The 144,179-nt window shown below is 44.5% G+C and overlaps 4 protein-coding genes and 2 pseudogenes across 11 annotated transcripts; 2 read left to right on the top strand and 4 right to left on the bottom strand.

Annotated features, from left to right (window-relative positions):
* Window positions 1-14,009: 14,009 nt before the first annotated feature.
* Window positions 14,010-15,315, bottom strand: LOC123396457 (annotated as a pseudogene).
* A 9,461-nt stretch (window positions 15,316-24,776) lies between these two features.
* Window positions 24,777-26,116, top strand: LOC123396451 (annotated as a pseudogene).
* Window positions 26,117-51,941: 25,825 nt separating this feature from the next.
* Window positions 51,942-55,864, bottom strand: LOC123399930 (GDP-mannose 3,5-epimerase 2). Its single transcript, XM_045094320.1, has 7 exons — window positions 55,756-55,864; window positions 54,668-55,063; window positions 53,806-53,899; window positions 53,477-53,606; window positions 53,252-53,384; window positions 52,433-52,640; window positions 51,942-52,332 (listed from the first exon to the last, which is right to left on the bottom strand). The coding sequence occupies exons 2-7, from the start codon at window positions 55,060-55,062 to the stop codon at window positions 52,177-52,179; spliced, it is 1,116 nt and encodes a 371-aa protein (XP_044950255.1). The 5' UTR covers window position 55,063; window positions 55,756-55,864; the 3' UTR covers window positions 51,942-52,176.
* Window positions 55,865-62,582: 6,718 nt separating this feature from the next.
* Window positions 62,583-84,703, bottom strand: LOC123397000. Its single transcript, XM_045091723.1, has 9 exons — window positions 84,683-84,703; window positions 84,232-84,607; window positions 72,403-72,982; window positions 72,055-72,312; window positions 71,247-71,395; window positions 69,539-69,659; window positions 66,941-67,186; window positions 62,864-62,894; window positions 62,583-62,753 (listed from the first exon to the last, which is right to left on the bottom strand). Exons 1-9 carry the CDS (start codon window positions 84,701-84,703, stop codon window positions 62,583-62,585), a joined length of 1,953 nt encoding a protein of 650 aa, XP_044947658.1.
* Window positions 84,704-90,161: 5,458 nt separating this feature from the next.
* LOC123399929 (36.4 kDa proline-rich protein-like) lies at window positions 90,162-90,840 on the bottom strand. Its single transcript, XM_045094319.1, has 2 exons — window positions 90,464-90,840; window positions 90,162-90,425 (listed from the first exon to the last, which is right to left on the bottom strand). Exons 1-2 carry the CDS (start codon window positions 90,627-90,629, stop codon window positions 90,190-90,192), a joined length of 402 nt encoding a protein of 133 aa, XP_044950254.1. The 5' UTR covers window positions 90,630-90,840; the 3' UTR covers window positions 90,162-90,189.
* A 1,939-nt stretch (window positions 90,841-92,779) lies between these two features.
* On the top strand, window positions 92,780-113,414 carry LOC123399927 (chondroitinase-AC-like). 8 transcript variants are annotated; one of them, XR_006610454.1, is made up of 9 exons: window positions 92,792-92,866; window positions 92,951-93,026; window positions 93,119-93,419; window positions 93,688-93,833; window positions 93,912-94,344; window positions 94,740-95,198; window positions 95,464-95,924; window positions 96,015-96,039; window positions 113,396-113,414. XR_006610454.1 is itself a non-coding variant. In XM_045094314.1 (7 exons), exons 6-7 carry the CDS (start codon window positions 94,818-94,820, stop codon window positions 95,746-95,748), a joined length of 666 nt encoding a protein of 221 aa, XP_044950249.1. In that variant the 5' UTR covers window positions 92,780-92,862; window positions 92,951-93,026; window positions 93,119-93,419; window positions 93,688-93,833; window positions 93,912-94,344; window positions 94,740-94,817; the 3' UTR covers window positions 95,749-98,234. The 8 variants fall into 8 exon arrangements, 6 of the variants coding, with proteins under 6 accessions (XP_044950249.1, XP_044950253.1, XP_044950248.1 ...); XR_006610453.1 differs by lacking the exon at window positions 113,396-113,414 and having other exon boundaries at window positions 96,015-98,234; XM_045094314.1 differs by lacking the exon at window positions 113,396-113,414 and having other exon boundaries at window positions 92,780-92,862; window positions 95,464-98,234.
* The last annotated feature ends 30,765 nt before the right edge of the window (window positions 113,415-144,179 follow it).

Here is a 144,179-nt window from a genome sequence, read left to right as displayed (position 1 = left end):
ACCTCATGATTAATCCTAAATCAATTCTAATCAAGAGGTGTTTGGATGTAGATTGACAATAGACGCATTTGATGGAGAGAGAAAAATGATTTTTTCACTGGACCTCATCAGAACTGCCTTCAATTAGCATCTCTTGGCTAGTGGGATAGAGAGAGAAAACTGATTTTTCAGTGGCATCATAAGAACTAGCTCCAATTAACACCTCTAGGGTGGAATAGTATTTTAGGATGGATTAGATGCAACTAGTTCTAATCTAACCCTCATGTTTGGATATTTTAGGGATATTTAAGCCCTAACTAGCTTAAACTAACTCTAGCCTATGGATCCAAACAAAACCTTTGAATCGTGGACATGTTCTGTTGTGTGCACATATCGCAAAGTTAACGACACAACGATGGCAGTCCTGTGGCAGTGGCGCGCAGCGAACCATGGCTCCGACGTTGTTCAGGCCACATGACGGTTGCCCACAGGAAACGGCACCACAACATGTTCTTTCCTCCCCTTCTTATCCTGAACAAGAATTTAGAGCCATAGATGTCGTCGTCAAGCGGCTATGTGGTTCCCCTGGCCGGAGATTGCAGCTCTCCTGTAAATTCAGATCACCTCTCGTCTCCTGAACCCACAGAGGTAGGACGGGCGACACAAGTTGTTGGCTGCATCTCCGAGAGGGAGGCATGTTGGCGAACATGTTGGTATCCTCCAATCTCTCACATGAATAATTAAGTACAAAGACTGGTTGCTAACTAGCTAGCTCATTGAAATGCACCCAGGTAGGAGATGAAATCACTCCACTATATAGAAGTTTTGCTCCCACAACAACGAATGACACAAATATAAGCATGGTGTAACAACTCAACTACTCAAGATACATACGAGCATGATAAAGTCTAAACTGCGTGAGCACATCACACAAAAACCGTTTTCCACAAAAGCCATTATATATGATTCTATTGAGAAATTAATCCCCTTTTTATGCAGGGTGAAACTAGTCATCCTCTTCTTTAATGAATGATGGACTTAACTAGAAAGCGGCGCCGCATATTAGTCTTTTCATACGACAATTCCCTTTCATCCATTTTTACTTGCATGGGACATTACATCATTTAAGTATTCCCTTTGATTTTGCATTTTTTTAAAATATCTCCCAAACCTTTGTCTAAATTAATGATTCGTTTTCATCACTAACTTTATCGCGACGAGATCTTTAAAACTAGATCCTATGTCGACATGTTTCGATAACTTTTGTTTTCGTCGGTACTTGTCAAATTATTATCACTTACTTGTCACATTATTTGTCACATAGTTCTCACATTAAATCAACTTGGTTATCAGGTTTATGAATGTCGATATACCCCATTAAAAAACTTGATTCATTATACTTGTGTTGGTTCATGCATTTACTTGCTTATTGTTAGTGCTTTAGTAATCATTCTTTAGCTCCACATAACACTGCAATACTTAAAAAGTTTAAAATTATTATCCCGGTGACTATTTATAATTTTTGGGACAATGGTACATCCATAAGATGATAACTATGATGACATAAATGTGGCAACTAAGAACGACGAAACATGTCAACATGGGATCTTATTTTAAAGGTCTCGTCGGGACGAACCTAACGATGAAGGAGAATCTCCAATCAAATTAATAATCTATGAGATAAATAATTTTGAAAAATTTAAAAAACATTTATTACGATGATGTAATCATGCGATAGAAGATTCTTGCATACGCATGAAGCTGTGTAAGCCGCCACATGGAAGAGCTATGTTGCGGCGCTTTTTCTTAGATTTTTCCCATGAATGATATGCGCACTTGCGTACTTGAGAAACTAGTCATCCCAACTTTCACCATGCGTGTCACTTAAACTAGTCATCCCAATTTCCTAACATGTGTGTCACCCCCCTCTTTTATTTCCCCTTTGCTTTCGTTTCCTTCAATTGCAGGATAAAATTGTTTGCAAGATCAAAAGTGTGGCGAGGACTTGACACTCGGCTGGTACATCCTTAAAGATTTTTATCCCAGGAGAGTAGGCTTATCTTCATGCAAATGCCACCTTGTTTAAATTCTTGAAACACCTTTTTATTCTTATTGGCCTAAACATTTGAAATATCTAACATAAATATCGTACGTTGTGTTGCGGTATAGACTGAAAGAATACCCTTTCGTATTTGTTCTTGCAAGTTCTATAAATATACATACAAGATATGCACATACAAGAGGTAAAATACTTTAGCTCTCTGCGTATATCCTCAAGCAGTTAAGCTCTACTAGTGGATATGGTAACACCGTATGTACACAAACCAGCATGTACACAATTCATCAGGCATGCTACTTGTGCAGGAACAGGTCGGCCTCATAGACGAGGGACTCGATCCGGCGTGGGGGTTCTGGCGGGTGTCATGAGGCAGTACCAGCACACCATCCTAAACACGCCGGTGCCGCCACCACAACGCGCTCGTTGGTGCTCTTGAAGCCCGACACACCCCCCTGCATGGCCAGCATGCTCTCATGGGGCGCTCCCCTGCCATGAAGACGAGGTTGATCGTCATTGCACCTAGCGGGCTCACAGGCCCCGCACCGATCAAGAAGCCCTAGCACCGCTGCCGATGAGCGAGGAGTTTCTCGGTCCGGACCGTTGCGCAGCTGGTCGCGAGCACGTACGCCGCCCGTTCTGATTATTACTATTATATTATTATTATTACAAATTGGATTTGGTTTATACATTTGTCTGATAAATTATGGGCCATAATTCTTTTCAATTTGGGAGTCCCAAATGATTCAAGGGAACTGAAAGAGGGGGATTTGAACCCTTACATAGGCGCCCAGCGGGAATAACACCGCGGTGAGGGCCGTGGCGTTTGGGCGTGTACAGGTGGATTTGGTCTTGCAATGGAAGGTAACCTGAAGTACTGGATGAAAGCAAACAAAAAGTAGGAAGGGGTGATATGCATGCTGTCAAATTGTGATGATTAACTTCTGAGAACTAATAATGATGTCTTTTATGCAGAACAAATTGTTTGATGTCTTCATGCAATATGGACTTTGTCATGCGTATCGAGTTCCTTTATGCTCATACCTATATGTACGCATCACTCATTGTTGCGGGACAAAAGCTTCTATATATACCTTCAACACTGATTTCATTTGCTAGTTGAGTGTGTGTCAACAACCTTTTGTGCTTAGTTATTCTCCGCCATGTTATCATTCATTAGTACTGGTATGCTACCAGTGTTTGATATGTGAGAGATTGGAGGATACCAAGGCAAGCTTGTTTCTCTTCGAGAAGCAAGCAACACGTTGGATTGTTGTGTCTACCTCTGCAACGCAATAGTGCTACTCGAAGTGCCAACTTTTTCAGCGAAGGGAACCGCATATGTATGTAATAAATTCACATCATGCACCACAGCGGGCGGTCATGTAGCACGAACTATTGATCCTAGTTTAGATTCATGGGTTAGAATTAAAGTTTGTTAGATTGGACCGACCTAACCATAAAACATCCAAACAGGAGGGTTAGAGTTGGTTAGATGCATCTAACCCACCCAAAAAAACTAATCCATCCAAGAGATGCTTATTTGAGTTAGAGTTACGTGGGGTCCAGAAAAAATTACTTTTTTCTTTACCTCCATCACATCCTAGATAAAGGAGCCAAATGATTAGGAAAATGCATTTACTGACAATCTAACTCTTTCATCCGAACATCTTTTTGATTAGAGTTAATTTAGGATTAATCTAGAGTTAGAATCTAACTTTAACCTTTAATCAAATTAGAGTATTCAAACAGGCCATTGACATTAGTCATTCATGTTGAAACAATTAATAACCGAGCCGACGTTGGGCCAATGTTTGCCGCGTAACTACAACAGCCAGTGTCTAATTAATGTTAGAGAAAGGAAAGGTTTGGGTGTGCTCGTTTGTATAGTTCCACTGTACCTGCCCCTTTTATGGTGTAATTTTATAATCACAACCTTCAAATAGATTGTTTGACTTTGCATAGACAAGCAATACCCTATGTCCTCGCGCATATATACATGTGCCCTGCCGTTTTTCTCTGTTATCTTATAAATTGTAGTTGGTGGTGGTAGGGGCGAGTTCACCCTCCCCACTCCATCCAAATCACCACATCCATCCAGGTTCTATTTGATCCTTTCCGATCCAACAGGCCACGGCCTCACTTAAATTCTACTCCCTCCGTTCCAAAATTCTTGTTTTAGGTTTGTTTAGAAATGAGTGTATCTAAATACTACAATTCTTATTCACGGGAAAGCCAACCGAAAGATTCGATTCGGACTTCGTAGAGCCGGTGCTGCTGCTGTCTGCGTAGGGCCGTCCCCCACTCCCGTCCCGGGACGCTAAGGGGTTTTGTTTTAGGAACAGACGGCGGTGTTTTGCTGACGCCTCGAATCGACGCTTTTGTTGCGACATGCTAAGTTTTCTCCCCTATTGCTAGTAGGTTGATGGGTCGCACGCCCGGCACACATGTTTTGGCCTTGCTTGTGTGTCCAGAACTCAAAATAGGTGACCTAACGGCCGCCGCCCGACTAAACATATCAATAGTCACCAAATTCATATGGGCTACTGAGGAGTTGGCAATGATCTTCTTAAGATCGATCTGTCTTAAAGTGGTCAAGGAAGTATATATTATAGCAATCGCGCTTAGAGTATAAATGAAAGGAGTGAAACAAAGTGTCGCTTCGGGAAACATGGGTATTGAAAATCTTAAAAACCCGTAGGTTCCCAATTTTAAAAGAATTCCAGCCAAGATGACGGATCCAGCCGTAGGTGCCTCTACATGGGCTTCGGGTAACCAAATATGAACTGGTACCATAGGCACTTTGACGGCAAAAGAGGCGAAAAAAGCAATCCATAGAAGGATTTGGCGCCGCTCACTAGATTCAGTGGTTAATAACATTTGTAAATCGGTGGTTCCTGTTTGGAGAAGAATCAACAGAATAGCTAATAGCATAAAAACGGATCCAAGTAAAGTATATAGAAAAAACTGATATGTTGCCTTGATCTTTCTTTGTCTCGAACCCCATACCCCTACAATGATGGTAGAGTCAGGGGTGGCCCCAAAGCGGAATTGACCGGTGGTAGTTGGTCGTGTTGGAAATATGCCCTAGAGGCAATAATAAATTAGTTATTATTATATTTCTTAGTTCATGATAATCGTTTATTATCCATGCTATAATTGTATTGATTGGAAACACAATACTTGTGTGGATACATAGACAAAACACTGTCCCTAGTAAGCCTCTAGTTGACTAGCTTGTTGATCAAAGATGGTCAAGGTTTCCTGGCCATATGCAAGTGTTGTCATTTGATAACGGGATCACATCATTAGGAGAATCATGTGATGGACTAGACCCAAACTAATAGACGTAGCATGTTGATCGTGTCATTTTGTTGCTACTGTTTTCTGCGTGTCAAGTATTTGTTCCTTTGACCATGAGATCATATAACTCACTGACACCGGAGGAATGCTTTGTGTGTATCAAACGTCGCAACGTAACTGGGTGACTATAAAGATGCTCTACAGGTATCTCCGAAGGTGTTAGTTGAGTTAGTATGGATCAAGACTGGGATTTGTCAGTCCGTGTGACGGAGAGGTATCTCGGGGCCCACTCGGTAATACAACATCACACACAAGCCTTGCAAGCAATGTGACTTAGTGTAAGTTGCGGGATCTTGTATTACGGAACGAGTAAAGAGACTTGCCGGTAAACGAGATTGAAATAGGTATGCGGATACTGACGATCGAATCTCGGGCAAGTAACATACCGAAGGACAAAGGGAATGACATACGGGATTATATGAATCCTTGGCACTGAGGTTCAAACGATAAGATCTTCGTAGAATATGTAGGATCCAATATGGGCATCCAGGTCCCGCTGTTGGATATTGACCGAGGAGTCTCTCAGGTCATGTCTACATAGTTCTCGAACCCGCAGGGTCTGCACACTTAAGGTTCGACGTTGTTTTATGCGTATTTGAGTTATATGGTTGGTTACCGAATGTTGTTCGGAGTCCCGGATGAGATCACGGACGTCACGAGGGTTTCCGGAATGGTCCGGAAACGAAGATTGATATATAGGATGACCTCATTTGATTACCGAAAGGTTTTCGGAGTTACCGGGAATGTACCGGGAATGACGAATGGGTTCCGGGAGTTCACGGGGGGGTGGGGGGCAACCCACCCCGGGGAAGCCCATAGGCCTTGAGGGTGGCGCACCAGCCCTTAGTGGTCTGGTGGGACAGCCCAAAAGGGCCCTATGCGCATTGGAAGAAAAATCAAAGAGAAAGAAAAAAAAAGGAAGGAGGTGGGAAGGGAAGGAAGGACTCCCACCCACCAAACCAAGTCCAACTCGGTTTGGGGGGGGAGACCTTCCCCCCTTGTCTCGGCCGACCCCCTTGGGGCTCCTTGAGCCCCAAGGCAAGGTCCCCTCTCTCCCACCTATATATACGGAGGTTTTAGGGCTGATTTGAGACGACTTTTCCACGGCAGCCCGACCACATACCTCCACGGTTTTTCCTCTAGATCGCGTTTCTGCGGAGCTCGGGCGAAGCCCTGCTGAGACGAGATCATCACCAACCTCCGGAGCGCCGTCACGCTGCCGGAGAACTCTTCTACCTCTCCGTCTCTCTTGGTGGATCAAGAAGGCCGAGATCATCGTCGAGTTGTACGTGTGCTGAACGCGGAGGTGCCGTCCGTTCGGTACTAGATCGTGGGACTGATCGCGGGATTGTTCGCGGGGCGGATCGAGGGACGTGAGGACGTTCCACTACATCAACCGCGTTCACTAACGCTTCTGCTGTACGGTCTACAAGGGTACGTAGATCACTCATCCCCTCTCGTAGATGGACATCACCATGATAGGTCTTCGTGCGCATAGGAAAAATTTTGTTTCCCATGCGACGTTCCCCAACAGTGGCATCATGAGCTAGGTTCATGCGTAGATGTCTTCTCGAGTAGAACACAAAAGTTTTTTGTGGGCGGTGATGTGCGTTTTGTTGCCCTCCTTAGTCTTTTCTTGATTCTGCGGTATTGTTGGATTGAAGCGGCTTGGACCGACATTACTCGTACGCTTACGAGAGACTGGTTTCATCGCTACGAGTAACCCCGTTGCTCAAAGATGAATGGCAAGTGTCAGTTTCTCCAACTTTAGTTGAATCGGATTTGACCGAGGAGGTCCTTGGATGAGGTTAAATAGCAACTCATATATCTCCGTTGTGGTGTTTGCGTAAGTAAGATGCGATCCTACTAGATACCCGTGGTCACCACGTAAAACATGCAACAACAAAATTAGAGGACGTCTAACTTGTTTTTGCAGGGTATGCTTGTGACGTGATATGTCCAACGATGTCATGTGATATATTGGATGTATGAGATGATCATGTTGTAATAGATAATATCGACTTGCACGTCGATGGTAGGGCAACCGGCAGGAGCCATAGGGTTGTCTTTATACTAATATTTGTGCTTGCACATGCGTTTACTATTTTGCTAGGATGTAGCTTTAGTAGTAATAGCATGAGTAGCACGACAACCTCGATGGCAACACGTTGATGGAGATCATGGTGTGGCGCCGGTGACAAGAAGATCGTGCCGGTGCTTTGATGATGGAGATCAAGGAGCACGTGATGATGGCCATATCATGTCACTTATGAATTGCATGTGATGTTAATCCTTTTATGCACCTTATTTTGCTTAGAACGACGGTAGCATTATGAGGTGATCTCTCACTAAAATTTCAAGACGAAATTGTGTTCTCCCCGACTGTGCACCGTTGCTACAGTTCGTCATTTCGAGACACCACATGATGATCGGGTGTGATAGACTCAACGTTCACATACAACGGGTGCAAAACAGTTGCACACGCAGAACACTCGGGTTAAGCTTGACGAGCCTAGCATGTGCAGACATGGCCTCGGAACACATGAGACCGAAAGGTCGAGCATGAATCGTATAGTGGATATGATTAGCATAGAGATGCTTACCACTGAAACTATTCTCGACTCACGTGATGATCGGACTTGAGATAGTGGATTTGGATCATGTACCACTCAAATGACTAGAGAGATGTACTTTTTGAGTGGGAGTTCTTAAGTAATATGATTAATTGAACTAATTGTGATGAACACAGTCTAATGGTCTTTGCGAATTACGATGTAGCTTGCGCTATAGCTCTACTGTTTTTATATGTTCCTAGAGAAAATTTAGTTGAAAGTTGATAGTAGCAAACTTTGAAGAGGATTGTCCTCGTTGCTGCGCAGAAGGCTTATGTCCTTAATGCACCACTCGGTGTGCTGCACCTCGAGCGTCGTCTGTGGATGTTGTGAACATCCGACATACACGTTTCTGATGACTACACGATAGTTCAGTGCAAAATACTTAATGGCTTAGAAGCAAGGCACCGAAGACGTTTTGAAACGTCACGGAACATAAGTAATGTTCTAAAGAGATGAAATTGTGATTTCATGCTCGTGCCCTTGTTGAGAGGTACGAGACCTCCGACAAGATTCTTTGTCCACAAAGTAAAGGAGAAAAGCTCAATCGTTGAGCGTGAGCTCAGATTGTCTGAGTACGACAATCACTTGAATCAAGTGGGAGTTAATCTTCCAGATGAGATAGTGATGGTTCTCCAAAGTCACTGCCACCAAGCTGTGAGAGCTTCGTGATGAACAATAACATATCAAGGATAGATACAATGATCCTTGAGCGATTCGCGATGTTTGACACTGCGAAAGTAGAAATCAACAAGGAGCATCAATAAGTCGATGGTTTGTGAAACCACTAAGTTTCAAGAAAGGCAAGGGCTAGAAGGGATACTTCGTGAAACGGCAAAACAGTTGCTGCACTAATGAAGAGACCCAAGATTAAACTCAAACCCGAGACTAAGTGCTTCTGTAATGAGGGGAACAGTCACTGAGGCGGAGCAACTCTAGATACTTGGTAGATAAGAAGGCTGGCAAAAGTCGAAAGAAGTATATTTGATATACATGATGTTGATTGTACTTTACTAGTACTCGTAGTAGCATGAGGGTATTGGATACCGGTTCGGTTGCTAAGTGATTAGTAACACGAAATGAAAGCTACGGCATAAACGGAGATTAGCTAAAGGCGAGGTGACGATACGTGTTGGAAGTGTTTCCAAGGTTGATATGATCAAACGTCGCACGCTCCCTCTACCATCGGGATTGGTGTTAAACCTAAATAATTGTTATTTGGTGCTTGCGTTAAGCATGAACATGATTGGATCGTGTTTATTGCAATACGATTATGCATTTAAAGAGAATAATGGTTACTCTATTTTCTTGAATAATCACCTTCAATGGTTTATTGAATCTCGATCGTAGTGTTACACATGTCCATGATATTGGTGCCAAAAGATACGAGGTAATGATGATAGTACCACTTACTTGTGGCACTGCCGCTTGAGTCATGTTGGTATAAATTGCATGAAGAGGCTCCATGCTGATGGATCTTTATACTCACTTGATTTTGAATCACTAGTGACATGCAAATCATACCACATGAGCAAGGCCTTGTTTTCATTGAGATGAAACAAGATAGTAGCTTGTTGGAAGTGATACATTTTGATGTATGCAATCCAATGGGTGCTGAGGCACGCAGTGGATATCATTATGTTCTTACTTCAATGACGATTTGAGTAGATACAAGAGTATTTACTTAATGAATCACAAGTCTGAAATATTGAAAAGTTCAATTCTGTTTCAGAGTGAAGTTCGTCGTAACAAGAGGATAGACTGTCTACGATATGATCATAGAAATGAATATCTGAGTTACGAGTTTTGGTACGCAGTTAAGACAATGTGGAAATTGTTTCGCAGTTCATGCCACCTGGAACATCATAGTGTGATGATGTGTCTGAACGTCATAGCCATGCACTATTTGGTATGGTGCATACTATGATGTCTATTATCGAATTACCACTATCGTTTATGGGTTATGCATTAGAGACAACCACACTCACTTTAAATAGGGCACCGCGTATTTCCGTTGAGATGACACAGTATAGACTGAGGTTTAGAGAAATCTAAACTGTCGTTTCTTGAAATTTTGGGGCTTCGATACTTATGTGAAAAAGGTTCAGTTTGATAAGCTCGAACCCAAAGCGGATAAATGCATCTTCATAGGATATCCAAAACAGTTGGGTACATCTCCTATCTCAGATCCGAAAGCAAAGTGTTTGTTTCTAGAAACGGATCCTTTCTCGAGGAAAGGTTTCTCTCGAAAGAATTGAGTGGGAGGGTGGTAGAACTTGATGAGGTTATTGAACCATCACTTCGACCAGTGTGTAGCAGGGCGCGGGAAGTTGTTCTTGTGGCGCCTACACCAATTGAAGTGAAAGCTGATGATGGTGATCATCGAGCATCGGATCAAAGTTACTGCAAACCTCGTAGGTTTACAAGGTCACGTACTACTGCAGAGTGGTACGGTAACCCTGTCTTGGAGGTCATGTTGTTGAGCAACAGTGAACCTACGAGTTATGGAGAAAGCAATGGTGGGCCCAGATTCCGACAAATGGCTGGAAGCCATGAAATCCGAGAGAGGATCCATGTATGAAAAACAAAGTGTAGACTTTGGAAGAATTACTTGATGGTCATAGGACTATTGAGTAAAATGGATCTTTAAAAGAAGACAAACGATGATGGTGATAAGTCGCTATTAAGAAAAGCTCAACTTGTCGCAAAGATGTTTTCGACAGGATCAAACAGTTGACTATGATGAGACTTTCTCACTCGTAGCGATGCTAAAGGTCTGTTAGAATTATGTTAATTATTGATGCATTATTTATGAAATATTGCACGTAGGATGTCAAAACATTGTTTTCTCGACGGTTTCCTTGAGCAAACATTGTATGTGATACAACCAGAAGGTTTTGTCGATCCTAAAGATACTAGCAAGTATGCAAGCTCGAGTGATCCTTCAATGGACTGGTGCAAGCATCTCGGAGTTGGAATATACACTTTGATGAGATGATCAAAGATTTTGGGTTTGTACAAGGTTTATGAGAAACTTGTATTTCCAAAGAAGTGAGTGGGAGCACTATAGAATTTCTGATAAGTATATGTGGTAGACATATTGTTGATCAGAAGTAATGTAGAATTTCTGTAAAAGCATATAAGGTTGTTTGAAAGGAGTTTTCAAAGGAATACCTGGATTGCGCTACTTGAACGTTGAGCATCAAAGATCTATGGAGATAGATCAAAAGCGCTTAATGAAAGTTTCAATAAGATGCATGCCTTGACAAGTTTTTTGAAGGAGTTCAAAATAGATCAGCAAAGAAGGAGTTCTTGGTTGCGCTGTAAGGTGTAAATTTGAGTAAGACTCAAAACCCGACCACGGCAGAATAAAGAGAATAGACGAAGGTCGTCTTCTATGCCTTAGCCATAGAATCTAAAGTATGCCATGCTGAGTACCGCACCTGATGTGTGCCTTGACTCAAAGTCTGTTGAGAGGTACAGAAAGTGATCCATGATTGAATCACTAATCAGCGGTCAAAGTTATCCTTAGTAACTAAATAGACTAAGGAATTTTTCTCGATTATGGAGGTGGTTAAAGAGTTCATCGTAAAGGGTTACGTCGATGCAAGCTTTGACACTAATCCGAATAACTACGAGTAGTGAAACGGATTCGTATAGTAGAGTAGATATTTGGAGCATTTCCGAATAGCACGTAGTAGCAGCATCTATAAGATGACATAAAAGATTTGTAAAGAACGCACGGATCTGAAAGTTTCAGAACCGTTGACTAAAACCTCTCTCACGAGCAAGACATGATCAGACCCCAGAACTATATGGGTGTTGGATTCGTTGAAATCACATGGTGATGTGAACTAGATTATCGAATCTAGTGCAAGTGGGGGACTGTTGGAAATATGCCCTAGAGGCAATAATAAATTAGTTATTATTATATTTCTTAGTTCATGATAATCGTTTATTATCCATGCTATAATTGTATTGATTGGAAACACAATACTTGTGTGGATACATAGACAAAACACTGTCCCTAGTAAGCCTCTAGTTGACTAGCTCGTTGATCAAAGATGGTCAAGGTTCCTGGCCATAGGCAAGTGTTGTCATTTGATAATGGGATCGCATCATTAGGAGAATCATGTGATGGACTAGACCCAACCTAATAGATGTAGCATGTTCATCGTGTCATTTTGTTGCTACTGTTTTCTGCGTGTCAAGTATTTGTTCCTTTGACCATGAGATCATATAACTCACTGACACCGGAGGAATGCTTTGTGTGTATCAAACGTCGCAACGTAACTGGGTGACTATAAAGATGCACTACAGGTATCTCCGAAGGTGTTAGTTGAGTTAGTATGGATCAAGACTGGGATTTGTCACTCCATGTGACGGAGAGGTATCTCGGGGCCCACTCGGTAATATAACATCACACACAAGCCTTGCAAGCAATGTGACTTAGTGTAAGTTGCGGATCTTGTATTACGGAACGAGTAAAGAGACTTGCCGGTAAACGAGATTGAAATAGGTATGCGGATACTGACGATCGAATCTCGGGCAAGTAACATGCCGAAGGACAAAGGGAATGACATACGGGATTATATGAATCCTTGGCACTGAGGTTCAAACGATAAGATCTTCGTAGAATATGTAGGATCCAATATGGGCATCCAGGTCCCGCTGTTGGATATTGACCGAGGAGTCTCTCGGGTCATGTCTACATAGTTCTCGAACCCGCAGGGTCTGCACACTTAAGGTTCGACGTTGTTTTATGCGTAATTGAGTTATATGGTTGGTTACCGAATGTTGTTCGGAGTCCCGGATGAGATCACGAACGTCACGAGGGTTTCCAGAATGGTCCAGAAACGAAGATTGATATATAGGATGACCTCATTTGATTACCAGAAGGTTTTCGGAGTTACCGGGAATGTACCGGGAATGACGAATGGGTTCCGGGAGTTCACCGGGGGGGCAACCCACCCCGGGGAAGCCCATAGGCCTTGAGGGTGGCGCACCAGCCCTTAGTGGGCTGGTGGGACAGCCCAAAAGGGCCCTATGCGCATTGGAAGAAAAATCAAAGAGAAAGAAAAAAAAAGGAAGGAGGTGGGAAGGGAAGGAAGGACTCCCACCCACCAAACCAAGTCCAACTCGGTTTGGGGGGGGAGACCTTCCCCCCTTGTCTCGGCCGACCCCCTTGGGGCTCCTTGAGCCCCAAGGCAAGGTCCCCTCTCTCCCACCTATATATACGGAGGTTTGAGGGCTGATTTGAGATGACTTTTCCACGGCAGCCCGACCACATACCTCCACGGTTTTTCCTCTAGATCGCGTTTCTGCGGAGCTCGGGCGAAGCCCTGCTGAGACGAGATCATCACCAACCTCCGGAGCGCCGTCACGCTGCCGGAGAACTCTTCTACCTCTCCGTCTCTCTTGGTGGATCAAGAAGGCCGAGATCATCGTCGAGCTGTACGTGTGCTGAACGCGGAGGTGCCGTCCCTTCGGTACTAGATCGTGGGACTGATCGCGGGATTGTTCGCGGGGCGGATCGAGGGACATGAGGACGTTCCACTACATCAACCGCGTTCACTAACGCTTCTGCTGTACGGTCTACAAGGGTACGTAGATCACTCATCCCCTCTCGTAGATGGACATCACCATGATAGGTCTTCGTGTGCGTAGGAAAATTTTTGTTTCCCATGCGACGTTCCCCAACAGGTCGAAGCTCCAGTGGGTAGCCACTCCCTTCTCAGGGAACCGTACGTGAGACTTCCGCATCATACGGCTCCGTCCCGAGCTTCCGTCGTCGACCCTTGTCATTAGACCACTATGCTTGTATTTTCCTCCTTGACTCTCGAATCTTTTGCTTCTCGGGTGGTGGCGAACAATGCTGCTTGCATAGCGGGAGATGCCCGCCCGTCGTTTAGGCCTGCTTCCTGCCCGAAAGAAGGCTAGCCGAACTAGTGGTAGGGGACCCGACCGTAAAAAACCCTACCCTATTCTCGAACCCTCTGCCGAGCTCTACCCTGCCCGCATTTATTTGGAAGGGGGCCAAAGAAATGTCTCCACCTGCTGCCAACAGTCTTTCTTCGGAATTCTACTGAACGGGTCGACCCTCCCCTCCGTTTGTTTTAGCAACTTATCCTAAGGTCTCTTCGCCAAGAATTCTCCGGCAACGACAAAGGAACTAACCTGCCTGCAGTGGCGGGGCGGCTTTTTTTTGAAATAAGACCTGGACGATTATCCCTACCCTCGGTAGCTTACGAGTTTACGTCCATCCCTGGTCGGGTACAGTTTCCTTTATTTTTATCCCTTGTAGCCGTTACCCGAATTCGTGCAAGTGTGTCCACACCCCCCCTGACTTGACGAGGAATCCATTCTCGCGAACAAACACACCCCCTACACACACCTAGGAGCACCCCTTCCTGCATATCCATACAAGACCTGAGTAGGCGGGTCGAGGTCCTACGAGGTACCCACTACTCGGAGTACCCTCCCACCAAAAAAAGATGTGTGGTTCGGTGGTTCGACCAGAAATGCTATGCTTACACACAAGACTACCCCTCTTCCCGAAAGCTTCGCGGGGACCTTTACTACTTTACGACGACGGGGGACCGCCCGTAGGGGGTTTACTGCACAAGGCCCTTGCAGAGGAAAAGCTTGATCCCAGCGAATAGAAGATGCTCAGCTCCGCACAACATAGGGATTGGCACGCTTTCGGAAAGAACATAGAATAGTAGAGGATCCAGCATGCAGGACACGGCGATCATTAGAAATTCACGAATTAGAAATGCTGTAATATACTCTTTCCCAAAACTTCTCATACTAGACCAACCCACTGAAATGCAAATAGGGATCAGAAATGTGGTCAATATCACGAAGAATAATGAAAGACCGTCTATACCCATATACAAATGGATGTTTTCATAAGGAAGCCATCGAGGGCTTTCCACAAATTGAGATTTGGCCGTAGAAGGATCGAATTATATCCGAGGAACAGGGGGATACAAAAAAGTAGTAAGAGAAACGCACAGACTAATCAATCGTATCGGTCTTATTGAAGAATATGGAATGAAAAGAGGAGTAATGCTTCCTAGCACGGGACCGAGAATAGGACCACTTAGATCAAAATAGCATTCACAGAAATGTTCTAACATAGAGTAGAATTGAACATTGAAAAGATTAGTTGACAACAGTCAATCAAAAGATGGGGCGCCAAATTACTAAACAATAGGGGTCTTTCTGTGCAAGTCAGCTGAACACCGTAATTGATGAGTGAGTAGGTGGGTTAGGTGCACCCCTTGCCCAGTGGGAAGTCATGAGGCTAGCCCCCCTGAATGAAGAAGTAGTGGGGCCCCCTGCCCGCCCACGTATGCGCCTTTATTTAGATTCTAACTAAATATTATACTGAACTTTATCCGGGAATCTTTCTAAAGAATCCATCTGGCAAAACGAAATTTGTCGATTTCAATTTAAGGTGCACCTTGCCTTTTTCAGGTAGCTTTGTTACGCCTATTCAGCTAGGTGGGGCATTGGTCATAGCCGAAGTCGAAGGGAAAAAATAAGGTAATGAGATGATGGTGTCATCAAGAAGTTTTCGACGAACGTAGTAGCGGCCAAAAATGAAACTCTTGCATGAAAGACCGAATTTGACGCAAGATGAATGGCGTTGGGGTTTTTCAAATGAAACCCGCGATCAGAAAGTAACCAACGGAGCCATACAATCTATCTAGTAGTGTGCCATGGCACGGTACTCCGCTTCGGCAGTGGAAGGAGCAACTGTCTATTGCTTTTATCTCATCCAAGATAGTGTCTCGTCTCCCCATAAAATAGATAAGCCTGTAGTTGAGCACCTATCTGAAGGCCCAATCGGCATCAGTAGTTGCACGCAACTCTAAAGAAGACGATGACGGAAAAAAGGACGGCTCGAGGAAAGGTACCTCGAATATATCTAAGAATCCGATGAACTGCTGCAAAGTGAATTGACCGGGGGGCAGCCATGAAAGGCTGACTTTCTTAGGAAAATCCATCTGGGCAAGAGATCGTCAGATAAACCAAATTGCCGACCTACTGTCTGTACTGCGTCGGATCAGATAATGGTGAGCCATCAGCCGGACGGAGTTTAACGTAAAGCTCCAAGGGAGTGTCAACAGTCTTCTCATCATTGAGTTGAGCTCGAGTGATCAAGTCATGACGTTATTTGATCTGAGATACCAAATATCCACGAGGAGAATGTGCGACCTCCAAGCCAAGAAAAGGCTTAGGGCACGTCAGCGCCTTCATAGCAAATAATTGATGAAGGCGACACTTGATCAGCGATATGGTAACGGAGTAATCACCAGTCAGTTTGATATCATCAACATACAACAACAAAATAGCACGTCCTCGAGGATAAACTGATACGAACATGGCCGAATCATGATCACTCCGAGCAAACCCTGCCTGGATAACATAACCACTGTGCTGAACTTCAAAAACCGACGCTATCGGGGCTTGTTGAGACCATAGATCGCTTTGCGTAAAGGACAGACAAGAGAAGAAGTCAGAAGGGCAGGTTCTCTTTCATCCGTCTTTTCTAGGTGCACATCTCCATCTACTAAAAGTAGGGGTGGTTTCCATAGATAGATTGGGTCATTCGTAACCTGAGCAATAACCGATGCTACTACAGCAATAACGGAAATAACCGATGCTACAGCATAAACTACAGCTATACGTGGCGGCCCCACACGCAGCTTTGTTTAACAAGCATCACCCTTCCTTTCTTTTCAAATGCTTCCCCAGTCAATCAGCAGCTTATTCGATTCCTATTCTTATTAAACATCTGATATAGATGGTGGGAACAATGAAGCAGATTCTTCATCTGTAGGTTGCAATCCGTATGATTTCTTTTCTCGATCTCCTGCTTGTGTTTCACCTCGCACCTAAGCATCACGTTCCTAGGGATAGAGACATCTGTGCTCTAAGGCAATCATAGTACTACTAGCATGGTTACATCGTTCTGCGGGCAAGCTTCAACTTCAAAGTCACCTGATTTGGCACCAGCCAAAGGAGTAGGAACAGCAGCTGGGGAAGCACCATTACCATCCATGGGATGCTTTGTGAACAGCCCCCTCTGTTCAATACCGATACCTGTCAGATTCCATAGTTGATGAATCTCTTTCTTTTTCCACTCTTTCCCCGTCACGCAAGACGCTTTTCGGGCACAAACCTAGTAGTTATTTGTCCTGCTGATCTTGGGTGAACTGATGACACTGATGCTCCAAGACCAAGAGTTTTCACAGCCAAAGCTATTGAAGCTGCTCCCTCCCATGAATCACAACTTTCTGGACGCACTGCTTGAACACCATGGAGCAAGATAGAGAAAAAACTCCTATCCCAGTTGATCGAGCTGAACCCACCCACCGTCGGGCAGGTGCATTAGCCTCTTCTTTCTAGTTTCCCACAGGGCTACCCGCGCTAGCCTCTGACATCTACTCCAAAACCTGAACTTCATAGATCCGAAGCCTAAACCTTCACTACTTCCATCACTTCACAGAGCAGATCTTGTTTTCAAACTTGCTTTCGGGTTAAGTGCAGAAAATCAATTCAATATTCATGTCATTGAGGATCTATTAGATGAGCTACATGGTGCACAACTGTTTTCCAAACTTGATTTGAGATCAGGTTATCATCAGATAAGAATGAGAAGAGAAGACATTCATAAAACATCTTTTAGGACATATTTTTGTCATTATGAATATTTAGTGATGCCATTTGGACTCACTAATGCACCTGCTACCTTCCAATCTTTAATGAATCATGTTTTTGCTCCGGAAATACCTTTTGGTATTCTTTGATGATATTCTGATATATAGCAAGACCAAACAAGCTCATCGCACTATCAAGTCAGTCAGGAACTAGTCTGCCAAGCTTAAGAAGAAGTGAAAAGTAAGCAAGTTGTCATCTAGTGAGGGCTAAAAGACACGGAGAACATCCCCCCTCTATTTGCCAATAGCTTCCGCCTTCCTCTCTTTCATTTCATGTCGGTTCAACCAAGCCAATAGATTCCATAGGCGGGTCAGTTATAGCTGTAGTAGCCTTTGATTAGGTCCTTTCAATAGACTTTCCGTAGCTATAATTCGATAGACTTTCCGTAGCTCAGTATTGCTGATCGTTGACGCTCGCAACTATACTTACGGCTGTACTTGTGAAAAGAGATAGAGCCGTCTCGCTATGACTCAAAGATGGTCAAAAAGCTAATAGATGGGCCACAAAAGGTAGAGGAGAGGGGGTAAGAAGAGTAGACTTGCCACTTGATACAAGATAGGGTATACAGCTAAAAGGGTGAGATAGAGGAATGAAATGAGCCAGTGAAACGGTCCACCACCACAACCAAGACCCAATTCAATACCAAATATCCAATTTTCCCAACCAATACTTTTGCCCTATGCTGGAAATTCCATGAAACCAGAAGTGCCAATATATACTTACCTTAACCAACCGCTTCCAACTCAACAGCATGACCCGTACCAATACCTGCAAGAACAAAGGCCGCAAAATCAATATCAATATGGGCAGCAGATACATCAACCTCCTAGAGTTTCTTTTCCAATATTTGAAGGGGCCAGGTCTTGGATACAAAAGTGTGAACATTACTTTTTGGTGTACCAAGTTACGGATTGGTACAAGGTAGAACTTTCGGCTATGCACCTTAGGGGGAGAGCTGAAAGTTGGTACAACAGTTTCTTAGTGAATATGGGACAAGTATCTTGGCAAGAGTGAATTCAAAAGATTGTAGAGAGGTTTGAGGTAAGAAATGTGGTTGGTGTAGTTGATGAGTTTAATCACTTGAGGCAAAGAGGAAGCCTAGAAGAGTACAAGTCACACACAATTGGCAGAATTGAGGGCTGCCATGTTGAGGTGCAATCCCTATTACGATGACAACCTTTTTCGACAAAGTTTTCTTGGGGGTAAGGGTATTGTAAATAGAGATAGAAGTTTCGTCCGGCTCTGAGAAACAATTCGGCAACCCCGCTCTTCCCTTTGCCTCTTCCACATCTATTTTTGAAACTTGATTCGGTTGAGTTTGAAGCAAGGATCTAATCAGATAACGCTTTGTTCTCCAATGAATGGAGGTGGAATAATTTCTTGAGATAGAGAAAGCTACATCTCGACTTTATTTAAATGAAAGAAAAAGGTTAGTCCTGCTCCTAGACTTCCAATTCCAAGTAGTAGTAACGGAAAGGAACAGGTTTAGGAGAACTTTTTTTATGTCTTTCTTATAGCGATCGCTGAAAGTCAGTCAATGCCCTGGCTTCAATGAATGAAGACCGATGGGCTACGAAGTGGAGATGATGTCGTCGTGTCATTGCTCGTGATGTCTTCACCAGGATTTGACTTACCAATGTGAAAGGTACCGTGCCAGTGGTTCTATCACTTAGATAGAGAGTGATCTTTCCTTCTTGTCGAAGAAAAATATGACGTTGGGAAGGGAAAGGGAGTAGAAACGTTTTCGTAGCCTTGGGGCGAAGGGCTGAGAGTTCCGTGATCCAGTTCTTTGAGCATACATAGGTTGAGGATGGAACTCCTATAGCAATCGATGTGGAAAAAGGCAACAGCCGAGAATACAAAGCAGAAAAAGCGAGTGAGATCTTGACTTTCTATTATCATACAACATAGAAGTATTTAATCAAATCAGAAAGAGCCCTGGGATTGACCAAAACGGCATAATTGAAAGCTCTCGTCTTAGTCGCTCGCCTAAGAAAAGGTACCGGGTTGCTCCGTGATGACGAATAAGCAACCCAACCCAATCCTTGCTTTCATAGAAAAAGGTTAATTTACTCGAATATTCGTTCAATGACTCAATATTTAGTAATCAAATCATGCGTTTGTTAGATCATTTAGTGATAAATAAAACGAGAATAAAGAGAGAGTCATCACCTCAATATCGACAACAATGACCTGGCAAGTGAAGTAAAGTAAAAGCAAAGTAGAGCCCGGTTGATGTCAAACGTTTTCAAATCTTACCCACCATATCCATTCATGCACGTTACTAGATGAAAAGTAAAAAAGAAAGCAATGATGGTTTTTATCAGAGCCACTTTACAACCAGTTTAGCAACTTCTTCATGCCCCTACGAACGAAATATTTGGAGTTTGACAATTGGTTGATGCCGGTTGATACTCGAATGAATATATCGCCGGTAGATACTTGATTTTCTAATGAGGTAGACCCTTTTGCATGTTAAGGTTTCCACTTCAAACCATCCAGATTTACACTTCAATTTCTAATGAGGTAGACCCTTTTGCATGTTAACTACTTATATATGAGTGAGAAATGCTTCATGCGAGCACCCTTGGCGGCCTGCTTTTGAGACAGGGAGGACATGCTCGTATCTATGCTTTTCATCATTGGTTTGGAAACGTTGGCTAGATATATATCTATAAAGTACTCTATAAAAAGGAAGAGGTCACTATCGCTTTTCCCCTGAAGACAATGTTTCTTCAAAAGAATTCCCTGCCTCATCAGGGTCTTGCTTCGATAAAGGTTTCGCTTCTCTTGGCCCCAAGTACCACAAGCCAGCCTTTTTACCTCGAATATATTATGAATGACTTCCTTTGCCGGATTGGTGAATGGAAAAGATCATCAGTCAACAAGGGCAGACGTTAGGTACTCTTTTCCTGTAGTAAAGGTCATTTGCACAGCCATTTTCTCACTCCCTGCTGCATCATTTCTATATATGTGACATGTAAGCTCATCTCGCCGATACTACTATAAGATTTTTACTGACCCTATCCAATCAAGGCACTCATTCCTGCTGCCATTGCTATCTATTTGACTTCCCAAGACAATGTAAAAAGCCCCACAGGTGGGTGATCCGGATTCATTGCTGCACTGCCCTAACCAAAGAAGAATTCCCTGCCCCCATATTCGGCTATCAGAAAAGAGAAGGAACTACCTGCGGGTACTATTACGACAGGGAAAGACTGGCTCATTTTTAGAAAAGTGAATGCAGCTCCCCTGGCTAGGGGTCTTTATTCTTAGGTCAATGCACCGAAACATCCACCTTCCATCTGCCCCAGCAGAAAGATAAGTTCCATCCTGCCAATTTGGTCTGCAAGTAGAGAGTTGTATGAGGCTTCAGCCCTAGAAGCATGAGAAAAGAAAAACTAGGAGCCTTCAGAGAAGAATGCCCACTTCCCCCACTACTGAAATATGAACCCTTTCGAACTCGACCTTTACTTAAGTGAGTATAGTATCTTGCAAGTTCACCCTAATTAAGATAACAACATCCGCCATCCTCTAGGCAACCCACAGCTGGCACCATCCCCTATAGGACAGGGCTTATTAACTCTGTTAATTGCTCCTCATTCATCCATTATAAGCTGAAAGCGGTATGGCTATGTATCCCTTTGCTTAGATCCTTTGATACTACAGTTGGTGATGGAGAGGCTATAGGAATTCTTCAATATAGCATTATTCGTTCCTCTGGCCCCTTGTCCCGTAGGTTTGGTTTACCTTGAGTGCATAGAAATGAAAGAATCCACATTCCATCATTCCTTCAGCGAGCATCTTTGTTCACAAGGACAAGTGTTTCCTTCAATCGGTGTGCGCCAGTGGACCAGGCTCCTTAAATTCAGGCGCAATTAGAACCAGTTGCTGGAATAGGTGTTTTGGCCGGGTCACCAATGCAAGGAAGGAGGCAAAGAAGGTTGTGGTTACATGGACTCTAGGGAAGCGGATCCTGACAAAACAACTTGCTCAGAATACGCTTTACCGCCAACTGATAAGTAGTTTCTAGCTGCAAGCAAATAAGGCACGCAATCTATAAAATAAAATATCATACAAAATTACTCCACTATTGCCTTTTGTAAAGACTCGGTATCTGCCGCCTCTGCTTTGGCAGCTTGTTCAGCTTCATACTCGGTGTAAGTCCTCTCATTTGATGGTATTGTGTACCTAACGCTAGTTTACTAGCGGCTGGTTTTTGTTTAGAGACGGATCTATTGTGTTTCTTGATCCGTTGAAATAGGCCCGCGTGCGGGTGGCATGAGGAAGAAGTCAGAGCCTATCAGGCCCAAGTGAAGATTTGCAGCGAGAGTAGTCAAAGATCGGATAGATTCGAACCGCAATTGCTAAGGCTATGCCAGCTCAAATCCTATAACGAGCAATCATCAACTGCTTCCCTAAATGCCGCCATCCGCCATTCCGCACGCTCTGTAACACTGAAATGTTCACTTGCATGGAGGGTTTGTTTCGTTGAAGTCACCCATGCATAGCCATGGCAACTCAATCGACATGTTCTATATATGCAATCGCAGAGGCGAAGTATTATTGTCAGCCTGGAGTCGACACCCAGGGTTGTGCCGATCCGCTTGTCCCTCTAGCTCGTATTATAAAAAGTTGTATTTCTATGTAGCACAAGTGACTTACCATCCTACCAAGGATCCCTAGGATTTCCACACTCAATAAATCGAATCAATTTATTCTAGTGGTTGGTGAGGCGGGTAGCGCCGATCGGTATTCTATATCAGCGGACCCAACCCTCCCTTGCATCTAAGGCACATTTCATCTCTGGGCCCACCCCCAACAGATACCGGTACCGGCCATGACGGCTTCGCCCTTCTCAAGTGCAAGAATGAACAATATCTTACATAAAGAACAAGAGCACGAGTTGCGTCAAATGACCAAAAACAGTCTATCGAAAAGAGAAACTTGCCACTCAGCAGGCAGGGGCACTCACTATCCAAAATCGGTAGACAGCAAGCAAGAGATGGAGCTTCTGCTTGGCCTGGTTATCCCGAATCCTTTCCGCCCCTTCGGTTTGAGGTTATGCTTTGGCCTACCTAAAACTTGTGCTTCTATAGTGTGATTCATTACGGTGCTCTCTCCCAATAACAGATAGCTCTAATAGGGCAATAGTGGAGGAAAGTCTTCATGAAAAAGATGGACTTGTTACTTTTGAATGATAAACTTATTCGGGCAGCTGGGAAAGAAGAAGGATGACTTTAGTCAAATTAATGAAGCGATCCCACGGATACAGAAGTTGTGTTTGAAGTATGAGCTGCTGCTGCTGCTGAAAACAACATTTTTGCATGGTTCTTAGCTCATAGTGTGTGTGGGTGATTTCCATGAAATAGATACCATTGACACATTGATTATACCGAGTATGCCCCTCGGCATGATCTTTCGTTTAGCCCACTGTAGAAGATGATCACACTTTGGAAGAGAGACAGTCACTGTTCGACCTCAAGAATTCCTGGATAATACGAGGGCTGAAAGCCTTCATCGACAAGAGGACATGGTTGCATGACTGTGGCTCAAAACTAACATTAATATTGGCTTACTCGTACTCTGGAGAAGGATATGTGCCCTTTTTGATAGCCGAGAGGTAAGTAGGCCATTGAAGCCTTAATTAAGCATGTATTCTTCTATCTACGATATTCTATCCATGAAAGGGAGAAGCTCAAGTTGAAGTGTGTACCAATAGTAGAAGCAAGAAGCGTAGGTCTTTTTCGGCAACCGAGGACACATGCGCCAGGAAGAAAAGCATGATCGTATACGGAAACTGGAGCTAGATCGTACAGATCGTAAAATTCACCATGAAAGATGCCTTATGACCTAAACCTCACACAAGCTAATGAAAATGACTATCTATTTTGACAGGCGGGACTGAACTAGTACGAAAATTGACCCTTAGGTTTGTCTTGGTCAACGGGACCGCATAACGATTATGCTTTGAAAACGTCCCTGGGTCCGTCAGGATCATGAGAAGTTGTACTCAGTAGGGCTCTTTTGGAGAAGTTGAGTAGCACCCTTGTATTCTAGTTTGTGAGTAATCTGAAAAGGAAAGGCTGCTGGAGGGAAGGATAGAATGGTTCAGTGGAATTTAGAAGGTATGCCTTTTTCGTCTTATTTACTGGCTCGGACACACGAATTCTCGAGGAAGAAAAGCAAATGTCATTTCTCAATTGTCACCGCCTGGCAGAAAAGCTTTTCTTTCTTCCTACTACATACGATATTCAAGTGCCCGTTTTCCTTGTTCACATGAGGTGAACGTCCATGCACAGGATACTTGGAATACCACCCTTAGCCTCGTCCGTCCGTTGGAATCGATGGCTTAAAACGAGTTCTTCTAGCTTAGCTCAGCAGAAGCAAAGGACGAGCCGAAACTCTACCCACGAGGCTTGCTATCAACCATCATGCCGAGGATCTAAATCCATCCTATCGGATGAGGAGAGCAAGAGGGATTGCATGACGAAGTAGATCTGCACGTGGAAAGAAAGGGGTCAAGCGGATACACGATTCCAAATTACTCCTTTCCGGCCAAGAAGAGAGGATCTACAGGGTACAACGTAAAGTGTTTTGATCGCATTGGAAAAGACTATCCATACCGACCTAGAGTCGTCAGCCATCGCACAAGCAGGCAAGCCAAGTTCCGATACAATTAGAGAAAAGCCAGCCTTTGGTATAGAAGCCATCCATCAGTCTATCATTGTCAAGTGACTCATCGCCCGTGGGACTTAGAAATGATTGATTCGAAACTGACCTGGACTCTTTCTTTTTTGGCATGGAATTCTTAAAATGCATACTAAAAGTGAAATAGTTGATGTGATGGATGTGCCCGGTATCGATCAATGAAACATCGGCTCGACGCAGGATTTCAATAGAACGAAAAACCTCGTAAGTAGTAGTAATTGAAAGCCCTGGAACTGCAACCGGAACTACCCGATCCGCTGAAATACGATACGAAGGAAGAAAGCTCAATACAGGTTCGAGGCTTCAAACAGAGCCAGCGAATCCACGCATGGACAGATCAAGGTAGCAACACTACTTTAGGAGATTAAACAAATGTTCAGTGCTCTAGTGAGGATTGAAGTTCTAAATAAAGAAATTGGCTTTTGATAGGCTGGAATCGGATCATTGTGCAATGTTATGTTTTTCAATCCAAAACTGATTCATTTCGTTGGTAGAACCCACGCCAACTCTTTTCTCTAAATAATAGAGAGATCTTTTGATAGAAGTTTGACTTCTATCAATGCAATGAAAGAACTATCCCTTCCTATTTGTTTGTCCTAATGAGACAAAAAAGAGCCTCCTTCTTTACCACTTTAGGGGATGGGGGTGAAGGAGGGTTTACATACAACCGGGGCAAAGTGGTTTATGATTGAATCTCAGAGGCATTCTTATCATTTGGTAGATCCAAGTCCATGGCCTATTTCGGGTTCACTCGGAGCTTTTGCAACCACCGTAGGAGGTGTGATGTACATGCACTCATTTCAAGGGGGTGCAACACTTCTCAGTTTGGGCCTAATATTTCTCCTTTATACCATGTTCGTATGGTGGCGGGATGTTCTACGTGAATCCACGTTGGAAGGGCATCATACAAAAACTGTACAATTAGGACCTCGATATGGTTCTATTCTCTTCATAGTCTCGGAGGTTATGCTCCTTTTTGCTTTTTTTTTGGGCTTCTTCTCATTCTTCTTTGGCACCTACGGTAGAGATCGGAGGTATTTGGCCCCCAAAAGGGATTGGGGTTTTAGATCCTTGGGAAATCCCTCTTCTTAATACCCCTATTCTCCCTTCATCCGGAGCTGTCGTAACTTGGGCTCATCATGCTATACTCGCGGGGAAGGAAAAACGAGCACTTTACGCTTTAGTAGCAACCGTTTCACTGGCTCTAGTATCCACTGGCTTTCAAGGAATGGAATATTACCAAGCACCCTCCACTATTTCGGATAGTATTTATGGTTCTACCTTTTTCTTAGCAACTGGCTTTCATGGTTTTCATGTGATTATAGGTACTCTTTTCTTGATCGTATGTGGTATTCGCCAATATCTTGGTCATCTGACCAAGAAGCATCACGTTGGCTTTGAAGCAGCTGCATGGTACTGGCATTTTGTAGATGTGGTTCGGTTATTCCCATTTGTCTCTATCTATTGGTGGGGAGGTATATGAAAGAAGGGAACGAATAAGTGGATTGAGGAATAAAAGCTCGAAGACAAAGAGAACTTCTCCGGGTGACAGGACCACCCCGGCGGCGTGGCTTCTCTGCCGAGCAGGAAGCCACAAAAAGCATTGTGCTCTTGTAACTGATCTTTTAGTAGGCGAAGTTGCCGAATTCTGAAATCACTACAGGCACAGTGCAGGAAATTGTGAGTCCTAAAAAACAGATGCCCCATGATCATTGACTTACATCATGATACCTTTTTCTTCCTCATTCTTATTTTGGTTTTCGTATCACGGATGTTGGTTCGCGCTTTATGGAATTTCAACGAGCAAACTAATCCAATCCCGCAAAGGGCGGATCTCGACGTTATCGTCATGGCCAAAGCGCCTAACGAGGGTGACTTTCCCCTAGACCAACCTCCCATTGGCGGCTTGCCTGACCTCCCGAGGAAATAGTCAGGTCTGCCCCTCATGAAGCAATTCTGTCGGAGCTAAGCTCCCGCGTCGAGACAATTTTCGAGGAAGTAGGAACCCAGGTTCCTTTAGAGGAAGGGCAGTCTTTGCCCGATTTCACACAAACTCAGGTCTTATGGGATGGAGAAGGCAAGGGTGAAGATACTCTTCAGGATATCTTTCGAGCCTACCTGGAAGAGGGAGAGGAAAGCGAATTCGTTAGAACCGCCGCAAATCTGACGAGAAAATATCGTCACGCGGAGCTAGGAGAGCCTGAGACGCCAGATCCAGAGGATCCCATGGTCGAGCCTGAGGCTCATTCCATGTAATCCCTTGAAGGCACAGAAGCAAATGATGGGGTTAAGGAGGCAGGCCCGTCTTCTTCGCGGAAGCATAAAAGGTGGGATGATGATTCGGGGTCCGAAGATGATGATTCGGGGGGATCTAGGGTTTCTCCGGATCCTGTTGAGATCATTTACGAAGGGGACGCACAAACCTGTCCCGCAAATGTAGATAAGATGCGGAGTAGGTATCCATCTTTGCAAATCGAGATACCGAGGCCTCCTATACCTGTAGGGTAGAGGGGGGATAGAAGAGAGGGTATGTGCGCTTCTATCAAATAGTGAAGACCCGGGAACGACAGCCGCTCGACGTAAGGAGAGAAACGAAATATCAATAGAGGCACGAAAACTGCTGGGTATGAAATTTGGGTAGGGTTGGCAGGGAAAGTCCAACTGACACTTTCTTTGATGCCCTTTTTTCTCCAACTGGCTCATAGATTGCATTTGCCCTTAACCTCCTTTGAATCCATCGTTTAGACCCTCTCAATTGGTATTGGCATTGGCTCGAGAGCAAGGACCTTATTTGATCGCTTAGAACTTGATGGAAGGAAACTCACTCGCTCGAGATATTCTTAAGCTAGCTCAGGAAGAGTACTAATTTTATATGCCTTAAAGAGGGGATTCAAAGAACATTTAAGTTTGAAGTGAAAACAAAACAATAACTAAAAAAATTGACTGAGGAACTATCTAATACAACTATTACTTTCGACGACAAGAAGGATGCTCTATATCTTTTTCCAATCCTGACAAAGGGAAAGCCAGTAGAGTATGCCTTGGTTTAAGAGAGGAGCTCAGGTCCATCTTGTGCTCACAATACATCTTATTTAGCAGGACATCTTGGGCTCTTTAGAGAAAGGCAGAGTCTCTACTTATTAACCATGGATGCCTGTTATATTTACTTATAGAGTGAAGAACAAGCCCACTTTCCATATAACTTTCGTCCGGATGATCGATTGCCTCATTCTTCTTCGAAAATAAGTGCATCTGGCCATTGTGTTTTTCCAACTTTCGTAATAGATCTGGGCATGCATGGTTTTCAATAGATAACCCTAGGCCTTCTTCGTTTCCCCACGGGCATTCACTTCTCTTCAAGCTCGGGATTAGCGAAACATGGATCCGATGCCCATCTCTTTTTCCACTTTGCAAGGCTGAGAGACTTTACCAATTGATAGAAAAAAGCATGAGCAGGATCAGCAGAGGCAAAATTGAATAAAATGGCTTATTTGCACCTTTCTTTGGTAGGCAACGAATCTGACGGAATGTGGGAATCTTTTACAGATGTGAATTCTTGCTTTAACGCTTAGATAACATACTCAGAATCAGGTATCTTCAGGACCGGGGCTCGCCCTCAACAGATATTGTCTTTGCTTTCGCTGATGTCGCGTCAATTGCCCGAGGGAGCATAACACTGCAGGCCGCAATGAACATGCCCGCCGCATCTCGGATAATTGCTCCAGTTGCGCCAATTCCAGTATCCGAGACAGAAAGCAACATCCACGTGAACTTTGACTGTTCATAATATGGGAAATTCCAAGGTGAAGGATGCCTGCTCAGGTCATGATATCACTGATCCAAACTACCAAATCTGAATCCTGACTAGTTAGCGAATCGTGTGCTCTTTGCGAATGTCTTTATTAGTCTATTTCATTTAAGCCCAAAGGATCTTCGAATACCGACTGGTCGTCCCAATCCAATCTCCCATCTGCTTATTCCAATTTTTCCTATTCCTAGCGAATCAAATGAGATTTCTGTTCTTCCATCAAGAGGAGATAGTTATAGTTATCGATAAAGCTAAAAAAACTGTTGACATCGATAAAGCTAAAAAAAACCTGTTGACATAGAATGCAATCGAAATAGAGACAACTAGGCGAAAAAAAGACCGAAAACAATAAGAAACTTCTACTCCCTAGGTGGTTATTTGTCGCATAAGACAGCGGTGGAAGCTGAAGGAAAGAGTGGGCTTTGAATCTAGGTATGCTTTCTAAGGATTGCGCTGCGCCTAGCCTACCTTTACGAACATACCTTTGTCTTTCAAACAAAGCCCTGTGTGTGGAACTACTTATATTTGTTTTCTAATTGCTTTTATCGGGCCATCGAGAAGTCAGTCAGCGGTTGGCTTGAGTCCTCAAGTTGGTCTTTAAGACTTAGTACACCTTAGTAGAAGGTAGATTTCTCTCACCCTATGTGCAATCAAGCTCAGAGACTTGAGCCGCAGAATCCCTTATTTCTTTTCTTTCTCATCGATCGAACTAAAATGACTTGATTCGAAGCCACTTCTGACTTGGATTGATGAAACGAGAAGATTATTGGATTGGATTGTTGGTCTTTCACTAATGGAGCATCTCAGCCCTAGCCTTGAAGTTGAACATCCGGGGATATCTAAATATTGAACCAGTGATTCAAAAGAATGGCAAGTCAGCGGTTATGTGTTGACTTCAGAAACAGGAATCTTGCCACTCCAAAGGACGAGTATCCAATGCCGATAGCTGACCTACTGGTAGATTCGGCAGCTTGTATTGAGCCTCTTGGATGCCCACTCAGGATATAACCAGGTGCCAATCGCCGAAGAAGATATTAACAAGAATTTAGATGCCCTGGTCCAGTTGGTGCCTATGATTTGTCGATCAATTCCTCGGGTCAAGGGGCGCACCTATGATGTATAATCTTCACTACTAGTCAATCCAGGAAAATATTCCTTCTGGCCTTTTATAGATGGATACCTTTTTCTTAGAAAAAATCCCCTTTCAGGTTTAATGATCAAGCAGCGGGGTACCGATTATCCTCTTTTTGCTGGAGGAAGCGAGGAAACAGAGCTAACGGAATTTTATTGTAAAGAAAATGACTCATAAGGAGGTCAGTCATAAAATCCTTAAGCACTAGATCATGACTATATACCCGGATCTCATTCCTTGAAAGATCCCAGGTCGCTTCGCTTAATCAAAGATAAGAAATATCATAGCTGCTTACGAATGCCATCCAATGAGGTAGAACCACCTTCTAATCCTTATGGAGTTTAAGAACAATGTCCACTTGGATTTTCTATACTAGTTAGCCGCAGAAAAAGACGAAAGCGAGCCAAAACATGTAAATCAAAAAACAAAAGAAGGGAACATCCACTGCTAAAATACACTTGCATCGTCGTTAAACAGGAACTCAAAAACGGCACTATAGCATTGGAATTATGGAATTTGAATGGATTGAGTACATCAAGATGAAGAAATTAACGTAATAAGCGATATTCTCAAAAGATTCGGTCATGCCAGAAACCTCAGTGTGCATGGCACTAAAAAAGGGTACAAAGAACCTGAGATGCAAGTAATGGTTGAATAGCCGGGGAAACACTAAATAAAGACAAGTGTCATCCGGACTTACTTGATTTATTGAATCGAGAGATGGAAATGCCATTGAGAGATTAGAAGGGATAGAGAAAACGTCAGATAGAGGTCGTGCTTCTGTTCAGTCCAAAAGAACAATCTGAGTGAGGATAAGGTGGTTTATGTTAGGGTCCGAGAAAGCAACTTGACATGCCAATCCTAACAAGAATTCCACTCTTTCTGGTCATGTCAGAAACCACCTCTTGGAAAGCAGATCGAAAGCCAATCGTTTCAGAAGATGATGACCCTCTTGTGCTCCTACGTTCCTGCTAGTTGGTGGATGAAGAATAGGAGAGAGCTTGCTTGAGTAGAAGATAACCCGCGAGAAGGATGTTTTGTAGCGCTTTCTCATACAAAAGGAAAAGGCGTCACGACCGATCGATACAGAAAAGAACCGCAGCGCTGTCGCCCACCCCGCTTTGGGCATGGGGAGGCGAGAACCACCGCTTTTAGGAAAGAAGCCTACAATTTGATTCTCGTCTCGTTTCACTTGCATTTTCTTTCGTTCAGTCTCGTTCTGAGAGTGGAATCGAAGCACTCACTCCGTTTGGATTTCGAGTCCAAAGGGCCCAGCCAGCGAAAGAGGATTTACAGTCCCACGCAGCCTGCCAGAACCTTTTTCTTGCTTGATTTTTATACGATTTTTTGAGCAACTAGCGCGAAAGCCTTTGCACGTTAGCGCATCCGTTTTCTTGCTTGATTTTTATACGATTTTCTGAAGTGATCTGTCCAACTAAGTAGAAAAGGACACTAGAGTGTGGCTACACGTGGTATAGGGCTGCTCGTCCCGCCTGGTGTGGAGAAATGACATCCAATCTTTCGGTACCTAGAATATATTCTAGGTGGATAAACTTATTTTTGATCAGCATCAATGGGAGATCTGATGTTTTAGAATGACCTTCCCCCGATCAGAGAAGGGGCTTGGTCTGGAACGGATTGAGACGGAAAGCGGTAATCAATCGCCACGTGGTGGAACACTTGTTGGAGAAGGGTAAGCGCCTCCATGTCGTAGGGGTGGGTAGGCCAATAGAAGACTAGGGAACTTAGTCTAGCCACTCAGTTCTGCCCCGAGCCAAGTCTATTTAGTGTCAGCGAACACATACCACTATCTCTATATAGGTTTTTCTTTTTCGTAGAGGTTGTTGCTTAGGTCCTTGGACCCCTCCTTCATGAAGCTTGAGGAAGCACTCACTTTTCTATCCATGGCATTCTTGGTTGTGCACTTAGTCTTGAACCTGTGTTGGTTTGGGACGTCAATCTCATTCGTCAGCGGTGTGTGTCGTGTACTATGATTGCTTTCTTCTTGCTGTCAAATCCCAGTCTATCTTTCACTGAGCTTCCTTCGCTTGGAATTCAAAGTCCAAAAAAAAGAAAGAAAGCGTACTGTGAGGTATGAATGATCAAATGTCTACGGGTGTCATTGAATATCATGGGGTACGAACTTCTAAGGTCATGGCGTAGGGTATTGGATAGGTTGGTCCGCTGGTCGAAGTCATTGCAGGGTGTGCTACGGACAGCTATTGTTCCAGGGCATTTCCTTTCTCTCGTCATCACGCCAACATACACAAGGCTTGCCTTCACAGGGCCCCACCTTGACTTGCCATCATGGCTACACTCTTTTCATCAAAGCAACTCTTCTTAAGAAGACCCCTTGGTCCCCACAACGAAGTTCCTCCATAGAGAACCCAACTGCACAGCACCATCGCAAAGGTTTCTTCGTAACTCGATTAGTCTCACTCAAGAGAACTCATCTACACGGAAGGTCATTTAAGTGCCAGTTGTACCCGCACAGAAGTTATGCGCCCTCAACTACACCAGGATGCCCCCTGCAATAGCATCACAACTTTTCTCACCATGGACAGCTCGCCAGTCTTCTTGCATCAGCCACACCTAACTACAAATGACCTTGGCCTCTCCATGCTCGTCATTTACATTTAAACTGCACACCCCCTTGTTGAGGTCTTACTCCAAAGGTACGGCCTCTAGCACATGACCATTCCTCACTCAAGTCATCGACACCCTCGTCGATGTACGTGTTGAAAGAAGAAATTTCACTATCTCTCAAACGAAATGAGGTTTTTGAACTCCTATATAACAGAGTTTCATTGATGCCAAAGGGGGTTTTCCTCAAACGATTGGAACCAGAATAAAATAAAATAAAGAATGAAAGAGTCAATCTATCTTAGTCAAGGCGCTCGCTCTGCCACAAAGGGAGGCACTGGCAACATCTAAATAGAAAAGAGATGTTTCCAATTAAACCATAGATGTCCACTTCATACTTATAGTATTCTATTTCGGCTTGCTTGGGTTCATTCAAGGCATCTTCATATCTATTAAAGAAATCAATCAGCTCCTAATTAGGTCCCCCAAGGCGAGCGAAGTGACGTTTTTATTTCTCTTCCTCCGGTCAGAAAAAAAAAGATTTATAGGACTGGATGCATAACAAGAAAAGACAGAATAGTAGTGGTGCCTGCGCGCAAACAATCTTAGAACTGAGCTCTTGTAAAGGTGGGCGTTCCTACGCTCAAAGCCCATATCTCAGATGCATGCCCATTGGAATAGCCCATCACCGGGATGAAATTATCCACTTAGCGCAGTTCCCCTTTCCTCTCTTCTTATATCAACTTCACATCCTAAACACCAAAAGGAAGGGAGAAGCAAACTCGACCTGGTGGTTTTTTATCATTTCATTGACCTTCGAACCGCTCTTGCCCTCCCCTTTCACTTTCTTTCCTAAATGTGTGACTGATACCCATCCCTATGTTGTACACTCTTCCACTAACTAGAGAGAACCATGCCTAAAGTAGAAAGAACCAATTACAAGTGTTCATAGTGGTCTAATAAAATAAACCCTGACCGTGAAGGTTCCTAGTGTTGATACCAGTTGTTGGAGATAATGGAAGGAAGCAACAAAACAGAGAGGATCAAGTGTAATCTTAACTACATCTCAGCTCTTATACAAAAGCTTATGTTACAATACATGGTACCAGTCCAATTTATAGAAAATAGCAAACCAACACAAAGTCATTATTGACTCAAGTAACAACTATTTCGATTTTGTTCACAGCTCATTCCTAGCTAAGACATAACGGCGGATAGGCAAACAACTTGATTCAGGTCAATACAATACTCTTCTTCGAACTTGCAAGCTTGGGACACAAGCGTAAACTAAAAAAGAAGTAAGACCAGGTACACTGCTAAACATAAGTATAAAGAGGTGGAAGGCTGATTGTGCTTGTGCTCACCTACAGGTCTGTCCCAGCATACAATATCGAAAAAGACTGTCTCTTATTTTTGATTTGTCTGAATCAGCGTATATTAACTAATACTACTTTATCCAGTCAATAATGAATTGAAAGGCTGTCTTTAATTAAAAAGTGCATAACCAAGCAAGGAACGGAAGGCATGCTAACTACACTACTAGAGTCAATAAAAAAACTAAACTACAAACCAAACTACTTGAGTAAGAATCTATTCTTTTTGCTTATTCGTAAGCGCATGAAGAAACTTATTTCACTCTAGCAATGAGCATAAATAGTTGACAACATAGTTGAAAAAATTCTTTCTTTCCTCTTCCTACTACATACACGGCTATAATCGTTATATATTCGATTCTTTTTTTTAGAAAAATCTTTCTGCATCTCTTTTCTTTCCATTGTGAGTAAAAGGGAACAGCAGTGGCTCAAGTATGTTCATTGGTATCATACTGTGGCAGTAGATACTGGTGTCTTTCTCTCAGCTTTCAGAAGCACCTTTCGTCTCTTGTAGCTGTAAGGAAGGCAAGGAGAAGATCCGCATATTGTCCTTATGGGTCCTCTTTATGATGAGGTTTCTAGTAAGGGTGGGTAAAGTAGTCCCAATGCTTTTTCCCTCGGTAAGGAAAACTTATGGCATCTAAGGTACGCAATTTCTTGTGTTCGCGCTTAGCTCCTTGAACAACTTTGTATCATTCGATACCACTAAGCAGCGGTTAATCGGACATTCCAGAGAGTGAGAGGTCCTTCGGGAAAGAAGAAGCCTAGCCTAACATTGAAATCAAAGTGTCGTAGACCTCGGTAAGCCGGTGGGCTAAGACAGGCTACGTAAGGCTAAGTAGAGCTTTCCCCCTTCCTAAGTGAAAGTTGAAACACTATCTATGGTCTGGATATAACATCCCCTTTATCAATTCCTTTCTCGTCAAGATAAATAGGTAAAGCCAGCTTTGAAGGTCAATTCAAAAGGGAAGTAAGAAGTTGCAGGAAGGTTTGAAGAGATGACTGACGTAAAAAGCCTTTGAGCCTCTTTTTGAAAGCTTCTTCCATCAAGTTACTGAAAGTCCCCGGGCTAGACTCGTTTTTCTTCTTCTCCATACTCAAAACGCGAAATCAAAAGATAGTTAGCCTTTTTAGCCGAGCCTTTAGTAGCAAACTCTGTCTATATTTTAAGCATGCAGTCTATCTTTCCTTTCTGGAGTTGTCCCGGAGAAGAAAGCTTCCCTCGAAGTGATGAAGTTCACCCTGCTCTCGAATCTCAATTCGTAGTTGGCCTGAAGCTTAGCCTCAATCAGAATGTGTTAAAGGTACGTAGTCACTATAGCGAAACTATTGGCCTGGAATGAAGAGTTTGAGGTTGGCGGCGCGGCTCTTGATCCACTATACTATTCTCGTAGTAGAAAGATGAGTTATATATCTTGACTGCTAGTTCGATGTAATGATCTGTCTATCTCTACCGCGCCTCCTCTCGAGAGGAAAGAAACTACATCTTTTGTTCTCAACGACCTTCATAACCTGAAAGTGGGCTGAACAGTTCTTTGAGATTGGTACTTCTTCGAAAGTGGTAAATCCTGGCACTTCTTACTCATATTTCCTCTCACGTGTCAACAAGCAAGTAGGGCGCTTGACCTTAACGTGGTAGGACTCTGTTGCATTTAGAGAGAGGGTGGGAAGAAAGCTTGCTATTGAGGCTATTGCTTGTGTTGAAGAAGACCCTTTTGATTCAAAGAGGCGGCGATGAAAAACCATTCTTTGACTTTGGAGTTCCAAATAGAAAAACAGTTCTCATTTCTTCTTGTAGTCGATTGGTCGTCCGTTCATCTGCTTTAGTTTATTTGCCCTATTTTGCCTCTCTTTTTCTGCGGCGAATGGATTGGGTTGGTTCCCTGGTCAAAACAGAAAGTACTAACCAATTTGTGTGGTTTCATTAAAATAGCTAAGTGCTAGCTATGGTTTATAGATGGGAAAGGAAAGAGCAGTAGTTTCGGGTCAAGATCAGGTCACAAGCTTGAGAAAATGCCCTCTGACCCCCGTCTGTTCCCCTCCCAGCAAAATGAAAGCATACTAAAAAGTATCAATACTTCAGATAGAGTTCATATTATCTGAAAATCAATAGAAAGAAGAAACTGAATCAAGCCATGCTCCTCTCCTGCCACTGAGCTTTCTACCCCTTTGATTTCTACCAATGAACCTTCCCTAAAGACATGTATGTATTTCTCTTTCCAATTCACCTTCGTGTTCCCCAGCGGAGTATTCAACCAATCCATTCCTAGCACCATGTCATAGGCAACCAGTGGCAATTTTGCAGTTTAGCTTCAAATTCCACTCCTTGCACCTTCCGGGTACCCCCTCCGATACACAGCTTTACTAATTATGTTCTGACCATTAGCAACCACAACCACTATGGGAAATGTTTGTACCTGCTTGGGATTCATTTCTTAACCTAAAGTTTCCTTTGCCTCACAAACCAGCAATTCCCAGATCAGAAATCCTATTTCCAGCTCACTCTCCCTTTCGCAGGAAGTTCTTGGTAAAATCCCTTTAAAAAACTATCAATCAATAGTATGAAATATTTCATGAACTTACTAAAACGAAAAGGTTCAGGAAGGAAAAAGGTATTACGCTATTTATGAATTTTTACCAATCCTACTTGAATTGCTATTTCACCATAAAAAGCTATTTCAATAGGAGTTCCAATTGTCATGTCAAATGAGACTTTCTCCTCACCAAATTGAAGCGTGAGCTTAGCATCTTTCACATCGATGACAGCCCCTGCAGTAGCTAGAAAAGGTCTCCCCAAAATAAAATAATAGGAAAGCTCTTATCCTCTCCAAGACAACAAAATCAACTGGAAATGCGAAGTTACCAACTATCGCAGGGATATCACCCAAAATGTCTGCCGGATCCTGATCAGCAAGGTGGAGAGTGATGCTAGTCGGCCGTACATCACCCAATGGTAGTGGCTCGTAGACAGTGAAGGGAATCACAGTAGACCCAAGACCACATAAAGCATGGAAAGTTTGACTTCCTATCAAGCATGGAATACTGAAACTGGCAGGCTCATCTAAGTTGAGAGGTAGCTTATTTGAACGAGTGCACTACATTCCTTAGTAAGAGTAACCAGTTCTGGCTCGTTAATGTTTCGCTTCTTTGCGAGCTGGTCTTTAAAGAACTGTGTCTACATCGGCACCTGTAAGACACCATCAAGGATGGGGGTGGTAATCTGCATATCTGTCATCATATCCAGAAACTTTGCAATCTGCTTGTCTTCTGTTGACTTCACAAACCGTTCTGGAAATGGCAGCTTCGGGTTGACAGGTGGAGCAGATTGATGATGGATCATTAGGAGCAATAGTTGCTGGTGTAGAAGAACTAGGCTGTGCAGTAGAAGTAGTGGACTGTTGAGGTCCCTGCGGAGAAGGTATTGGGCCGGCTAGGGTAGAAGGCAGGTGGTACATACAACGCTGGCATTGGGGAAGAGGATCGGTTGTAGTCTTACCACTCCGACTAGTAAAGGCTCCACGTGGGTGAACTTCAGGTTGAGGTGGAAGTCTCCCTTGTAGATGGTTGTGAGGCTACCATACGAGTGGTCAATGTTTGCATAGAAGAATCCTTACACCCAATATTGTCACTCCTTTTAGAATACCTGTCTACACCTACATCAGCAAGATGTAGTTTTATTAAGTCGGCTTCCATTCCTTATTCGGAAGGTGTTGGATACTTGATATACGCTATGATATGTACTCGGCCCACCATTGCGCATGCTGTTTTAGGAAGCATATTTTGATCCTTATTCAGGGAAAGCTCATATCCATCAAAAACTAATCGAAGTCCAGCTTTATCCTGAGCATCCGTTGTTTGCCCCGATTGAAGATCCGACACGACACCCTCTCTTCCATCTCCGGCTTCCTAACCAGATCCGTTTACCCCTGCTTGAAAAAGTGTTTCCATTCGTAGTTTGGGGTTTCCTAGTCCCAGATTTATTCGTAACCGGCTCCCTATCCAGGTCTTCCTCCTCAACATCTATCTTTGTTTGACGGTGATCGTTGCCAATGCAATAGTAATATATGTTTGCTTTCTTCCTGTTCACATATCTGTATCAGCCTTGTCTTCTTTCTTAGGCACATTTACTTCAATTCAACTACTTCATTGATTCATCAATTTGAGGAAATTCAAAAATACCTTGCTCGCCTTCGCAACTGCCTTCTTTTATGTGCCTTCCTAGTTTGCCAACCCTATGTTTGATTGCGAGTTCCGACGGGGTGAGTACCTGGACGGACAAGGGGTTCCTTTTCGATTTCCATTTTAGAGCTTCTCTCTAGTTCAAATATATAGAACTTCCTTCTTAGAAATGGAATACCTTCACCTTAGAAGGGTGTTCTTCCTACTAGTTCAACCAGATCTGCCTTTTTCAGCTAAGCCGATTCCAATGATCGGACGGACAATACTTGCTTAAACCTAGCACCCTGTTGCCTTGCTTTTCCTCCAACCGTACCTGCCTCGCCGCTCGTGATACCCAGGAAGGGCATCCCTCACTTCCCAGATCGTCTCGCACTTATTTTGTCACTGGCACACACGCTCTCGTGGCTCTATCACTGAGAAATCCCTTTTCGCCGGGCGGTGCGGTAAGTAAGACTAGTCGATGGACAACTGCTGACTGAATAGGGAGAAGATGAATTTTCCTAGGCTCTTTCTACTTTGCTCATTGGGTATAGCCGTCAGTGATCCACAGATAAGGCGCTTTTGGATTCCTAAATGGATAGGATAGTTCTTTCTGGGCTTTAGAGGTCTCCCCTTTAACCTAGTACTCTTAGGAAGGCCGGGTTAACCTTCTACTAGAACTGTTCTATCTACGAAATTGGAAAGTAGGGTCAACTTGCCATAATATATAGCCCAACTTGATCCGTCTTAGAGTAGCTGCCTATGGAACCGCCCCCGAGTCAACAATGCACCCGATCGCGAGCCTTATATGAGTTTCATAGTCAGCCTGCTCTTTCAAGAACATGCCTTCTAAACTCGTTGTTCCGCTTGCAGATTGGAGTTTTCTACTGACTATCCGGGTTCTTGATACCGCCGGCCGAGAATAAGTACCTATCCCTTATGGGAATCGAACCCGTGTCTTCGACATGAAAAGACGATGTCCTAACCTCTGGACGAAAGGGACCAAAAAGCTATTTTTCATATACTTAAGAGAATAGAAGTGGTTCCTTTTCTTTCTATACGAAATTCAGACGATTTCGTTTGTGTTCATGTTGGCGATTTCAGATGTGAATGAGGCCGGTCGTCTCCCCTTCCTACGGGTTCCCCAGTGACACATCAAACACGCCCCTTCCTTTTCTCCGATCATAAATAACCTCATCTCTTTCTTTCTAATTCATCCCCTTCTTTCTAATTCAAAAAAGAAAGGGGGGGGCGGTAAGGCAAGCTCGCAACTTACAAAGGGCACTCGCTGCTCGCAGGCCTGCTCTTTCTATTATGATTTCTATGTCTATGAAAGCTCCTTTGACTCCAGCCCCATAAGCTATTCTTTCACCTGCACCAGCTCTTGGTCTTTGTGCAGGACAAAGATATCGCACTAGTGGAATAAGGAAGTGCAAGTTGGCGATCGAAGCAAAGGAAAGATCAAGCCGAAGAGGATACCTGGGGCCATCTAAGACGGCTGTAGTAAATAGCTTACACGACTGATCAGGCTCATCAACCTATGGAACCTCACGCTATGTTGCTCTGATTCTTTTATCATGAAAGCATGTCGGGCGAAGGAATAAAACGTGTACAACACTAGCAAGAAGAGACTTGCCAAAGAATTCGATGCCTCACAGGATCATGCAAAAGCGGAGTCCAGAAAAGCACGAGTCGGGTCGGCGGTTTCAGATTCAGATAGTTCAGTTCAATCATCAACTGACACCTTTCGGTGCCATTCCTTTTGAAACTGGCGTTTCTTTTGTAAAATAATTCGATGCCCCTGCGAAAAACCGAGTCTAACTTTTGTAAAATAATTCGATGCCCCTGCGAAAAACGAAAGAGGTAAGGGTCGGGTCAGAGGCGGAACAGACATTCAAAGCAACCGAACCATAGATCCAGCTTTGCAGAACAAGCATAACGAAAGTAAGCATTTGGCCAGACATTCAAATAAACTCTATATCTAGAAATCCATCATCCCTGTCTGAACGGTTTAAGCATCATATCTTTTTCTTTTCACTTCCGCTGCATCGTCCGGACATCAGAAATAGCTGCATTAGCAGCATCTCGCTACAACTCCCTTGGCAACCCTAGCACCAACAGGAACAACTCAGTTCAAGCTAGCAACAACTAACAATTTCTACTTCCTCGAACAAGAGCTTGCTTTTAGTTCACGTTAGCTACATTCGTTTTAATAGAAAGATGGGAAAGGCTAGGTTAGCAGAAGACTATGCTTGTGCCACAAACTTATTGCTTCGGAGAAGCATTTCTTCAATGAATCTTACTCAGTACAGTATTCATAAGGGACCTGTATCTAAATATTCTGTTCTAGCATTCCTATTTTGGTTGGAAGTTTCTCAAATGAAAGAGCACAACCCTTTCCATCACTTCTCTACATACTGGCATTCGGAGCTAGGAGCAGAGAAGAGAAGTCAATCGAAAGAATCGTAAAAGCCTGGAGCTCAAACATTGCGTTCTACACTTTACTTTTGTTTTGTATCTCTGAAACACGAGTGAAAAGAAATCAGCTCATCCACCGCTAACTAAACAGGGAAAAACTAGCTCTTCTTTGGTTTCCCTGGGTCCAAGTTGGGGCAAAAACTGCTCTTTTCCCGAAAAAAGTCTATCGTACTAGGTGGCGCGACACGCGACATAGGTAGTAAAGTAGTGATTTTGGGCCCAATTCATACTTCTTTTTTGATTGGAATTCTTATCCTAGCTCGGTCTACTCGCGAGATGTTAGCCTTCAGCCTGATTACATAAAGCATAGCACTTCTGATCGATTTGAATATTCCATTCCCTATTTCCTTGAGCGCTTTCACCATTAACCCATGGGTGCCAAGACCATCCCCCCGGATCTTTCTTCTTCTACTTCATATAATAGAACACAAGGATCGAACCTACTTTGCTTTAAGTCTGTTTACTTTTTAACGCCGTCTATGGAGAGACAAGATGAGAGAGGAGAGAGGAAGCTGAACGACAAGAGCTGACGAAGTCCAATCAAGCTGAGGCCTGGAAAGAGTTAAGAAAAACACCTTCTAGAACCTAAAACAAACCTAAAAACAAGAATTCTCTTGATATCTCTTACGGAATGAAATTTTCCATGGCAAACCGGTACCCCCCCCCCTTGATATCTCTTGTTCCTTTCTTGCAAGCTACTATAATTCCTACAAGGACATATCTCTGAGCGTGGAGGATATGGTGAAAGGCAAATCTCCAGTGATGGAGCTACTCCCTCCAAAACCACCATCCATGAGTACAGTGGCCAAGAAGTGGCCGGCCCCGGAGGCTAGCATGGTGGGCTTATCTACTGATGGCTCCTTCAAACTCGATGATGGCACCGCTGGTTCGGGAATGATCCTTAGGGACAACAAAGGGGATGTCATCTTTGCATCCTACCGGAAATTGTTCCAATGCAACGATGCACTTGAGGCGGAGCTACAAGCAATAAAAGAAGGGCTACAACTGGCTTTCATTCATGCTTCATTACCGGTGGTGCTGCAATCCGATTCTGTTATGGCTCTAAAGATGATAGCTACTAGTAATTATGATAGATCACCTTATGGTGTCCTAGTGTTAGAAATTAAGAGTTTACTTTTGAATAGGGAGGTTTCTTTCCTTAAGATTAGTCGTGAACAAAATAGAGTTGCACATTGCTTAGCGAACTTTGGTCGTAGTGGTGATAGCACTGCATGTTGGTTGGGTAGACCACCTCCATGTATCACTATGCTGGTTGCTGAGGATTGTAAGTCTGTTACAGTTTAATAAAATCTCCCTGTTCTTCGCAAAAAAATACTAAAATGTGACTAGATATATTCATATCTAGACAAATCTAAGACAATAATTTTGAGACGGAGGGAGTACATGGAAAAGTATTTTATAAGTACAGGATGGTACATATTTTTTTCATGCCCCCAAACACTTAGTCAATCAAGCGCCTTTCCTCGAGTGCAGTGGCAGAGCCAGGGCCCGGCCAGCCTGGGCACTTGCCCGAGGATTTTTTCACTGTTTTGATCCTTAAGGAGCAAGTTCATCACGTAACGAACTCGGTTCGAAAGTATTTCACGTTTTGACCCTTTTGGAAACGCCACATTCTGTGGCGTTGCAGCCCTGTTGCCAAACGCCGGTCTACTGGACGTTGCAGGCCTCCTGTGCAACGCCGGTCTACTGGACGTTGCAGCCCTTCTCAGAAACGCCAAGGGGGTTGGCGTTGCAGGCCTCATAAGTAACTGCCTCGCGGCCCCTTCGTCCACCTCCACTTCTTTCTTCCTCCTCTTCCACGAAAAAGCTCTCCCTCCTCCTCCAGATCCCCCCTGTGATCTCCCTCCTCCCCCAACCGTTTTGTTGGTTCTTTGGGGCAAATCAAAGAGGCCGGTAAGCTCCTCCAATCCCTCCAATTAGTTTTTGCAATGATTTTGTATTTGTGTAGATTTCTTTTGCACTAGGTGTACGTATGTTTAGAAGTAAAATTTATTTTGTGATTGTTAATAGGTGTAGTTTATGGTGTGTCTAGGTGTAGTTTTTGGTGGCTATATGTATAACCTAGGTTTTGTTCATATTATCCGCATTAGGTTTATGCCTAGGTTTAGTTCATATTATTCGAAGAGGCTGGTAATAATTTTCTTCATATTATGTAGGATGTTTCGGCCCGATCAATATCCGGGTCTTGATGACTACTATGAGCAGAAGCATCGTGCGGTGCTAGTTGGAAGAGGAGAGGTAATTATGATTTTGTTGATGATTATTTTTATATACTCCATGATTTGTATATTTTGACAAGTTGAGTCAATTAACAAATTATGCCTTTGTTTGTTTAGGTTCCTCCACTACTTCGTTTGAGGGGGCACAACCCCAATGAAACTCTTGTATATGACCCTCGTTACGAGCCATATTTTAGAAGAATGGATCTTCTTCAATTTGTGCTCAACTTTAAAGGCACACCACAATGGTTGAACGCCACTGCCCTAACAGCACTTACGGATCGATGGAGGCCGGAGACGCACTCTTTTCACCTTCCTCTTGGTGAGATGAGCATAACCTTGGAGGATATTGCTATGATCTCCGGGCTTCCTATCGAGGGCAGGGCTCTTACAGGGAAGGTTAGGGCCGCCGAGTGGCGAAAATGGGTTGCAGCATTGGTTGGTGTTGAACCCGAGCCATGGACTGATGAAACTAGGAAGGATCCTAGGCCATCCGGTGTGTTGTTCTCTTGGATACAGAGACATTTTCACAGATGCCCAAGGGATGCTAGTCCGCTTGTTGTGGAGAGGTTCGCGAGAGCTTATCTTCGGAATCTTTTGACCCAAGTGGTGTTTCCAGATGGCACTGGGGACACAGCCTCATGGATGTTCTTGGATCCGCTTCGTGACTGGGATGTGAAGTGGAGTTGGGGTTCGGCGGCACTAGCCTTCTTGTACCGTCAGGTATGGCTTAATATCATGCATTTTCATTTTATTCAATGGGATATGATGCATTTTCATTTTATTAAATCTGTAGTTGGATGGAGCATGCATGAGAAGTAAGCCGACGTCCTGTCTTGGAGGTTTCGTCTGGGCCCTACAGGTTTGGATGTGGGAGCGCCTCCCTGTTGGCCGGAACTTCAGCCTTGCTCTGGAAGAACCCTGGAAGTACCCGTTTGACAGGGACGAGGAGCGATACCCCACTATCGCACACACATGGGCTAATGTCCAATGGACGAGTATCGCGGCTATGGGGCGGTATAAGGCATACATAAGCGAGCTTGACATGCTAACTTACGAACAGGTAAATGCTTTATCAAATTTGCTAAAAACAATTCATGGATGGTTGAGTGACTTGTTGTTATGTAGGTTAATTGGAGGCCGTACACGGTACTTAGGCAGTATCCTCTGAGCAACATGTGCCTTCGTGACCAGCATCTTTAGCGTGTGCGGTGCCCGATGATATGCTTTTATGCGGTGGAGTGGCATCTTCCTCATCGTGTTTCTAAGCAGTTCGGGGTACAACAACGCACCCCGCCGGATTACGTCGAGACAAGTGTGAAGCTACATAAGTAAGTCTTTTGTATCACGTGTTTCTCCTGTTGATCAATGTCTAACATGAAAAAATGTAATTGATGTAGTATTTAATGCTTTGTAGGACAAACCGGCAAAGCAATAAGACTGTCATCAATTGAGAGGAGCACCACATTACTTGGGTGGACATGTGGAATGCTCAGAGACAACATCGAGTTGAAAATGATGAAACACCCGACACTGACGAGGCGGCATACTTAAGGCATTTGGAGTGGATGCGTACAGAGTACAGAGTTATCCATAAGGCTGCCTGGACTCGTTCCGATTGCTTGGACTTACTGCCGAGTGAGGTTGCTGATGCTGCATTCAACAATTCAATTAGGGAGACAGTTGGAGCGCATCTTGACTATGGTCCTCTGCATGACCGAGTGGTACGTCCCTCCTTTAAAATATAAACAAGTTCCATTTATTCGTGGATGGTATGTCACATGTGTTTTATCCAGGGCACGGAGCTATGGAGATGTATCAACGAGAGTAACGTGGTCCTTGCCCGCGCCCCATGTCCACAAACGGACGGACTTGTTAGAACTACTTTGCAGGTTGGATACCTTGTTAACCTTTGTTTTGTCGTACCTTTGTTAGCATATAAACATGTCATTATCTTTTCGTTGCGCAGAAGGTCGCCAATCGGTGCCGCACACTAGCGGCTTTACTTTCTTGCCACGGTGTTTTGTCCACCGATGTGAGGGCACGTGCGCAGTACACGATGGATGTGCAGTCTTCCGCTCGTCCGCCTGCTAGCCGGCCACGGGCCTCTTCCGCTCGTCCGTCTTCGAGTCGAGCACATGTTTCTTCTAGCCGAGCACATGAAGAGGAGATTGAAGAAGAAGATGAGTCCGACAACGAGGCCGCGGATCCGGACTTCATTGAGTTTGGAGCTTCGCAGATGGACGATGCTCCTCAGCCAAGTCAACCCACTCAGCCGACGAAAGAAACACGTCGAGCTAGCTCAAGGAACATCAGACGTCCTGGCTGGCAGAACACTCCAGAGGGCTACGTTACTAAGGGCAAGATGGCTGCAAAGAGAGGGAGGAAGTGAAGTGTTATGACCTATGTTATGATGTTGTCCTATGAAATATGTTTTCTGTTGAACTATGTTTTCTGTTGAACTATGTTGTTTGTTGAACTATGTCGTATTCGCAGATGGAACTATGAACTATGTTGTTTGTTGAACTATGGTGTTATGTTTTGATGAATGGTGGTATGCTGTGAATTATGGTCTTAAAGTATAATCTATGAAATATGTATGTTGATCAAAACAGTGAAAAAATCTATGAAATATGTATGTTGATCAAAACAGTGACAAAATCCTGTTTTGGGGTACTGGACTAAGGAAACGCCAGGCTCCCTGGCGTTTCTGTTTGGGTCTGCAACGCCAGCACCTCTGGCGTTTCAGCTCTGGGTGCAACGCTGGCCAGGACCCCAGCACTGCGGTACTGGACTATGAGGCCTGCAACGCCAGCCCCCTTGGAGAAGGGCTGCAACGTCTAGTAGACTGGCGTTGCACAGGAGGCCTGCAACGTCGAGTAGACTGCCGTTTGATAACAGGGTTGCAACGTCACGGAATGTGGCGTTTTCAAAAGGGTCAAAATGTGAAATACTTTTGAACCGAGTTCGTTACGTGATGAATTTGCGTCTTAAGGATCAAAACAGTGAAAAAATCCCTTGCCCGGGCTCACCGCATACATGACAGTGTACGGTGTCGTGAGATAACTGCGCAAATCGACCTCCCATATCATTGTTTTCCGGGCAAAACTATGTTGGCCCAATACTGTTGGGCTTCATGTACTAATAGTCTACGTCATGCGTGAGAGCAGGCTTGGTAATTAGCTCACCTGCTCGTTACTTGTGATCCATAGTTGATCCCTCGACCTCGTTGGTTGTTCGTTCCTTTCTCACCTTTAGCACGCCAAGCCTCTATTTCTGCAGAAAAAAAAAAATGGGAGCAAGGAAAAAGAACGGCGGCGAATAGAGGCTAGGCGTGCGGATGACGGCAGGCAAAGTGGATCCATCTTGAGGAAGGAAGGATTCCCTTGCGTCCTCGATTACTCGTCCTCTCCTTCGTGATTATGTAGGTAAAATTCTTAACTGATATGTTTATCCTATGAATTACAGACTTAGGGCGTAAATTTGGAGGTTAAATCGTGAAGAATTATCCATTATGAATGATCACGAGTTAAAAGCCTATTTTTTTAATTTAAGGATTTGTTCTAGACAGCTGAATATTAGCTTTAAAATTTGAATCATTAAATTGCAGAGATGATCAGTTTTTTGGTTAACAGACCAAGAAGTGAAAATGTAAATGGTGTGCAACAGAAAACAAAAATAGAGACAAAACCACCGTCTAAGCTTGTCAATGAGTTTAATCCAAGTGAGATTTAGCAAGCTCTCTATTTTGAATATATTTAGAAATCACAACACTTAGTTTTTGTGAATTACAAATCCATTATTTATTCTGTAGTCGCTCCTAGGACGTTTGGTGGTAATTTACGAATGGGGCACGTATGTCAGGCAAACTACAGATACTTTAATGGGGGAGCCATGACTGTCACACACACCTTTGACATCTAGAAAATTTATAAGGAGAATCGTAAACACACGTATAAGGGAAGGTGTTTGAGGGGACTGTTGGAGATGATTTTACATTTTCACTCGATTATTAATGTAGATTTGTGGTTGAAAAGTTTACGGCTATCTTATATGTTGGATATATGAACACCCTATTTCAGTTTTCAGATTAGACATTTAAGCTCAAATTTGCCCAGGCTTCAAAAAAAACCTAGCTCTGCCACTGCTTGAGTGGCTCCTCCCCATTAAGCATACTCGACCGCTCCTCGTCACAAATCTCCGTGCTTCAAGTGGCCCTCCTTCCAATCTCGATGGTCCTAACTTTCAACTTTCAAAATCCGGCCATGGCCCAATGTGCTTGCATAGTTGGTTGTTGTAACCCAATTGTAAGAGCACCTACACCCGGACCTTGCAAATTTGACCCCTCAAACGCCCGCGGATGCGCCCGGTCACTGATCGGGCATGTCTTCTATTTGTCCGTCCGTGCAACCACATTTCTTATTTTCTTGCTCATATGTCCAATCACTTAAAAGTGATTAGTGGAGAGGAAGAGAGAGAAAAAAAAATGAATAAGAAAAGATGGTATGGGTCGCGTCCTATTTGGCAAACTAACCGGGCGCGCCCGGGCGCGTCCGCGAGCCCTCATATCCTCTCCATATTTAAGATGGATATGAGGGTTCGCGGACAGCCCAGGCATATAGGGACGATATGAGGGGTCCGGTTGGGTCACTTGTTTCTTTTTCTCTCCTGTCCGGTCACTGGCAGGACGCGTCCGCGGACATATGAGGGGTCATTTGAAGGGTTCGTTTGTAGATGCTCTAATGTTGCATATTTGCTTGAGTTTGTTTTTCACGGTGTTGGAAGTACATTCCTTATTTGTATAATAATCCAGTCCAGGTAATCATTCTTTTGGTTCCATATAGCAACATGCGAATTTGCTGCCCTACTCTGGCCCGAGCGACCTACCCCTTCGTCTCACCTCCAAGCTAACATGTGGTTGGGGTTTCTACCGCCCGGAGGCGGCGGTGGAGATATGGGTCATCTCATGTGGCCTTAGGTCCATGGGAGCACGGTGGATCTCGGCCCTTTCCTATGGAAGGGTTTTGTATTTATTTGTTTCTTTGATTTTTGCTAGGGTTTTTGTGTCATGTTATGTAAGATGGGACAGATGTGACTCTCAAAAGATGCAATAAGGTTCTCCCCGCCCAGACCCTACCCTGGTGGTGCGTCTAGCATCGTCGGAGGGCATGCGGAGGTGTGTGGATATCGCATGAATCGCTCGGTGGTCGTCTTTGGTGGATCCGCTCGGATTCTATCTTTCTTCGTCAGCGTCAATGTGTCTTAAGGTTGGATCGTTCCGATCTACGCTTCTCTTCATCGATGGCAGTTGCGGTTCTAGTGTCAGGTCCTATGGGGCTTTACCACAGTGACTTCTCGATTGTCTACTATAATAAGTTTTGCCCGGCTCCGACGAAGGAGGAGTAATGAAGGCGGCACTCCTTTGGCTTCCTTTAGTGTTTGTAGTCGTCGCTAGGTGGTCTACAGGTCTAGATGTAATTTATTATTTCTGATGTTCGTTGTACTATCATGATTGATGATGAATAGATCCGAAGTTTTCCCATAAAAAATAGCGACACACGGACGATATGTTAGTATTTACTCTGCATACTTGGTTTTTCTTAAGTCAAACTTTCTAAAGTTTTTTTTCACCAAAAAACTTTTTAAAAGTTTGACCAATTTTATAAAAATATATATTAATATTTACAATCAAATTAATATCATTAGGTTTATCATGAAATACATATCCATATTGTATTTGTTACCTTGATGGTCATCCATGGCACAATTTGTCCATGGTCGAGAGGGAACCAGTCACAGTAGAAGGAATACCCGTTGAATGCCAAGAAATTGACAAGAAAACAGTTAACCAAATCATGATTTTCAGGAGGAGTTTAAGACATATGGCTGGCAGGTTATTCAGTAAAACATGCAATTCAGCAATGTAACTTAATACCAATAAAATACATGTAGTATATATAAAGTTGGACATTATGTCTAACAACTAGAAAACTAGAAGAAAAAAAAGATCAGCAACAACCACATCCACATGACCGAGTTTGATCTTCCACATGATACATGTTGATTTACATACATGGTATTCGACTTTGCTAACGCCTATTTGTGCCAGGAATTCATACAACTAGCAGGACAAGAAGTTTGACAACCTTCTTGACGTGTTGGCGACAAGTTTGTGTTGTGTTTTGTGTTCAGGGTACCAGTGACTTTGTTTCCTGAAAGAACTCATTCTATTTTTGATAAATCTTTGTTCTTTACTGAGAGAAATAGTTATTGCTAGGTTAATTCACCCTTATACTTGGGGGTTACCTAACCTCTCTCACGAGAGAGTAAGCAAGCATCTCGAGCGCATTTTCCGTGAAATCAAGTTTACGTAGTTGCGCGGAGACATCAAAGGAGAAATTGTCGACAAAGAGGAGGGGAGGAGAAGGAACACTCAGGACTTCGTCTGATGTTGTGGAGTTGCCTTTTTGCCAATGATGGGGAGGACGGTTCCTCCGGCACGGGGGTGATCAACATCTCCTCCGATGAGGAGTAGATATTATTTATATGTAGTGATATTTTAGCTAGTTTGATGTCAATGTAGTAGTAGTAATATACTATGTAACGAAATTATCTATTATGTTAAAGTTGATATTGACATAATAACCTTGATTAATTATGAAGCAAAGTAGTATAAATATGCATTTCAAATAAATTTGTGTGAAAAATTGTGTTTGTATTTTTAGGAATTAAATTTTAGAGGATCTGCTGGGTGAAAAAATGTTTAATCCCTTCAAAATTATAAGGATATGTGATAAGGGAGAGATTTCGAAATTTTAGGATGGGGTCTGCTAGAGATGCTCGATGAAAAGCATAGAGAAAACACGCTTCATTTTATTACTCAAAAACAAATTTACAGGAATGATACAAGGATCATACTGGTTTAAGAACTATACATGGTTTCCCTCGGAAAATATGTGTTTAGTTAATAAATGATTCACGGTGGAAACCAATGTTGGTATCGACGGGTTGACCAGCATAGCGAAGGCGCATATGGTGGGATATGAAGGCCAAGTCGCGAAAAAACATAGCTACATGTCCCCATAACAAGGTTGCGGTTTACCGGCGTGACCCAGTGAAGGAGCAAAATGGAAAAGCGGGGTACTTTGCACCTAGGCACCTTCGACGCGGACGAGGAGGTTCGCTGCTTTGATCCGGTTAATGAGAAAAAATAATTAAATTGAATATTTATTAATTACACGTTTTGTTTGTATGGAGTTGTAACTATTCTATACTATTTTTACACATAGCAAAGTTATTCACATTTCCTACTTTTTATGGCTAAATTTATCAACGCATGATCATTAATTGTATATCAATCTATTACAAAGCAAGATTAATCATGTAACGGTATTGTTGAATATTAGGAGAAGGAATTTTTCATTGCACAATTTAGTGTCTATCAATATGGTTGCACTCGATGAAAATCAAATTTTGCAAGGACACGCACATTAGTTATTTCATTTCAAAACAGCTCCCTTGGATATAAAATATAACCTATAAAAAGAATAACCATATGCCTCCACGGATTAATTAATGACCCTTAGAGGAAGTATAGTTTATGTATATTAGTGGTATATGTTATCTAGGTTCTAAAATATACTGACAAAGAAATCAAAATTGTATAGCCCAACCAATATCTTAATATTGGGTTCTAGATTAGGCAATTATATATGATTATATATTTTTTATCATATATGTAAATAAGTAGGCAATTGTAAAGATGTCTCTAGTGATTTGTTATCATGATTCGAAATGTTTATTTACTAGTTTTATTATTGTCACATTACTACCATATTTTTCATTTACCATACAAGCAACTGTGATTGTAGTCAAACCCGACTTTCTTAAGTGTGATTGCACTGATATGATTTCATGATTTGAAAACTTGTATGTGAGTTCCTAGAGTGTGCAGAGACACGTTTTACGAAAAGGAAGACAATCCCAACCTCACATCAAGCGATGCACACAGGCATTTTTGTTAAATTATTCAATAGAACTGAGAAAAACAAATACATAGATCAACATAAAGCTACCTTTTTGAAGATCTATGTCGATACACCTGCTAGGTTGATGATGTGTCCTGCCCATGCACAAACACACATCATCTAATCCAGTGGTTTCACCAAGCCGCCTCACCGCGGGTCGAGATCACCGACCGGTTTGACAAACCCTCGGCATGCACTGCATGCACACATTCCAGAATCCATCATCCCAACTTTTGGAGAGATCAACACATTGACCTTGCCATGTCCAATTGGCATCGACGCCAGACAATACCACCACCCTACACACGTCTATCAACACATGTCCATCATTGAAACCCCGTTACATCACGCCAACGAGATCCGCCATCGTCAACGCAGTAAATGCCACACCGCACAACCTCCTGATCCATATGGGAAACATGAATGCTTTTTCAAAACCAGAACATTTTTCAAATTCAAAAAAAATAAATTAGATATGCGTATATTTTTGTAAAATGGGAACATTTTTTGGAAATCCGGAACAGAACATTAAAACATGAGCAGTTTTTTAAATTTGTGTACATAATTTAAAACTCCCAAACAAAAATTCAAACTCGAATATTTTATTGAATTTGTGAAGAATTATTAAAATGGAAACATTATTTGAAGCTCCCAACAAAATTTGAAAACGCGAACTTTTTCCAAAAATGGTGATTAAATATTTAAATGGGAAGATTTTTTTAAATTCTTAAACATAATTTGAAAACGTGAAAATTTTGATGTTCCACAACATTTTTTATATTTGTTAACAAAATTTCGAAATATGAACATTTTTTAAACTCCCATACAAGTTTTAATTTATGAACAAAATTTAAACATGTCAAAAAAAATTAAATTTCCAAATAAATTTTTAAATATGGGAACTTTATTGAAAACAAATAACTTTTTTGGTTTCTGAACAAAATTTAAAAACGTGAACATTTTTTGAAACGAAGCCATCAAACATTAAATTTTATAAACAAAACACAAAAATAATAAAATTTTATGTAAAAATGAAGAGAATTTGTAAATGAAGAATACTTTTTGAACATTCCTAATATTTTTTTGAAATTATGAATAACTTTTGAAATACGACAATTATTTAAAATTTAGGAGATTTTTATAAAAGTAAGAACATTTCTCAAAGATCAAGAACATTTTTTGAATATAGACTTAGTTTTAAAATAGATAAAATAACTTTGAAAAAACTGAAAAAAGAAGAAGCAAAAAACTAATGAAGGAAAAGAAAAAGGAAAAAAGAAACAGAAACAGAAAAAGAAAAACAAAAAAGGAAGAAAAAGGATAATTTTATGCGTGAGGTTCGCATAAATTTTTGAATCATTTGGACATCTAAGCATCTTTCTACAAAAAGGACAAATTCAAGGTCTCTAAAAAATTCACTGCTCATGCACGGTTTTAACCCGACTTATCCTTTTAGCTGAGAGATGCTTAGATGTCCAAATGATTCAAAAATTTGAGTAGAATTCACACATCAAATTATCTACCACTGGAAAAGAAATTGGAATTTTATGAATTCTGAGCCTGGTCACCAAAACACTGCACTCGAGCAAAATATACATCTTCCCTCCTAAAAAGGTATTTTTGGTTATTTCAAAATATACCCTAAAAATTATCATTCGAAAAGAAGGTCCAAACAATGACTCGTGAATATCTCACAAAGTAACAAAATATTATTTCATTGTTGTCATTAAGACGAACTGACCGGATTTTACATGTACAAATAAAATGTTTAACATTAATAACATCCTCTTGCGCCAAGCAGTTATTCCCGTTTACAACAGCACAAAAAGCTACAAATCTCACGCAGTATATGAAAGTTCAGACTGAATCAAGAAATGGCGTGACAACTGACAAACAACTGATCTCCTTGCCTAGGCGAGAGTGTTCACTCCTTGCCATCTGCGGCGCGGAGGGAGCCAAGCTGGACCGGTGCCTGCGTGGTGCAGACCTTGGATGATCCGTATGCCGACACGTCTGCGCCTTCGGATTTTTCCTTCTCCAGCTGCTCCTTGATCCAAAAATACGTGATCCTCAGCCCATCCTGCAGGCAGAATTTGGATTCAGTTTGACGAGTGATGAGCATCTGTATATGTGTGACTGAACAGAACAAAAAGGATCTTCTGAAAATTTCAGGAGGGTACCTTCAGCCTCATGGTTGGAGCCCAGCCAAGCTTCTCCTTGATGAGTGTGTTGTCAGAGTTACGGCCACGGACGCCCTCGGGGCCAGGGATGTGGTGGATGGGCAGCTGCTTGTTCTCGAAGCCCAGGACTATCTCAGCCATCTCGTTCATGCTCACCATTTCATCACTCCCGATGTTTACAGGCTCGCGGAAATCAGACTTTGTGAGCCTGAAGGTTGAAAAAACAATTTTTTAGCAGCCATAAAAATCAAATTGCTCTTGAACAAAAGAGAGAACTTTATAATTTATTTATTTATGGTAGGATGAGAATGAAGATTCACTGGTTTAACATGATACTCATTAGGAACACATGTGTAGTATTTTGATAAGAATAGCCTATACATCACAGAATTTGCAATAGAACTTGTGACACTCCCAAAAATAAATGAAATCACTGCCAGCTTTTGGAATACTTGTGAGATAAAATTGTTCGCTGGGCCATCACAATCAATTAAGAAATTAATCTACTAACAGGTGGTTGTCAAATTGCAATTCTGTCGACTGGGAATCAACATTTCATATGAAACTTTTAAGTCTCAGGAAAGCTAAAACAATTGATGCTTCCCTTGGAAGTTAGAACTAAAGCTGCAGCCCATTAATTGTGATCTCAGCACAACTTGTCTTATTATCCACACTAGATAGAGCAATTCATGCTAAATTTATTTGATGCTAACATAAGGCATGCAAAAGCAAAAAAGTAGGACGTACCAGTACTAGATTTGATAGCAAAAAATAAGAAATACTAGACTAGATAAACATAAGTTGGTAAAAAATAAATACCTGAGGACACCCTCCACACATTCATCAATAAATGTGAAGGATCTAGTCTGCAGACCATCTCCCCACATCTCAAACCGGTCAGTGGAGGTTAGAGCCTTTCTGCAGAAAGCAGCAGGTGCCTTCTCCCTTCCACCTATATAACCAAAACAATTGTCAAACTTCAATAGCTAGCTCACCAACACATTAAGAATAACACCTATATACTACTACGAGATAAAATCTTACCCTTCCATGTCCCATATGGACCATATATATTGTGAAAGCGACCAACCCGGCACTCAATGTCAAAGTCCTTTGTGTAGTGCTTGCACAATTCCTCAGTGGCAAGTTTCTCCAAGCCATAGGCATCTTGAGGCTAAAGATAAGGCATTGCGGAAGTTAGTGCTATTTTATCACAATAATTAAGGTGTTAGTTCGTACTCCCTCCGTTCTAAAATAAGTGTCTCAAGCTTAGTATAATTTTATACTAGAGCTAGTACAAAGTTGAGACACTAATTTTGGGACGGAGGGAGTATTTCATAAAGAAACATATATGAGTGCTACAGTTTTCAAACCTCTGCCGGCCAAGCATCCGCCTCCTTCAAGCTAACTACAGTTTCCAGCTGCTTAAATTCAGGGTAGATGCAAGCACTCGAAGCATAAAAGAACCTGCAGGGAGGAAATTGAAGTTCATTAACATTTGGCTTGAGTCAACTGTTAAGGTTACTGTTTTGCTGTTGCAATATGGTTTCCTTCCTTCCATCTGCATGACTAAACAAAACTGCAACTTTCTGCATTAGGTCAAAATTATTGTAGTTGAACACATATTCTTCTTTCTTGTGATTAGTGCGGGACAATGTTTTGAAGGATCATTTTTCTTCATTGCTTCTAAGCTTACCAAACCATTACATATTAGTTAAATATGATACTGGTTATGTAAATGAATATTGCGAGATAAAAGGTCGGGGCAGATAAGATGTTGTTCAAAGATTTTAACATTTTCTGGTCTTAACGCCAATGTAACAAAGAGTCGCTACATCAACCCATCATATTGCAAAAAGTAACCCAATAAAAACTTGCCCCTATATGGGCCCATTTGAACGCTATCTCAGCAAACATAACCATGATGCATAAATAGGAATTCTACTACTTTTCCCTAATAATGTACTTAATGTGGAACATTCATTTCTCCATATCCATGAACTGAACAAAGATGTTGATAAGCCCCCTTAATTATACAAGAAACGGACATACTGCTGCCTAATCCACAATATATGTGGAGTTTATGCATTTATAGGATTTTCTTTGGACAGACAGACCTAAACCTTTGTCGAAAAAAGACAAACCTAAACAGACAATAACAGTTAGCATCTTATATAGCTTCCCCAGATGAAAAAACAAGAGGTCCATAGAAGCTAGTACTGGATGGATTGTTACCTCTTGACACCATTGATTCTACCAGCCTCAAGCATGTTAAAGCTGATCATAGTGTTGTTGTACATGATGACAGAATGGTTGGACTGGATGAAGCCCATCCCTCCCATATCAGCTGCCAGATTGAAAACATGGTCAACCCCAGTGGTTACCTTGAGGCAGTTGTCCATGACCCTCAGATCAGCAAGGTGAAACTCATGGCAGAACATATCCTCTTCCATGTGTTCGTTCTTCTTCCAGTCAGAGGCGATGATGTAGTGCCCCTCGCCCTTGAGGCGCTTTGCAATGTGGGAGGCTATGAAGCCGCCAGCTCCTGTAATCGAGATCCGCAGCTTCTCGAATGGCCAATACGGCTCCTTCTCCAACTCGGCGTACGTGTACTTCTCGTTGAGCGCCATTCTACAAACACGCAAGTTAAAAGCTGTAAGATGGCAACCAAATAGCATAGGACCGCAACCTCTTACGGCGAACAATAACATCTCTCTTATACCAAGCAACCGATTTCGACAACTAAAGGCGTAGAACTTGTTTGTAAACGTGGTGCAAAATGTACCTAGTAAAATCGTGAGGCATAATCATGTAAGTATATTCAAGATATGTAAAAGTAGCTGAACGGACACATTAGCAAAAACATTTAATCATTGCATAGCGGACGGGTGACACACCACCTGACGACTGACTGATGAAGCCGGGTTCAAATGAGCATCCATCACACAAGGCCACATGATGGCCAGCGGACTGCTCAACAACAGCAATAATGGACGAATGACTAGCTAAGCTGACTGCTTAACCAAAGCAATAATAGACCGCACGAGCAGTTCCCTTTCTTCCAAGAAGGGACAACAAAAAATCCGCCACCGACAAGCGCTTCATCATCCCCGCCACCGACAGCGAGCGCCGGCCACCCAGTGCCCGGCCCCACCAGATCTACCGACCCCGCGCCCATGCTCGCCGCGGCGGCCGCGCCTCCCGCTCGCCGGGGCGGCGGCTCACCGACGCATCGCCATGGATGGCCACGATTGTGCCTCTATGTCTCTCTCCCGCAGGTCAACCCCTCGATCTGAGAATGAAAAAATGGCAGGGGGACGAACCTGTGAGGGAATCGGGGAGCTGCTGGAGGACTGTTTTTTCCGTTTTCTCCCCCAGAATATTCTGGGTACCGGAGAGGAAAGGATGATGAGGGGCATCTGGTCAGGCTGACGAGCTCGGTTACTTATAGCCCCCATATGGGCCGGGCCGGGCCGGGCCGGGCTTTAGATGGATCGGATCGTCACTTGGAGTCAAGCTAAGCTCTTTTGACTTTGAGCAAGATTGTCTCAAAGAGAGAGACTTTGAGCAAGATTTACGATTTACTCAATCATCAAAGTCGCAAACACCCCTCATTCATTCACATAGAAAAATGTTCATCTATATATTTGCCTAATGGGATGAGTAGGGGCCTACGAGCTTGAGCTTTTCTTAAGAAAAGAAAATAGGGGGCAGCACCCTCTCATTCATTCACGTAGAAAAATGTTCATCTATATTTGTATAAGAAAAAACGGATTCAAAAACCATCAATTCATGTTTCTAAGAAATTGGTTTATTACAATAGAAAAGGCGGAGAGGAAGCTCTCCTTTTTTTTGCGAGGAGAGGAAGCTCTCCTTACCAAAAAAAATCCACACATGTCACCCCAACGACCTATGTTGCTTCGGTGACGAGCAATCGATATGTTTAGCATGCAATAAATGGTATACCAAATATCAATAACAGCGATAATCATATAATTACCATGTAATTAATATCTTCCTAATATTATGGTGCAATTAACATTCTACCAAATATTTCACACACAAATTATTTTTACCAAATATTAGCATGCAATTGATATTCTGTCAAATATTCCTCAAAAACTATATTCTGCCAAATATAAGCATGCAATCAGTATCCTACCAAATATTCCTCAAACTATATTCTACCAAATATTAGCGTGCAATTAATGTTCTACCAAATACTCCTCAAAAACTATATTCTACCAAATATTAGTGTGCAGTTAATATTCTATTGAGTACTCCATAAAAAATAATTTCTACCAAATACTAACGTGCATTGCACATATACATTTACTGGTTACAAATAATGGTCCTGATTTCATCATATGGTTCATTAGACCAACTAGATGATAATCCTCGCATTAACGTGGTAATCCTGTTAAATGAAATACATAATTAGGCGTGAGAATTCTAAGAGGTAAGTTTTAAAATGGTAAAGACTTCATGTCGGCTACAAAAAGAAGAGGATCGTCCCATACTTGTTGTACCATACTAACAAGGAAGCTCATCGGTCGATTCTAAATAAGAGAGTTGGTGATGGTGAATCAATCAGAATATGGGAGGACATGTCGATCCCTACCAACTATTCCTACAAGATCATAGTAAAACCTCCTAACTCTAATGTTAATAACGTCGATCAGATTCTTGATGCCACCAACAAATATATGGGATGAGGAGATTGTCAGAGCTAATTTGCTAGGTATTGATGTTGAAGCTATCCTACATACACTAGGCATTTTTGGTGACATCGGCATATAAGTTGCTTATTAAGAAACAATGGAGAATGGTTCTCACTTCAAGCTCGAGTAATGGGTATAGTATGGCATGGAAAATCTTATGGCGGATGGAGGTTTGACCCAAAATGAGGTGTTTCTGGTGGAGGGTTATCCACAACTTTGTTACATGTCATGCAGTGCTGCTTCGGGATTGACGCATTGAGAAAATCTCGTTCTACGAGGATTGTTGGGTTGAGGAGAGTACATATCATGCCTTATTCACATGCCCATGGGCTCGCATGTTCCGGGAACAGATGGTGACATGACCTGGGATTAAACTTCCCAAGCTTCATCCAGACTTGTGGACACTTGATATGATACAGGGAGGTAAGGTGGACTAAAGCTTGACGTGTATGATTTTATGTAGTGTGTGACCAGTTTGGTTTGAATGGAATGCAAGGAGGCATGAGGAACAACGATGCTCGGTTCCAAAATCTGCTAAGTGAGCAATTGATATCGTAGCGGAGTTAGCTCAGATTGGAAGGGAGCAAGAAAAGACTAACATTCAGTTCCAAGATTGGCGGAAGCCGCTAGACGAACTATTCTCAAACTTAATGTGGATGCTCGATTTGTTGAAAGTGCAGGTCATGGAGGTATCGGTTGTCTCATCTGCAATGCAACTGGAAACCTTATACGGGCACAAACCATATGGTATGATTTTGCTACTTCTTCTAGGTTGATGGAGGACATCGTCTGAGATGCAATTTGACTAGCAAATGATATGGGATGGCAGCAGATTGAGATTGAGAGAAATTCTGTGGAGGTAGTAAATCTTTGGAAATCATGGACTTTTGAATGGCCTAATATTGCATGTGCTAGCAGGAGGTCAAGGAGCTATGCGAGAATTTTACTAGCTTTAGCTTATCTTACATTGGAGGCAATATGAAAGCCCATCTTTATACTCATCGGGCTAGTGAGATTCGTCGGAGGTGCCTTTGGATCAACTTTGTTCCAAACTTTCTTCGTGATTGTATTACCCATGAATGTATTACGTCTGAATAATCAATAAAGATCTAAACTTACTAAAAAAATATAAGTTATGAAAAAAAGTAAGAGTATTCTTAATTTTTACTTTAAAAATGTTTAGAAAATATGGACAATGTAATAAAATGGTGTATAAAAAGAGTGTCATTTTTATAGAATGCGAAGGATCGACTATATAGGTACGCTCCAAGCACCCCACACATATACAGTGTCTATGAGAGCATAAAACTTAGTGCAAAAAATTACCTAATGACTTACATGCATGAACTGATGATGTGACATAACAACACTGCATGGATATAGTAATGGCATAAAAACTTAAACTTAGATGCATGACTTGATGATGTGGCATGGTTGCATGGCTACAAAATATAGGTATAGTGCATTTCACAATTAAGTGCAACGTCATTTGAAACCCACTTAGAATCCACTAATGCATGTTGCATGATAGAGGATTCTCATGCTAGATTGGACAAATGCTGGTGGATCGAGCTAGTAAATCTAACAACTACAACAATTTTGATGATGTGGAAACATGCATGTTGAGACAATTTGAAATAGTGGGATCACTCTTAGGTATATAGGATACGACCTAACATCATGTTCTTCAGATTTGTCAGTACATGAATTGACTAATTACAACAATGTATGACTTTAGATAAAATCACTGCATAAGAACTTTGTGGCCCTACTTTTAACATCCTCAATTATGGCACCTAAAGGGGACATGTCAAAACTCACATCTCGTACCTTATCCATTTGCGACAATAAATTGGAGGCCATCTAACTCTTGTGAAAAATGACATCTACAACAAACATGAGGGCTTGCCTAACATCAACACCTTCACCCACTTCTGTGTTTTGGATGTGATCAACATAAGAGCCTCTATATGCAACCAAATGTGCTTAGATGATCTCGCACCACAACTTCATAGGCAGTCCGTCCTAACTGGGAGAAAATCACAGCATCTACATTGATTGTATTCAACAACCAACCTTCTAACGGTACACACCATTTTTGGGTTAATCTTGAGGTTTCACGTTCGTTGAAAGCTGGTGGGCTAACTTTACCATTGTGATAGTTGTTCATGTTCTCCGAATTTGGCACATAGCCACGACCATGATCACATCTTGGGATGGCATGGCTACCACTATCAAGTCGAGCAACCATTTTCTTAATATGAGTAAGTTTCTTTAGTTTTATGAAAATTCCATAGCTCTTTTTTGACCCCCTCCTTTTACACATTGTCACTATGTAAAACAGTATTCATTATTCAATAGTTAACTCTATATTGCAAAAATAGCACTCGTATCCTTGTGGGTATTGATCGCGGCTGACGTTTGGAGCACTAGGTAAGAAGTTGTGTGCTACTCTCCAAAGCACCTTATTCATCTTGTTAGGGCACTGAATGGCCCAAAGTTTCTTCCAAGCCTTTTCCAGATAATATTTTTTTCATGGTGCCTATACCTGGAATGCTTCGGTAACTCCAAAATATATATGGTATACCTAAGTTATATGTTACTATTAGTATGTACACCATTTTTAGAGTAAGTCTGTGATGGAAAATTATTACATCCCTCTAAGCTAATAGGAATGCTTAAAACTTTCCCCGAAATTTCTTTTAAAAACTGGCCTTAAAGTTTTCACCCACATATGTGACGAGGATAACTTATCCCATGATCTCCAATGTAATGTTTCCTTTGCAACTTCAATACCCCCCTAGAATTTAGATATTGGATGTATCATCGTCAGGCATGTACTTAATGGAATCTAAAAGCAAATCATAACACGTTGGGATGACCTGAGACAATGAGTTATGAAGAACCTCATTTCCATCTCTTGACAGATCTCAATCACTATACTCGTTAAGCCGTTTGAACATCTGACTAGGGAGAAAAATGAAACTACTCGTTAGAAAACATTTCAACTAGGTCGGCAAGCCAAGGCATGTCGCTTGAACTATATCATCTTGCATCCCAAATGATTGCTTCACAAATTCCTTGAATTGTGTATCACAATGTGAAACAAAGAAACTAAACTTTTATAAAGGTTTATCTTCTATCTTGGTCCATCACAGTGGCTTAGTAGCACATATTTAAGGGCATCCGTGCTTCTGTTATCTCCCTTGGTGAAGAAAACAACATCATCAACGAACAATAATGGATGGTCCATTTCTATCATTATGAATGCCCTTTAGTTACCAGATGCTTCTTCTTTTTTTGCAAAAAGGAAGAAAGGTCTTCAACACAGGTTAAAAATAATAAGAACTATTGGGGTCCCCTTGTCTAATACCCGTAGTTAGCAAAATTGATTTGGTTACTTGACCACCCACCTTAACAACATATTTAGCCAATTTACACATATCATGACCATCTGCATCCAATTGGTTCGGAAACCAAATTTTAGTAGAACTCCCTCGAGCTAACTCCAATCTACCTTCACATAAGATTTTGTCATGTTTATTTCCAATGCAAAGAAAGGATACCCTGCCTTCTTCTTTCGAAATGTGTGGAGATGTTCAAATGCGGCTATGACATTGTTTCTAAGTAGCCTCCTTTGCATAGAGATGTTGTATTGCTCAGATTTTATCTGTGGCAAAAAGAGTTTAAGGCGATCAGCGATTACAACTATTTTATAGATTAAATGGCATATGCTTATTGGTCAAAAGTTAGAGAGCATATCAGCATTATTAACTTTTGGGATAAGAAAGATTACCAGATCGCAGAAGCCTTCTTCAATTTTCCTTCCCAAAAGAAGGCCTTTAAATTGTTCTATCGGACATCTTCTCCCAAAACATCCCAATATATTTAAGCACATGAGTTTTTGCTCACAAACACCCTTGTTATATTCCATTGTCACAACGCTCTTGCTTAGAACCAAAGATAACTTGCAGGAACATCACAATAAACCTCTACAAGTGACAAACAACCAATTTCTCAACTCTTCATGAAATTGACACTTAAGTAGCCACACCAGCCATGTGCGCTTACACGACCTCAAGCTATTTTGGGATGCCGTTGCCAGGGAACTAAACTTCTTTGGATTTTGTTTTAAGTTTTGGTATGTTATTGTTTACTAAGTTATTTTACACATTTTAGGCAAAAACATCAATATCAACTCACAACAATGAAACTATTTGAAAAATGATTTCACGTCTTGGGGAACAAGGAGGAGCATCAAGGGTGCCATGGATCAAAATTTTCAATTTCAAACCATGGACCGACGGCCCGGCTATCTCGAGAGAATAATAGATCGCATGGGAAATACACTTTGGTTCCTGGTTGTAAATGTACCCCATACGAGGATTTTTTAATAATTAAATAAAATTCAAAATAGTTCAAAATTATTTTTGGATTAAATTCGACTTTGTTTTGCACTAGTATCAAAATTTCATGAAAAATAAACCAACATTGACTTTTGGGCAAAAAAGTCAAAGTTTCTTTGCTATTATACATCACTATTCCCAATATTTTAATCGAATATTTGTCTTTTTGAAGAGACGTCAACATGTAATTTTATTTTTTGATTTTTTTTCTTACAAGTACAATAAAAGGTAAAATTTATTTTAAAAATATCTTTTTTTTTACTATTTGTTGAATTGCTATATTCTTTTGTATAGAATGTATATACATTCAGAAACCAAACGTTCACGTCTACTGTCGTGTTTACTTTTGCAAGCTAGGACTGGGCTGATTCTCTCTCGCTAAAAAAGATTCGTAAACAACCGAGGAGGTAACTAGGGATCAGGTCAGTGAATTTCTAATTTGGATTCGTCACTTTCTTTTCCTGCCTAACAAAGCTGTTGTCCTCTTGTTGTTGGATCGCACGAGTCCGTCCCGCTTCTTGACAAGTGCCAAATGGAAGCAGTAGAACTGCAGAATCCCGTGTCTTGGTGAGAGCATCTCAAGCAAACCTTATATAATGTCCTAACCCGTAAAATAATTGTTAAAATACAAATTTAAACGAAAAAGCTATCCGGTCAAATCCCGTACTGGACCGCAGTCTGTAACTTTTTTAAGGCGCGTTGAAAACATCCCCGTCAAATCCATGAAAATAAGGATTTCGGAGGCAACCTGAGGATGACGTGTATACGTGAAAGACCGTTGACGGAAATCCAACTGTCATCAAAACCTTCATGGCTTGCTCCCATCCGTCAATCCCCAGCCGCGCGTTGGTCGCCCACCCCGGCCATTGCGCCCGCTGGCCGTCCGCCCCGATCACCGCGCCCGTTGGCCGTGCTCCTCTACGGCTCTCCCCTGGCGAATGAGCTAGCTAGGTAGCTGAATCGATTCGATTCAAATCGCGCTAGCTAGCTAGCTCTAGCTAAATCGATTTGACTCAAACGGCGCTAGCTAGCTAGCTCGTCTGGCTGAATTGATTCGAATGAGCTACCAAGCTCTAGCTCGCGGAGGAATTCGGTCTCCGCCCGCTTCGCCAACGGTCGCCCGTCCACTCCACCGACGGCCGCCCGTCGGCGTGCGTCTTCCTTGTCTGCCCATTCGTCGGTGGCCGCCCTGTCCTACAGCACGTGTCAATTTAAAATTGGCGTGAGGAAAAGGACAGCCAAAAGAAAAAATGGGTTAAAGTCGGTATATTCAAAGAATATTTTTTTGTATGGGTCCGTTTTACGGGGTCTGACTCTGTCTTCACCTGTGTCGACCTGTAAAGCCATTTTTTCACGAAATGTAAACGCGTTTTACAGGCCAACATTATATGAGGTTTGTTAAAGATGCTGTGACGATGATGTTCACATGCACACTTCAAACTACCACACGACCTGCCGTAGCACGTATCTGTCAAGACACTCGACACTTAAATTGTTCTAGTATAGTAAATGTATTTTCACGATGAATAATCATTTCGTTACTAAAATTTACCAACGACAAAAATGAGACCGACTAACATGCAGTCTCCTGAATTTTCAATTGGGGGTAGTCATTTTTTTCGGTGTCCAACAATGATACTCAACTATGGAGAAATACTATTATCAAACTATGTGCACCGCAAGACTACTAACTTCTCTAGCATTCTCATTTCCCCTATACTAATGTACTAAAATAAAAATAAAAACAGAAATTTCACAAGAAGAATGAATCATTAGAACTAATATTACCCTTTAAAAAGAAAGAAAATGAATAAAACAAAAACAAATAATGTCATAATTTCCATACAATTTTCAAAAAATGTATTTTATAATACGCAAGATAAATATATAATAATGAAAATTCTGTAGAAAAAAGTTCTAAGGAAGAATGAATCAATGGCATTAATATTACCATTAAAAAGTAATAAACTGAAATAAAATTGAAACAAATAATGTAAAAATTGCACTCAATTTACACGGAAATTACATCTTGTAATAAAATGCAAGAATAAACATATAGTAGTGAATGTTCTGCAAAAAAACTAAATAAAGAAAAAAAATTAGTGTAATTGGTATTTGATCTATGGCGTCTCTACTTCCCAAATCAAAATTGTGTTTTTTTTTTAAATTCGTGTTACCCTCTAAAAATAAATAAATAAAATGATGACAAAATTTGCATACAATTTACATAGAAATTGCACTCTATTATAGTACGATAAAATAAGAACATATTAACAGAATTTTGGAAAGAAGAAGTTTCCTAAGAAGGAATAAGGTAGTGACATTGGTATACAATTAAATAAGAAATAAAATTGAATGAAAATAAAATAATCAAAAGAATTAATTAATACGTTGGTATTACCCTTTTAAGAAAAAATAAAATAAAAATAATAAAACAAATAATGAGAAATTGCAGACATAATTTAATATATATATTTATAATATGCAAGAGTTAGCGTATTATAGCAACAACTCGCAAAAAGGAAGTTTTGTAAGAAGTAATGAATTAGTGGCATTGGTATTACAACCTTAAAGAACGAAAAAGAAATTACAACTAAAACAAAAGCATAATAATGCAGCATTCTATGGAAAAATAAATTAGTGGCATTGGTAACACCCCTTAAAATAATGAAGTTTTCTAAGAAAGATTTAATTAGTGGCATAGGTATTACCGTTTAAGAAAAAAAGAAAATAAAAAATGACAAAAATTGGTCACAGTTTACACACAAAATGTGTTTATATATTTTGTAAGAATAATAATATAATACTGAAATCTCACAAAAAGTTTTCCATGAAAAATGAATTGGTGACATTGGTATTACCCTTAAAGAAATGAATTAGTGACAATTATATTATCCTTAATGATTCGTATGGAATGAATTAGTGGCGTTGGTATTGCCCATAAAAACAGAAAAATGAAAAAGAAACTAAAACAAAATATAAAATGATTTTTTAGGAAGAATTAATTACTCGTATTCGTATTAACCTTTAAAAAGAAAGAAAATATAATAAAACTTAAAAAATACACACAACTTTACACTAAAATTGCAATTTTTTAATATGTAAAATATAAACATATAATAGTGTAATTTTTTTGCACTCTAGTATAATTCATACACATGTTATTATATACTCACTCAACATCCAAAAATACCCATAGAATAACCAGCTAAAAATAAAAAAGATAAGCAAAAACACATACAAATAGCGAAATCACTAATTAATTGATACCTCTTGCAAAAGTCAATCTCACCTCTCTTGCTAACAAGTGGCACACTGTATGTGTGTCACTTGTCCAACATTAGAGCTTCCTTTTTTTCTCGTAGATTCATTTTCTCAAAACGGTTTATCTCTTGAACCGTTCATCCAAATTACGAACCATTTTTACCATTTGATTTCTCGCGTTGAGATCTTCGAAATTATATCCCATGTGTTATAGCTTTTGGTAATTTTCTTTACAAGAAAATAGGTAGACCAAAAATTCGGAAATCAAAACATGCAAAAAAAAAAATGAAATGAAAACTGACACAAAATCCGAAACCAGAAAAAAGGCTGAAAACCTACAAGAAAAGAAACCCGAAAGTGTAGTTGTGTTTTTCCCTTTTTTATGAAGCACATTTGTGCCTTTTCCCTTTGCTGAAAGCACGGTTATGTTTCTTGTCGATGCAGAGGTTGTGCTTTTTTCCATTGTTAGGAAGCACAGTTGTGCTTTTCGTGGAAACGCTTACGTTTTTCCCTTTATTGAGGGAAGCACATATGTGCTTTTCTTTTTTCGGAAAGCATAGTAGTGTTTCAGGCAGAAGCACATGTTGTGCTTCTTATGGAAAGCATTGCTTCCCCAAAACAAATCTGCCAAAAACATAAAAAAAAACAATAAAAAATCGAAAAGCCAAGAAAATGTAAATAAGTAAAACAACAAAGGCATGCCAAAATAAAGCCCAAAGATGTATCCAAAGCGGGACACATGTCGTCGGTGGGGCGCGTCCCTAAGTCTCTAAAAGTGACCTCTGCGGGAGCCTCGAAGGTGTATCCATTAACTAGTTGTTTCCTACAAATAACCCAAGAAGAAAACGCATAAGGAGTTTGGGCCCAACAAGAAATCGACTGACCCAAAATAGTTGCCAGTCAAAAAAATCAGTCCAAAACATGGTGGCACACACAACAAAAAAGGAGCGCATCTTCGAGGAGGAATCACCAATAAAAAATAATCGAATAACCCAAATTTAGAAATTAGTTAACTTACATATTGCTAGCAGTCTTGCTAAATCTCAGTCGATTGAAAATTGGTTATGTCTCGATCGATGTTATATTCCTTCGAGCTTGAATGGAGTTCCATGCAAAAAATATTCATGCTTTTTCTCTTACATGTTATGTCAGTTGACTGAGACTTAAGTCTCAGTCAAATGATACCTAGCTAAAGTGATAATTGAGTAGCCGTAGTACCTTGCCTCTTCCGAGGAAGGTACGTCTGGTTGGCCGGGATGGGAGGAAGCATCAGAAATCGACATAATTCTTCATTGGTTTTTGTTCTTCATTGATTTGTGTTTTACTCCCTCTATTCAACAATATAAGGGTGTGTTTGGTTTCAGTCATAGGATGGAATGTAAAGGGTCCGTCTCGTCCCCGACCTCGTCCTTGTGTTTGGTAGTACTTGAAAACACGCTCATATCGGGTCTGAAAATAAAATATAGTTTTGAAATTTAGATAAAATGCTTCTGAAAATATTATATTTGTTGCATATATTTTTAGAAAATTAAACACTAATTTGAACACTTTCCATTTTATCAACCAAACAGTAAGACATTCTGTCAAAAAATAAAAAACCAAACAGTAAGATGTAACCATTCTATTTCACCTCATTATTCATATCAAACACGGAGATGGAAGCAAATCAAACTATGGTTGGTTGGTTAGAGGAACGGTGGTATTCCCAACCCACCAGATTTCAAATCTTTGTGCTTGCATTTTTCCTGAATTTATTTCAGGACTTTGTAAATTTTAAGATGATATGTTGACTCACTCTCTCGGAGGTGCTCATAGAAATAATGTATGCATGTGTGCGTTTATCTAGGTGCGTGTGTACTGTGTTAAAAAAACACAAAGATGGAATAGAACCATTACATTCTATTCTACTTGGTTTTTTTAACCAAACAAACCCTGATACTCGACGACACAATCAGTTACAAGCTTGGGACACAATAAACAATGCGATCGTACGTCCACAAATCACCACAACAAACCAATAATCACGAACCTACGTTTTGCGAGCACACATAAAAATGCTGACCAAATTATGAAGGACGTGTGCCAACTAGAAAAATTGAACGCGATGTAAATTAAACCGAGCAAGCCAATCCATGTTACAAGGCGCCGGAACAAATGACAAGAGGCTGTCGGCGATGTCATAGAGCATGTGCAGATTCTGCTGCTGGTAGTTGCCGATTATGGTGCCGTCGCCGGACGGTGCCATGGCTAGGCACAGGAACCCCGTGGCGCTGTCGATCAGCATGCAGTTCTCCGGCAGCACCGTCATGTTGGCGCGGTCGAAGTGGGAATCGGAACTACACCTTTCCAAGACAATGCCGCAACTGCAGGTTTTTTAGGAATTATCGCAACTTCATGTCCCTAAAGAGGTCGCACGTATCTGTCAAGACACACGACACTTAAATTGTTCTAGTATAGTAAATGTATTTTCAAGATGAATAATCATTTCGTTACTAAAATTTACCAACGACAAAAATGAGACCGACTAAGATGCAGTCTCCTGAATTTTCAATTGGGGATAGTCATTTTTTTCCGTGTCCAACAATGATACTCAACTATGGAGAAATACTATTATCAAACTATGTGCACCTCAAGACTACTAACTTCTCTAGCATTCTCATTTCCCCTATACTAATGTACTGAAATAAAAATAAAAACAGAAATTTCACAAGAAGTATGAATCATTAGAACTAATATTACCCTTTAAAAAGAAAGAAAATGAATAAAACAAAAACAAATAATGTCATAATTTCCATACAATTTTCAAAAAATGTATTTTATAATACGCAAGATAAATATATAATAATGAAACTTATGTAGAAAAAAGTTCTAAGGAAGAATGAATCAATGGCATTAATATTACCATTAAAAAGTAATAAACTGAAATAAAATTGAAACAAATAATGTAAAAAATGCACTCAATTTACACAGAAATTACATCTTGTAATAATATGCAAGAATAAACATATAGTAGTGAATGTTCTGCAAAAATCTAAATAAAGAAAAAATTTAGTGTAATTGGTATTTGGTCTATGGCGTCTCTACTTCCGAAATCAAAATTGTGTTTTTAAAAAAAATTCGTGTTACCCTCTAAAAATAAATAAATAAAATGATGACAAAATTTGCATACAATTTACATAGAAATTGCACTCTATTATAGTACGATAAAATAAGAACATACTAACAGAATTTTGGAAAGAAGAAGTTTCCTAAGAAGGAATAAGGTAGTGGCATTGGTATACAATTAAATAAGAAATAAAATTGAATGAAAATAAAATAATCAAAAGAATGAATTAATACATTGGTATTACCCTTTAAGAAAAAATAAAATGAAAATAATAAAACAAATAATGAGAAATTGCAGACATAATTTAATATATATATTTATAATATGCAAGAATTAGCGTATTATAGCAACAACTCGCAAAAAGGAAGTTTTGTAAGATGTAATGAATTAGTGGCATTGGTATTACAACCTTAAAGAACGAAAAAGAAATTACAACTAAAACAAAAGCATAATAATGCAGTATTCTATGGAAAAATAAATTAGTGGCATTGGTATCACCCCTTAAAATAATGAAGTTTTCTAAGAAATATTTAATTAGTGGCATAGGTATTACCGTTTAAGAAAAATAGAAAATAAAAAATGACAAAAATTGGTCACAGTTTACACACAAAATGTGTTTATATATTTTGTAAGAATAATAATATAATACTGAAATCTCACAAAAAGTTTTCCATGAAAAATGAATTGGTGACATTGGTATTACCCTTAAAGAAATGAATTAGTGACATTTATATTATCCTTAATGATTCGTAAGGAATGAATTAGTGGTGTTGGTATTGCCCATAAAAACAGAAAAATGAAAAAGAAACTACAACAAAATATAAAATGATTTTTTAGGAAGAATTAATTACTCATATTCCTATTAACTTTTAAAAAGAAAGAAAATATAATAAAACTTAAAAAATACACACAACTTTACACTAAAATTGCAATTTTTTAATATGTAAAACATAAACATATAATAGTGTAATTTTTTTTGCACTCTAGTATAATTCATACACATGTTATTATATACTCACTCAACATCCAAAACTACCCATAGAATAACCAGCTAAAAATAAAAAGATAAGCAAAAACACATACAAATAGCGAAATCACTAATTAATTGATACCTCTTGCAAAAGTCAATCTCACGTCTCTTGCTAACAAGTGGCACACTGTATGTGTGTCACTTGTCCAACATTAGAGCTTCCTTTTTTTCTCGTAGATTCATTTTCTCAAAACGGTTTATCTCTTTAACCGTTCATCCAAATTACGAACCATTTTTACCATTTGATTTCTCGCGTTGAGATCTTCGAAATTATATCCCATGTGTTATAGCTTTTGGTAATTTTCTTTACAAGAAAATAGGTAGACCAAAAATTCGGAAATCAAAACATGCAAAAAATAAAAATGAAATGAAAACTAACACAAAATCCGAAACCAGAAAAAGGCTGAAAACCTACAAAAAAAGAAACCCGGAAGTGTAGTTGTGTTTTTCCCTTTTTTATGAAGCACATTTGTGCGTTTTCCCTTTGCTGAAAGCAAGGTTATGTTTCTTGTGGATGCAGAGGTTGTGCTTTTTTCCATTGTTAGGAAGCACAATTGTGCTTTTCGTGGAAACGCATACGTTTTTCCCTTTTTTGAGGGAAGCACATATGTGCTTTTCTTTTTTCGGAAAGCATAGTTTTGTTTCAGGCAGAAGCACATGTTGTGCTTCTTATGGAAAGCATTGCTTCCCCAAAACAAATCTGCCAAAAACATAAGAAAAACCAATAAAAAATCGAAAAGCCAAAAAAATGTAAATAAGTAAAACAACAAAGGCATGCCAAAATAAAGCCCAAAGGTGTATCCAAAGCGGGACACGTGTCATCGGTGGGGCGCGTCCCTAAGTCTCTAAAAGTGACCTCTACGGGAGCCTCGAAGGTGTATCCATTAACTAGTTGTTTCCTACAAATAACCCAAGAAGAAAACACATAAGGAGTTCGGGCCCAACAAGAAATCGACTGACCCAAAATAGTTGCTAGTCAAAAAAATCAGCCCAAAACATGGTGGCACACACAACAAAAAAGGAGCGCATCTTCAAGGAGGAATCAACAATAAAAAATAATCGAATAACCCAAATTTAGAAATTAGTTAACTTACATATTGCTAGCAGTCTTGCTAAATCTTAGTCGATTGAAAATTGGTTATGTCTCGATCGATGTTATATTCCTTTGAGCTTGAATGGAGTTCCATGCAAAAAAATATTCATGCTTTTTCTCTTACATGTTATGTCAGTTGACTGAGACTTAAGTCTCAGTCAAATGATACCTAGCTAAAGTGATAATTGAGTAGCCGTAGTACCTTGCCTCTTCCGAGGAAGGTACGTCTGGTTGGCCGGGATGGGAGGAAGCATCAGAAATCGACATAATTCTTCATTGGTTTTTGTTCATCATTGATTTGCGTTTTACTCCCTCTATTCAACAATATAAGGGTGTGTTTGGTTTCAGTCATAAGATGGAATGTAATGGGTCCGTCTCGTCTCCGGCCTCGTCCTTGTGTTTGGTAGTACTTGAAAACACGCTCATATCGCGTCTGAAAAATAAAATATAGTTTTGAAATTTAGATAAAATGCTTCTGAAAATATTATATTTCTTGCATATATTTTTAGAAAATTAAACACTAATTTGAACACTTTCCATTTTATCAACCAAACAGTAAGAGGTTGTGTCAAAAAAAAACCAAACAGTAAGATGTAACCGTTCTATTTCACCTCATTATTCATATCAAACACAGAGATGGAAGCAAATCAAACTGTGGTTGGTTGGTTAGAGGAACGGTGGTATTCCCAACCCACCAGATTTCAAATCTTCGTGCTTGCATTTTTCCTGAATTTATTTCAGGAATTTTTAAATTTTAAGATGATACGTTGACTCAGTCTCTCGAAGGTGCTCATAGAAATAAGGTATGCGTGTGTGCGTTTATCTAGGTGCGCGTGTACTGTGTTAAAAAACACAAAGATGGAATGGAACCATTACATTCTATTCTACTTGGTTTTTTTGAACCAAACAAACCCTGATACTCGACGACACAATCAGCTACAAGCTTGGGACACAATAAACAATGCGATCGTACGTCCACAAATCACCACAACAAACCAGTAATCACAACCTACGTTCTGCGAGCACACATAAAAATGCTGACCAAATTATGAAGAACGTTTGCCAACTAGAAAAATTGAACGCGATGTAAATTAAACCGAGCAAGCCAATCCATGTTACAAGGCGCCGGGACAAATGACAAGAGGCTGTCGGCGATGTTATAGAGCATGTGCAGATTCTGCTGCTAGTAGTTGCCGATTATGGTGCCGTCGCCGGACGGTGCCATGGCTAGGCACAGGAACCCCGTGGCGCTGTCGATCAACATGCAGTTCTCCGGCGGCACCGTCATGTTGGCGCGGTCGAAGTGGGAATCGGAACTACACCTTTCCAAGACAATGCCGCAACTGCAGGTTTTTTTAGGAATTATCGCAACTTCATGTCCCTAAAGAGGTCGCAAGTGCATGCTTCTTAAAGGTAGGTCGCAATTACAAGCTTTCTCAGTCTGTCACAACTGCAAGCCCAAGGGTTGAAATGATAACTGCACGGTATCCAAGGCATGTCGCAAGTTTGGATTTTCTAGGGTTTATCCCAATTGGATGTTCCCAAGGAGAAATCGCTCCACGTTTTCTAGGTTTAGTTGCAATTGCACACCCCAAAGGTGGAATTGCAATTGCACGTCTCAAGGTAGCCCACAACTCCAAGTTTTCTAGGTTTGTCGCAATCGCAAGTCCCTAAGAGCATCTCTAGTAGACTCCGTATAAGTGGTCAAACCCGTAAAAAAATCGTTTTACAGTTTTGGTCAAAAAAGTATCGAGAACAGAAACCGTAAAAGTGGTTTTTTTAAGGGGCACGGGAAAACCACACCTGAAACCCTTACGTTTGAAGGTTGGAAGGCCAAACCGAGGGGGGGGGCATATACCGGTCAAACCTCATCAGAGCAAACACGCCACCGCGGAGTTTGTCAGAATCCGCCATAAACTCGTCAGAATTCATCACCTCACGCCGAAAAAGGTCGTTGGACGACGCAATCGATCATCGCCGGTTTGAATTGGACGAGCTCAACCTCGTCATGGCCTCCCATGACCTCGGCCTCGCTGTCAAAATCCTCCCGGCATGGCCGACAAAGAGGCACGACTCGACCGACGCGGCTAGCAACAGAGCAGGACACTGCCAGCGGACGACAAGACACGACCGATGAAGCTGGACGCGACCGGCATGGTGATGGATGCGGTTGGCGGGGACGGGACGCAGCCGGCGCGCGACGCGGCACGACCGACTGGCGATGGGCGTGGCCGGCGGGAGGAAGGGGCGGCGGGTTTGTCTCAATCCATACTCCCAAGGTGGATCACAATTGCAAGTTTTCTAGGATTTTTGCAACTACAAGTTCTCAAGGTTGGAATGCGAATCGCACATTTCAGGGGGGGGGGGGGGGGGGATCATGCAGCCGCCCGAGCCGTCGTCATTGATGGCGAACGCGAGCGGGTCGACGCGCAGGCGCGCGTCCCCCAGGCTGATGCCCTGGAGGGACAGGAAGTACATGGACGACAGCGCCGGGTTGAGGACGAACGGCGTGGACTGCACCGGCGCGCCGTCGCTGGTGTTGGTGCTGTCGAGGGTGGCCATGGCGCCGAAGGAGAGTCGGCTGGGCGCCGGCGTGAGGAAGGAGGTGAGGCAGTAGGAGAACTTGGAATTGCCGAGCTGGCTGACCAGCGAGAACGGCCCGCGGCCGAGGCCGACCATGCCGGAGTTGTTGGCAAGGTAGCCCGCGTTGACGTTGCCGCACCCGAAGGCGACGCCGGTCACCCTGACCTTGGTCGAGTTGGCGGCGCCGAACGTGAATGCCTCCTGGGCCAGGACGCCGGCACTCGAGGCGTAGTCGCCGTAGTAGTACTGGTAGACAGAGACCGCATGGAAGCACGACGGGTAGGGGAGCGCGGCGACCCGCACGGCACGAGGCGGTACGTTTTTTTTTTGAGCCGAGCATAACACCCCTTCCATTACTTCGAACGAAAATACAACGGTACCACAAAGTTTGCCAACAGAAAAAGGAAAAGAGTACTGGGTACAACAACAAGCTCTTGCAGATTACCAGCTTTCATCTATAGAACAGTCGTTCGCCATCGAACCGACTGCCATAGCATAAAAGCCAACAATCAAACAGAGTAGAAAAAGTATTCTCTGACACAGCATAACCACGCGCACAAGTCTTGACCAGACATAAGAGCTAACATCTAGCTGGATATCCTCCACAGATCATCAAAGGACAGCGCGTTCATCCTCCCGCGATCCCCTGCCTCGCTACCTCGCAGAGCTTCATCAACTGCATGGTATTAGTCCTCACCAACTCCACACCAGAACGAAGCTCTCCTGCATCATCCTCCTGCTGCAAGCGTGACCAATATAGAAGGAACGAACACATTGAAAATATAATCTCAAAGGGAGTTTTGATCAATTTATTTTCAAAAGTAGCCCTGTTCCTGGCCAACCAAAGAGCCCAACACACAGCCACAAGCCTCACCGTGTAATATTTCCCACCAGCAGGCAAGAAAGCATTGCACCAGGAGTAGTATTGCCAGTAAGAATTGGGGCAACTGTCAGTCCCCAAGGTGACCCCAACCGACCTCCACACGACCCTAGCAACAGGGCATGTAAAGAAAAGGTGTTGCGAAGTTTCCTTTTGACGACAAAAAGAACAACTAGGGTTCGCATGCCAATTTTTCCTTTTCATCACATCTCTAGTCAACACCGCATCTTGAGACATCTGCCACATAAATTTTTTAATCTTCAAAGGCATTTTTGCTTACCAAATCCATCTATAATGACACCCATGTAGTGGTTTCTCTAACCACTTATACATGGACTTAGTGCTAAACTTTCCATTCTCAGTCAGACCCCAGGAAATTTTGTCACTATCCCTGGTCAGCCCAATCCCAGAGATAATTCTATGCATCTCCCTCCATTGATCTCTAAGTTCAGGGTTTAACCTTCTCCTAAAAAAGGAGTAATCATCAACCTGGCATAACTTATTCACCGTACACTCTGTATCATTGCAAATATCAAAAAGCATAGGGAATTGATCTTTGAAAGGAGGAAGCCCCCTAACAGAATCATGCCAAATCCTGGCAATATCCCCAGATTCAATATTAACTTTTCTCCCTGCCAAGTAAAACTCTTTGACCTTAAGAATAGCTTTCCAACAGGGTGAGTCGTAGAATCTGGGCTTAACAGTTGCCACAGTTTTGTTTCTGAGATATCTAGCTTTGATAATATCTTGCCAGACACCCTTCTTCGTCTCCAACTTCCACCACCACTTCACCATCAAACTAATATTTTGTTTACGAAGGTCTTTAACTCCCAGCCCCCCTTTCTGCTTGGATCTACACACCTTGAGCCATTTAACCATATGGTATCTCCTCTTTTTATTGTTGCCTTGCCAGAAAAACCTACGTCTGTGTTTATCCAGCTTTTCTATGAATGATTTATTCATAAGCCACATAGACATGTGATAAATGGAGATCTGGGTGATAACAGAGTCCAGGAGAGTCAGTCTACCCCCCATGGAAGCAGCATTGCCAATCCAGGCCTCAAACCACTTCATATATTTTTCCACAATAAAGTCCCAATCAGAATTCTTCAATGCGGTATAACTAATAGGCATCCCAAGGTACTTGATAGGGAACTTACCAATATCACAATTAAACAGATCAGCATAGGTTTTAACCACATTATCATCCCCTCCAACAGTGAAAATCTCACTTTTCTGATAATTGACCTTAAGGCCAGACATCATTTCGAAAATATAAAGCAGCAACTTCAGGTTGACTGCTTTTTCTACATCATGCTCAATACAAATTATTGTATCATCAGCATATTGCAGCACAACAATACCATCAGGAATAAGATGTGTCGCAAGACCAACAATAAGCTTGTTCCGCTGAGCATTCTTAATCATCTTCGCAAGGCATTCCGCAGCAAGATTAAAAAGAAACGGGGAATGCGGGTCACCCTGCCGCACCCCTTTTGCGCTCTGGAAATAAGGCCCCACGCAATTGTTAAGCTTAATGCTGACAGTACCATCGTACAAGATTTTTTTAATCCAACCACACCAAGTTTCACTAAAGCCTCTCATGCTATGACATTCCAAAAGGAAGTCTGAGTTAACTTTGTCATAAGCTTTCTCAAAGTCAAGTTTCAGTACAATGCCAACTTTTTTACTCACATGAGTATGGTTGTGACAGCCCGATGCCGACGTTCCAGAAGATTCCCCTTTATTTCCGTTTCCGTCTTGTGATTATTTTTATTTGTTGCATCATCTTTTAGTTTGCATCATTGCATCTTCCATCATCTCTTGAGTGTGTGTGCTTCAAGTGCTCTTAGAGTCTTTAGTGCAATAGGAACTCCCCTCTCCTCTCCTAATTCTTTTGAGGCAATTCCAGTTTCTGATTTGCCTAAATAAAATGTTCCTCCTCTTTTAAGAAATATTCTTATTATTTGGGCCAACCCTCTGGTTTTAGTTTTTATTTCTCCTTTTGTTTGTTTACAAATAGAGTCTCATTTTTATTTATAAAATGGTTTTATTTTTATTCTTCAAAAGGCCCCAGTCTATTTTTATTTATTGGGGTATGTTTCTAAGGAGCCCAAAAGTATTTTTTTATTTTGTTAAATTCTTTTCTTTTGTGTTTTTTTCTATTTAAAAAAACAAGTAAGAGGGAGAGAGGAGGAGCTCAGCCGTGCCCGAGCCGGCCCAAGGCCCAGCCGCGTGCCCCAACCCTAGCGACAGAGGAAGGCCTCTTCCCCGTTTCTCCCTCCTCGGGCCCCTGCGCGTCGTCCTCCCAGCGCTCCTCTCCTCCCAGCCCTGATCCCATCTCTTCCCCGTTCCTCCCCACGCTCGATCCCTCGCCTCCGCTCGCCGCTCGCCGCTCGACAGGCCCTCGCCGTCGGAGTCCCTCGCGAGCACCCCCTGTCCCTGTTCCACCTCGCTCGCGCCAGGTCCCCTCGTCCCCCGCGAGCTCGCCGCATCCGCCGGCTTGTCCAGCGCCGAGCCGCCTTGGCCCTCTCCACTGCCCGAGCCGGCCGCAGTTCCTGCGCCGCCCCGCCGTCGCCCTTGGCCTCCCCTCACCGGTGCGCCGCCCCGCCATGCTCGCCTCCCCGCGCCGCCCCGCCGTGCTCGCCTCCCCGCATCGCCCCGCCGTGCTCGCCAGCCCCATGACAGCCCCTCCAGGGCCCCCGACCTCCTCCTTCCTTGTTGCTTGCCCCACTGCTGTTGCTGATGTTGTCGCCGATGCTCTTCCTGCTTGCTGCCTGCCTGCCTGCCGCTATGTTGTTGGTGTTACTTAAGCTGCCGAGGCTTGCTGCTAGTTGTTGCTGTCGCCGCCTGATGCCTGCTGATGTGCTTGCTTGCTATTGCTATGCTGATGATGTTGTTGCTTGTTGCCTGCCTACTGTTGTCGCCGAGGCTGCTAGCTGTTGCTGCCGTCGCCGCTGTGCCTGATAGCTGCTGCCGCTGCTGCCATAGTTGCTCTGCTCGTGCTGTTGCGTAGTGCTGCTGTACTGGCTTGTGTGCTCGCTTGCCGTTTTGCTTGCTAGGCTAGGTTGTCGTGCTTGGCATGCTTGCTGTAGATGCATAGCTGCGTTTGCTGTTGCTTAGTGCTGTAGTTGCTATAGCTATTGCCCTGGCTGCTGCATGTCGATTGCCTTGCATTTTGTTGCTGTGTGTTGCTGCCGCTTGCATCGCCGCATGCACCATCCCCGCCGCCGAGGAACGTCGACAAGATCGGCGAGTACTACAACGTCCTCGCCGAACCCCGAACATCGACGGAGACGTGATCGACTACCGACGCCGAAGACCGTGAACCACGACGCCGAGCGAACGACTACCGTCGACGAGACCCGAGTACCACAACTTCCACGACGTCCACGACGATCGTTGATCTCCTTCACCGAACCGATCCGCTTCGAATCGCACGCTTCGAAGGTATACCGATGAGACGTGTCATGTAGCGAACGAATGTGTTGTATGAGTTGAATGTATGTTGCACCGTATGTTGCCCGTTGCACGTGTACCTTTTTTGTTGTGCCCTCGACACATGGGAACCCGAGATACGGGATCACCCCATCTTTATTTAACGTTCCCGCACATGCTTCCAGATTGTGGCACTGATATCTCGTTGAGTATCGGGATAGGTACGTTGTCGTGGCATCGTTTCCGTCTTGCCGACATAGTTCCCCTTTCGCTCGCCGTGGCGACACCTGCTTCTCTCCCTTCTTGCCGTGGTTGAACTTGCATGCATAACGCATTCATGGTATATAATCTTGTGTTGCATGTTCTTGTGCCATAGCTCCGTTCTTTGTTCCGCGTGTTAACCGTCTAGGATGCCATGTAGGATCATCGCTACACCCTTGCGACGTTAACAACAATTAAATATTGCGGTGTAAATAACCGGGAGTGAATTAAATAATTAATCGTGGAGCTTCGTCGATATGCAACTCGTTGCATATCGAGCTTCACTTAATGTGTAGTGTCTGCGTGAGGTGAATTGCCATGCCATCCCGTGCATCGATGAACTGATCATGCATCATATTAGGGTATGCATCATGTTGTGCATCGTGTGGTGAATACCTGTGTTGATGTTTGTTTCCGGTTTGCTCCGTCTCGATAGACTTCCGCAAGCGTGTCGGAATGTGAGGACCCGTTCAACTACGTTGGTTCGTCGACTTCTCGGAGTCATTCTTCTTCTCAGCAGGATCTCAGGCAAGATGACCATTTCCCCAGATACCATTACTATCATTGTCATGCTAGTTTTATCGTTTATGTCGCTATGTCTCGTTACCTACCACATGTTAAATATCAGCCTCTCAACAATGCCATGAAAACCTTCAACCTGTTCAACCTAGCAAACCACTGATTGGCTATGTTACTGCTTGCCTAACCCTGTGTAGCGTTACTAGTTGCAGGTGCTGTCGCTTCCATGTGATAACATGGATTCCTTGTTATATCACCATATTAAATGCTATTTAAATTAAAGCACCTATATACCTGGTAAAAGGTGGAAGGCTCGGCCTTTCTAGCCTGGTGTTTTGTTCCACCTTTGCCCCCTTAGTTTCCGGCTACCGGTGTTATGTTCCATAATTGAGCGCTCCTAACACGATCGGGGTTGTTATGGGGACCCCCTTGATAATTCGTTTTACATTAAGACTGGTCTGGCAAGGCCCAACTTTGGTACTACATTTGCCTAAACACCTAATAAAATTGCATAGGGACTTTCCGGACCCCGAGGATAATTTAATCAACCCCCGGGCCAGTGCTCCTCATGAGTTTTGGTCCAAACTGGCAGACTACGAGGTCACCACGGGGCAACCCGAAGTTTGGTACTCCTAGTGTGACCCATCCGTCGTGTCCTGAGAACGAGATACGCGGCTCCTATCGGGTTCGTCGACACGTCGAGCGGCCTTGCTGGATTAGTTTTACCTTTGACGAGATATCTTGTGCATCGGGATTCCGGTGATGCTTTTGGGTAATCTCAGAGTTGAGGTTTTCCACTACGGAATCCGACGAGATCGCGAGCTTCGTGATTGAGGATTTGTATGCGGCTTGTGGTAAATTGTGATGGACTAGTTGGAGCACCCCTGCAGGGTTAAATCTTTTCGGAAAGCCGTGCCCGCGGTTATGTGGCAACGTGGAAACTTTGTTTAACACTGGTTCTAGATAACTGGAAGTTAACTTAATTGAAATATGCCAACTGTGTGCGTAACCGTGACTGTCTCTTTCGTGAGTTCCTTCTCCGATCGAGGACACGGTGGGGTTATGTCTGATGTAGGTAGGTGTTCAGGATCATTCATTTGATCATCAGTAGTCACGTCCGTTATGCGTAGGTCTTCCCCCTCTTATTTTCTTGTACTCGTAAGTTTAGCCACCAAATATATGCTTAATCGCTGTTGCAACCTCACCACTTAACCTTGCCTCACCTATTAAGCTTTGCTAGTCTTGATACCTTTGGAAATGAGATTGCTGAGTCCCCTGTGTCTCACAGATTACTACAACACCAGTTGCAGGTACATGTAAAGGTTACTTGACGCGAGCGCGTTGATTGTTCATTTGGATTTGCTTCTTCTTCTTCTTCATCATCGATCTAGGATGGGTTTCAGGCCGGTAGCCTGGGATAGCAAGGATGGACGTCGTTATTTTTTTCTCGTTTGTTTTCGTCCGTAGTCAGACCCTGCTCTTCCTCTTGATGATTATGTAATGTACTGATGTGACTCTGATGTAGCTTGTGGCGAGTGTAAGCCAATTCTATTATATATCTCTTCTTTTCAGTACATGTACTTGTAACGATATCCATTCTTGCGACACGACGAGATGCGCTTCTATCCCTGACGAGGCCTTCGTGCCAAATTGAGGATAGGGTCGCATCTTGGGCGTGACAATGGTTTAGAATCTCATGCAAAGCCAAAATCCCATCCATAATGTTTCTCCCTTTTATAAAAGCATTCTGTGTGGAACTAATCAAAGTATCAGCTACACAAGCTGCACGCCTATCCAACACCTTTGTGATCATCTTATAGGGGCATCTTAACAAACAGATGGGTCTAAATTGTTGGATTCTATCAGCTCCCGAGACCTTAGGCAGCAAGGAAATCACTCCGTAATTAAGACGCTTAACATCAAGCGCCCCCCTATGAAAGTGATGAAACAAGGACATAATGTCATTCTTGACAATATCCCAACAAACCTGGTAAAATTCAGCAGGAATATTATCTCGACCAGGAGCTCTATTTGCTGCCATATCAAATAAAGCACTTTTAACTTCAGCCTGCGTAAAATCTCGACACATGATATCATTATCAGCTTCACTCAACTTCTCCTCCTGTGACCATGTCTCGGGATCCAAATGAAAAACATTGCCTTGACCAGGACCAAATAGTTCCTTGTAGAACTCAGTGGTGTGAACAATAAGATTTTCATTTCCCTCAATCACTTCTTCCCCCATCTTAAGCGAGTGAATCGTGTTCTTCCATTTACGGCCGTTAGCTATCTTATGATAGTAACTAGTATTCATGTCTCCCTTCAACAGCCATCTCTCATGAGATTGCTGCAGCCAGTATATTTCTTTATTAACCAGCAACTCATGAAGCTCGAAGTCAACGTCAACTTTCTTATTATACAATTCAGGCGACAACGGACCCTCTTCCTCCAATTCTTCCAGATGAGCTAGCTCGTTCCTAAGATCTTCTTTCCTCTTCTTATCACGGCCGAACTTATCCGAGCCCCATCCCTTGAAGTAGGTTTTAATCCTTTTCAACTTAATGTTCAGGATATCTATGGGATCAACAGATCGCACATACCTGGACCAGATTCTGCTAACAGTGGGGATGAACTTATCATCTTTGATCCAAGACAGATCAAACCGAAATTCACGAGGTTTAGGCGCATCCCTCCCCTCCTCCCCCGAACTAAGCAATAGAGGAATGTGATCAGCAATCTCCCTAACCAATTTCCTGACCGAAACAAGGGGAAATAAGTCTTCCCATGTTTCAGACATCAGAATACGATCAAGTTTCTCTAAAGTAGGATGAGCTTGATTATTTGTCCAGGTATATTTACCCCCACTAATATGGATCTCTCTCGGTGCCAAAGTATTAATAACTGAATTGAAAAGATCCGTGGATTTGCTGATAGAGAAGCTCTTATTCTTCTCCCCGGAGTGTCTCAAAATATTGAAATCACCTCCAACTATGTACGGTACTTTCATATTACTGCACATAGATGCAAGCTCCACCAAAAATTCTTCTTTGGATTCCTCATGAGCAGACCCATATACCACCAACAGACCCCATACTATCTTATTTCTCTTATCATCCAGGACCAGTTGCAAGACATACCTGCCTTTGGTTGAGGATATAATGTCCAGAACGTCATGTCTAGCTCCACACAGAATCCCTCCAGATTTACCTCTGGATGGAATCCACTCCCAGTTAAACAGGCCAAAGGGGTCCAGCCTCCTAAGGCATTTAGGGGATTTTTTTTCATGGTCTCTTGAAGACCCAAGAAGTCCACGGAATGATCACGAATGAGGTCAGTGAGGAAGGTGGCCATTCCTTTCTTGCCTACCCCCCCCCCCCCCCCCCCCCGACAGTTCCAAATGAGACCTCTCATTTGGAACGCTTCTTATGGAATTTTGCGAGAGTAACTCCACCAGGGGACATGGTAGAATTACATTTCCCTCCCTCATTCTCTTCTTTCTTTTTCTGACTTCTAGTCACAGGTCTAGAAATCTTCACAATAGGTTTTCTATTTTTTTTTTAGATTTAGTAATAGATTTACTTTCAAATATTGTTTCATCTTGGTCCAGCCATTCTAAGCTAACAGGGGTACTATGTCCCAAGCCATTGGTGATAAAAATATCATATTCCTGTTTTTCATGGCTTGTTTTCTTCTTAATGTCAATCTCTTCTCTAACCTGCTCCAGCTCTCTAAGCACATAATGCAAGCAAAACTACCATCAGGAATAATCACCCCATATTGCTAGCTCTACTAATCAACTCAGCATCAGAAAGAACACTAAAAGAGTTATTGCAAAGCTGAGGGTTACCTTCCAGATCTTTCTTACTAGCCAACCTCCTGGCTCTGTCCTCCACCTTCTCTTGCATCCCACATGTATTTCTCTTACTGAGCCTGGTGTGAGCTTCATAAGCAATGGGAGGAGTAGGAATCACATCCACATTGTTATCGGTTTCAGGTGATAGTACCACATAATCACTTGAGATTTTCATGTTAGGATCAGCCTCCCCTTCCAGCTCCGACACCTACCAATTATTAGTTACTAACATCTGCATATGACAGGGATTTTCGGACAACAGAGCTAAAAGTCACCTGGACATCCTTCAGATCGTTCTGTGTCTCCGAGGTATTGTTCCCTCTTTCCAGAGGAACAGGGACAATCCACTTAGATGAGTCATTTAAGTACTCCTCATGATCCAGCTGCATTGATTCAATTAACAGCTCATCATCTTCCTCGCTCTCCTCAGATACTGACACCTCCTTCTCAGGAGAGGGCAAACGACAGTTTTTACCCCCCCCCCCTAGATGACTGGCCAAATCTGTTAGCCCCCGAGGATTCAGAATAACTATCCTCTTTCTCATTATCATGATGCTCACGTTTACGCTTAGGTGTTAGGTTCTGTTTGGAGGCATCATCGCGTGCAACAGGCACAGCGGTTTCCTCCGTGACAGTATTCTTAACAAGCACCTCTTCCACCTCATAAGTAAACTTGTAAAAATGACCCCCCAACACCCCTTCAGCAGAAGTTGGGATTTGATCAATATGCGTGCAGCCAATCTTAGCTCTAACCGACGCAGGTCGATTGAGGGTTGACATATCCACCTCTAAGGTAATCCCCACAAGTCCTCCAACATAAGCAACAGTCTTGTTACACATTTTGTTAATAGGGATCCTACCAATCTTAATCCAAGCCACTTCCAGCACCCCCTCGGATTCCAAATCATCTGACCAGGGTGAGAATTTTACACTAACCCCACATTTTTTAAGATTCACATGCTCTACAAACGGTGCACGTTCTATCTCCCTAGGGTTAGGCATTCTCACAACAAATCTCTGAGGAGCAAAGAATTTAGCAGAGCATCTCCATCCCTGGCCTACATACACACTCAGCTCAGCCTCAATATCTTTTGTGAGTGCAGACCCTTCAGTGATAGTAAAAATAATATTGTGATTTCTATCCCTAGATTGTCTCTCAACATTAAGATCAGGGATGTAAAAGAAACCTTGCCACTTAGCTTGGAAAGCACACATCACAGGCATGCATTCCCAAGGAATGAACTCTGCACACATCAGAGACAGGTGACCTTTTTTCTTACATCTATCACATATGGCCTGAGGACATCTAGCAGTAGTATGTCCCATCACATGACAGATCTGGCAAGGAGAAGTAAAAGGGATGATGTTACCAGGCTTAGCAGGAAGATCCCGATCTCTCACACGGGCATTATTCCTTCCCCCAGCATCAGATCCCCCACCTCCCCACTTCTCCTGGTGGGGAGGGGCGGCCTGCCTGTCTGCAGCAGCCTTGCCATCATGATGGGGCGAAGATCTTCCTTCACCCCCTTCCTTCCACGACTCCTGGTGGCCGCGATCTCCTTTTTCTCCCCCTGTCGCAGCATCCCACTTGTCAAATCCAGACGCATCAGATCCAGAGGCTCTAGTCGAAGAAGAAGCCCCTGTCTCTGATTTGCGCTTCCACACGTTGGAGTCGAAACCCCGCCCGGCTCCTCGGTTGAACCTCCTAGCACCACGTCCATGGCGCCCCGCACCAAAACCGTCCCCTCTCATCTCGGGTGTCTGGGCGGGTAGGGGATGAACAAGAGGAGGAGGAGGAGGAGCAGCAGTTACTTGCGCATAGGAGCGGGGATCCCCCCCGATCTTCCCTTCCCACCGGGAGAAGTTCTGGCTAACCCTAGCGCGAGCGTCGCACGAGACACTCCAGAAATGCGCAAGGCTATCCTCGAGATCGAAAGTGGGCAAAGGAGGGGGCGCTCCTTGTTTTATACTCGGAGATCCTGAAACCCTAGCCACGCTGTCCTCGCAGCGGTCCGATCCCTCCAGGTCCACGTGTCGCCCATCCACACCACCCGCAACGGGTCCGCCCCCCCCCCGGCCCAGGCCCACCTGTCGGGGGAGGGGGACGCCACGGTGGGCCACGACCATGGTCGTCTCCCTCACCAACCGCATCGCCGCCCACCGGAATGTTGGATCCGTCAGGGTCCTCCCCACCGCCCCCACCAACTCCGGTAACCGGAATTCTATCATGAACCCTAGCAAAGTGACACGGAAATGAAACGATCTAACCTATGTCAATCCGCTCTCCATCCCGGAGAAATCTGGCGTCAAACGTCCTCCCGTCAGCATCGAGAAGCACCATCCTCATCGCCTCCAATCGAAGCCATAGAACTCGTTCGTCGAGGAGGATCTGGCTGGTGGAGACGAGATCCGCCGCATACCGCACCCGCCACCGCATACCGCCCGCCATCCCACACCCTCCACCGCCGGGGAGTGCGTCGCCGAAACGGAGCGCCTGATGCTCGCCGCGAGAAGAGCTCGCCGCCGAGACGAGGCACCTATCATGCGCCCTGAAGGAGCACGTCGTCGGGGAGGGAGCACCTCCGAGAGAGAGCGCGTCGCCGGGAGGGAGCGCGTCGCCAGGCACGAGGCGGTACGTGGCGGACCGGTTGGCTGGAAGAAAGGTGTGGGCTGGTCGGAGCACAGCATGCACGGCGCGCACTGCGTCCAGCCGAGGTCGCTGCCGGTGTCCACGATGGTCGTGTACTCCACCGGCGGTGCGCCCACCGTAAGGCCCACCAGGTACTCGCCCTGGCTGGCCCTCACTAGGATCCTCGCGGCCGTGATCGGGTCCACCGCCGCTGCGATGTCGCTCAGCACGGCCACGCGGACTCTGCTCCGGCCGACGGCGCGGGTGAGGAGCTGCAGCTTGGTGTACGCAGGCGCAACGCGCCCGTTGACATGGGTGAGAGTGAGCTGGAAACCGACGTCGCGATCGGTGGTGCAACGAGTGACTGGCGATAGGGCGGCCGCGAGTGTCAGCTAATCTAGACGTTGGGGTATAGGATAGTTAGTTATTTAGTTTCCTTTCTATCAGCAAATAAGCAACGACATGGCCAGCGACTTGTGCGGTGCCATGCAGCAGCTAGCTAGGTGGGCGGACTGATCGTGGTCACCACGTCGACCCGGTGCGCTCGGAGGTGGGGAAGGCACGTCCGCTCTCGTGGGATGGCGCGAGTTTAACGGATCGTGGCACTTAGTTAGGATCTCCACCGACTCTTTCTTCTTCGTTGTAATAGCAATAAGTAGCACAGAAATAGATGAGAAAAGGCTGCAATGGTTTACGCAGCGCCAAACCCTCTAGTCTCCCTGTGATCACCAGAGCTTCTCGTTTCTAACAAGTGGTATCAGAGCCGCGTTAGCGATCGATCCCGGCGACGATGAGCGAGCACGTGGCACAACCGGAGGCAGGCGGAGCGACGGGCGCAGTTGGCCTCAACGCAAGCGCAGGCCGGCAGGCGCGCTCGGAGACTCCACCACGAGATCGCAGCCGCGGACGCAGCCGCGTCAGGCGCGAGCGGCAGGTCGTCATCCACCAGGCTGCAGCGGCGGAGCGCGCGCCGTTCATTCCAGGCGCCGGAACCACCTTCCCAACCCTCACATCAACCAACTACATCGAGTGGTCGCTGGTGATGAAGGTGCACCTGGAGTCTTGGGGGCTGTGGGATGCGATCCAGGGCAACGCGCAATGCGTGCGCGACGACAAGCTGGCCCTGGGTGTTCTGTTCCGAGCTGTTCCGGCGGAGATGCTCGGCGTCCTCATCGTCAAGGAGACGGCGAAGGAGGCCTGGGACACCATCAAGGTCATGCGCATGGGAGTGCATCGGGTGCGCGAGGCTACCGCGCAAGGTCTCCACGCGGAGTTCGAGCAGATCGCATTCCGCGACGGCGAGACTCTGGACGCCTCCGGCATGCGGATCACCGGACTCGTCAACCAGCTGCGCACTCTCGGCGACAACCTGGAGGAGGTACGCGTCGTACAGAAGGTATTGCGCCCCCCCCCCCCCCGTTATTCACAGATCGCAGTGGCGATCAAAACCCTCCTCGTCTGAGCACGATCTCAGTTGAGGAGCTCATCGGCCGGCTCAGGACCGCCGAGGAACGTTGCGCCACACCCGCGCCGAGCCAAGGCGGCGGGCAGCTGTACCTCACAGAGCAGCAGTGGGAGGCGCGCAAGCAGGGACGCGAAAGCGGCCAAGGCTCGGGCGGGGGGAGCAGCAACGGCGGCGGGCAGAACAACCGCCGCGGGAAGAACCCAGGCCGGGGAAACGGCTCACGTCCACCTCAGAACGCCGGTGGCAACGGCGGCCCCGGGGGTTCAGGCGGCCGCGGCGGTGGACGCGACATGAGCAGGGTCAAGTGCTACAACTGCAACAAGTTGGGGCATCTCTCGTGCGACTGCACCGAGCCCCGGCGAGAGCGCAAGGAGCAGGTACACCTGACCGAGGGCGGCATCGAGGAGTCGACGCTCCTCCTGGCAAGCGTGTGCGTGCTCTCCACGACCACGGAGGTGCCCGTGGAGCACGTCCTCCTCAACAAAGAGCGTTCCCAGGCGCGCACTGCGCCGAACGGAAGGGAGTGCGACACCGTTTGGTTCCTAGACACCGGTGCGAGCAACCACATGTCTGGCCGCCGAGAGATCTTCTCTGAGCTGGACTGTGGTGTGCGCGGCACGGTGAGACTAGGCGACGGGTCAACGGTGCAGATCGAGGGGAAAGGAACCATCCTCTTCGAATGCCGAAATGGTGAGCATCTCGTTCTTTCAGAGGTGTATTACATGCCCAAGTTGTGCAGCAACATCGTCAGCGTGGGGCAGCTGGACGAGAACGGCTACGATGCACACATCCGACACGACGAGTTTAGGCTGCGCGACCCCGACGGACGTCTGGTCGCCCGCGTGCAGCGCGGCCATGGACGTCTATACGTACTCTGCCTGAACCTGGCGCGCCCAGTATGTCTCGCGGTGCACAGCGGCGAGGATGCCTGGCTGTGGCATGCGCGCTATAGCCACATAGGGTTCCAGGCGCTCCGTGCACTCGCACGAGAGGAGATGTTGCACGGTCTGCCTCTCCTCGACGAGGTGGACCGTGTCTGCGAGGCTTGCCTGGCAGGGAAGCACCGGCAAGCCCCATTCCCCCGTCAGGCGCTCAACCGCGCCGGGGAAGCGCTCGAGCTCGTGCACGCCGACCTGTGCGGGCCTATCTCCCCAGCTACGCCGGGAGGGAAACGGTACTTCCTCCTGCTCGTCGACGACAAGAGCCGCTTCATGTGGCTGCGCCTCCTCACGACGAAGGACGAGGCGGAGGCCACGCTCTGACAGCTCCAGGCAGCAGCAGAGCGTGAGTCTGGCCGCCGTCTAAAGACCCTGCGCACCGATCGCGGGGGAGAATTCAACTCCGCCTCGCTCGGGGAGTTCTTCGCAGAGCTGGGGGTGCACCGGCAGCTCACCGCCCCATACACGCCTCAGCAGAACGGCGTGGTCGAGCGCCGCAACCAAACCATCGTCGCCATGGCTAGGAGCCTGCTCAAGGCGAGGAAGGTGCCTGCGCGCTTCTGGGGCGAGGCTGTAACGACGGCGGTGCACCTACTCAACAGGGCGACAACGAAGAGCGTGGCCGGTATGACTCCGTACCAAGCATGGTGTGGAAGGCGGCCAAGTGTGCAGCACCTTCGGACGTTTGGGTGTGTCGCCCACGTTAAAGTGACACGCGCGAACGTGAAGAAGCTTGATGATCGCAGCGTACCCATGGTGTTCCTGGGGTACGAGCCCGGATCAGCGGCCTACCGCGTGTACCACCCACCATCCGGACGCGCCCATGTCTCATGGGATGTAGTGTTCGACGAGAACGCATCCTGGGACTGGGGCTCTGTCGCGGAAGGTCAGGACGGAGGCATGGACTCCTTCACCGTGGAGCTGGCTCCCGCTCCCACTACCGACGCCCAGGCGAGGAAGACGGGCGCCCCGACGGTGCTCGACATAGTGCATATGATGAGTGTCGTGCCGTCCACCTCTCAGGCCCGTTTCGAGACCCCTCCTCCTGTCACCCCAGTGCAGAGAGCACCCATTGCGACACCAACGGGCGTCGAGTTCGTCTCACCTCCCGCAGGCGCGTCGGAGGCCCCTGCTAGAGAGGAGGCGCCGCGTCGATACCGCACACTCGAGAATGTGTGGGAAACAACAGAGGAGCTGGAGGCGATCTACAGCGACGGCGAACTGTGCATGTTCGCAGGAGAGGAACCCGCCTCCTTCACCGAGGCGGAGAAGGAGCAAGGCTAGCGCGCGGCGATGGACGAGGAGATGAAAAGTATCATCACGAACCAGACCTGGGAACTTTGCGAGCTCTCACCCGGCCACCGTCCGGTCGGGCTAAAGTGGGTCTATAAGCTCAAGAAGGATCCCCGAGGCGTGGTGGTGAAGCACAAAGCCCGGCTGGTGGCGAAAGGCTACGTCCAGCGGCAAGGAGTAGACTTCGAGGAAGTCTTTGTGCCGGTGGCACGCATGGACTCGGTGCGCGTCCTCGTCGCGCTCGCGGCGCACCACGACTGGCAGGTTCACCACATGGACGTGAAGTCCACCTTCTTGAACGGCGACCTCCTCGAGGAGGTCTATGTACAGCAGCCACCGGGATACGCCGTGGCTGGCCAGGAGGGCATGGTGTTGCGCCTCCGCAAGGCGTTCTACGGGCTTCGCCAGGCGCCGAGGGCTTGGAACGCGAAGCTAGACGAGAGCTTGTGTGCCCTAGGGTTTGATCGCTGCCCCTCGGAGCACGCCGTCTACCGCCGTGGAACGGGCGGCTCACTTCTGATCGTCGGTGTCTACGTCGACGATCTCGTCATCACCGGAGCAGCCACGGCGGAGATCGATTCGTTCAAGCAAGAAATGACCAGGTTGTTTCGCATGAGCGATCTGGGCTTGCTCAGCTACTACCTCGGAATCGAGGTGAGCCAGGAGCGCGATCGCATCGTGCTCGGACAGGCCGCCTACGCAAGGAAATTGCTGGAGCGCGCGAAGATGGAGGACTGCAATCCAAGCAACACTCCAATGGAGGTGAGGCTGAAGCTGAGCAAGGAGAGCACTGCCGAGCCAGTCGACAGAACCAAGTACCGCAGCATCATCGGAGGCCTGAGGTACTTAGTGCATACAAGACCCGATATCACTTTCGCTGTTGGATATCTGAGCAGGTTCATGGAGAAGCCTGCAGCTGATTATTATGCCGCAGTAAAGCACCTGCTCCGATATGTGGCTGGGACATTAGACCATGGCTGTGCTTACGGACGCGGTGAAGGGAGGTGCCAATTGACAGGCTACAGTGATTCCGATCACGCCGGAGACACTGACGACAGGAAGAGCACTACGGGCGTGATATTCTTCCTCGGCAAGAGCCCTGTAAGTTGGCAGTCTCAGAAACAGAGGGTGGTGGCGATCTCGTCTTGTGAGGCCGAGTACGTGGCGGCCACCATTGCCGCTTGCCAAGGGATTTGGCTGGGATGATTGCTAGGAGAGATGCTGAACGAAGCTGCCATGGTGCCGAAGCTTTTCATCGACAATAAGTCAGCTATCTCCCTGGCGAAGAACCCCGTGTTCCACGATCGAAGCAAACACATAGAGATCAGGTTTCACTTCATTCGGGAATGCGTGGAGCAGAAGCGGATCTGCATCGACTACATCAGAACAGGTGATCAACTTGCTGACGCTCTGACGAAAACGCTCGGACGTCTCATCTTTCTGGGGCTGAAGAAGAGGATCGGCATGGTTGAGATGATTCGCCCACGTCAAGATTAGGGGGAAGATTGTCAGCTAATCTAGACGTTGGGGTATAGGATAGTTAGTTATTTAGTTTCCTTTCTATCAGCAAATAAGCAACGGCATGGCCAGCGACTTGTGCGGCGCCATGCAGCAGCTAGCTAGGTGGGCGGACTGATCGTGGTCACCACGTCGACCCGGTGCGCTCGGAGGTGGGGAAGGCACGTCCGCTCTCGTGGGATGGCGCGCGTTTAACGGATCGTGGCACTTAGTTAGGATCTCCACCGACTCTTTCTTCTTCGTTATAATAGCAATAAGTAGCAGAGAAATAGATGAGAAAAGGCTGCAACGGTTTACGCAACGCCAAACCCTCTAGTCTCCCTGTGATCGCAGAGCTTCTCGTTTCTAACAGCGAGTACGGCGAGCAAGAGCACGAGGCTGCCAATTCCCATAGTCATGGAGTGCTCCTGCTTGCCACAGACTGTGCGAGCTGGCAAGAAGAGATTTGTTGGGCGCGTCCTATATATATACGGCTTGCATGTTGCGTGTGCATCACAGGTTCACAGCATCAGCATATATGTATTGATGCATGTTGCGTGTGCATCACAGTAATCGGGAACTCGAGGTCGAGGAATCATCGTCTTGGTTGGTTCGTAAAAAAGTCGTCTTGGGCACTATCTCTCCCTATATATCTCTCCCTCTCTCTCTAATAATAAAGCAAATAGAGTTGATGGTCGTCCGTCATGGCATTTTTACAAAAAAGCCTTTCCGTTTTCTGTTAATAAACCCGCAGTCCAATTTTAAGTCAAACCGTTTTCTGTCATTTCATTCTTACACAAACACCCCTGCAGTTTTGCCTATTCAACCGCATACTACTCGCGCAGCATCCGGATCGGATCAACGCTGCGTCGAGGTCGGCCACGCCGGACAGCAGCGGGCAGCAGGTCTCGCTGGCGTTGGCGCCCACCACCGTGTGCACCACCCCGTTGAGCGCGTCCACGCACGCCACCAGCTTCAGCACGTCCACGGGGCACTTGCCCGTCGGCGACGACGGCGTCGGCGTGGCCGGCGTCGGGGGCGTCGGCGCGCGGGGGAGTACGGCGGCGGAGGGCACGGCACGGACGACGGCGGGGGAGTCACCTTCGGCGGCGGCGGCGGCGGGGGAGGCGTCGCCGGGGTAGGGCAGCTGGAGCACCCCGACGACGGTGCGGCCAGCACGGAGAGCAGCGCCACCAGCACGAGCGGCGCAATGCGGGCCATGGTGCCTGGCTAGCTGGCTAGCTTCGAGGTACGTTGAAGCGCTCTAGCTAGCTATTTGTATCATGTTCTGCAGATTGACGCGGCTCTGAATGATGTTCTCTAACTGATGACGTAAAACGATTGTACACTGAAATCGACGCCTTTGAAAACTGAAACAGACACCTTACTTGATAGCAGGCAGAGGCGCAGAGCCAACAGTCATGCTCTTCGATTAATATTCTACAGGTTAACAACACCCATTGATCATCCTTGTTCAGTTCAAAATCTTTGCAATGGATATTTGTTCTTTTAGAGATCAAGGGCAATTGTGAATGTAGTTCACCAAGACGCCAAGTGAAAATACTTGCCAGGTTCAATCATCTCTTACAAAACGCTTCAATCAAAAAAGGAAATGGAAGCAATGAACGAAGGAGCACGAAAGGAGGCACTCAAAGGTGGTGCAGGATCAGTCTGCGTTGTTGTCCCACCCATCGACTGGGTGGTGGTGGTTGTTTTTGGGTTTGCTACTTTCTTTTACAAAAAAAAGAGTTCATTTTTTAACCATGGGAATTATTACAATCGTTCTGATACAATGAATGAATCTCTTGAGGAACATACCTCAACCAAAGAGCAGTACGAGAGTTATTATGGCCCAACTGGGTAAGGCTATGAGCAATAGAATTACGATGGCGACGGACCAAGGAAATAACATGCTCCCTGTTCATGCTACTTAAAGAAAACATTTGTGCAAAACGCAAAGAACCGAATGATCAGAAAGATATGTATGGGAGTGGTTATGGCAACGAGTCAATTACATCGGTGATGCCTAACTTAGGGGCAAGCGGTTATTTTCATGCTAGAACTTGTGGCATACATCTCACTAGTGCAAAATTTTGGTTCGGACATACAAATACAGTGCAAATCGTATTTGGATACGAAATCGACGCTGACTTGACATGCTACCGTGGCGCGGGCCTCGCTATCAGTGATCGGAACACGAAGAGGAGGGCGTGCGACCTGTTTTTGTGCAGAAAAGACCTCTATGTTTTTAATTCTCACACGAGAGGCCCGTAGGTGAGTTGTCATTCAACTCTTTTCCGCCTCTATGATCGATGTATTATGCAGTACACTGTGAATATTAAAGAAAAACAAAATATAAATGTGTCAAACCAGCGACCATGCGTCGCACACAGTCGGCCAAAGCCAAACCTAAACTTTTATTAGAACTAAGGAAATTTTCATGTTTACCAGAAAAGCCCAAAAAAATCATTGACAAACTATTCCATGCAAAACTGCTATTGCATCTGATGAAGAATGCTAAGTTGGCTTCTTCACGTCCAAACTTGATTATACAAAAAACAATAATCAGTTTTACCTTATTATTGATGTCTATTAAAATGGTACACAATGCAATATAAAGCTGGTTGTGCCACTTTCTTCGCCCGATGCAACGCACGGGCATTTGTACTAGTATATATATACTAGCAAAATAGCCCGTGCGTTGCAACGGGAGAAAAAATATCACACGCTTTTAATTCTTTTATAATTATTTTGATTTATTAAAACAATAAGCTAACTAACTAATGTAGTTAGTCCTATCTTATTTTGTTGAAAAATCAACCCGTCCATTGTTAATTTCAGCATAATGAAAAATTGAAGCGCGGGTTGAATAACAAAAATTACAGGTTATTTTTTATAAAAATGACGTGGTGGGTTTTCCGACGGAAGCAATAGCCGCTTTATTATTATATATATATATATATATATATATATATATATATATATATATATATATATATATATAAAATAATAATAAAGCAAATAGGGTTTCTGGTCGTCCGTCATGACATTTTTGCAAAAAGGCCCTTCCGTTTTCTGTTAATAAACTCGCAGTCTAATTTTAAGTCACAACTTACACAAACACCCCTGCAGTTTTGCCTATTCAACCCGCAAACCACTCGCGCAGCATCTGGATCGGATCAACGCGGCGGCTCGAGCGGCTGGGGGCGATGCGGCGGCTCGAGCCCAGCACCGTCGGGTAGCCGCCGAGCAGCACGACGGTGGCCCATGTGAAGGCGGGCGTGCCGAGCGCGTGCCCCGCCCGCTCCACCAGCACCACCAAGCGGACGAAGCGGACGAGCCGCCTCTCCGACGTCGCGGCCTTTCCGGCGGCGGGAGGCGCGGGCGTCACGACGCGGTGCTCCGCGACGCCGCTAGCCGTCGCGCCACCTCCCGCCATCGTCACCCCGTCGTCGTCGGTCGTACCCCGCTTCCCCTGTCAGACAGACGTACATACACACGTAAACGAGTTTCTTATCTTTTACACTATCTTTTTTTTGCAGATTATGTCACCAACTTGTCAGCAGAAGTTTTGCAATGCTTGGACTGGTATTGATTTGTGTGGAGTCCAAAGACCGAGTAAGCAATCTATGCTACATGTAGTGTTTTTTAGCAGAGTAGTTAACTATTACAGTGTTTCTTATGGTTCATGTTACCATTTCTGATTTCAGAGACAAAGATCAATCTTGAAGACCGATCTATGTTAACCACAGACAGGAAACTTAAGAGCAGAACTTCTAGCTCCTTTACAAGCAAAGGAGTTGTCAAGTCAACAGAATCCCCATCTCAGCTGAGAAATTCATCTGTTCTTTTGGACACGGAGAAAGTTGTTGACTTTTCACAAAGGCAGAGCATGATATAGAAAACATTGCTGCAAATCTTATCAGCAGCTTAAAGCACATGAGAAGTTTAGTGAACGAAACTTTGTCATCGGAAGCACATTCTTTGCTTCCCAGTTTTAACACTGCCGAGGTGAGACATTATTACATGTTTAGATACTTGTGAACTCATTTGATTTTATTGATGTGCAACAGATGGATGATACAACATAATAAGTAAATGAGAATTGTTGATGATGAAGTTACATTATATATTGGCCTTTGAGCACAAAAAGATTATTTGACATTTGTCTTTCTGCATTTCTTTATTTTTTTGTTAACTGCTTCTATTTATAACACATAACAGAAAGCTAAAGCTCCTTCTATTTGTACAAAGTTAGTTTGATGAGTTCCTTTTGAAGTTTCCCTGTGGGCTGGTAAATCAGTGTCCGGTGCATCCATCGACGCCAACGGGAAGTTTGTTGTCAAAGTTGAGAAGCGTGCTCTTGATTTTGTTGATTACATCAGCGTTAATTATGTCTTGGTTGCTACAGGCAGCAGCCAGCAGGTATGTGAATAGATGCTTGCGGTGGTCATCACATTAGGCACCATAAGCTTCCTCACTTACATTTTCTCTTACTTGCAGGGTTACTCATTTGCTGCCCAACACGGTCACTCGATTATTCCGGCGGTGCCCAGCTTATTCACGTTTAAAATTGCAGACAAGCGACTGGCTGATCTCTCCGAGGTATTCATCCATAACTGCTCGACTCCGGCAACGGCCTCCTCCTCTGCCGCTGCTACCACGTCTCCCACGGGGTCGGCGCGTTCCGTTACGTCGTGTGCAACCCCGCCACCGACAAGTGGGTTGCGTTGCCAAACTCCGACAAGGACAGCAGCGAGGTCGCCACCACGTCTCTGGGCTTCGACCCGGCGATGCAAGGTGGATGGAAAAGGAGCAGAGTGGCAACTGCATATAGGGATAACAAAAGAGTGAAACAGCTGCAGCCAAAGGGCATGAATCTGAAACTGGACGCACGAAGCAACTTGCAGCACAAAATGGCACTAACGAATCATAGGTATTGCAGAATTAATCCGATCTTAGTATAGTCTGATAATTGTCATACCAAGGGTCTCCTGAGGGATTTTTTTTCTGGTGCCACAGTCTGCACTTTTGAGCTTTGAAACATGCCATTCAATAGCTGATGCTAGCAGTTCGGTGAATGCATTATATGCATGATCCATTATCGTGATGCAATGCAATTGCTTCTCTATTTGTTTGGAACTTAATTTATACAGTTGTTTTATTGTAACCAACTAACCATGCAGCAATCAATCTGTAATGCACACACATTGTTTCCACCTCCAGAGGCAACTATATTGAATATGACAACTAATTTTGATGCCATGCTGTAAAATATAAACAGTTCACTGTTTCATATTACTCAAATCTCTCTTTTTCATGGCTTTGCAGCAACGGCGAGTTCCGGTTAATCCTAAAAGCAGTAGTAACAAGTTCACTCCAAAGGAGGATGCTGTTACCGGCTTTCCAATGGATACTCTGGTAGTAGACAATGGTCATGCTCGCCTTGTTCCTTTGATGAATGCTGGTAGTTCATCCTCCACTTTGGGTCGATCAAGTGGCACAGATCCAAACGCCCAGAGATTCTGCACCTCTCAGATTACTGCTGCCGAGATGTCTAACCCATCTACTGCAACTGGGCAGCGAGGCAATACTGGTAAGTTGTCTAACCTTGGGGACAGTGCCAGGAAACAGTATTTAATAAAGCATCGGTCGAGTTCAAGGTACAGTCAACTCGCTGCTGCTGACCAGTCTGACAAATCCAAATGGTCGCAATCACATCAATTCCAAGAAAGACCGTCATCTTCCCATCGGAAGGATGAAGTGGTGGGAGATAAGGAGCCTGCAGGGGTGAGTTACTTAATTGTTTTAATTAGCTCCAGTTGGTTTTAATTCCTAACATTTATAGAGAGCAATGCAAACATGACCTAGCCCTTAAGAGCCGGGATCAGTTTCAATAAATACTGAAAAATCTATATGTTAGCATTTCTGGTTGGTTCTTATTGGGTCTAGACTTCGGAGCGGATGTTCGGAAAGTAATGTGCTGATAATTTCCCGTCTATATATTACCTTCAGTCAGTTATGCTCATAATTTCTCCACTATATATTCATTCAGGTGAATGGCACAAGGAAGAACAGAATCCAGTACTCAGGACCATTGATGCCTCCCGGGGTAAACATGGAAGAGATCCTTAAAGAGCACGAGCGGCAGATCCAACAAGCCGTGCGAAGGGCTCGTCTGGACAAGGGAAAGGGCAAGCACGCCGAGAGAGACCAGTCGGAGTGGCTGCTGTATGCTGCCCAGAGAGTGGATTTACAAGGAGAAGAGATGGAACAGAGCTACTCGGGACTCCGCCGCCGCAGTCTTTCTCGATGGCCTTCTGTTTTTTCATACCCTTGACCTTGAATATCATGATTGCATAGCTGCGGTGGACACCAAGGGAGAGACATCCCTGATATTCAGGGTCCCTGGTGGTCAGGTTTATGATTTTGGCCAGGCTGATGACTTTGTTCAACACGTCTTATTCAAGGTTCCTGGTGGTCGGTTTCATTATTTTGGTGTGGCTCATGGTTAAGGTAAAGGAAGCGCCATCAAAAGATATCCTACAACTTTCTCAACTTTATACTGCATGATATGGACATCAACAATCCTTTTTCTAATTGCAGACACCAAGGGTGTGTGCTTTTCAAGGTAAGAAGTGTTTCAAATTCTTCATGCTTTTAAATATGATCATACTTTGTTAAAAATTCTCGAAATTCCCAGAAATATTCCACTTTAAAAAACATTTAATGTTGATCACAAAATTTTAAAATATTGTGATATAAACGTGTTTCAATTCTAATAAAAAAATTATAATTTCAAAATTGTATTAATTATTTTTAAAACTAATTAATAGACTATTCTATGCACCAGTACTCTTTAAGTTCAGAATTCACGCTTCAAAAGCGATAATAGTATAACCTTATTAGTAATGTTTATCGAAACTGTATATCGAATAGCGCATACAATGTACGAAACATGTTTTACAATTTTTTCACCCGTGCAACACACGGGCATTTGTACTAGTATATACAAAAACGCTAAACATACAAAGAATTATATATGGTTACGCGCTAACTAGGAATCCTTTCTTCCTAACTAATCTTTTTTTCCCTGATTTTTAAGGAGTGAGCCTTATCCTTCTTAACCCTCAATTAAAATCCATCTGTCTGTAAAACCCTTGTAAATTTACGTACGTGTAGCATGTTTTTGACCGAGTAAAAGAGGACGACCATGGTGTTCGGAGTGCGAGCGTGTTTTTCTTGATGCTCCAGTAAAACTTGATATAGCGTCGGCTGATCAACGTAGGCTCCACTGGTTTGAGGATTTGCGATTGAATGTTGCATCCAGTGGCACCTTGTATTGAACTGAATGCATTAGTCAGACATCCAAAATTTTGCAAGGGCACGTACACGCGGAAACGTTTGTAGCCATCGATCTGTGCCGTGATCCGGAAACTTATTGCCACTAATACTGGATGAAAAATAGTTATGCTGTTTTTTGAACGGTCACTCGAGGGGAGAGGATCCCCATCTAAATATATTGCTCAAAAAACTGTCAGAGCCAAGAATCGAATATGAGGCAATATATTGGTACTAATACTTACTGTATCTGTTCTTGTATGTCGCTCTTCTGTATGTTCTTTCCTTCTTCCATAGTGTCTTCAATGTGTCCTTCTATTCTGTTCCGGTTTTTATCCATCGTTTCTGTTCACCTTCTTTTTCGCTCGTTGATGTGATCTACCATTTGATGCAATCTTGACTTTCCTGTCATATGGTCCCTTCCTTATGCTCGCTCTTCATCGTCTTTCGTTCTTTTTACATTCCTCAAACTGTTACCTTATTTCTTTTCTATTTGTCTTTTCCCTTTGTTCTTAGTAAGTCCTTCTGTTTGCCAAGTCCAAGTGATAGCTCGAAGAACTTCATGAGTTCCGAACAAAGCTTTGTATATATGTGGGGCTTGAAAGTTAGAAGCTTGAAAAACAACATTTTCAAATGTCAAGGTCACTTGAAGGAGTATGATTGACAATCTAATCGTCCTGTCGCAAACTGAGATAGTGTGTGTCGCAAACCTCTTTTTACTGGAGCCGATATGTACCAGTGCTCCATCCACCATCGTTGTTGTTTGCGATTCGTGATCCTGGATGGCCCACGCGTGTGTATATCAACATATTTGAACATGCCCCGTCGGTATTAGAGATTATGTCCCGTCAAATAGTTGGCCCCACTCTTTTTACCCCTTGTCTTTACCCCCGACCACCCGCATCCCGATCATTTACCGCACGGTCCTCTCTTCTCTCTTCCTCCTCCTCCCGGCCATTCCATGGAGCAACCATCGTCCACCTCATCCTCTACTCTGTCATGTCCCCCACCGCCGCGCCCGTTCTCTACTACTGATCTCGGCAGCGAGCCCTTCTCTGCTGGTTTCGGCATTTCTTCTAGATTAGATCGCGGTAAGCTCTTCCTTAACATTTCTTTTTTTACCCTTGCATTTTCAGCTTTTCTAGATTGCAAACGCAGAAGATGGATTCCTTTATTAGTTATTTATACTGTTGGAAGTGGATCATCCCCTAGACCGCGACATTGTTTTATTGAGTCCTATAAATACACAATTTCCTCTCACCAACTCTCTAACCCTAGATCCCCATTTTTAGCCGTTTTTTGTAAACATGGTTCATACGTGAAGGAATTAAATACTTAGAAAAGCATAACATATTCATGTACAAGTTGCACCGTACAACATTTTTAGTCTTTAATTACAGTGTTTTTGTTAAAATATATGAATGGGGCACTTCATGTTCTGCTGATTGCTACTCACACTAGTGGAAAAACGGGCATTAGTCCCGGTTGGTAAGGGCCTTTAGTCCCGGGTCACCAACCGGGACTAATAACTTGGGACTAAAGCCCCCTAGTCCCGGTTGACCACGACCCGGGACTAATGCCCTCCCACGTGGCTGGCAGCGCGCGCTGGGGGGCGAGGACCTTTAGTTCCGGTTGGTAACACCAATCGGTACTAAAAGGTAGCCAGGCGTCAGCAGCTGCAAGACGTTAGGTTTTTTTAAAGCAGGGGTTTAGGGGTTTCATATATCGATCACTTGCATCCATCCACTTTAATCAAATATTATGTCATATGACTCATCATCATCTTACTCATCTAACAACTCATCATCATCTTAATCATACCAAGTTATAACCTCACTGATGGGGTCATGGTCCTAGGGTAGGGTCATAGGCCTGCCATGTATGTCCTACCCAAGGACTACCCCTCACAAAGAACAAGGCCCTTAGTCAGTCCCGACTGAACTAAGGAGTCCCCATCATCCAGTCGGTAACAGGTCCTCAATCATCCAGTCGGAGACTAGCATTCGGAGGATACCAAGCTAACCGACTGGCTACACTCGGTACATCGTAACCTCTCTGGAGGGAAACGGCCGTACGTTTCCAGGTGCATTTATTGGCATTTAGAGCATACGTTACCTGTAACGTACACATTCAATCCCCACTACTCCACCCCTGTACCGGAACCGTTGTGGAGGGCAGCGCACTCTATATAAGCCGCCCTCCCCCACTGGTAGAGGGGTTAGAAAATCATTGTATTCCATATTCCACTCGACAACAAGCTCCGAGAGCACTGAGACGTAGGGCTGTTACCTCCACCGCTGAGGGGCCTGAACTCATACAACCTCGTCGTAGCTAGGACTCTGCCCATCTCATTCGTACCCTACACATCTACTGTCAGGCTTATACCCACGAAGTTGGCGCCCACCGTGGGGTAGGCGTCTAAGCGACTTCCGGCGAGTTTGCGACTACTTCCTTTCGTCATGTCGTCCGGTGGAGATTCGAGCATGGGTCACCAGATCTTCTTCGGCGCTCTCTCCTTCATCGTCGACGATTCGGCGTGGCTTCGGGATGCGCCCCTCGACGTCGAGGCACTTCCCGTCGCGGGGCAACGCACTTCCGCGCCGGCGCCCGCGGCATTCTTCTTCTCCAGCAGTCGGCTCCGGTGTCGACCTACACCGCCTTCACGCGCCGCGTCAAGCGTTCCCGCCGTCCGCGGCTCCAGCGTTGGGTGCAACACGCCCAGGCGCGCCAGAACGCATCTTCACAAGTGGCAGTTCTTGAGTCCGTTGTGGTTGCCCCGCCGTCCCAGCACTCGGACTCGGTTCCGACTGAGTTTCCTTCCGAGTATGCGGGTCACGGGCCCGCAGCAGAAGTCCACATGGCCAACTCCCATGAAGATCCCCGTCAAGCTGGCCGAAGCGAGCGCGAGGTCGGTGAAGCATCCGGTGCGCGCCGTCCACCTCGCCGTTCTGCTAGTCGGCACACTCGGCGGAGCAACGTGGAGCTGTTTCGCACACCCCTCCTCAACTTGGCTGCAGCTGCCAAGATAGCTGATTCCCTCCAGCCGACTGATTCAGAGGCTGGTAGAGGGATCGAGCAGATCCGAGCCCTGTTGCACACGGCGCAGCAGCAGAATTCGGCGGTCTCCCAGTCACACAACCGGATCTGTAATAGTTCCGTCCATGCGAATATGCATCGGTCGGTTCACAGTCCTGGTTCCCATCAGCGCCATAAGGGAGGCAGCCGTTCCATGATTCATGAAGATCGCCGCCGCTCACGCACCCCTCCGTGGGGTGAGCCCTATGGGTCCCGACATCATGATGATCGGCGTTCAGTCGGTGACACTTATGACCCAAGGCCCGACGCAAGAGGGCATATCGCCCAGCGGAGGGTCGACAGTGGTCGGGCCCACCGCGATGGTCGCGATATCGACCGTCCGAGTGGAAGCAGGGCCACCGTTTCTGGTCCCGAGTGTTTCAGTCGAGCCATCCGTTCGGCTGACATCCCTCCCAACTTCCGATTGGCAACGGGAATTAGCAAGTTCACAGGAGAGTCCAAGCCAGAAACGTGGCTGGATGACTACCGAGTGGCAGTCCAGATCGGAGGAGGGGACGACCATGTCGCCATGAAGCACCTCCCTCTGATGCTCGACGGCTCGGCGCGAGCGTGGCTGAACCAGTTGGCCCCCTCAAGCATCTACAGTTGGGCAGATCTGGCCCGAGTGTTCATCAGGACCTTCGAAGGGACGTGCAAACGCCCTGCTGGCCTTGTGGAGCTCCAGCACTGCGTCCAGAAGCAGAATGAGCCCCTGCGTGACTTCATCCAGCGCTGGACAACTCTCTATCACACGGTGGAGAACGTCACTGAACATCAGGCAGTCTGCGCCTTTAAGGCAGGCGTGCGGTACAGGGATCTGTACCTGAAGTTCGGCCGAACAGGCGACATCTCCATGAGCAAGATGATGGAGATAGCAACACGTTACGCAAATGGCGAAGAAGAGGACCGCATCCAAAGCGGCAAGCACAAAACAGTCGCTGATGGCGATGGGGGCAACACTCGGAAGCAGAAGCAGAAAGCTCCGACCGCTCCGCAAGCGGAGGCTGCAGCCGTAACCAATGCCAAGTTCAAGGGTAAAGGGAAGGCTCAGTTCACCCCCAAGAAGAAACAGTTCAATAACCCCATCCTGGACCAGCCATGTCCGGTTCATACGAAGATGGATGAAGAAGGCAACCCCATATATGCGAAGCATACCACTCGACAATGTCGCCTCCTGATCCAGGGGTTCAGCGAAGGGCAACCGAGTGAGAAGGACCATGAATAGGATGAGGAGGATAAGGAGGATCCGTTCCCCCAAGTCCATGCAACCCTGATGATCTTTGCTGACGTCGAGAGCAAGAGCCGACTGAAGCTGGTGAACAGAGAGGTGAACATGGCCACCCCTACCAACCCCAAGTTCCTCACATGGTCTCAGACTGCGATCACCTTCGACCAGTCGGATCATCCGGCACATGTACCCACCCCGGGAATACAGGCTCTGGTCGTCGACCCGGTGGTAGAAGGAGTCCGACTGCGTAAAGTCCTCATGGATGGCGGCAGCGGCTTGAACATCATGTACGCCGACACACTCAAGGGGATGGGCATCCCGATGTCCAAACTCAGCGAGAGCAACATGCAGTTCCACGGAGTCGTCCCTGGACGGAAGGCCAAGTCACTCGGCCAGATCGCGTTGGACGTCGTTTTCGGCTCCGACAAGAACTTCCGCAAGGAAAAGCTGACATTCGAAGTGGTTGACTTCCAGAGCGCTTATCACGCAATTCTGGGTCGCCCAGCGTATGCGCGCTTCATGGCCCGTCCATGTTACGTGTACCTGAAGCTGAAGATGCCAGGCCCGAAAGGTGTGATCACCATCACAGGCAATCGGCAGCGGGCTGAAGAGTGTTTGCAGCAGGGATCAAGAATCGTCGACCAGCAGATGGCCGTCCTCGAGCTGGACGAGTACAAGAAAACAATCGACCCCGCCGACCTGATGCGCTCGAAGAAGCCAGCTTCAGAGTCTAAATTTCAGTCGGCGGGAGAGACGAAGAAGGTCAGCATCCACCCGACGGACGCCACTGCTGCCCCGACGAACATCTCCACCACCCTCGATCCTAAATAGGAAGCCGAGCTCACCTAATTCCTCCGTGAGAACTGGGACATCTTCGCATGGAAACCCTCTGACATGCCAGGTGTACCCAGGGAGTTGGCTGAGCATCGACTGCACGTGGATTCCTCGGCTCGGCCTGTCCGAGAGCGCCTGCGCCGGTCCGCCGCGCACAAGAGGAAGGCAATAGGCGAAGAGGTGGCCAAGCTGCTGGCAGCCAACTTCATTCGCGAGGTTCACCACTCCGAGTGGCTCGCCAATGTTGTCATGGTGCCCAAGAAGGACAAGTCACTCCGAATGTGCATCGACTTCAAGCATCTCAACAAGGTCTGCCCGAAGGACCATTTTCCGCTCCCCCGCATAGATCAAATTGTCGATTCGACTGCGGGTTGCGAGCGTCTGTCATTTCTCGATGCCTACTCGGGATATCATCAGATCCGTCTGTATGGTCCCGATGAGTTAAAAACAGCCTTCATCACCCCATTGGGGTGCTTCTGCTACATCACTATGCCATTCGGTCTGAAGAATGCAGGAGCTACCTTTATGCGCATGATCCAAAAATGTCTCCTCGACCAGATCGGTCGGAATGTGGAGGCGTATATGGATGATATCGTAGTCAAGTCACGCAAAGGTTCCGACCTGCTGACTGACTTGGCAGAAACATTCGCCAACCTTCGTAGGTACGATATCAAGCTCAACCCCGCCAAATGTTCATTCGACGTTCCCAGCGGAAAGTTACTCGGTTTCTTTGTTTCTGAACGAGGGATCGATGTCAACCCCGAAAAGATCGGGACCATCGTCCGAATGGAGAGGCCGGTCAGAATACACGATGTTCAACGGCTCACAGGTTGTCTAGCAGCTTTGAGTAGGTTCATTAGTCGACTCGGCGAAAAAGCACTTCCTCTGTACCGACTCATGAAGAAATCAGATACTTTCGAGTGGACAGATGAAGCCCAAGTCGCATTCGACGACCTTAAAGTCCTACTTTCCACCCAGCCGGTTCTTACTGCTCCGCTCAGTAAAGAGCCCCTTCTTTTGTATATCGCGGCTACAAATCAAGTCGTCGGTACTGTTCTTACAGTCGAACGAGAAGAAGAAGGCAAAGCATACAAAGTTCAGCGGCCAGTGTACTACATCTCCGAAGTCCTGACTCCTTCCAAGCAGAGGTATCCCCACTATCAAAAACTTATCTACGGAATTTACATGACTGCGAAGAAGGTGGCCCATTATTTCCAAGACCACTCGGTGTCTGTCGTTTCTGATGCTCCATTGTCGGAAATTCTCCACAATCGAGATGCGTCAGGCCGAGTGGCGAAGTGGGCGATGGAGATGTTGTACTGCGATATCAAGTTCGAGGCCAAGAAAGCTATTAAGTCTCAAGCTCTGGCTGACTTCATAGCAGAATGGGTAGAACAACAGCAACCGGCCCACATCTGCTCGGCCCATTGGACAATGTTCTTCGATGGGTCCAAGATGTTGAATGGCTCCGGCGCTGGCGTTGTGATCATATCACCAAAGGGCGACAAGATCAAGTACGTGCTACAGATACACTTCGATTCCTCCAACAACGAGGCAGAGTATGAAGCTCTCCTCTACGGGTTGCGTATGGCCATCTCACTCGGCGTCCGTCGCCTGATGGTCTACGGCGATTCGGATTTGGTGGTCAATCAAGTGATGAAAGAGTGGGACATCAGAAACCCCACCATGACTACATACTGCAATGCAGTGAGGAAGCTTGAGAAGAAGTTTGAAGGTCTAGAACTTCACCATGTTCCAAGACTGAAGAACCAAGCAGCTGATGAGTTAGCAAAACTCGGATCCACTCGGAGACCAGTCCCGAGTGACGTCTGCCTCGAGCACCTCCACCTCCCCTCGGTCAAAGAAGATCCTTTCACAGAGGAGCCGGTACAACCAAAGAGTTCTACAGATCCGACTGAAGTCGATGTTCCTGCTGTGGTTGATATGATCATGGAGATTCTTACCGTCATCCCCGATTGGACTGTGCCGATCGTTGCATACATTCTGAGGCAGGAACTACCAGAAGACGAAGTCCAGGCCAAACAGATAGTCCGCAGGTCGAAGTCATTCACTGTCATTGATGGCCAATTGTACAAAGAAAGTATCTCAGGCGTTCTTCAACGATGCATCTCCCCAGAGGAGGGGCAGCTGATTCTGGAGGATATTCACTCGGGAACCTGTGGTCATCATGCTTCTTCGAGAGCAATCATCGCCAAGGCATTCAGAGCTGGTTTCTTCTGGCTGCAGGCTAACGAGATGGCTAAATATATGGTTGACCGATGTGAGGGCTGCCAGTTCTACTCCAACAAGTCCCACAAGCCGACGTCTGCGTTGAAGACGATCCCTCTTGTGTGGCCGTTTGCAGTGTGGGGATTAGATACAGTCGGCCCATTCAAGACAGGTCAAGGTGGATACACACATCTGTTGGTGGCAGTCGACATGAAATGGATCGAAACGAAGCCCATCAAGAAGCTCGACGCCTCAACAGCCGTCAAGTTTGTCAGGGACATCATCTTCAGATTCGGTGTACCTCACAGCATAATCACGGACAATGGGACAAACTTTGACTCGGACAGATTCAAAGGTTTCTGTACAAGCCAAGGCATCCGAGTGGATTTTGCTTCCGTGGCGCATCCTCAGTCCAATGGATAAGCAGAGCGAGCAAACGGACTTATTTTGCAAGGTTTGAAGCCCCGACTCCTGCGAGAGATAGGACATGCCGTTGGCGCTTGGGTTACCGAGCTACCTTCAGTGCTTTGGGGACTTCGCACAACCCCGAACAGATCTACAGGGCGATCACCATTCTTCCTCGTTTATGGAGCAGAAGCGGTCCTTCCGAGTGACTTGCTTCACAATGCGCCACGAGTCGAACTCTTCTCCGAAGCCGAAGCAGAACAAGCAAGGCAAGACGGAGTGGATCTCCTGGAGGAGGAGCACGAGATGGCACTAACTCGCTCGACCATTTATCAACAAAATCTGCGGCGTTTTCATGCACGCCACGTCAGAAGTTGCACATTCCAAGCAGGCGACCTGGTGCTCCGAGTGGATCAGCAAAGACCTCACAAGTTGGCCCCGGCCTGGGAAGGACCCTTCCTCATCTCCAAGGTGCTGAACAACGGAGCATACAGACTCTACAACATCGAGAGAGAGACAGACGAGCCGCGTGCCTGGAACGGAGATCTCCTGAAGCGCTTCTACACGTGACCGTCGACTGAAGCAATGTAAAGAACAAGTATTGGTGAAATAATATAAAGCAGATTGAGTTTTCTGTAGGTTCAAAGTTCTTCCGCGGTCGCAGACTCCGGTCTCAAAAAAAAAAACTTAGCTGCGATCCAGAATCGCCTAAGTATTAAACTTTCTCCGAGTGTGCACTACACGTCACACTCGGGGGCTTAGCCGCGATCCAGAATCGCCTAAGTATTAACCTTCTCCGAGTGTGCGCTACACGTCACACTCGGGGGCTTAGCCGTGATCCAGAATCGCCAAAGTATTAACCTTCTCCGAGTGTGCGCTACACGTCACACTCGGGGGCTTAGCCGCGATCCAGAATCGCCTAAGTATTAACCTTCTCCGAGTGTGCGCTACACGTCACACTCGGGGGCTTAGCCGCGATCCAGAATCGCCTAAGTATTAACCTTCTCCGAGTGTGCGCTACACGTCACACTCGGGGGCTTAGCCGCGATCCAGAATCGCCTAAGTATTAACCTTCTCCAAGTGTGTGCTACACATCACACTCGGGGGCTTAGCCGCGATCCAGAATCACCTAAGTATTAACCTTCTCCGAGTGTGCGCTACACGTCACACTCGGAGGCTTAGTCGCGATCCAGAATCGCCTAAGTATTAACCTTCTCCGAGTGTGCTCTACACGTCACACTCGGGGGCTTAGCCGCGATCCAGAATCGCCTAAGTATTAACCTTCTCCGAGTGTGCGCTACACGTCACACTCGGGGGCTTAGCCGCGATCCAGAATCGCCTAAGTATTAACCTTCTCCGAGTGTGCGCTACATGTCACACTCGGGGGGCTTAGCCGCGATACAGAATCGCCTAAGTATTAACCTTCTCCGAGTGTGCGCTACACGTCACACTCGGGGGCTTAGCCGCGATCCAGAATCGCCTAAGTATTAACCTTCTCCGAGTGTGCGCTACACGTCACACTCGGGGGCTTAGCCGCGATCCAGAATCGCCTAGGTATTAACCTTCTCCGAGTGTGCGCTACACGTCACACTCGGGGGCTTAGCCGCAATCCAGAATCGCCTAGGTATTAACCTTCTCCGAGTGTGCGCTACACGTCACACTCGGGGGCTTAGCTGCGATCCAGAATCGTCTAAGTATTAACCTTCTCCGAGTGTGCGCTACACGTCACACTCGGGGGCTTAGCCGTGATCCAGAATCGCCTAAGTATTAACCTTCTCCGAGTGTGCGCTACACGTCACACTCGGGGGCTTAGCTGCGATCCAGAATCGCCTAAGTATTAACCTTCTCCAAGTGTGCGCTACACGTCACACTCGGGAAGCTTAGCTGCGATCAAGAATCGCCTAAGTATTAACCTTCTCCGAGTGTACTCTTAACGTCACACTCGGAGACTTAGGGAATTCCACGGACCCTCAATGAGGCTCACGCAGATGTCAAAACAAATGACATGTTCCGAATGTTTGCCTTTGGCTTCACCAAGAAACGCCAAACAAAAACTCGAATCAACATTGCAACAGAAGAGCAAAAATTCGATTCAAAGCTCCAGCAAAGATAGTTCACTCGGTGCGGATCAAGCTTACCCGCACTGATCTAAGAATGTGACGGCCAACAACAGTGGCCAAAATACCTTACAGATAAAAACTCGGCATACCGAGGATAAAGTTTTCTTATGCGTCATCTGGGTCGGCGCCAGGACTGGAGGGCTCCACGAAGGTGTCCAAGTCGATTCCGTCGGTGATGCGGGTAGCACTCTCAAGGAACGTCTCCATGAAGTCTTCGAATCGAAGTTTCTTCGTGTTGGCGACCTTCAGTGTCTTCAGCTTCTCCTCACGCACCTCCTTGCAATGGACTCGGACCAAGGACAGAGCAACATCTGCACCGCAACGCGCTGCAGATTTCTTCCACGACTGCACTCGGTTGGGAATCTCCCCCAGTCGGGTCATCAAGTTCTCCATCTCCTGCCGCGACTCATCTTCCGGCCAAAGCTCCTTTTCGATTCGGCCGACGACTTCTCTCGGTCGACCGATGAAAGGACCCACTTTGCCTACGCGGATATGTGCCCGAAGGAGATCCCGATTGGCGTCCTCGCCGAGTGGCACATTGTCGCGAATGGACCGCTCCACGTCCGCTGCTTCAGCTTCAGCATCAACGCAAAAATCTGCAACAAAAGGGCAAGCATACAATAAACGCCGAGTGTCACGCACACAGTACAAGCACTCGGCAAAACATAAGACTTACCAGCCAGACGCGTCATCATCTGCCCAGCCCAGTCGCTGACATACTTCTCCTGAGATGTGCATCGTTTATTCAGGACGACCATCTGATTCGTGAGAGCAGTCCTCTGTTTCTTCATTTTTTCCACTTCCTCAGTCAACACCTTGTTCGCTTCACGCGCCTCCTCCAAGGACTTCTCTCGTCCCTCCAGAGCATCCTTCATGCCGGCCATTGCGAGCATAGCCGCATCAAGCTCACCAGCGAACTGGTTCCTCTCCGCTCTGAGAGCCTCATAGGCCGTCCCCATTTCACAAGTTTTCTGCCACCAAGCACAAAGGGACAATCAGAAAGTTCAACAGTTAAAAGTCTAAGTTCTTCAGACCCCTGCCGACGCAAGCAGTCGACAGCGGTCTCGGGGACTACACCCAGTGGGTTCACTGAGAGTGACCCCACTGGCATGCAGCTCAAGCAGGCCTGCCCTATTGAGATGCATGTTATCACCTACGCCTACGAGGCCAATACTACCCGACCTGAGTACAAATTACTCTCGGGGACTCTTACAGTAAGTGCACTCCGAGTGCCACAACTACGCGCACTCGGTCACGTTATTTACAGACCTGACCAAAGCAAAGACAATATGTATAAAGACAACTGCCGGTGCAAGCACTTGACAGAAGTCTCGGGGACTACACCCACTGGGTTCACTCAGAGTGAACCCATTGCGAACGACAGATGCTATTCAAAAACACCCAGTGGGTTACAAGAGAAAAGTAAATACTTACTAGCCCACTTACTCGGATATCATCCCGCAGCTCCAGGCTCCGCTGGTACAAGGACGTGACGGAGTCGTAGGCCCTCTTGGCCTCCCCAGCCATCAGCTCCACCTGCACCATGGCTCCCTTGGCCGCTCCCACCTGCTCCTCCGGGAGACGCTGGATGTTGAACTCGTCATTCGAAGAGCCTGGCATCGTCGGAAGCTCCTGAGGCATCCCGAGGTCCGCTCCAGTCGGCACCTCAACTACCAGCACTGGTTCAGTCTGTGGCGGCGCCTCAGTCGGCAGCACGTCGGCGGCGAGAGCGGCAGCAGGAGGAGCAGCCTCAAGAACAGGCTCCACAGCTGGGTCGGCTCTCCTCTGGTCCCCCTCGTCCAGGCAAATCGCCCCTGACGGGCCGAATGACACGAGGTCTCAGAAAAAGAAAGAGGCAGAACCTATGATAGAATAAAACACTCGGAGTCACTACAACGCACCTGGCTGGGACGAGACGACGTTGTCCGTGTCCATGGGGCCGTCTTCTTGGCGCGCCAGAGAGGTGGCAGAGGTAGCGACTCTGTCGAGTAAAATCCATTCGACCAATGAACAAGAATTCACTCGGATATCAGAAGAAATTAGAGGATCGATACGCTTATGTGGAGGTGACGGGGACGGCAACCCTCATCCGCGGCAGAGCCTTCCGAGGTTTGGACCCACTCAGTTTGGCTGCCTTGGAAGACTGACCCGCAGGCTCAGCGGTAGCATCCCTGGCCCTTTTGGTGCTCCGAGCACTCGGGACCACCGGGGCAGTAGGCGGAGCACTCGAAGATGCTGGAGGGGCCGAGGGAACGACAGGCTCGTGTCGGCGCTTGGTCCGATGCTCTGTTTGCGGAGGCGGAAAGTCCTGCTCTTCGTCTTCCTCCTCTTCCTCGCTGGTCTCTTCCTCCGATTCTCCGCTGTCGGAGACATATTCAGCGCTCTCCACGCTGCCCTCCTGGCTGCCTTCCTCCTCCTCGGCCAGGTTCCCGTTCGAGACGGGAGAAAACCAGTTGGTCCACTCCTGCATAAAATTCAGTCGGCGACGTCAGACATCACACAGAGATATAGACAAGCGACAAGAATTAAGACAGTTCAGTGCACTCGACAAGTGTCACTCACCTGATTCGGTGAAGGATGATCCCGCGCCTTAAGGCTTCACTCGCCGAGATCCTTTGGGATTCTCACAGGGGCCCGTGATTTGGAGCACCCACGAGGTCACCCTCTCCTCAGTCACGCCCACCACGTTGGTCCGAGTGGAGTCTTCGGGCCCCGTGTAATGCCACATGGCATGGTCACGAGCCTGCAGAGGCTGGATCCGCCGACCAAGGAAGACCTCCAGCAAGTCTATGCCGGTGACCCCCCTCCTGACGACGTCCACGAGTGCCTCAACCAAGGGCTGAATGTCGATCTTCTCCGCCTTCGAGAGCGCGAGCTGCTTAGGCGGAGCGGGCCGATCTAAACTAAAAGGAGGCAGCCCAGTCGACGCATTCGGACACGCGATATCCTGGCAATAGAACCATGTCGACTGCCAGTTCCTGACCGACTCACTTAACTGAAGAGCAGGATAACTACTCCGACTCTTTTTCTGAAAACCTAAACCCCAGCAGAGCTGGAGGAGATGCGTCTTATCATCCGACTGGCTAAGTCGTTTGATAGTTTGGGATCTGGCGGAAAAGATGTGTTTGAACAAACCCCAATGGGGAGGGCAGCCGATGAAACACTCGCACAAAACTATAAAGGCAGAAAGATGGGCGATGGCATTCGGAGGAAAATGGTGAAGTTGGGCCCCGAAGTAATTCATGATGCCCTTGAAGAAAGGATGCGGGGGCAAAGAAAAACCTCGGTGGACATGGCTGAGCAGCAGGACGCGCTCCCCCTCTCGAGGCGCTGGCTCGACCTCGTCCTCCGCCGGCAGCCTCCAGGACTTATGCACGATCATTCCGTGCTCCACCAGCTGCAGAAGATCCCCCTCCGTCACCGTGGAGGGGAGGAAGTCGCCCTGAATCCACCCCGCCGGCAGCGGCAGCTGCCGCCGCTGAGCAGGCGCCGCCGCCTTGCCCTTCTTCTTCCTCGCCTCCATCTTGCTGGTCTGACCCTTGGTCATGGAGGTGACGGCGAACCCTCGGGAGGAAGGAGAAGGAAGGAGTGTAGGAGCGCTGGAGGCGGCGAGGAAGACGGAGCAGGCGAGAGCGAAAGATTCGGCGAGCGTAACGAAGAAGTCTCGCCGCCGAGATTTAAATAGGGTTCCGACTGGGTCACTGGCGGGTGGCCCCAAAACCTTATCCGCCCGATCGGCCGCGGCGATATCAGTGGAGGAGTTGAAGGCGCGAGAATCGAGGCGTCAGGCGCTACCCGAGCGCTCCGGCGTCATCCCCGCTGGACGCGCGGAAACCGAAATTTAAAGATCCCGGAAAATCCGCCGCTGTCAGTTGACCGGTCGCGTCAAAAGATGCCGCAGAAGCACTCGGCTTCCGACAGTATGTTTCGCGAGTACTTCCACTCGGATCGTTGGTCAGAAAAGATAAAATGGATCGAGGCATGCAACGCCCAAGCCAAATCTGTTCCAGTCGGATCCAAACTTCAAGCATCGCTTCGTCGTTTCAATCCCAATCCATTCGGGGACTAATGATGGGGTCATGGTCCTAGGGTAGGGTCATAGGCCTGCCATGTATGTCCTACCCAAGGACTACCCCTCACAAAGAACAAGGCCCTTATTCAGTCCCGACTGAACTAAGGAGTCCCCATCATCCAGTCGGTAACAGGTCCTCAATCATCCAGTCGGAGACTAGCATTCGGAGGATACCAAGCTAACCGACTGGCTACACTCGGTACATCGTAACCTCTCTGGAGGGAAACGGCCGTACGTTTCCGGGTGCATTTATTGGCATTTAGAGCATACGTTACATGTAACGTACACATTCAATCCCCACTACTCCACCCCTGTACCGGAACCGTTGTGGAGGGCAGCGCACTCTATATAAGCCGCCCTCCCCCACTGGTAGAGGGGTTAGAAAATCATTGTATTCCATATTCCACTCGACAACAAGCTCCGAGAGCACTGAGACGTAGGGCTGTTACCTCCACCGCTGAGGGGCCTGAACTCATACAACCTCGCCGTAGCTAGGACTCTGCCCATCTCATTCGTACCCTACACATCTACTGTCAGGCTTATACCCACGACACTCATAAAACAGAAAAACATCATAATAATCATCATCCTAATCGACCATGCCAAGTATAAACGAGAAAACTTCTCTCTCATAGGACTTAGTCCTCTCTCCTAGGTAAAATGTCATAAAACAAAATAACACCTATGTCTCTGTGATGAAGCAGAGAAATCCAACGGTCTCCAACTTGTGGCTTGCGATCCTTCTTTATTTCTCTCCATGCTTCAATTTGGAGTCGTCCTTGTGATTTGCGCTCAGTCGAGTATGGAAAATCGAACTGAACCCTCATAGGGCTTTTAATTGTCATATGACCTTTGTCATGCATCAACGAAGGCACAACATCATTTGATAGTTTCTGTTGAAGAACATAATAGTAGCCTAGTTAGCAATGTAATCAACACCATTTATGCAATAGTAGTGTACTTAATTAACAACTCTTACCAAAATATTTGCACGAATGTGATCAGCCCTCAACCTATGCACTAGTGTCATGTATGAAGTATAATTTATGTCAGGTCCCATATTGTACGGGAAGTTGTCCCTACCAAACAGGACACCAATAACAAAGGTGAGAAGAACATCCTTCTCCTCCGAAGTTAGATGTGATCCATAAGTATAGTGTGTCGTGTCAACTATGTTCTGTGTTTCGTTCGAAGAAAGGAAATAAGCTGTAAGTTATAAATTAACAAATTTAGTATGGATGAACACCGACTATTTTGAAATGTAGAATGCAAATTACTTGACAAATATGGTTGAGAAACTCACATGGAAGTAAAACTCGAAGCATATCGACATCCACCCAAATGTCGATATTACCTTTAATATGATCTTCAGGACGAAGATCGAAGGTTATTTCCATATCCTCCCGAAATCCATATGCCTTGGCTAGAGCTTGCCAATTTGAGCACCCTAATTTTGTGTTATTAACTTCATTCATTACTTTGACCAGAAATGTGTGACCATGTTTAGTACTAAGGTTAGCTCTCCTCGTCTCCATGCTCTCCTGTTCTTCAAAACCGAGGCTCTCCGAGACATACCTTCTTGCATGGCACGGGAGGAACTAGTCGAATTGTATAAAACAGAAATTACACGTTGAAGCAAAGAAACAGAAGTCATGCTTAATTACGAAAAAACACTTGTCATCGTTGCATACCGTACAAACATCAAAAGTCTCATCAAGCTTGATGGTGAAGAATTTGTCGTCTCGCAGGTGAGGCGTGTTGCACACACCCCGATAGTAGCCGCAGAGTTCACACTCCCAATAATTTTCCTGAGGCATTTCATGTGTTTATGGATTAATTGCAATGAAGTCAACTACATTGAAATACACTACATTTAAATAAACTTCTAAAACTATTTAATAAACTTTTCACCAAAAATGAAATAATATTACTCCTCACCGGCGATCGTCGGGGACTCCTCTGACGATCATCGGGGACTCTTTCGGCGATCGTCGGGGATTCCTCATCGGCGATCGTCTGGGACTCCTCACCGGCGATCGTCAAGGACTCCTCACCAGCAATCATGGGGGACTCCTTCGGCGATCGTCGGGGACTCCTCCGGCGATCGTCGGGGACTCCTCACCAGCAATCGTGGGGGACTCCTTCGGCGATCATCGGGGACTCCTCCGGCGATCGTCGGGGACTCCTCACTGGCGATCATCGGGGACTCCTCCAGCGATCGTCGAGGACTCCTCACCGGCGTTCGTCGGGGACTCCTCCGGCGATCGTCGGGGCTCATGAATTGACCTACGTCTACCTATATTTTTGATAGCATCCATAGCTTAATTAATCGAGAAGAAAGATGAAATAATTTAGTATTCACTTTAGCTAGCAAGATCATCATATATATAATATTACTAATACATCGAATAATCCACTTAATGTATCATCGAATATTATTGAATATAATCTCGAATACAACTTGAGTATTATCACTAATACATCTAAAATATTATCGTATAACATCGCTAGCTAATACAGATCGAATATTATCGAATAATCTAGTTCACTCACGGTTCCTGATCAAGCTGATCAGTGATACGTCTCCATCGTATCTACTTTTCCAAACTCTTTTGCCCTTGTTTTGGACTCTAATTTGCATGATTTGAATGGAACTAACTTGGACTGACACTGTTTTCAGCAGAATTGCCTTGGTGTTATTTTTGTGCAGAAATCAAAGTTCTCCAAACGTCCTGAAAATCTACGGAGATCATTTATGGAAAATATAAAAAATAACTGCGCCAAGTTCCACCTGAGGGGGTGGGCCAGTGGGCCACAAGCCCTGGCTCCGCCACCACCCCTGGTGGCGGTGGGCAGGCTTGTGGGGCCCACACGGCTGTGCCACCCCCAACTCCAGCTCTATAAGTTCCCTTTCGTCCCAGAAAAAAAAAGTTTTCGTCGCGTTTGCGATTCGGAGCCGCCGTCACCACATGTTCTTCATCTCGAGGGCAGATCTGGAGTCCGTCTTGGGCTTCGGAGAGGGGAAATCGTCGCCATCGTCATCATCAACCTTCTTCCCTCTCCAATTCCATGAAGCTCTTCGTCGTTCGTGAGTAATCTATTCGTAGGCTCGCTGGGCGGTGATGAGTATGATGAGATCTATCATGTAATCGAGTTAGTTTTGATGGGGATTGATCCCTAGTATCCACTATGTTCTGAGATTGATGTTGCTACTACTTTGCCATGCTTAATGCTTGTCACTAGGGCCCGAGTGCCATGTTCAGATATGAAATTATTATGTTGTCACCAACATATGTGTGTTTTAGATCCGATCTTGCAAATTGTAGTTACCTACTTTGTGTTATGATCCGGTAACCCCGGAGTGACAATAACCGGAACCACTCCCGGTGATGACCATAGTTTGAAGAGTTCATGTGTTCACCAAGTGCTAATGTGTTGGTCCGGTTCTTTATTAAAAGGAGAACCTTAATATCCCGTAGTTTCCTTTTGGACCCCGCTGCCACGGGAGGGATGGACAATAGATGTCATGCAAGTTCTTTTCCCTAAGCACGTATGACGACACACGGAATGCATGCCTAGATCACATTGACGAACGGGAGCTAGCCACATATCTCTCCGTGTTATAACTGTTGCATGATGAATATCATCCAAACAAATCACCGACCCATTGCCTACGAGTTTGTTTGGATGATATTCATCATGCAACAGTTATAACACGGAGTTTGTTTGGATGATACTAATCTTTCAGGTGTGGTTGAATCTGACAAATTCAACTGCTAATACTCGGGAGTATTCTCTCACCTCCTGTTTTGGCGATCAACAAATTTGGGTCGAATACTCTACCCTCGAAAACTGCTACGATCCCGCGCGCTGGTGGGTCGTCATCAACATTCTTCTAGTTTCGATTGCCGGAGAGTGCTAGCAGCATTCTTCTGGTGCCGTTGCAAGGGGAAGAACAGTTGACATCAATCACCCAAAGAGTTTCCACTGTACTGAGGTGCGAGCGATGGACACTCAAAGAGAAGGAACCATCACAGGATCATATCTCGGGTGAGATCCGTGAAGAACCTGCCATGTATTGGAGAACCCGGCGTCCAATGCAACCATGTAACGACGGGCGTGCTCGTCCCCCTCCCTAACACAACGATGTACCTCCTCCTCGGGGGTCGGCTGCCTCCGCACAGAAAGTGGCTCGCGCAACCGCCACCAAAGAAGCTTCGGGCCGATGACGGGAGCTTGGTTCCACGCCAAGATGCGCGCCCCAAAAGGTAGCACCTCCGAGTGTGAGCCCGGCAGAGCCCAGTCCCGGACATGGCGCCTCTCAAGCAGGTTGTCGCCACCGAGTCGACGACGAGGATGCGGGCTGGGCTTCGTTGATGTTGAGAACAAATTCTAGAACTATTTAAATTCCTACTATTTAATAAACTTTTATAACTATTTAATAAATGAGGCTACAACAGAACTACCAATAGAGTCAACTCCATGAGAACAACAAAAGCTCCTATCAAGCGAACATCACGAATAAGAAGCCACATGATGACAACAAAAGCCCCTATCAAGAATTGGAACTACAAAAATGTAATTTTCTTTCACAAGCACAAATCATAACATTGACATAGACTAAACACAATTAACACATGCACTCAGCAAACCATGCAATACCCACATCAATAGGACTTGCCACAATTCCATCTAAGAAAGTTAACACGGCCACGAGGCACACAATGACACGGAGGCAACCGCCGGAGGAACTGCGAAGGGACGGGAGGCAGCGGACGGATTGGACGCTAGGGACGCCGCCGGTGTTGAGGTCTGGGTAAGGATGGCACTAGTGGGACGTGGACGTGGGCCATGACGCCGCCATGCTCGTGCAGGGTGACGGCCATGGCGCCGCCGCGCTCGGGCACAACGAGGGGTCGGGGCGAACCGAGAGGGGGGAAGGAGGCGGAGGCTCACCATGGGAGGAGGGGGCACAACAGAGGCTCGTCAGGGGTAGGAGGGGGCGTGCAGTAGGGGGCGGCGATTTCATCGACGGCAGGGGGCAATGAGTTCATCGGCTATAGTGAGGCGGCGATTTTGGGTGTGTGGTTAGATCTGAATATGTCCCGGGCGGGTGGCTGGCACTGGGAGACAAAGGCACGAGCTTATATAGCAGGCACCTTTAGTCCCGGTTGGAGCCACAAACCCGGACTAAAGGGTCATTAGTCCCGGCTCTACACACCAGTCGGGACTAAAGGTGTGGCGCATGGCCCACTGGTTGGCACCTTTAGTCTGTGTTGGTGACATCAACCAGGACTAAAGGTCTCCTTTTCAGTGGCCCAAATTCCGCGCAGGAAGGGACCTTTAGTCCCGGTTTGTGCTTCCAACCGGAACTAAAGGTTTATTTTCTCTTTTTTGGTTTGTTTTGCTTTTCTAAACAATACAATTTCTCTTTTTAGATTTGGAATAACTGTTAGAATATTTATAGGTTTTCAATGAATCTTTTTGGTTTAGATCAAAAAATAAAAAGTTTCTGTTAGTGCCAGTAGTTTTCAAATTTAAATAGTTTAAATTTGAATTCTTTTGAAATTTGTGTGAATCATTAGTTTGTGAATAACTTTAGTTTAAAAATAGATTTTTGAGTGATTCATTTTGCTAATTTTTAATATTATTGTTTTATCACTATATTAATTTGTTAATTTTTAGATATTTTAAATGGGTGTTTTATAGATTTTATTTAGCTCTTTTAGTAATATAGCTCAAAAAATCAGTAAATGCATGAAAAATAGCAAATGAAGTTAGAAAGAGTTGAAAATTGATGACGTGGCTTTGAATGGTGCATATAGAACACACAAAAAGTCTGGAGTTGAAATAAGCTTAAAAATGAAATGCCTTTGTAAGAGATGAATATTCGTCCAAAATCATGATACTTCAAAAGAGATTGTCCAGTTTGTACATGAAGTGCATCCAATTTTTGCCATAACCCTCTCAACTTTTTTAGCACATGCTATGTGGGTGAAATAATGATACCATGCTAAGTTTCAGCCTTTTCATAGTTCATTTGTAGTGTTTGTCAATTTCAAGGCCATTTGGCTTAAAAATCATTAAATGTATGAAAAATTGAAAATGAAGTCAGAAAGGATTGAAAATTGATGACATGGCTTTGAATGGTGCATATTGAATGCACAATAAGTCTGGAGTTGAAATAAGCTTAAAAATGAAATGCAAGAGATGGGTATTCATTCGAAACCGTGATACTTCGAAAGAGATTGTCCAGTGTGTACACGAAGTGTATCCAGTTTTTGCCATAACCCTCTCAAATGTTTAGCACATGCTATGTGGGTGAAATGATGATATTATGCCAAGTTTCAGCCTTTTTAGAGTTCATTTGTAGTGCTTGTCAATTTCACGGTCATTTAGCTAAAAAATCATTAAATACATGAAAAATAGGAAATAAAGTGAGAAAAGGTTGAAAATTAATGACATGGCTTTGAATGATGCATATTGAATGCACAATAAGTCTGGAGTTGAAATAAGCTTAAAAAATGAAATGCATTTGTAAGAGATGAGTATTCGTCCGAAATCGTGATACTTCGAAAGAGATTGTCCAGTCTGTACACGAAGTGCATCCAGTTTTTGCCATAGCCCTTTCAACATTTTAGCACGTGCTATGTGCGTGAAATGATGATACCATGCCAAGTCAATATAGTCGAAGATGGTGACTTCGTCAGCAAGACCGAAAAGACCATTGTTGGTTCATCTTCATTACACAAGAGAAAAAACCAAATTAATACAAGTTCATACATAAATTCATACACACTTATTCTCATAAAAAACATACAAGAGTACCTAGCTAAAGAATTTAAATGCAACGACAAATGCGATCAAGATCACAACTAAGGTAACAATTGATTCAACAGCATAGTGATACCAAGCCTCTTTATTAACGACATATTTTCTAATCTTTGGAATCTTCAAGCGCATTGAACCATATTGATCTTGTAATCATCGACTACATGGGCTACATACAACTCCAATTTCATCTACTCTTCTTCAATTCTTTTCAATTTTTTATTTCAAATACTCGTTTTCTTTTTCAACTAAATTTAACTTCTCGACAATTTCTGGTTCACATTCCACCTAAATAAAAATACCTATGTCAACTTGATGGGCATAATTATCATAAATGCGAAATGCAACAAATAGTTATAAAATAGAATATACCACATCTGAATCATATACCCGACGAGGGCCGACGGGGACGGATATCAAGACCATGGCACTATGTATAACAAACAATCATACAAGTAAGAAAACCATCTAAATTATAAAAATAAGATTTTTTTTTATAAAAAGGATAAGAATAAGAGGATCACCAAGGTGGTGCGGGCGACGGGACGGTGTAGGTGATCGTTGGTGGTTAGGACTGGAATTGGAAGGCACTAAGTAAAGCACACCTACACATATGCAAACTAAGAAGTTAATTTGAGCTCAAGTTGCATATAAATCAAATAAACTCCTACAAAATTACTCCCAAACTAAAACCCACAAATCACTATACTTATATAGCATTGCACGAGCTAATCTACCAATGAGAGATGACAGGACAAAGTTGCTAACCTTTGCGAACACTTGGAGAGATGGGGTGCCTCAAGCCTTGACAAATCTTGGCAAAAAATGGAGGATGAGCTCCAACTAAGGGGAAGAACAGAGAGGGGAATGGAGAAAATAGAGAAATGGGTTCGGTCTGGACGAAGGACTTATATAGGGACATCTTTAGTCCCGGTTGGTTATACAAACCGGGACTAAATGGCTACCTCTAGTCTCGGTTTGTATTACGAATCTGGACTAAATGGGCTTACGGGGCCCCAGCGTGACGCCCGCCGGCCACCACACCTTTAGTCTCGGTTTGTATCACAAACTGGGACTATAGGTACTCAAAACACAATTGCTCCCTAAGGTGGTTTTGGTAATTAATCACAACATATGCATCATTGGACTAATGATTTATTCAAGTATATTTCAGAAGAGTTCAAAGATGTTTTGGCTATAGGATTGTGAGGAGGTGCCCCTTGATGCAAGGAAGGAATAGGATTGACTCAAGCTTTAAGCAAGAAGACTCTTCATTTTATACTTTGTGAGAAATCACTTTGCGTCCATAGGAAAGCCAATACTATTAAAAGGGGGTGACATATTATGATGAATTGGTTGCTCAAGTGCTTAGAGGTAACCACCAAAAATACTCAGCCATTCTCCCACAAAATATCTCTGTCCAAACCCATATGAGCAAAATCGGTGCCACCAACAATTTCCATTCAGCCCTGCCGATTTTACACTTGACAGAACCTATGCCAAACTATACCATCTCTGTACCACCAACTTTCCTATCGGTGCCACCGAGATTGAGTGACCAACTTTCTGTTGAGATGATTTCACAAATCGGAATTTCCGAGTTTGAAATCGGTCTCACCGAGATTTGGAAACTAGTCTACGTCATCGTATTGGTACCAACGAGGTTTCTATATCAGTCTCACCGAGAATTCAAAAGTTGCCACATTTATTGCAACTCGGTACCACCGAGACTCATTTCGGTGTCACCGAGTTGGTCAATAATGTTGTAACGGTTAGATTTTGGTGGATGCCTATATATACCCCTCCACCTACCTCTTATTTGTAGAGGAAGCACTCATAACACACTTACACTTGCCACATCCATTTTTCTCAGAGAGATCCACCTACTCATGTGTTGATATCAAGAGATTCCATTCCAACCATTTGAACCTTGATTTCTAGCCTCCCCAAGTTTCTTTCCACAAGATCAATCTCTCCTACCCCTGCCAAATCCGAGAGAGAGTGATTGAGTGTTGACGAGACTATCTTTTGAAGCACAAGAGCAAGGAATTCATCGTTCTACCACATCTATTACCTTTTGGAGGGTGGTGCCTCCTGGATTGGTTAGGTGTCGCTTGGAAACCTCCTATTTCGTGTTGTGGATTTGAACCAAGATGTTTGTAAGGGCAAGGAGATCGCCTACTTCGTGACGATCAATCGTGAGTGAGGCTAGTCATGTGTGGACGGAAGCCGTGGTGGAATAGACAAGGCCGCTAGCTTCTTCGTGGATCTGTTGTGTGTGGAGCCCTTTGTAGACTGTCTGAGCCGTTACCCTCCATGGGTTGAAGTCTCCACTAATATGGACGTACGATAGTGCCACCCATCGGAACCATGCCAAAAATCGTCGTGTCAACCTTTGCATTTGATCTCCCTACCTTACCCTCTACTTTACTCTTGCATGTCTTACTTTCCGCTGCTATACTCTTATATGTGCATGTGTAGGGTGTACTTGACTAGTCATAATTGCTAAAATGGCTCCACACTTAAAATTGGGAAAAGGCTGAGTTTTTATCTTGTCAAGTAGCCTAATCACCCCTCCCCCCTCTAGACTTACTTTCGGTCCTACAAGTGGTATCAGAGCTTTGGTCTCCATTGCATTGGTTTCACAAGCTAGGAGAATATGGTGTCTAGTGAGGGAAATTATCACCGTAGAGGTCCATATTTTGATGGCACTAATTTTTCTAGTTGGAAGCATAAGATGAAAAACCACATTCTTGGCTATAATCTTGTCGTTTGGGTTGTTGTTCATGTTGGTGTGCAAGGTGATTTCTTCGGAGAAGGAAAAGAACCGGATTGTGATGCGACAGCGGATGAGCTGAAGATGTTGCAATACAATGCTCAAGCCTGTGATATCCTGTTCAACTACTTGTGTCCCGAAGAATTCAACAAGATCAGTCGTCAGAGAATCTAAGTTGGATGTGCTTCAAAGTCAGCTTCACAAGTTCAAGATGAAGGATGGTGAAGGAGTCACCGAGATGTACTCTAGGCTAGCTCTCATCACAAATGAGATTGACGGCTTAGGAAGTGAAGAGATGACCGACAAATTCATCATCAAGAAGATACTTAGAGCCTTGGATGGAAGATACGATCCGTGTGCACATTTATCCAAATGATGCCAAACTACAAGGTTATCAAGCCAAGTGAAGTCATTGGAAGGATTGTTGCTCATGAAATGTCTCTCAAGGACAAAGATGAGTTGCACAACAAGTCAAGCGGTGCTTACAAAGCTTCAAGCGATACTCCCGCTACTTCAAATGATAACCTTGTTACCAATGAAGAGATCAGCTCATGGTCAGAAAAATCAACAAGTTCTACAAGAGTAAAGGTAAAGAAAGAAGCTCAAGCTCGAGATATGATGGGAAGCGTTCATCTAGTCGTGACCGAAACTGCTACAACTATGGAAATACGAACACTATTCCAATGAGTGTCCGGCTCCCCACAAACGAAGAGAAGAGTCACCTAGAAGACGAAGGTCAAGAGATGAGTCACCTCGCAGAGAGAGGACGAGTAGAGAAGATCATTATGAATGAAGACACTCCTGGAGAGGCAAAGAATCAGAGAAGAAGTACAAGTACACCAAGAACAGTTCAAGAAGAAGACATCAAGCTCACGTTGGTGAATGGGTTTCCGGCTCCAAGTGTGACAACCAATCTGAGAGAAGCTATCACTCCAACTTAGACTATAGTCAAGATGAAGGTGTTGCCGGTATTGCACTTGTTTCTTCCAACTCCTACGACTTATTTGATTCACGGAATGAAGGGATTAGAAACAGCTTCATGGAAAAAGGCCCCAAGGTATCACACCCCGAGTACTTTGACTTTGATAGTGATGAGGATGACTTGTTAGGAGATGATGACTTGATAAGACTAGTGATAACCTTGAAAATGAACTTGAAAATATTCATGCTAGCCAAGAGAAATCAAATGATGATGATAAGAAAGAGATTGAACGACTAACTAAAGAATTAAACATTATTAAGTTAGCTCATGAAACTACTCTAGAAGATCATAGAGAGCTTTCAAGAACTCATGAGAAGCTACGCTTCGAGAAGCTAAATTTAGAGCAGGAGGATGAGTTTCTAAAAGCAATCAATGATGATCTTTGAAAGAAGAGTTCTTCTTATCTTGCCAAACGATTACTCTCATCTACTTTTGTTCCAAAAGTTAAACCTAAGAACACTAGTAACAAAGGCAAGAAAGTTTCTTCATCTAGTAACAACAATGCTAAAGCTAGATCAAATGATGTTGTTGCTAGTAGCTCTCTTGATTCCACTAATGATTCTCTTACCAAGTTACACTTGAGGAAAAAACGATTTATTGAAAGGGATTATAGAGAGAGGTGTCTTCAAGAGTCTTGCCGAAAGTAATCAATTCGAAGAAATTGTGCGCAAGCAAGGAGGACATCGGAAGAAGCAAGGTGTTGGCTACTTCAACGTCAACGGAGATGCTTGGGAAGAAGGTCCATATCACATTCCCAAGTTTGTTTCTCAAGAGGAGAAGTATGATCCTACTCCTCCCAAGGGGACAAGCTCTCAAGTTGACCTTCTACCACAAGACCACAAGGTCAAGGGAAAGCTTCAAAAGGAGATTGACTCATTCGAGGAAAAACCCCAAGCCAAGGTTGAGTGGGTTCCCAAGGACACTTCTAGTACTACCTCATCTAGTGCTACAACAAATCCAATGATCCCCACCAAGGTGATGTGGGTCCCCAAGAGGAATAACTAGAAAGTTCTTGAGGGGTGACTCCGCCAATGAAATTCCCTTTTATTCATTTTGGCAAGAACTATATGTAACCAACTCCAACCATGTGCATTAGTTCAAGGAGTCATGCATTCCCTCAAAGGTGAGCAAGTGACAAAGTAATTAATGCATCTTTGGTCATCGCCTCCCATGTATTCCACTCCATGTCCATAGATATCCTTGCATTTGCTCCTTTTGCTTTGGGACTAACCCATGTAGGTGAGAAGGGTAAGAAACAACAAGGATTGCTCCCAACTCAAGATGATCTTCATCAACAATGAACATCCACCACTACTTCACCTACTTGAAGTCTTCTACGACAAAACCCAAGGTTATGTTATCCCTCTTAGGGAGGATGTCACATCTAGGGGGAGCTTTACTCTATGACTTGAGTATAAGCGTCTCCTAAACAATGTGAACACATTATTGCATTACGTAAAACTGATAACCCCACTTGTGCTTAATCGATGAGTATGACCTATGATCAAGTATTCTTACTTGGCTCCTAAGTCAATATACTCATATATAGATGACTTCGTCATCTTGACAGATGCTAGAATGTTTGTGCATGTTCACCATGTTTTATTTGACATCTTACTATGTGAGCATGTTGGTATGCATAATTTGCTCATTCGAGGATATCCAATTGTTGTTATTTGGCTTTCTATTTCTTTTCGCCAATTGGATATACAAGAATGCCTAAGTACCTTTCTCTAGCTATCTATGCTTTCTCGTCTCAAATTATATTCATGCTTCATCACAAATTTTGAGCAAGCACTTTAGGGACACTCTATGTGAGGAGCACTCGGAGATCCATCTCGACAAGGGCTTAATTCCAAAACCTCCCAAGTGCATCTCGGTGTGACCAACCTCAAAATCACGGTCCCAACGAAGCCTAGGGTTGATCAGGTTTTATCATCTCGGTGCAACCGGGTTTAGCTTTTTGGCCTCATCGAGTTTCACTGTCAGCTAAAAATTGTCGAACTCGGTGGCACCGAAAATCTCATTTCGGTGTCACCGACAGTGAAGGGATATATATATTCCAGCGGAGCCCAACGGTTGAAAATTTCTTCAAACACTGAAAGAAGCACACCTTTGATGTCGCGCCCTAGTCTCCAGACATCTACTTGTTTCTCCCGTGCGCCTTCGCCAGGAGTCCTAGCCACCGACGAATTCTTCATCGTCGTTGCCGCCATAGCAAATCCACGCTGAGTTAGGGTATTGTTTCAATCTCCTATTGCGCTCCAATTTGATTCTTTGCGCAATTAGGCTTTGCCATTATCTTCCCACGATTGCAACTACTTCTATCCTGTAGAAAAATTCCTTAGATTAGCGAGCAAAGAAAATTTTAGGGTTAGCTATTGATGACCCACAAGTATAGGGGATCAATCGTAGTCCTTTTGATAAGTAAGAGTGTCGAACCCAACGAGGAGCAGAAGGCTCTGATAAACGGATTTCAACAAGGTAATAAGTGCAAGCACTAAAAGTAGCGGTAACAAGTGATGGTATAGCGAGGTGAAACGTAACAAGTGAAAAGTAACAAGTAGTAGCAAAGGTGCAGGAAGTGTCCCAATCCCTTTTGTAGCAAGGGACAAGCCTGAACAAAGTCTTATAGGAGGAAAAACGCTCCCGAGGACACACGGGAATTTCTGTCATGCTAGTTTCATCATGTTCATATGATTCGCGTTCGTTACTTTGATAGTTTGATATGTGGGTGGACCGACGCTTGGGTACTGCCCTTACTTGGACAAGCATCCCACTTATTATTAACCTCTCTCGCAAGCATCCGCAACTATAAAAGAAGAATTCAGACAACGTCTAACCATATCATTAAACTAGTGGATCCAAATCAGCCCCTTACGAAGCAACGCATAGACTGGGGTTTAAGCTTATGTCACTCCAGCAACCCATCATCTACTTACTACTCCCCAATGCCTTCCTCTAGGCCCAAATATGGTGAAGTGTTATGTAGTCAACGTTCACATAACACCACTAGAGGAAAAGACAACATACAGCATATCAAAATACCGAACGAATATCAAATTCACATGACTATTATTAACATGACTTATCTCATGTCCTCAGGAACAAAAGTAACTGCTCACAAGACATAATCATAATCATGACCAGATGTGTAATGAATAGCATCAAGGATCTGAACATAAACTCTTCCACCAAGTAATCCAACTAGCATCAACTACAAAGAGAATCAACACTACTAGAAACCTTACAAGTACCAATCGGAGTCGCGAGATGAAGATTGGTTACAAGAGATGAACTAGGGATTGGAGAGGAGATGGTGCTGATGAAGATGTTGATGAAGATGCCTCCCCTCTGACGAGAGGAGTGTTGGTGATGACGATGGCGACGATTTCCCCCTCCGGGAGGGAAGTTTCCCCGGCAGGATCGTCCTGCCGGAGCTCTAGATTGGATCTGCTCAAGTTCCGCCTCGTGGCGGCGGCGAAACCACGAAAAAGCTGCCTCGTGATTTTTTTCCAGACCATGACGCTTCATATAGCAAAAGAGGGGGGCTAGTGGGCCTTCAGGCAGCCCACAAGCTTGCCCACCGCCACCAGGGGGGTGGTGGCGGAGTGGGGGCTTGTGGGGCCCTGGTGGCCCCCCTCCCGTAGTTCTTTCGGCCAGTATTTTTAATGTAATCTAGAAAAAATCCACGTAAATTTTCAGGGCATTTGGAGATGTGCATAATAGTGGACTAGGATTTGCTCCTTTTCCAGTCCAGAATTCCAGCTGCCTGAATTCTCCCTCTTCAAATAATCCTTGCAAAATAAGAGAGAAAAGGCATAAATATGGTACCACAAGTAATATAACAGCCCAAAAAGCAATAAATATCAACATGAAAGCATGATGCAAAATGGACGTATCAACTCCCCAAGCTTAGACCTCGCTTGTCCTCAAGCGAAAACCAAGTTCCATAAACATGTCCACATGTTGAGGGACGAAGGTGTCGATAAAACATAATACGGACATGAGGGCATCATGATCACACATAGTACAGCAATATATCATAAAGATTCTTATGGGAAAGTGACAATTCCTTCACAAAGCAAAGCATGAAGCAAAAACCTTACCGAGAAGTAACCAACAATAGTCCATAGTCATTGAAGCAATTGCAATTTATCACAACATCAGAAAGAGTCAAATAAGAGCTTGTAAGGCAAACCCACATACTCAATCATCTCTTTTGTTTTCCACAATTGTTACAACTCACGTGGTACTCATGGTGTCAAAGTTTCAGCTGGACACAGAGGAAGATAGGGGCTTATAGTTTTGCCTCCCAACCATTTACCTCAAGGGTAAAGTCAACAACAATAAAGCATAAGTACTCCACTCCAAGTTGATATATGAATATAGATCTTTCCCAAGCATGTGACGGTAGCCAAGACAAAGGCAAAAAGGGAATTGGTGATGATCACCATGTCTCTTACAAGGGTAAAAAGTAAAGGTACAAGATAGGTCCTTCGCAGAGGGAAGCAGAGGTTGTCATGCGCTTTTGAGGGTTGAATGCTTGTCCTCTTAGTGCGGAGGAATGTCACTTTATATTGCCTCCTGTGATAGAGAACTTTATTATGCAGTTTGTCGCTTTTATGTCTTCCTCATCATAGGTTCGTACAAAGCTTATTTTCCACACACTAATAGATCATACATATTAGAGAGCAATTTTTATTGCTTGCACCGATGACAACTTACTTGAAGGATCTTATTCAATCCATAGGTAGGTATGGTGGACTCTCATGGCAAAACTGGGTTGGAGGTTTATGGATGCACAAGTAGTATCTCTACTTGGTGCGGGAGTTTTGGCTAATATGAGGTGGAAGCAATCGTCACATGCTAAGGCATCTCTAATCATATAACATTGTTTGGAACCAAGCACACACAATTCATTATGTTGTCTTCCTTGTCCAACATCTACTCCTAGGCATGTAATAGTTTGGTGAGTGCTCACAATTGTAAAAAGTGTCTAAGATGATATATTTATATGTGAACCTCTCTTTCCTTATTACTTCTTATTAATTGCAACAATGACTCAGGTCTATGTTGATTTATTCTCAACAAGTTTCAATCATCATACGTGTCATAAGTGAAGTTATCACTTTCCATAAGATCGTCTCATGATCTTTCATGCTATCGTTCTTTTCATACTTTTGATCATGGCACAAAGCAAAGCCCTTGACTAAGAAACTCTTTATTATATAGCTCGTAAGCTCGAATACATCGAGGGAGAGACAAAAACAAAAGACTCAAACTAAAAACTAAAGACTTATTCCTCTAAAAGAAGAAATAAAAACTGAAAAGGAAAGAACTAAAACAAAGGTAAAAGCAAAAGATATAAAGGTGATACGATACCAGGGCAACTCCCCCAAGCTTGGCAGAAGCCAAGGGGATTGCCCATACCAATGCTTAGTTGTCTTCCTTTGGTGGTGAAGATGGTGTTGTTGTCGCCTTTGATTCCAAGAGAGCTATCAATCTTTGATTTATACCTTTGAGATATGTGACATGGTTTTCCAGCAAAACAACTTCACGAGAAAGAGAAATATTGCGAGCATGAGTTGTTTCGCAAAACCTCAAGAGTTCAATCAAGGATGGAGACAGCACGTGAAGGAAGGGTTGGAGAAAATCTACTCCTTCAACGTCTTCAATGTTGAACACAGGTTGAACTTCCTCCCTAGCTTGGGTTTTATCCTTAGCTTGGTCCCTGGCTTCCGTGACTTCTACTCTTTTCAGATCAGCATCTACTTCCTCATGAACTTGGTGAAGATCATTCTCCCCAACAGATTCCTGAGACATCTTTGCTCTAAATCTGTGGCAGACAACAAGCTCGGAACGAAAACAGAGGAAAACTGCGCGATACGGAGATCAAAACCTTCGGGCGACTATATATTGATTTTTTCTGGGCCAGAAGGAGTCCTCCGCAAGAAAACGGAGTCCGGGAGGCACACGAGGTGCCCACAAGCTTGCCCACCGCCACCAGGGGGGTGGTGGCGGAGTGGGCCCTTGTGGCTGCCTCGTTCGCTCTCCGAACTGCTTTTTATTTTTCTAATTTTCAAAAAATTCCAAAACTGAGGAAATTTCCTATTGGAAAAGTATCAGAGTCCAATTTCTTGCCGAAACAGATACATCTTTGTTTTCAAGGTCTGAAACAGACTGATAAACATCCCTTATGTACTCCTCTGGAGTTATGACATTGATGATATTGGTCTCAACATTTATGGGAGTACTAGAGATGTAATGATTGATTCTTTGCCCATTTACCACTCTAGGAAAATTTCCTTCCGTGTTATTGATTTTGATGGCACCGGAACGATATACTTCCTCGACAACATAGGGACCTTCCCATTTAGAGAGAAGCTTGCCTGCAAAGAATCTCATACGAGAATTGTATAGCAATACATAATCACCTACATTGAACTCTCGTTTCTGTATTCGTTTGTCGTGCCATCTCTTAACCTTTTCCTTGAACAACCTGGCATTCTCGTATGCCTAGGCTCTCCATTCATCAAACGAGCTGATATCAAACAACCGCTTCTCACCGGCAAGTTTGAAATCAAAGTTGAGCTCTTTGATTGCCCAATAAGCTTTGTGTTCCAGCTCAAGAGGTAAATGACAGGGCTTACCGTAAACCATTTTATACGGTGACATGCCCATGGGATTCTTATAAGCAGTCCTATAAGCCCATAGTGCATCGTCAAGTTTGCTAGACCAGTTCTTTCCAGATCTATTGACGGTCTTTTGTAGAATCAACTTGATCTCCCTATTACTCAACTCCACTTGACCACTAGACTGAGGATGATAAGGAGATGCAACTCTATGGTTGACATCATACTTAGCTAGCATCTTGCGGAAAACACCATGAATGAAGTGTGAACCGCCATCAGTCATCAAGTATCTAGGGACTCCAAATCTTGGGAATATGACTTCTTTAAGCATCTTAATAGAGGTGTGGTGATCAACATTTTTAGTGGGGATAGCTTCTACCCACTTAGTAACGTAATCCACATCAACTAAGATGTGAGTGTACGCATTGGAACTCGGGAAGGGTCCCATATAATCAAAGCCCCAAACATCAAATGGTTCAATGACAAGTGAATAGTTCATAGGCATGTCTTGACGCTTACTGATGTTCCCTATCCTTTGGCATTCGTCACAAGACAAGACAAACTTACGGGCATCCTTGAAGAGAGTGGGGCAATAGAAACCTGATTGCACTACCTTATGGGCAGTTCTATCTCCAGCATGGTGTCCTCCGTAGGCTTCGGAATGACACTTCTGCAGGATCTGTCCATGTTCATGTTCAGGCACACAACATCTAATAACACCATCTACTCCTTCCTTATAAAGGTGAGGATCATCCCAAAAGTAGTGTCTCAAATCAAAGAAGAATTTCTTCTTTTGTTGATAGGTGAAACTGGGTGGTATGTATTTGGCTACGATATAGTTTGCATAATCGGCATACCACGGTGCACTAAGTGAAGTGCGGATGACATTTAATTGCTCATCAGGAAAGCTGTCATCAATAGGTAGTGGGTCATCAAGGACATTCTCTAGCCTAGACAAGTTATCTGCTACAGGGTTATCAGCACCCTTTCGGTCAACGACGTGCAAATCAAATTCATGTAGCAGGAGAACCCATCTGATCAGCCTAGGCTTAGCGTCCTTCTTCTCCATGAGGTACTTAATAGCAGCATGATCAGAGTGAATAGTGACTTTGGAGTCAACTATGTAAGATCTGAACTTTTCGCATGCAAACACGACTGCTAAAAATTCCTTCTCTGTAGTGGCATAGTTTCTTTGGGCACTGTCTAGAGTTTTACTAGCGTAGTGAATGACATTCAACTTCTTGTCAACTCTTTGTCCTAGAACAGCACCAACAGCATAATCACTAGCGTCACACATGATTTCAAAGGGCAAGTTCCAGTCAGGTGGTTGAACAATAGGTGCGGGTATCAAAGCCTTCTTAAGTATTTCAAAGGCTTCCTAACAATCCTCATCAAAAACAAAAGGAACATCCTTCTGCAAGAGGTTGGTAAGAGGCCTAGAAATCTTAGAGAAGTCTTTAATGAACCTTCTATTGAAACCAGCATGACCTAGGAAACTTCGTATACCTCTGATATTTGTGGGGCAAGGCATTTTCTCAATTGCATCAACCTTAGACTTATCAACTTCAATGCCTCTTTCAGAGATTTTGTGTCCTAAGATGATACCTTCATTAACCATAAAGTGGCACTTCTCCCAATTCAAGACAAGGTTGGTTTCTTTGCATCTATGTAAGACTCGATCAAGGTTGCTGAGGCAATCATCAAAGGAAGACCCGTAAACGGAGAAGTCATCCATGAAAACCTCGACAATCTTTTCAAAAAAGTCAGAGAATATAGCCATCATACATCTTTGGAAGGTGGCAGGTGCATTACATAAGCCCAAAGGCATACGTCTGTAGGCAAAGGTACCGAAAGGGCAGGTGAAAGTGGTTTTCTCCTGATCGGATTATGCAACAGGTATCTGCGAGAAACCTGAATAACCGTCTAGAAAGCAGAAGTGTGTGTGCTTTGATAGCCTTTCTAGCATTTGGTTGATAAACGGCAAAGGATAATGATCTTTCGTGGTTGCCTTGTTCAGTTTCCGGAAGTCTATCACCATTCTATAGCCGGTAATAATCCTTTGTGGGATTAGTTCATCCTTATCATTAGGAACGACGGTGATACCTCCCTTCTTAGGTACGCAATGTACTGGACTTACCCAATCACTATGAGCAACATGATAAATGATTCCTGCTTCCAGAAGCTTTAATATTTCTTTTCTAACGACCTCTTTCATCTTAGGATTTAATCTCCTTTGATGATCAGCAACTGGTTTAGAGTGAGGATCAGTTTTAATCTTGTGCTGACATAGAGTAGGACTAATACCCTTAAGATCATCAAGAATATATCCAATAGCAGCGAGGTGCTTCCTCAGAGTTTTTAGTAACTTCTTCTCTTCGCGCTCTGAGAGGAGAGCACTAATAATGACAGGATATATCTCCTTCTCATCAAGATAGGAATACTTCAGAGTATCCGACAACTGTTTAAGCTCGAACACAGGATCACCCTTTGGTGGGGGAGGATCCCCAAGCAGTTCAACAGGCAGATTATTCTTGAGAATATGATATTGTTCTAAGACAATTCTATCTATCTCATCTCTCTCCTCCATATGCATATCATTTTCATGTTCAAGCAGATATTGCTCTAAAGGATCCGTAGGAGGTACGACAATAGAGGCAAGAGCAATGATTTCATCCCTACCGAACGACTCTCTTTCATGGGGTTGTCTTCCAAACTTGGAGAAGTTAAATTCATGAGACGCACCCTCGAAACTAACAGTGACGTTCTCCTTAATGCAATCAATGTGAGCATTGACAGTGTTGAGAAAGGGTCTACCAAATATGATGGGACAAAATCTATCTTGTGCAGTACCAAGGACGAGGAAAATAGTAGGATACTTCGTCTTACCACACAAGACTTCTACGTCTCTCACAATTCCCAGAGGGCAAATAGTGTCTCTATTAGCTAGCGTAATAGTGACATCAATGGGTTCTAACTCAGCAGGTGCATTCTCATCTTTGATTTCATCATAAAGAGAACGGGGTATTGCACTAACACTAGCTCCCATATCACATAAACCATGGTAACAGTGATCTCCTATCTTAACAGAAACAACGGGCAGGCCAACTACAGGTCCGTGTTTGTCTTTCGTGTGAGGTTTAGCAATTCTAGCGGAGTCCCACAGAATTTGATAACATGCCCATCTATGTCTTCGGCTAAGAGATCTTTGATAATAGCAACACTAGGTTCAACTCTAATCTCTTCAAGGGTGCAAGTGGTCTAATGTAACCCCTACGTATCACAGTTGGAGCTTTAGAATAATCCTTTATCCTAGCAGGGTATGGTGGTTTCTCACTGTAAGCACAAGGAACAACAGGATCATTAAAAGCTATGATTTTCTCCTCAATTAGATTGGTTTTGGCTATGTTGCTTTCTACAGGAGGATGATATTTAAACCACTTCTCTTTGGGAATATTAACATGAGCAGCAAAAGATGCACATAGAGAAGCTACTATCTCAGAGTCAAGTCCATACTTAGCGCTAAAATCTCTAGAAGTGTTTGTCTCAACAAAAGATTTAACGCAATCAAACTGGCAATTCATACCTGACTCCTTACCTTCCTCCAGCTGCCAATCTTCAGAGCTGTGTTTGATTCTCTCCAATAAATTCCACTTGTGATCAATATCCTTCTTCATAAAAGAACCGACACAAGAAGTGTCAAGCATGGTACGATCTTTCTGAGAAAGCCGAGCATAAAAGTTTTGAGTGATGATTTCTCTCGAGAGCTCATGATTGGGGCATGAATATAGCATTGGTTTAAGCCTCCCCCAATCTTGAGCTATGCTTTCCCTGTCACGAGGCCAAAAGTTATAAATAAAGTTTCGATCACGATGTACTAAATGCATAGGATAGAACTTTTGATGAAATTCCAATTTCAACCGATTGTAGCCCCACGATCCAGTATCATCACATAGCCTATACCATGTCAACGCCTTAACCTTCAAAGATAAAGGAAAGACTTTCTTCTTTACCTCATCCTCGGGCAAACCTGCAAGCTTAAATAACCCACAAACTTAATCTACATAGATTAGATGCAAGTCTGGATGTGAAGATCCATCTCCTGTGAAAGGATTAGCCAGCAGTTTCTCAAGCATACCCAAAGGAATTTCATAAAAGATATTTTCAGTAGGTACCTCAGGTTGAGGAGCAACTCCTCGTGCTTCCGTTCGTGGTGAAGATACCCCGAACAAACTCCTCAAAGGAAGAGTTTCCATAGTGACAAGTGACAAAAAATTTCAATACAGTATATAAATGTTTCCTTACCAATTTCCACTTACCAAAGGCGCTTCACTCCCCGGCAACAGCGCCAGAAAAGAGTCTTGATGACCCACAAGTATAGGGGATCAATCGTAGTCCTTTTGATAAGTAAGAGTGTCGAACCCAACGAGGAGCAGAAGGCTCTGATAAACGGATTTCGGCAAGGTAATAACTGCAAGCACTGAAAGTAGCGGTAACAAGTGATTGTGTAGCCAGGTGAAACGTAGCGAGCAAAAAGTAACAAGTAACAATTAGTAGCAACGGTGCAGCAAGTGTCCCAATCCCTTTTGTAGCAAGGGTCAAGCCTGAACAAAGTCTTATAGGAGGAAAAACGCTCCCGAGGACACACGGGAATTTCTGCCATGCTAGTTTCATCATGTTCATATGATTCGCGTTCGTTACTTTGATAGTTTTATATGTGGGTGGACCGGCGCTTGGGTACTGCCCTTACTTGGACAAGCATCCCACATATGATTAACCTCTTTCGCAAGCATCCTCAACTACAAAATAAGAATTAAGACAAAGTCTAACCATAGCATTAAACTAGTGGATCCAAATCAGCCCCTCACGAAGCAACGCATAGACTGGGGTTTAAGCTTCTTTCACTCCAGCAACCCATCATCTACTTACTACTTCCCAATGCCTTCCTCTAGGCCCAAATATGGTGAAGTGTTATGTAGTCGACGTTCACATAACACCACTAGAGGAAAAACAACATACAACATATCAAAATACCGAACGAATATCAAATTCACGTGACTATTATCAGCATGACTTATCCCATGTCCTCAGGAACAAAAGTAACTACTCACAAGACATAATCATAATCATGACCAGAGGTGTAATGAATAGCATCAAGGATTTGAACATAAACTCTTCCACCAAGTAATCCAACTAGCATCAACTGCAAAGAGTAATCAACACTACTAGCAACCTTACAAGTATCAATCGGAGTCGCGAGACGAAGATTGGTTACAAAAGATGAACTAGGGATTGGAGAGGAGATAGTGCTGATGAAGATGTTGATGAAGATGCCTCCCCTCCTACGAGAGGAGTGTTGGTGATGACGATGGCGACGATTTCCCCCTCCGGGAGGGAAGCTTCCCCGGCAGGATCGTCCTGTCGGAGCTCTAGATTGGATCTGCTCAAGTTCCGCCTCGTGGCGGCGGCGAAACCACGAAAAAGCTGCCTCCTGATTTTTTCCACACCAGGACGCTTCATATAGCGAAAGAGGGGGGCTACTGGCCCTTCAGGCAGCCCACAACCTTGCCCACCGCCACCAGGGGAGTGGCGGAGTGGGGGCTTGTGGGGCCCTGGTGGCCCCCCTCCGGTAGTTCTTTCGGCCAGTATTTTTAATATAATCCAGAAAAAATCCACGTAAATTTTCAGGGCATTTGGAGATGTGCAGAATAGAGGACTAGGATTTGCTCCTTTTCTAGTCCAGAATTCCAGTTGCCTGAATTCTCCCTCTTCAAATAATCCTTGCAAAATAAGAGAGAAAAGGCATAAATATGGTACCACAAGTAATATAACAGCCCAAAAAGCAATAAATATCAACATGAAAGCATGATGCAAAATGGACGTATCAGGTATTCACACTATGAATATGTGTAACATCACGATCGAGATTCATCAAGAATAAACCATTCACCAGCGGAGCATGACCATAAAACATATCACTCATATAAATAGAACAACCATTATTCTCTGACTTAAATGAGTAGCCGTCTCGCATTAAGCAGGACCGTGATACAATATTCATGCTCAAAGCTGGTACTAAATAACAATTATTAAGGTTTAAAACTAATACCGACGGTAGATGTAGAGGTAGCGTGCCGACGGCGATCACATCGACCTTGGAGCCATTCCCGACGCGCATCGTCACCTCGTCCTTGGCCAGCCTCCGCTTATTCCGCAGTTCCTGCTTTGAGTTGCAAATGTGAGCAACAGCACCGGTATCAAATACCCAGGAGCTACTACGAGCGTTGGTAAGGTACACATTAATAACATGTATATCACATATACCTTTAACGTTGCCGGCCTTCTTGTCCGCTAAGTATTTGGGGCAGTTCCGCTTCCAGTGACCTTTTCCCTTGCAATAGAAGCACCCAGTCTCAGGCTTGGGTCCATTATTTTTCTTTTTCCCGGCATCTGGCTTACCGGGCGCGGCAACTACTTTGCCGTCTTTCTTGAAGTTCTTCTTACCCTTGCCCTTCTTGAAACTAGTGGTCTTGTTGACCATCAACACTTGATGCTCTTTCTTGATTTCTACTTCTGCAGACTTGAGCATCGAGTACAACTCGGGAATGGTCTTCTCCATCCCTTGCATGTTGTAGTTCAGCACAAAACCTTTGTAGCTTGGTGGGAGAGACTGGAGGATTCTGTCAATTATAGCATCATCCGGAAGTTCGACTCCAAGTGAAGTCAGACGACCGTGTAACCCAACCATTTTGAGTATGTGCTCACTGACAGAACTGTTCTCCTCCATCTTACAGCTAAAGAATTTGTCGGAGACTTCATATCTCTCGACACGGGCATGAGCTTGAAAAACTAGTTTCAGCTCTTGGAACATCTCATATGCACCGTGTTGCTCAAAACGCCTTTGGAGCCCCGTTTCCAAACTGTATAACATGCCACACCTAAACAGAGAGTAGTCATCACTCCACGTTTGCCAGACGTTTTGAATGTCCTGGGCTGCTGCGGGAGCGGGAGGGTCACCTAGCGGCGCATCAAGGACATAAGCCTTTTTAGCTGCTTCAAGGATGAGCTTCAAGTTGCGAACCCAGTTCGCATAGTTGCTACCATCATCTTTCAGCTTGTTTTTCTCTAGGAATGCGTTGAAATTGAGGTTGACGTTGGCCATCTACAATATTTATAAAGACAACTTTAAGGCTAAGTTCATGACAATTAAGTTCATTTAATCAAATTAAGTATGAACTCCCACTTAAATCGACATCCCTCTAGTCATCTAAGTGATACATGATCCATGTTGACTAACCCGTGTCTCAGCTTGGGCATTCGGGTATTTTGGTTATTTTGGTTCGGGTAGTTCGGTTTATGGGTAATTCGGGTATTCGAAAATGAGAACCAAAATTGTTTGTGTCAAAATAATACCCGAACCCAAATTAGCCAAAATTTCGTTCGGGTAATTCGGGTACCCAAAATACCCAAAATATTCGGAGCATACATCAACTTTTGATATGAATAATTTGGATATTATGGGTATTTTTGGTAATATGGGTATTTTAGTTAGTATGGGTAACAAGTTAGTGTAATAATAGCATGAAAATTTTGGACAATATGAATAATTTGGGTAGTATGGGTAATTCGGGTTTTCCAAACTAGAACCCGAACCCTAACCCGAAAATCGAATAGTCAAGAAATGAGAACCAAACTCTTAACCGATACCCGAATTACCCGATAATTCGGGTAATTCGGTTCGGTTCGGGTTCGGGTACCCAAACGCCCAGGGTGACCCGTGTCCGATCATCACGTGAGACGGACTAGTCACCATGGTGAGCAACTTCATGCTGATCGTATTCAACCATACGACTCATGTTCAACCTTTCAGTCTCTTGTATTCGAGGTCATGTCTGTACATGCTAAGCTCATCAAGTCAACCTAGGTGTTTCGCGTGTGTAAATCTGGCTTACACCCGTTGTATGCGGACGTTAGAATCTATCACACCCGATCATCACGTGGTGCTTCGAGACAACGATCCTTCGCAATGGTGCACACTTAGGGGAATACATTCTCGAAATTTTAAGAGGGATCATCTTATTATGCTACTGTCGTTCTAAGCAATAAGATGAAAAACATGATAAACATCACAATGCAATCATATAGTGACATGATATGGCCATTATCATCTTTGCTCTTTTGATCTCCATCTTCAGGCATCGCATGATCATCATTGTCACCGGCGTGACACCATGATCTCAATCATCGTGTCTCCGTGAAGTCGTCACGCCAACTACTACTATCACTACTACTATAGCTAAACGTTAGCAATGAAGTAAAAGTAATAAGCATATGGCGTTGCATCTCATACAATAAATTAAGACAACTCCTATGGCTCCTGCCGGTTGTCATACTCATCGACATGCAAGTCATGAAACCTATTACAATAACATGATCATCTCATACATCATACATGCAACATCACAACTTTGGCCATATCACATCACATGTCAAACCCTGCAAAAACAAGTTAGACGTCCTCTAATTGTTGTTCAAGTTTTACGTGGCTGATTTAGGTTTCTAGCAAGAACGCTTTCTTACCTACGTGACAGCCACAACGATGATATGCCAAAGCTATTTACCCTTCATAAGGACCCTTTTCATCAAATCCAATCCGACTAGAGTAGGAGAGACAGACACCCGCTATCCACCTTTATGCACGGTGCGCATGCCTGTCGGTGGAACCAGTCTCACGTAAGCGTACGTGTAATGTCGGTCCGGGCCGCTTCATCCCACAATACCGCCGGAAAAGAATAAGACTAGTAGCGGCAAGCAATTGACAAATCATCGCCCACAACCTTTTGTGTTCTACTCGTGCATAGAATCTACGCATTGAAAACTTGGCTTGGATGCCACTGTTGGGTAACGTAGCATAAATTCAAAAAAAATCCTATGCATATTCAGATCTTCCTATGGAGAGACCAGCAACGAGAGAGGGGTGAGTGCATCTTCATACCTTTGAAGATCGCTAAGCAGAAGCGTTACTAGAACACGGTTGATGGAGTCGTACTCGCGGCGATTCAGATCGCGGTGTGATTCCGATCTAGTGCCGAACCACGGCACCTCCGCGTTCAACACACGTGCAGCCCGGTGAAGTCTCCTGCACCTTGATCCAGCAAGGAGGAGGGAGAGGTTGGGGAAGATCTCCGGCAGCACGATGGCGTGGTGTCGATGGAGAGACGAGGTCTCCCGGCAGGGCTTCGCCAAGCACCGTGGGAGAGGAGGAAGAAGGGGGCAGGGCTGTGCCGAGGGAGATGGAAAATTGTGTGCAAAACAGCCCCGAAACCCCCACTATATATAGGAGGAGGGGAGGGGGTGCCACCCCTAGGGTTCCCACCCTAGGTGGTGCGGCAGCCCCCCCCCCCAGATGGGAGGTGCGGCGGCCAGGGCAGGGGGAGGGGGTGGCGCACCCCTAGGGGGGCCTTAGGCCCACCAGCGCCTAGGGTTCTCCCCCCCCTCTCGACCTCCTGCGCCTTGGGCCTCTTTGTGGGAGGCGCACCAGCCCACTTTAGGCTGGTTGCCATGCCTCTTTTGGCCCATGCTACCTCTTGGGGCTGGTGGCCCCTCCCGGTGGACCCCCGGGACCACTTCCGGTGGTCCCGGTGGTCCCGGTACACTACCGGTGATGTCCGAAACATTTCCGGTGTCCAAAACCCCATCGTATATATCAATCTTTACCTCCGGACCATTCCGGAGCTCCTCGTGACATCCGGGATCTCATCCGGGACTCCGAACAACTTTCGGTAACCTCGTATAACAATTCCCTATAACCCTAGCGTCATCGAACCTTAAGTGTGTAGACCCTACGGGTTCGGGAGACAGGCAGACATGACTGAGACACCTCTCCGGCCAATAACCATCAGTAGGATCTGGATACCCATGGTGGCTCCCACTTTCTCCACGATGATCTCATCGGATGAACCACGATGTCAAGGATTCAATCAATCCCGTATACAATTCCCTTTGTCTGTCGGTATAGAACTTGCCCGACATTCGATCGTCGGTATACATATACCTTCTTCAATGTCGTTACCGGTAAGTCTCTTTACTCGTTCTGTAGCACGTCATCGTGCGACTAAATCTTTAGTCACATTGAGCTCATGATGATGTTCTACCGAGTGGGCCCAGAGATACCTCTCCGTCTCGCGGAGTGACAAATCCCGATCTCGATTCGTACCAACCCAACAGACACTTTCAGAGATACCCGTAGTGCACCTTTATAGTCACCCAGTTACGTTGTGACGCTTGATACACCCAAAGCACTCCTACGGTATCCGGGAGTTGCACAATCTCACGGTCGAAGGAAAAGACACTTGACATTAGAAAAGCTTTAGCATACGAACAATACGATCTAGTGCTATGCTTAGGATTGGGTCTTGTCCATCACATCATTCTCCCAATGATGTGATCCCATTATCAATGACATCTAATGCCCAAGATCAGAAACCATGATCATCTATTGACTAACGAGCTAGCCAACTAGAGGCTTGCTAGGGACACATTGTGATCTATTTATTCACACATGTATTACTGTTTCCTGTTAATACAATTATAGCATGAACAATAGACGATTATCATGAACAAGGAAATATGATAATAACCATTTTATTATTGCCTCTAGGGCATATTTCCAACACTTTTCAGGGCATTTGGAGATGTGTAGAATAGTGGACTAAGATTTGCTCCTTTTCCAGTCCAGAATTCCAGCTGCCTGAATTCTCCCTCTTCAAATAAACCTTGCAAAATAAGAGAGAAAAGGCATAAATATGGTACCACAAAGTAATATAACAGCCCATAAAGCAATTAATATCAACATGAAAGCATGATGCAAAATGGACGTATCAGTTGTCCGCGAGATTGAATCTTGGTGTCACCGAGTTGCAAAAATTGATCTTACCGATTTTGGTTTTAGGGTTACTAAGAATGTTCTCGATGGAACTGAGTTATCCCTTTCGGTGAAACCGAAAAGGGTGCCAAGTTTCTGTTAAAGAGAACATGTGTCTCGTTGGCTCCAAATTTTTTGACTCGGTGGAACCGAAATCCTATTTTACTGAAAGTTAAAAAAATCAGAGTTCAAATTTGACTAAACTTCTGCAATTTTGTGATGCTTATCTTTTCCAGCTCTTATATATCTTTTCACACGGTCTGCTTGTCTGTCAGTCTGCCAGTTTGCTTGTCTGCTTGGTCTTGCAAGATGTGAGGTTCCGAGGATAGTGAGAACAACTTTAGTGAGCCCCATACTGAAAATGACTCAAGCACTAGTCCTGAGAGGACCCTTTATGACCGAGGAACTCCGACCTCCCATGGCATGCCCAAGGCAGCTACCAAGTCCATAAGGAAGCTCAATTCTGATGAAGAAGATGCTAATTTCATCCCTGAGGAATCTGCTCCCGAGAAGCAGAAAGAGAAGACCACAGTGAGGAAGACTGTGAGGAAGAAGTATGCTAAACCTTCTGACACTAGAGCTCCAGAATCTAGGCTTACTAAGAAGCCAGGTGTGAATAGAGCCAGGAAGAGAACTATCCATGTTATTGGAAGGCAAACCTCTATGTATGAAGATCCAGCAGAAACTGCTGAAGCTGATGATGAGGAAGAAATTCCAGTTGAAGTCCCTCCTCAAAAGAAGTCTAAGCTGATGGCTGATGCTATGCCAAAGAAGCCTTTTGCTCCCAAGAATTCTTTTGCTCCTAAGAAGCCTGTAGCTCCCAAGAGGACTACAAAGGATACTCTTGCAGCTGAGAAAAACAAAGGCTCTACATCCAAATATTTTGCTACAGAGGAAGATGAGGATGCCCCTGTGCTTATGAAGCTGAGGCCTCATCTGCCAACTCATGATGCATCTCACCTGGTTGCTGAGGACATGAAGAAGAAGAACGATGCAGGTTTGAGGAAGTGGAGATCTATTTATCCATATGTTGTGAGAAGAAGAACTATTGTTGATCCCCGCTTTCACACAAGGGAACAACAAGATTTCTATGAGACAGTCTTGTTTGACAAGAATCCTGCAGTCAAAGACATGAGATATGTCGATCGGGAATATATCAAGGCCAATTAACACTATTTTCCTCATGTGAGCGAAAATTTCACGATGGTTGATATTGAAGATTTTGTTGGCAAGGAGATGACCGCATGGAATGATGAGATGATCATGCAATTCTATTCCACTTCTCATTTTTTATTCTAATGGAAGAATTGTTTGGATGACTGAGGTTCACCGGTATGAGTCTACTGTTGATGAGTGGGCCACTATCATTGGTGCTCCTAAAGCATGAGAAGAGGACTTGAATGTGTATTCACAACTCAAGATGAATCACAACTCCATGTCCGACATGTACAAGGCTGTGCCCAATGATTATCTATCGTCTCACAAACTTGGCTTTGTCTACTTTTTGCAAGAAGGAATACCCACTATGAACACTATCATGAGACACACCCTAATGCCAAAATCAGGTGATGACAAGATAATTAGAGGTTATTCCATCAACATGCTGCACCATATAGACACCCACACCAGGTTCCAAGTGATGGAGTTGATAGTTGAGACTGTCAAGAGGACTCATGCGTATGGAGAAGAGATCTTGTGTATATTCTTCATACATTCAGATGCTCATCAACACCATGATTGGCAAGCATGCATATCAACTTGATCATCCCCACCTGCCACTCCAGACTGATTTTAGGGACAATGAAGTTGGGATGGATGATACCCATCCCAGCTCAGCTACTGCTAGAGAGGCAGGAGAGAGAGCAGCTGCAGAGGCTGCTAGGAATGCTCCAACTTAACCCCCACAACTCAAAACTAGAGATGAGCGGATGTCCTTCTTGGTCGGCACCATCCAAGGGATGGAAAAGAAAGTTTCTCGGATCTTGCTGAACCAAAAGAGCATAGAGAGGATCGTGGAGAAAAAAATTCCATGACCTGGATGTTAAGGTGACAGAGTTGACCACCATTGTTCAACAACTTCAGCATGAAGTTGACTAAGTGAAGATTCCACGCTCCAGCAGTGATGATGATGATGATTCGCCTCTTCCTACTACCACTCAGTTCAGGACCCGGACTAGGTCAGTAGTTGTGCCAATACTGGAAGCAAGACCATCTTCGTCAACTCTAGCTTCAGCTCCTGCTCCTGCACCTCTAGTGTCTACACCTCCAGCTCCATCGACATCTGCAAAATCCTTCATCGATGCTCTATTGTCCACTCCATCTTTAGCTACCGGAGGAAATCGCTCCCAGAGAGACGCTTAGTTCTAGACATTTGAACTTTTTGGTAACTGTTGCCAAAGGGGGAGAAATGTATAGATCAAATAGAGCTGAGAGAGAGAGAGAAAGAGAGAGAGCTCTGCATTTTATTTGCTCTCTTTAGTTTTTTCAAAACTTTGGGTCTTTTGGATGACTTTATCCATTTAGAGGTGTGTTTGATCATACGATATGGTTGTTTGATGCCACCACATTATTACTTTTGAGCTATCTACATGTTGATCATTCACGTCTTGTTTGGTGCTATGTGCATTACTATTCATTCATATCTTTTGTGCGCACCACCAAGTTGTATGTGACATGGAAGAGTAACCCATGATCTTAATCGATCGTGCATTTGCATTCAAACGCAAATTTAAAATAATGCACAAATTTAGGGGGGAGCTCTTGCTTTTCACATACTTCTCAAAGCATCAGTGCTAATCATTAATTATATCTTTTGTCGAAGCTTTGATCTATATGTTGTCATCAATTACCAAAAAGGGAGACTGAAAGCACAATTGCTCCCTAACGTGGTTTTGGTAATTAATCACAACATATGCATCATTGGACTAATGAGTTTATTCAAGTATATTTCAGAAAAGTTCAAAGATGTTTTGGCTATATGATTGTGAGGAGATGCCCCTTGATGCAAGGAATAGGATTGGCTCAAGCTTCAAGCAAGATGACTCTTCATTTTATACTTTGTGAGAAATCACTTTGAGTCCATAGGAAGGCCAATACTATTAAAAGGGGATGAAGTATTACGATGAATTGGTTGCTCAAGTGCTTAGAGGTAGCCACCAAAAATACTCACCATTCCCCCACAAAATATCTTTGTCCAAACCCATATCAACAAAATCGATGCCACCAACAATTTCCATTCGACCCTACCGATTTTACAACCCTACCATCTTGGTACCACCAACTTTCCTATCGGTGCCACCGAGATTGAGTGACCAACTTTCTATTGAGAAGATTTCACAAATCGGAATTTTCGAGTTTCAAATCGGTCTCACCGAGATTTGGAAACTGGTCTAGGTCATCGTATCGGTATCACCGTGATTCCTATATCGGTCTCACCGAGAATTCAAAAGTTGCCACATTTAGTGCAACTCGGTACCACCGAGACTCATTTCGGTGTCACCGAGTTGGGCAATAATGTTGTAGTCGTTGGATTTTGTGGGGGTGCCTATATATACCCCTCCACCTACCTCTCATTCGCACATGAAGCACTCAGAACACACTTACACTTGCGAGATCCATTTTTTTTAGAGAGCCACCTACTCATGTGTTGAGATCAAGTGATTTCATTCCAACCATTTGAACCTTTATTTCTAGCCTCCCCAAGTTGCTTTTCACAAGATCAATCTCTCCTACCCCTGCCAAATCTGAAAGAGAGTGATTGAGTGTTGAGGAGACTACTTTTTGAAGCACAAGAGCAAGGAGTTTATCGTTCTACCACATCTATTACCTTTTAGAGGGTGGTGCCTCCTAAATTGGTTAGGTGTTGCTTGGGAGCCTCCTACTTCATGTTGTGGACTTGAACCAAGATGTTTGTAAGGGCAAGGAGATCGCCTACTTCGTGAAGATCTACCATGAGTGATGCTAGTCCTGTATGGACGAAAGCTGTGGTGGAATAGACAAGGACGCTTCTCCGTGGACCCCTTGTAGGTGGAGCCCTCCGTGGACTCTCGCAGCCATTACCCTCCGTGGGTTGAAGTCCCTACTAATATGGACATACAATAGCGCCACCTATCGGAACCATGCCAAAAATCGCAGTGTCAACCTTTGCGTTTGATCTCCCTACCTTACCCTCTACTTTACACTTGCATGTTTTACTTTCCGCTGCTATACTCTTAGATATGCATGCGTAGGGTGTACTTGACTAATCATAATTGTTAAAACTGCCCCACACTTAAAATTGGGAAAATACTAAGCTTTTATCTTGTCAAGTAGTGTGATCACAACCCCCCTCTAGACATATTTTCGATCCTACAGGTACAAAATGAATCGGGACTAAAGATGCCTCTGCCCCCTACTGCTCCTAGCCGTTGTAACCGGGACTAATGGTGACATTACCCCCGAGTCGAAATCAAACTGGGACTAATGATCCAAACGTAGGGTATGTTTTCTACTAGTGTCATACTCACTCCTTACATATTACACAAATTTCGGAATTAAATTCTTAGGTATTCTGTTTCCGACGGATGTTATTTCTATTACATATTACACTTAAGGTACAAATATGTATATTTAACTGGTTTTGTATTTCACTTGGACACATGATGTAATTAATTCTTGTAACGACAACCTTTCTAGTAGTAACAGTGTGGAACTGAATAATTAATTACTAAAATTACCAATGATATTACATTGTGTATTTTTTAGATCCTCATAGCCTAATTTATTAGACAACATGATGATTGAAATCGTTACAAAATCTGCTTTTTACATATACCTATTGTAGATATGACTAATTTGACCAGCCGTAGGCATAGAGCACCAACCTTAGACAAATCTAACTCTCATGAAACCTAGACGGACGACCCAAACGATAGTGATGTTTTGTCCCAGTCAAAATCGACCATGCATAGCAGCAGAACATCTCCCAAGAAGCTTAAAAGAGCTGCTACATGTGAACTAAAACAAGTATTTCAGTACTTCACCAGTTTTTTAATATGAATATAAAGTATTTTAGATTAACATTCCCACATTGACATGGCTATATCTCTATTTCCATGCAGAAAATGAACTGGCGATGTGATCCACATAAGGTACGTCACATTATATCAAAACCAGCACGAGGACAGCTTAAGTGGGTAGTAGAATTGGGATTCGGGACAGTGGAACCAGGAAAAAAAAACTCCCGAGGCCCCCCGCATCGCCCTCCCCGAGCGAGGCGACCGGGGCAGCTCCCCACTCCTTCCCATCCCCGCGAGCCGCCGCCGCCCTTCCCCCTCGCCGCGG

This window comes from Hordeum vulgare, chromosome 5H, assembly GCF_904849725.1.
Source record: "Hordeum vulgare subsp. vulgare chromosome 5H, MorexV3_pseudomolecules_assembly, whole genome shotgun sequence".
NCBI classification, from domain to species: domain Eukaryota; kingdom Viridiplantae; phylum Streptophyta; class Magnoliopsida; order Poales; family Poaceae; genus Hordeum; species Hordeum vulgare.
This window is presented reverse-complemented; position numbering and strand designations above follow the sequence as displayed.

What these genes read in the sequence shown, in the direction of transcription:
- LOC123399929 (XM_045094319.1), bottom strand. Translation starts at nt 90,629, where the DNA reads ATGGCCCGCATTGCGCCGCTCGTGCTGGTGGCGCTGCTCTCCGTGCTG. An exon ending in GTGCCCTCCGCCGCCGTACT is followed by an intron (nt 90,426 to 90,463) that starts CCCCCGCGCGCC and finishes CGGCCACGCCGA; the next exon opens with CGCCGTCGTCGCCGACGGGC.
- LOC123397000 (XM_045091723.1), bottom strand. Translation starts at nt 84,703, where the DNA reads ATGGCACCGCACAAGTCGCTG. An exon ending in CGGCGACGGCACCATAATCG is followed by an intron (nt 69,660 to 71,246) that starts GCAACTACTAGC and finishes TGTTTTTGGCAG; the next exon opens with ATTTGTTTTGGGGAAGCAAT. An exon ending in CCCTCAAAAAAGGGAAAAAC is followed by an intron (nt 67,187 to 69,538) that starts GTATGCGTTTCC and finishes AAAAACCTGCAG; the next exon opens with TTGCGGCATTGTCTTGGAAA.
- LOC123399930 (XM_045094320.1), bottom strand. Translation starts at nt 55,062, where the DNA reads ATGGCGCTCAACGAGAAGTACACGTACGCCGAGTTGGAGAAGGAGCCG. An exon ending in AGAATCAATGGTGTCAAGAG is followed by an intron (nt 53,900 to 54,667) that starts GTAACAATCCAT and finishes TCCTCCCTGCAG; the next exon opens with GTTCTTTTATGCTTCGAGTG. An exon ending in CTCCAACCATGAGGCTGAAG is followed by an intron (nt 52,333 to 52,432) that starts GTACCCTCCTGA and finishes TTCTGCCTGCAG; the next exon opens with GATGGGCTGAGGATCACGTA.
- LOC123399927 (XM_045094314.1), top strand. Translation starts at nt 94,818, where the DNA reads ATGGATACTCTGGTAGTAGACAATGGTCATGCTCGCCTTGTTCCTTTG. An exon ending in GAGATAAGGAGCCTGCAGGG is followed by an intron (nt 95,199 to 95,463) that starts GTGAGTTACTTA and finishes ATATTCATTCAG; the next exon opens with GTGAATGGCACAAGGAAGAA.